General features: G+C 34.1%; 7 protein-coding genes, 1 long non-coding RNA gene and 3 pseudogenes across 8 annotated transcripts; 4 read left to right on the top strand and 7 right to left on the bottom strand.

Annotated features, from left to right (window-relative positions):
- Positions 1–23,923: 23,923 nt before the first annotated feature.
- On the bottom strand, positions 23,924–25,950 carry LOC145627849 (uncharacterized). Its single transcript, XM_081680195.1, has 2 exons — positions 24,648–25,950; positions 23,924–24,540 (listed from the first exon to the last, which is right to left on the bottom strand). The coding sequence occupies exons 1-2, from the start codon at positions 25,948–25,950 to the stop codon at positions 23,924–23,926; spliced, it is 1,920 nt and encodes a 639-aa protein (XP_081536321.1).
- Positions 25,951–26,046: 96 nt separating this feature from the next.
- Positions 26,047–27,224, bottom strand: LOC145627844 (uncharacterized). Its single transcript, XM_081680188.1, has 2 exons — positions 27,159–27,224; positions 26,047–26,628 (listed from the first exon to the last, which is right to left on the bottom strand). The coding sequence occupies exons 1-2, from the start codon at positions 27,222–27,224 to the stop codon at positions 26,047–26,049; spliced, it is 648 nt and encodes a 215-aa protein (XP_081536314.1).
- A 22,400-nt stretch (positions 27,225–49,624) lies between these two features.
- Positions 49,625–51,340, top strand: LOC145557582 (RING-H2 finger protein ATL46-like). Its single transcript, XM_081618775.1, has one exon. It carries the CDS (start codon positions 50,045–50,047, stop codon positions 51,161–51,163), a length of 1,119 nt encoding a protein of 372 aa, XP_081474901.1. The 5' UTR covers positions 49,625–50,044; the 3' UTR covers positions 51,164–51,340.
- Positions 51,341–55,415: 4,075 nt separating this feature from the next.
- Positions 55,416–57,416, bottom strand: LOC145627835 (aspartic proteinase CDR1 pseudogene; annotated as a pseudogene).
- Positions 57,417–58,321: 905 nt separating this feature from the next.
- Positions 58,322–59,497, bottom strand: LOC145627827 (putative aspartic protease At2g35615). The gene has a single exon (XM_081680175.1). The coding sequence runs from the start codon at positions 59,495–59,497 to the stop codon at positions 58,322–58,324; it is 1,176 nt and encodes a 391-aa protein (XP_081536301.1).
- A 1,181-nt stretch (positions 59,498–60,678) lies between these two features.
- On the bottom strand, positions 60,679–62,214 carry LOC145557524 (aspartic proteinase CDR1 pseudogene; annotated as a pseudogene).
- A 13,928-nt stretch (positions 62,215–76,142) lies between these two features.
- Positions 76,143–79,832, top strand: LOC145627820 (uncharacterized). The gene is made up of 3 exons (XM_081680169.1): positions 76,143–76,282; positions 76,839–76,958; positions 78,818–79,832. Exons 1-3 carry the CDS (start codon positions 76,143–76,145, stop codon positions 79,830–79,832), a joined length of 1,275 nt encoding a protein of 424 aa, XP_081536295.1.
- Positions 79,833–80,382: 550 nt separating this feature from the next.
- Positions 80,383–80,982, top strand: LOC145627816 (uncharacterized). The gene has a single exon (XM_081680162.1). The coding sequence runs from the start codon at positions 80,383–80,385 to the stop codon at positions 80,980–80,982; it is 600 nt and encodes a 199-aa protein (XP_081536288.1).
- An 8,082-nt stretch (positions 80,983–89,064) lies between these two features.
- LOC145641850 (very-long-chain aldehyde decarbonylase CER1-like) lies at positions 89,065–108,767 on the top strand. Its single transcript, XM_081692846.1, has 11 exons — positions 89,065–89,124; positions 101,620–101,840; positions 102,309–102,541; positions 103,313–103,532; positions 104,127–104,502; positions 104,595–104,702; positions 104,789–104,989; positions 105,095–105,196; positions 105,516–105,604; positions 108,388–108,472; positions 108,597–108,767. The coding sequence occupies exons 1-11, from the start codon at positions 89,065–89,067 to the stop codon at positions 108,759–108,761; spliced, it is 1,860 nt and encodes a 619-aa protein (XP_081548972.1). The 3' UTR covers positions 108,762–108,767.
- On the bottom strand, positions 106,140–108,275 carry LOC145641858 (uncharacterized). Its single transcript, XR_014115568.1, has 6 exons — positions 107,944–108,275; positions 107,700–107,786; positions 107,137–107,620; positions 106,884–106,979; positions 106,490–106,558; positions 106,140–106,373 (listed from the first exon to the last, which is right to left on the bottom strand). It is a non-coding gene; the product is annotated as an uncharacterized LOC145641858 (long non-coding RNA).
- A 564-nt stretch (positions 108,768–109,331) lies between the features above and the next one.
- On the bottom strand, positions 109,332–120,874 carry LOC145557461 (aspartic proteinase CDR1-like; annotated as a pseudogene).
- Positions 120,875–144,179: the final 23,305 nt, after the last annotated feature.

The raw sequence follows: 144,179 nt of genomic DNA, 5'->3' as shown, positions 1-144,179 counted from the left end.
AGAGGAGGGCTTAAGGGTGTAGGTGGTGGTTTTGGGGGAGAGCTTGGGGAGCAAGTTTGGTCCCCCCTCTCCAAATGGTCTTCACCTAACCTCTCATGTGAGCTTGACACTTGTTGATTTATTAGTAGCTTGATTATTTATTTTATTTTAGATATAAAATAAATTGGAAAAATCAAAATCTCCCACATGGAAAGATGATGAGATTTTTGTGAGCCTTTGCTTATAAATACCAACCTAGGGAGTTGGGAATTCTTCACCTGAGTAACACTAGTAGAAAATATTAAAAAGGCACCCCTAATTGCCACCGGTTCAGTCCAAACCGGTTGCAAAAATGGGCTACAAAATTGGAGGGAAGCTGAAGTAGAATAAAAGGCACTGGTTCACTTCAAATCAGTGGCAAAAACATAAAGGCCACCGGTTTGAATCGGTGCCCTTATGAACCGGCCCTTATAATTTAAAAAAAAAAAAGCAGCCCTCTTTCTCCCTATTTCTTCTCAGCCCCAATCCTAATTCATTCTAGCTCCTCCTCGCCGTTTCTATCTCCTCTCCTCCTCTTTCTCTATCCTCTCCTCCTTCTTCCTTTTCCTGCTCCCCGATCTCCTCCTTCTCTTTCTCTATCTTTCTCTTTCTCGATCTCCTTCTCCCTCACCTCCTTCTCCACCACGAAGACCAACACTTTCACCACCACGAAGTCCTCCTTCTTTCTTTGATTCGAAGACCAACACTTTCACCACCACGAAGTCCATTTTAATCGAAGACCACCACATGCAACACCATTTTAATCTAAGACCACCACCAATTCGAGGTTTAATCGATTTTATTCGGTTTTCTTTTTTATTTTTTCTGGGTTTTTGTTTTAATCAATTTTTTTTTAATATTAATCCATTTTAATTTGTTTTTTTTTATTTTCTGGTTTTTTTTTTTAGTTTAATCGATATTTTTTTTTATGTTAATCGATTTTATTTTGTTTTTGTTTTTTATTTTCTGGGTTTTTGTCTTAATCGATTTTTTAATCAATTTTTTTTATTTTAAGTGATTTTAATTCTTTTTTTATATATTTTCTGGGGTTTTTTTTTATTTTAATCGATTTTTTTTAATTTAATCGATTTTATTTCGTTTTTGTTTTTTATTTTCTGGCTTTTTGTTTTTAACGATTTTTTAATCGATTTTTGTTTTATTTTAATCGATTTTTATTTTTTATTTTCTAGGTTTTTTCTTTATTTTACACGATTTCTTTATTTTCTGGGTTTTTGTTCTTGTTTTTCTTTTTTTTTTTTTTTTTGGAGGGAAAACGCTCAAAGAGCGTTAATTTTCATTCATAGGGAGGTCAAGCTCCATAGAACGAACAATCTTTTTTCTTTTTTTAATCGATTTTTATTTTTATTTTCTAGGTGATTAACTTTTTTTTTATTATTATTTTCTGGGTGTTTCGATTAATTCTTCTAATCGAGTTTTTTTTTGTTGTTGTAATTGGTGCAGGTATATTGATTCAAGAATCAAGATGCAAGTATATATTGATTTAGATGTTGTATTGGGTTATTTTTTATTGTGATGTTGTAAATTTGATTGTGATGTTGTAAATATTCAAGAAATCCCAATTACTTGTGCCTTATTGCTTTCTCGAACCGATTGAAAAACAAATCCGAGTTAGTAATCTACTATTCATCGTTGAAACTTGGTTGGCCTATCATGTTAGTTGAGTTTAGTTTAGGAATGCCTAGTGTTGTGGCTTCAAAAGAAGACAATGTTGAGTTCCCTTTCTATCATCTAATTTATATTCATGTTTGCCTATTGTTTTGATCTATTGGTTTGGTTGTTGTTAATTCCCATTTTCCCCTAGTGTTTGTTTTCATACTAGTTAATTGATCAAACCTCAATCTTGTGACCAAACTAGATTTAAACCGTTTTGTATTCTAGGTATACTCATACTCATTCCCTGTGGATACAATCTTTTATTTAACCTAGACTTGTGTTAGGTTGGTTTAGGTAGAAAAATTGTTTTCCCTCTACCAGTTTTAGGCCGAGTTTAGTGTTTTGCTTACATCTTTTTTGTTTTAAATCGGAATTTTGCATATGATATAGCATTGGAAAACTTATTTCAAGGGATATTCAACAAAAATAAAATTTGAATCAAATTTAATGGGGTCAAAAAATCAATTAAGCTCGAATTTGGACTACGGTCACTAAAAGAGAAATTTGGCAATGGTGTGTGGATTTAGGCTAGGAAAACGGTTTAAATGGACGTTTGTGTTAAGAACGGATTGGATTATATGGATTGAAATAAAAATGGGCTAGCACTTCAAGCAATTCTTATTTTTGATGCTCAACATGATCATCAATTGGCAATAAAAGGTCATTCATCACCAATTTGGGTTTGAAAGACACAATTGGGTGTCTACAAGACTACAACCACATAATGTTCTTGGTTTTGAAATGCTAAAAACTAGAAAAATAAGGGCTTGTTCGTTATTTTTTTTTTAAATTTTAGCTTTTTTCTTTAAACCAAAAAGGCGAATTGTAGAAAAAGTAATCTTCACTATTCTATCGTCAAATATCCTCCTAACCATGATTTTAATAAATCAGACTAATTTTAAAAATTTTCGAACTTTTGTCAACAACTACCAATTAAAGCATGTGTTTTGAAAACAACTACTTATTAATTTTTTTTAAAAATAACTACCACAAATTTGTAAACACTACCACAAAATAGGGAATAGAGAGCGCCTAAAACAACTAATATAGATCGCCTGTAGGGCACTCCTCTGAGGGGGTGCCCTATAAAGTCTATAGAACGCCTCTTTGAGGCGATCTATATCTAACACAATACAGAGCGCCTATCTAAGATAGGCGCTTCATATTTTATATAAAAAGTTAATAAAAAACTAGGAAAATAGAGCGCTCATCTTCGCATAGGCGCTATCTAGCTACATAAAAACAGAACGCCTATCATAGATAGGCGCTCTCTATTCCTCACTTTTTTTAATAAAAAAAAATATTATTATTACTATTATTATTATTATTACTATTATTTTAATAATAATAATAATAATAATAATAATAATAATAATAATAATAATAATAATAATAATAATAATAATAATAATAATAAATCGTACTGTACATAATAAAATAAACTCCGAAAAAATTAAAATATAAATACTCCGTATTTCAATTACAATAACAAAATTCCTTAAAAAAATTTACAATTACAAGTTGTGTATGTAATACCCCCGATTAAATTCCTTGAAATAAAAAAAAATAAAAAAAATAAAAAAATAAAAAAAAAAACCACTGATTAACTAACACTTTAGAAGTGCACCGACCAGAAACTCAAGGACAACTCTTCCACCAGCAACGTCTCCACCAACCTCACCACCGTAGCAAGAATAGCACACAAAAATAGAGAAGATGACCAAACACCCACAAATTTTAAGATAAAAATTAGAAATTAATCCAAATTATAACATAAAAATCAATTGATGAAAGATGAAAACCAAAATCATAATATGACAATCAATTAATAAAAGATGAAAATCAAAACTAGAACATGCAAATAAATTGATAAATCATGAAAATCTGATATTATAACATAAAAATCAATTGATAAAAGATAAAATCAGAAATTATACCAAGAAAACTAAACACCCACAGATCTAATAATTGAGAAGTATAAATCAAGAACTGATCAAAAAGAAAAGCCAAAAAATTCATACAAACTTATAAAAAACCAAAAAACGAATATATTTACAATATTGAAATTCGAACACAAACGAGATTAATCTTCTTATACCTTTATGAATCTTAAGACTTCACATCTTCACAATCTGTTTTATAGCAGCAACACCTAATTTCAACGCATTAAGATCAAACGACGGCTATCTCTCTGGCTCCGCGCGGCTTCTCTAGCACGATCCTCGATGGCGTTGCAGCGGAGCATCATCAATTAAAACTGATTCAACTATAGAGAAAGATGGAGAAGAGAAAAAGGGTAGTACAAAAGTATTCATGATTTCATTTAGATTAAACCGCAATCAAATTTAATTTTTGATAAATTTGAGGGAAATAATTCAAATGATATGCATTTGTTTTGATTTTGAAACTGGAAAAAAAAAACAAAATTTCTGGCCTTGAGGAGAGGAGAGGTGAGGAGAGAGAAAGAGGAGATGAGAGTAGAAGAGAGGAGAGGGCGGCTGGTTGAGGAAAGGCATCATAGGGTTATTATTTTATCTTTATTGTTTAAAATTATGCTAAAATCATATAGGTCGCCTAACTAAGAAAGGCGATGTATATCTAAAGTCACATGTTTTATATAAATATAAAAAAATCAAATAGAACGGTTAACTAATGTAGGCGCTCTATAGCTTTTAACATACAAAGCGCACATCTTACATAGGCGTTCTATAGAATTCTAGAGATCGCCTAACTAACTTGACCGCTCTCTATTGTGCGTTATGTATTCCCTATTTTGTGGTAGTGAAAAAGTTTAGGAAAATTTGCAAATTGCAGCCATTTAAAGTTCGTATTTTGCAAATTGCAGCTATTTAAATTTTTTTTTGCAAATTGCAGCCCAAAAGTTCGTATAAATTGTAAATGGCAGCCCGATTCAACTTTTACATGTCGAGAAAATCTTCGGTTAAGGTTTTAGGGGTCATTTTAGCTCTTAAGGATCCGAATTGAGCTCGAAATTAGCAAAAAAAATAACGTAAGTGTCTCATTTTGCGTAACAAAAATATATTGATTTGTGGGAAACTGTAAAAATGAGACACTTACGTTAATTTTTTGCTAATTCCGAGCTCAATTCGGTTTCTAAAGGGCTAAAATGGTCCCTAAAACCTTAAACAATGATTTTTCAACATGTAAATCGATAAAAAAAGTTGAATTGGGCTGCAATTTACAATTTATACGAACCTTTGGGCTGCAATTTGCAAAAAAAAAAAATTAAATGGTTGCAATTTGCAAAATATGAACTTTAAATGGCTGCAATTTGCAAATTTTCCAAAAGTTTAAGTAGCACTACCACTCTAACAATTTTGGCTAAAATTTTTAGCATTTGGGTTTCACTTTTTACCTTTATGAAGGGTAATTTAGTCAATTTAGATGATGATTTTATGAGGTAAAGGTAAAAAGTGGAACCTACATGTCGAATATTCTAGATGGAATTATTAGAGTGGTAGTGCTACTTAAACTTTTTACAATTTTGTTACAATTCTTTTAAAAGAAATTTTTAATAGGTAGTTGTTTTCAAAACACGCATTTTAATTGGTAGTTCTTGACAAAATTTCCTAAATTTTTATATGACATATATATCATAAGAATTTCAATTATAAAAAAATAAAAATAAAATAAAATAAAACTACAGTATTATTGAACAGGTCTTATATATATATGGATCCAACATTTAATTAATTAAATAGTTATTGACACATTTTAATACATACCAAACTAAAATTATTATTCAACCTTTTAAAGTAAGCTTAAAGCTGAGGTACAACCTAAAAATAAAACTTGAGACTTAAAATGACTAAAACAAATCTTTGAAAATAAAATAAACATAAGGAAGAGTAATAATGATGATCAACATACACCTTGAAATTCCATTACTCTTGAAATAATTAAGGGAATTGTATAAGATTCTCTGAGTAATTCCCATTGAACAAAACCAAACTCTCTATATAAGCATCAATAAATAGTGGAGAAATCTTGTAACCCTTCGAAAATACTTTGGTTTCTTGGCTCTTAATATTGTAAGAATTCACCCCTTCTTCTTCCCAAAACAACAACTCATTGTCACTCTTAAAATATATGCACTTATTAAATAATTCTAAGTTAATATTAAACAACTTATCCCATAATTGTATTGTGCCTTCTACCTCTTTCTTCATCCAAATTTGACTATGATTTTTAAATATTTCCATGAGAGCAATCGATCGATTAAAAATAATAGGATACCTTTCATAATCATCCAACTCATTCACGAGGTCGTCACACTTAGGTAAATTAATGTATGTAAATTCCTCAGTATGCACATTAAATGACACAAAATGAGAAAAAACACCTTTCTTGGTAGCATTAATATTTTGCTTCCCTAACCAATATACGATCCCATCATAATAAACCTTTGGACTATCTTTAATCCAATAACACGGTCCACTAGTATCAATAATCTTCCAAGAAAAATTATTAAGGGTGAAAATCTCAACAAATTTGGAAAAGTGAGAGTCATTTCTATATAAACTCCCTACTACCTTATAATCATTCTTAATATCATCAAATCCAAATGCATAATCAATAACAAATCCTCGACGCATACCTATTCTTGGCAAAATTTGAGGAGAAGGGATCTCCAAAGCTTTCCTAATTGAAGGGTTCCACAAGATTAATGTGTGAACTCGATTTTCCGGTACAAAATTTTTCATGCAAAGCAACCCATTGATATAACCAACAGCGTGAAAACGCTTAAAAATTGGGTCGTTTATTTCAAGACTAGACATAATTCTAAAATTGTTTGCACTAAGAATTGTGCAAAATTGTTTAGTAACACATATACGGGGTGGTTCAAGAAATAGTATGTGGGGTTGTTTTAGATTATTTCTATATTTTTTCAAATGGATTGAATGAAATTTTGGGTCATCTATGATAGAGCACCAAAACTTGGAAACACAACGATACCTTAGAAAACACAACGATACCTTAGAAGAAATTTTGTAGGTAATCTTGCGAGTATTTCGATGAATAACTCTAGAAGTAATGTGGTTAATGGACTTTTCAATTTCCTCCTTTTTGCCATTTCTACTTGTTTTTGAGATACAAGGCAATAAAAATGAGGAAGAAATTAAAGGATATAGAGGTGAAGGTATAGAATGTGACCAATATATGTTACAATTTATAAGATAACTGGAATTCAAGATCGTGTTTCTTGTGACCATATAAATGAAAATAAACCATATTAATGTGAAAATGGTACAAAATCTCTAATTGAAACAACATAATCACATGATAAGTGAACTCACCATTGCATGTCATCTAATTGGTGAACAGATAGTTGTTTATAGGTATATAATATATATATTTTTTTATAGAATGTTTTTATGGGAAAAACGAATAATTTGGAAAGGTGGGGATGGAAGGGTGAGAATTGAATATACTCGTGGAAGTAATTAAGTCGGGGAATGAGGAAAATGAAACAAACAACATTACCTTTCAAAAAGGAAAAAAAAAAATTATACAACTAAACAACATTAATAAATGAATTGAATTAAGGCTATATTTTTTTTATTAAAAAAAGGAAATTAATCACAATAGATTAAAAGAGGTGGCATGTAGCATGAGATGTTTGTGTTTTTATAAACTAGATAAGTCTCGTGCGATGCACGACGTAAAAAAATTTATTGAAATAAATATATATATTATATATGTCTCTCATATGAAATAAATTATAAAAACATAATTATTAATTTCCATTTGTAATGATATTTAGATCTTATTAATTTTGAAGAACAGTAAAAACTTAAGCAAATTATGTATTATGTGTACTATTTAACCGAGAGTAATTATATTTTGAAGTCAGATAATAATAATAATAATAATAATAATAATAATAATAATAATAATAATAATAATAATAATAATAATAATAATAATTGTCTTCACAAAAAATATTGTAATAATTTAAGGTTAAAAAAATATGATGTCAGCAATTGATTTAGGCGGGGAAAATTTTAACAACAGCTTGACATGTGTATAATTTTAATAAGTGATGATGTCAGCGGTTGTTATTTTAGTATATTTATAGATAAGTGTAATACGTAAATTAGTGTAATACTCCATTCATTTAGATCTATGTGACCTAATTTTAAAATTGAAATTAAAGTATGAGTTGAGCATTAAAGTTTATAATTTATTAGAAAGATTTAAAAAAAAATATTGATGTCATTTTTTCATTGAGGTGGTGAGTGATCTAATAAATTCTTTGTAAACTTTAGGTCATGTGTGGGTAATAGTAATATTAGTTCAATGAATATATCAATAATGAAATAGTATTAGTTGATTCACAATTTTTAAAAGGATCTTGCCAATGAGCGTGTTAGTTGAGACGAACACTATAAGAGGGGGGTGAATTGTAGTGAGTTCCTAATGCCTACTTTTTGCAGAATATAAAACTGAAATGTAAAAGGAACTTGCACGGCACACAATATTTAACGAGGAAACCTCTTAGGGCCCAACTAGAAGTAAAACCTCGACCCTTTTGAGGGATTTCAAACACCAAAACACTTCATTATAATAGTGCAAACTCTCATGTTACAACCTATAATAATCAGACCTAAACTCACAAGTTCCAGAATGAACTTGCCACAAAGTAGAACCCTATTCTACCCAACCTAAGTTTCTGACTTAGATTCTCTACGTACTCCCTGAGTACTTGCTCACTCAGCTTCACTATAGAAGCCTACAATAATGTTTGCAATAAACAGTTCGCTCACCCAAACCAAAACTATACAAACTCTTGACTTCTAATATGTGATAGGAAAGCTACATATGGAATCCGAAACTAATATGACAAAGTTAAACTTGGCAAACTTACACAACCGAGCTCTCTTCAAATTATTCACGCATAAATTCACAAGTGTGTTAATTATGAATTCTACCTTATATACAAGATGAACTTGTATAACAAGTAGGGTTTTCAAAAGATAGAACTTATCAAAACTGACGATTTCATAAAACACGTTTTTATGTAAATCTTTTGTAAAGAAAATCTTTTTGAAAAACTTATCAAAGATAGATTTATGAAAAGAATAATATCTTTTAAAAACCTGGTAATTTTCTGCCTCGATGAATATCTTCATCCTGTTCTTCTAGTAGGTGTAAAACTTGCCTTAGCTTTAAACATAGGTGAACATTGGGTAGAGTACCCTTCTTCAAGCTTTTCTCTGTAGTTCATCTCTCCGCAGGAACTTACTCAACAACGTTATTTGCTTACAGGTGAGAACCTTGCTCTAATACCAATTGTTAGTCGAGACAAATACTACAAGAGGGGGGTAAATTGTAGTGAGTTCCTAATGCCTACTTTTTGCGGAATATAAAACTGAAATGTAAAAGGAACTTGCACATCACATAATATTTTACGAGGAAACCTTCCCGGGCCCAGCTAGAAGTAAAACCTCGACCCTTCTGAGGGATTTTAAACACCAAAACACTTCACTATAATTGGACAAACTCTCCTGTTACAGCCTATTATAATCAGACCTAAACTCACAAGTTCCAGAATGAACTTGCTACAAAGTAGAACCCTATTATACCAAACCTAAGCCCCTGACTTAAATTCTCTATGTATTCCATAGTACTTGCTCACTCAGCTTTACTATAGAAGCCTACAATACCGTATGTAATAAACAGTTCACTCACATGAACCAAAACAATACAAACTCTTGATTTCTAATATGTGATAGCTAGGAAAGCTACACATGGAATCCGAGACTAATATGACAAAGTTAAACTTGGCAAACTTACACAATTAAGCTCTCTTCATATTCTTCACGCATAAACTCACAAGTGTGTTAATTATGAATTCTACCTTATATACAAGATGAACTCGTATAAGAAGTAGGGTTTTCAAAAGATAGAACTTATCAAAACTTCCGATTTCATAAAACACGTTTTTCTGTAAATCTTTAGTAAAGAAAATCTTTTTGGAAAACTTATCAAAGATAGATTTATGAAAAGAATAATATCTTTTCAAAATCGGATTTCATAAAATAAAATCTTTAGAAAATATTTTCATAACTTGAAACTTTATCTTTTATAAACTTTCCTTTTATAAGCTTGCTAAGCTTTGCCACGCTTCTAATAAATTTCATGCATAAACTAACCTAACATATTTACAACAATCCTTAAAAAATATAACTTAAGATAACTTAGATTATTTCGTCAAAAGTTGTAGGTTAGGATACTTGGGCTTCACACAGTCCGTGATTAAGTTCCTGATGTCTTCACTTCTCCAGTGCCATATTGAAATTTTGCACGCCAAGTTCTTGTAGAACTTGATGTTTTCAACGCATACAGGCCAAGTTATTATTCTCAACTTGCTGTCTTCATGTTGCTGTAAGGGAACTCAATTAGTTTGACTTAAGAACTCCTCTTCTATTTCTCTAACTTTCTTTGAAGTCTTCTTGAGTGTTCATAGCAGGTTACTCTTCCACTTCCAAAGTCTACTTAACCTGTTCTATTTACAACACTTAGAGAAATCTTATTAGTTGAAGTTTTCTCTTTGTTTTCATCATCATTAAAATTTTAAGCTTCAACAGAGCACTCTGGGGCATTAGATAAGGAATAATTATATCGATTGAAATATTATTAAGTTAGGAATGTATGACAAAATCACGCGTCGTTCGGCGTAATTTATGTTAGTTTTACTTTAATATTTTAACTTTTAATTCTCTTATCTAACGCCCCGAGGACACTCATAAGGTTTTGCCTTTTTAAAAGATATTACTTAGTTTCCTCCATTTCTTTTAAGATGCTTCTTTCTAAATAAGAAAGTTTCAAGTTAGATGCATGACTTTTCTATTTAGTTAATAAATTCTCTTTATCTCTCTTGTATCTCGAGGATTGTTCTATTATTTTTCTCTCTCATCTTCAAAAACTATCTAGAAGTATTTTTACAAATGATGTGCCTAAACAAACTAGAGAAAGTAATTGACGTATGTGTAAATTGACATGACGTCATATCATCTATCCAATGTTGATGGTCTATCCTTTGCTTAATATGTTTGTATTGTCAAGTCACATGTACTGCATTTGTGATCACATCCATTAGGATTCTAACAAATATATCATGTATTAATAGTATTAATTACTATAGAAACTCTATTTGCTTCAACATATTTCATCAATGTTGAATTAACCCAAAAATGTACTTCATCTGTTCTTATTAGATGCATCACTTTCTATATATGAAAGTTTCGTTTAGATGCATTTTTAGTTCTATTAGTCAATATATTCTCTCTCACATCACATATGAGCTCCATTTATTTTTCTCTTTATCTCTTTCTACCCTAAATATTGCGTGGAACAAGGAATTTCAAAAGTATTGCATCTAATAAAAAATGGTGGAAGTATTAAATTACTAATGAATGAAATATCCTTAGCTTCAAGGGATTTCATCAATGTTGAATTAATCTAAATCAAAAATGCTTTAAGAAAGTATCAATATACCACAAGCCAAAAATTAAAGTAACATGTATTACTTCCTTCATTTCTTTTTAGTTGACACATTTCTTTAGTCATGTGTGTCAATAGTGCTAAAATTCAACCATTAATATCTTTAATTACTGATAATTAAAAATTATGAAAAGTTGATATTTAATTAGTATATTTATATCGTGATGAATCTAACAAGATCACACATGTCTATATTTTTTTTACATAACAAAACACAGCCGAAGGGGAGTGTGTGAATAGTGCTCAAGTCAAAACGTGTCAACTAAAAGAAAAAAACAGAGGTAGTATATATATACTTCGTATATATTAGTATTTCAATGAAATTTCAAAATCTAATCTACTAATTTTTGAAGAAAATTTGCTGATGGAGTAAAATAAAACGCCCCTTTTATCTTTTTCTCTCTTCTCTCTCCTCTTTCTTCTAGGTCGGGTTTTAGTTTTCTTGGTCGTTTAGGCCGGAAATAGTCTAATTTCTTCAAAAATTAGACTATTTCTAACCTTTTTTCTTTAATTCAATTTAGTTTTTTGTTTTGATTTACGTTTTGTTTTGTTTTGTTCTCTCCATCTGTGAGAATCTGTCCCAATTTTTTGGGTTTTCCCAATTTTCTGGGTTTTTGATTCTTATATATGGATGGGAATTTTATTTTTAGGGTTCATATAATAATTGAGAAGGTGATTTGGATTCCTATGGGTATGGGATTTGTCATCAACTGGTCGATCATCAGCGCAGATTGCGGAGTTCTCAACTTGGAAAGATGCAAAGACATCAAAAATCATTGCTCGCGTCAAGTTTGAAGCGGTGGAGTATGAGCTATATCAAATATGCAAATTAGTTATGATTTTGATTGTAAAAGTTATGATATTTTCTCTATATCTGTGATTTACAAATTTTTATTATTGTAGCCGTATGGCTATTATTTAATGATATTATTACTTCCCGTTCAAAAAAAAAAAAAAATAGAAAATTTGCTCGATCCAATTTAATTTTGAAAACAATGTGATCTGAATAAGTATCTTGGAAAATAGTGGACACTCCTGGCCCTGATATTATATTACTACGTACGCTACGAAATGGTTGAACAAAAGAGTAAATTTGAAGATTGTCCTTGCTAGCTAATTTAATCCAAAAAAAAGTCCCATCTGCCCATGACCACAACTTGGATGGCCTCACATGGGACAAACACCCTCTCTTCTAAGGGCATTTATAAACCTCACTACCCCCCTTCTTTTTCTCTACACAAAACAAACTAACTTCACTTTGCTAGCTATTAGCCAGCGATACAACAAGCCAAGCTTAGCTAGCTTATACCACCCTTAGCTTTTCTCTTCATCTCTCCCTCCCTCCCCATCAAACAACCACGACGATGCGTTTAATGAGGAAAGGTGTTAGTACACCAGCAATGTCACGTGTCATGACGAGGAGGTGGCGATGTAAGAAAGGGCAGCCACGACGATCCCGTGAAGCGGTTTTGAGGAAGGTTAGGAAGTTGCAAAGAGTTATACCCGGTGGCCAAAGGGTGCAGCAGATAGACCACCTTTTTCTTCGAACAGCTGACTACATTTTGCACTTAAGGTTGCAAATTAACCTCTTACAAACTCTTTTTAAACTCTACTCATCCTATATTTAATTTAATTTACTGAATTATTGTACCATATATACATATTATTATATCATACGAAGTATGATATTAGCATTTTAGCAATAATTTATTACTCTTTTCAACTCAAAAAAATGAAGGGAAAAAAAATAGATCAAGCTTTTTTAGGGTGAATAAATTTAATTTTTTTGTAGCTTATGGAATGCATTACATTGAAGTTGTAATATCGTTGTTATTATATTATAGCTTCAATGTATTAGATTTCATAATATAGTGTCATTAATAATTAATTAGTTTATTGTTTATATAGTTATTAGCTTGGTATATGTAATAATGAAGTCATCTACTAGTATTCATTTGATTTTTTCATTAATGGCTGAAAGTTTCTTGCTACTTTTCTTTTAGCATAATATATTATGTGTCTGAAATTTCATGTTTCTTCTATTCTGATTAGGAAATTAATAAAATTAAATTAAGGTGAGGAATTTGAAACTTCTTATTCTTATACGACGTATATGTAGATCTTGTCTTATTATCATTGGCATTATCTCATGCCAAGCAATATATTTATATGTGGATTGATTTGATGATTTCTATCTGTCCATATTTAATTTTTTGAGTGTTGTATTAGTGTAGCCCAAATTTTATAAGCCCAATTAATTAGGTAGAAAACTGTACTATATTGAGAAACTGATGAAGAATTGTGGACGAATCTAGAATTGGTGAATAATCATGAAAATTCTATATTTATGTGGCAATTTAAAGAGCATGTGTGTAGAATTTTCCACACACTTCTTCCACCTCCATACATCGCCTATAAATATAAGGTGTTGGGCATCATTTGGAAGTATGTATCCACCAACATCATGCTCCAACTCAGATCCCTCATACAATCTATGAGTGTCCTTCCATACATATCACAATCGGAGTTTCTACATACAATATCCCACGTTAAATATTGTGTGCCCAATTCTGTACTCTTATCTTATCCCTATTTATCTCCTAATTATTTTATCAATTTCTACGTATTTAATTTGCACTCTTTAAATTTCATGACCTCTTTTTGGTGTCATCCCAAATTACTTGACAAATTTGTTCCCTTCATTTTGTTTTCAAAAAATTATAATTGAAAAAAAAATGTTTCCTATTCTAGCCAGACAAAATTTTAAAAATCTAATAATTTTTTTACGGCAATTTTTTTTTTTCTATTTGTTTTTACAACAAAAAAAAAATCAACAAAAAAATTCTAATCTTACTTTTATGGTTAATTGATAGAAGTAATATTTTTAGTTATGAAAAATTAATCTTTCATCGGTTTATTTTCAAAAAGCAATCATATAACAACTTTAGCTTGAAAATGTAATGTTGGGCAAGACGAATTCATATTCTCATGTAGCTTTTTTTTAACAATAGAATCAAATAAAAAATTATTTCATCAGAGCTACATACTATCGTTGACGCAAATCATACATTCTTCATACCCTCTTTTATATTGCTGTGATTTACAGCTTTTTTCTACGAGGGGTCTATCGATCTATTGAAGCCAGGAAGGAAATTTTCGTCAAATTGATCTAGTTGTAATTGAAGGGTTAATCTCTTTTTTGATTCCGCACAAATCTATATCCATGAAACAACTTGTGTCATAATAAACTCAAAAAACAAAAACAAAACTTAAAAACAAAGTCCACCATAAGGATACTTAGTGTCTGTTCACATTTATTGAACTAAGCTGAACTGAACTGATTGGAGCTGAGTTGAACTGAACTGAACTGATTGAAGCTGAATTGAATTGAACTGAACTGAATTGAGCTGAAATGAATATTTTATGAGAGAGGGAAATTAAGAGCTGAAATGAACTGATTGGAGCTGAACTGAACTAAACTAAACTGAAATTAAGTAAATGTGAAGAGGCCCTTACTACACTCAAACCCACTATAGGGGTTACTTATAGTATAGTTTTATTAAATTCAATAACAAAAGCATCAAGAAACTAAAAGAAAATGGTCAAATTTGCTTTCTTTTTTTTTCCTATAAAACACTCCTTTATTTTTTATTTTTTATTTTTTTTTGAAGAACTTGAAATACTCCATTTATTTTTTACATAAGCGTCAGTGTTAAAATACTCAAATTAACTTGAAATGATTTTTAAATTGAAATTGAATAGATTGAAAAACCACCGTACAAATTATAAATTTAATTATGCATGGTGCATGTTATTTGAGAAATGAAATTTTATCTGGAAAAAATTTCAAATCCTAAAGAGTTTAGCTTGATAGAATGATCAATTGATCAACATGGAAATCAATGTTATTACCTATTTTTTTTGCCGAGACGTTACTTTGACTATTAATATCTTTAATTGTACATTAGTAAAAATTGTAACAAAATTATATTATGAAACTAGACATTATGGCAAATATAATGATATATTATATAATAACATTTATTTATTTTTTTAGAGGCGAAAAAATTAAGTCAACCATGGTATGTGAATAGTGCAATTGTCAAAGTAATGCATACAAAAAAAACGGAGGGAGTACTACAAATGCCTATAATATAATAATTTATTATTGCTTGGATATATAAGCATAAATAAAAATACTAATAAATCATATATAAACAAATAATGAGAGTTTGACAAAGTTTCATATACGGCTGACCGTACGGTGCGGCCGGCCATATTTTTTTTTTAATTTTTCTTCTCTCTCCTCTTTCTCTCTCCTCTTTTCTTCTTCCATCTTCTACAACATTTTTCTTTTTCCCCCAATTTCATTTCTCTCTCCTCTGTTCTTCTTCCATCTTCTACAACATTTTTCTTTTTCCCGCAATTTTATTTCTCACTCCTTTTTTTCTTTAAATTTCATTAATGGTGTCATCTTCTTAGCCCAAATTTCTTCAAACTTCATTAATGGTTTACTTTTGGAAATTTATATTCTACGACTTTTATGTTAAATTCAAGCTTATTTGCTGCAGATTTTGATTATATAACTTGTAAGTTGTTAAATTTTATTACTTAATTTTTTGTTTAATTGAAGAACGAAAAACAAATTGTTTTCGTGTATAGTGGTGGTTTCGTGGGTGGATAGTGGTTGTTTCGTGGATGGGTGGTGGTGGTTTCGTGGTTTCGGGTTCTAGATCTGGTTTCGTTGGTGGTTTAGGTTGGTAGTGGTTCGTTGGTGGTGGTTGTTGGTGGTAGTTTTTTGTTGGTGGTGGGTAAGGATTTACTAGATCCAGTCAGGGGTTACTAGGTCAGTTAAGGGTTACTAGGGGTTACTAGGTCGGGGGTTACTTGGGGTTACTAGGTCAATTAGGGGTTACTAGGTCAGGGGTTACTAGGTTGGTCAGGGGTTACTTGGTCAAGGGTCACTAAATCAGTCAGGGGTTACTTTTGTCTTGGGGTTACTTTATCTGGGGGTTACTTTGTCATTTGCTGATTTGGTACCGGCCACACCAGAAACGCACTGTGAGAGTTTTGGTCTCTTGACAAATTTATTATTTTGTCTTCCTTGAAGAAAGAAAGACATGTTAGACTAAGTAATTTTTATGGTAATTTCAATTTCTTTGCTAGACTATACTCTCGTTTGTGGGCACCATTAATACGTTCCTTTGTTCTTGAAAAAACTTGTAGAGAAAGACGTATGGTGGTCCATTACAAAATTAAATTTATGGTATGTGGTATGTTTATAATTTTTTTTTTTTTTTTTTTTTTTTTTTTGAAATAATGGTATGTTTATAAATTATAAGCCGTATTTAATTTGTCATGTACTAATCACACATCTGTAATTAGTGGATATGTTGAGTCATATAATATTATTATTACCAATTGGATGTTGGTGTAGTGGTGATTGGGACTACACTTGGTAGAGAGGACCCGTGTTCGATCCCCCGCAACAACAATTGGGAGGGGACTGGAACCTAACCACCCAGAACTGATCCCCGAATCCGGATTAGCCCAAAGGGTGAACCGGATTGAACACCCAAAAAAAAATATAATATTATTATTTATTGCAAAAATTTAAGGACCAATAAGACAATTACACCTTATCTATTACGTGTATACAAATTTTAGAGTACCTCGCTCAATGATTTTATTAGCTAGAAATCTGATTAATTTGAATTCAAAATGGGAATTATAATGTAGGAAAGCTATCACAACAAATTTTGCTTTGTTCCCATAGCTTTGGTTAATCTCCAAAATTAAAACGATTTATTTTTGTATTATTTTTATTAACAATATTTTAAACTTTAAAAACCAATCATCTATAAAATTGCAAAATGTACCATAATTAGCATATATATATTCCTACTCTTTTTTTGGTTGGACTCTCATAGACTCATAGTATCATATCATTCCATAATTTTCACTGGACAATATAAAGAAGGAAAATTTATTATTATTAATCCCAACTTTGGGTCATTTACTTTCATTAATCCCAACTTTTTCATTATTATTGAATAATCCCAACTTTGGGGGACATTTACTTCTATCAGGTTATGACCGGTCAATAAAAGTCAATGACCCATTGTTTAAGGTAACTTGACACGTGTCAAGCCTTGATTGGTCCAAAAAATAAAAATAAAAAATTACAAAAATTGAAAAAATTATAAAAATTATAAAAAAAAAAAAACAAAACAAAACAAAACAAAAACTTCATCCTCTCCTCTCCGTTCACCAGGCCACCCTAACCCACCACCATCACTGCCCAGTCTCATCCGCTCCCTTGTTGGCCCACTGTACCACCCCCGCCTCTAGCGTCGCCCCTCCACCCAGCCCTAGTAGCCAATCCTTACGTCGCAAAAAACCACCCCGGCTCCTCTCCCACTCACGAAAACCACCAAACTCCCCTTCCCCACCATGTCGTTAGCATTTCTGATGGTTTTCGTGAGTGGGAGAGGGAGATTGGTGGTTTTGGTTAGTGGGGGAGGGAGATCGGTGTTTTCGTGAGTATGGAAAGGGAAATGGAGTTGCGGTGCTTGGGGGTCGTTTTCGGCGACGAGGGGTGAAAATGGTGGCCTGGCTGCTAGTGGTTTTGGGGGAAGGGAGTGAGGTTGCGGTAGTTTTTAGTGGGGTTGGGGAGAGAGATGGTGGTTTCCGGTGGTGCTAGGGAAGGAGATGGTGGGGTTGTGGTGGGATGAAGGTGGATGGGTTTGGTTTTTTAATTTTTGTTTTGGATTTTTTTTTAAAAAAAAAATAACTAATGGAGGAATTGCGACATATGGCATGTAAGAAAAAAAAATAAAAAAAAAAGTTACCTTTTAAACAGGTCACTGGTCATTTGACCTGATAAAAGAAAATACCCCCTAAAGATGGGATTATTAAAAAATAATCGATAGTTGGGATTAATGAAAGTAAATGGCCCAAAGTTGGAATTAATAATAACAAATCATATAACTAAATAACTAATATATAAAGCTAAACTTTTAGCCTTGCCACGAGACAGCGACACTTGGCGTTCCAACTTTTCGCCAAGTGTCGCGCCACGTTGGCAATAAAGATAATTTTGACACATATATGATTTATTTGTTTAATAAAAAAATTAAATAGATTTGGATTGACTTTGTAGGATAAAAAAAATTAGTTTGGATAGAATTTTAGGATAAAATTGTTAGTTTAGTGTTTTGTTTTCAATAAAATATCAATATATGTTCAAATCATATAACTAATATATAAAGCTAAACTTTTAGCCAAGTCAAAATATTTCACAAGTACAAAATAAATTATAAGATTAGTCAGATCACAAGACATTAACATTTGTTATTTTAACTTTTCACCAAATATGCGCCACGTAAACCGCAATTAAATAATTTATCATATAAATTTATTTTTATATGATAATTTTTTTTTTATTGAAGGAAATATATAGTTCAGAACGTACAACATTCATTTATAATATTCTAATAAAAAAAAAAGTTGGTCTTAAAATTCAATAAACAACCCGGGCATCGCACGGGGCACCAAACTAGTTTTCCTAAGAAGTCATTTTTGGGGGAAAATGGAAAATATACATATATATATACATATATATATATATATATTAGTGTTTAGATAGCCACAAGGGCGAGTGATGAGAATCAATTCCAGTATCTCCTGGAATCAGGAGGGGAGCTCTAACCACTTGAGTTATCCCCTCACTCTCAAGTTGTCAATAATCTCTATACTTTATATATTAAAAAGTGTTTCTAAAATCGTTTATGTGTCACATCATTCCCCTCTCATAGCATTGTGCCACATCTTCACTTAATGACACGTCATTACCAATTAACAAATCATTCCAACTATTATTAAAATGTTTTTGATGGGTTTCGAACACTATACCTCAAGGAAACAATAACCTACTTCCTTACCATCTTAGCCAATAACAATTGTAAGTCATCTATACATATAAATATAACTATAAATCGCATGCATCAATTAAAAAAAAAAAAAAGAATAAAATCAACATTTCACAAACAATAGAGTGTCAAAAATTATCTCTCTATACTATTTATCAATTAGTACCATTAGTTTTAACATTTATGCATAACATACATAATCAATGATAATATATTTCATTTTTGTAAAAAAAAAAAATGATAATATATTTCATAAAAAAAAACAATTTAATTAAAGTGGTAACCCGGTGCAACACCCGAGTCGCACACTAGTTTGTAGTATAATTCGTATACATAATTAATTCATTATAGCACGCTTATGGATTTGTTTAGCAATAACTTAATTAAAAGCTTTATAAGTGCATTAGAAAAGTTGTTAAATGTAGCAAGTAGGGCGAGGTAGATTAAGAAGTAAAAAAGTTTTGGGGGGTTAAATACCGCCATCCAAAATGATCAAAACCGCCCTCATTTAAAGCAAAATGTCGTTATTACCCTTATTAAACCCTAATTATTTTTTTAGTTTATTTTTTACCCTTTTATTTTTTACTGCCCCATCAAACACCACACCCACCACTTTCTTTCTAAACAACCACCACAATCACACACTTAGTGACCACAATCAGCGGAAGGCGGCTGTAGGCGGCGGTGGTGTGGTGTTTTCATGGCCGGGAATTCGAAAAAAGAGGTTAGTTTATTTTTTTCTGTTTTTTTTTAAATTTGTTCGCCGGCAACCGGCGTGTAAAACCGATTGGCCAACTGCGGTTACCGGCGATCGAAACCGGTTAATGGCAGCGGCAAACCGGTTGACCACGCCGGTTGGGTACTAGCTACCACCGTGTTGGTTGTTTTTATTTTTGTTTTTTTTTTTTTAAATTCGAATTATTGTTACCGGTGATTGTGACCGTCGCCGTTAACCGGCGTGGAAAACCGGTTGACTGTCACTGGCAAACGGCTACCATAACCGGTCAACGGCGGTGGTCACAGGTTCATAGGTCACCGGTAACAATGGCCAACCACCATTTATTTTCTTAATTTCGAGCTTTATTTAGATTGAATTTTTTTTTTTTGAAGAGGAAAGGAGAATTAGATTGCTAGATTAAAGATTACATCATCTTGTTCACTGCACTCAGGCAGTACCAAAGTTGCATTGTGAGAAGCACTTAAAGGTTCCACAGTACCAAAAGATGCAAAGTCACTGCCTAAATCATTAATACAAACAAGTTTCCCTTGCCAAAAGAAGCCATTCACAACCTATTTAGATTGAATTGATCTAGGATAATTACATAGGAAAGATACTGTTTTGGTTGTGAAACATACATTAAGTTACATTGCTAGTACATGGAGCTAGCTAGACATATAGATAGTTGTACTTCCTAGCTTCATTGCTGTGGATTTTCTTTATAGCTAGACATATACATTCAAGTTACATTGCTAGTACACCGCATTTCTTTCTGAACAAGATCGAATCCTTCTCCCACTCTTGGACCCACCCCCTCTAATGTCAAGGCAAGCAAGAAAATAAGAACAAAGGCTGCAATTGGCTTCATTCCTTGAAAACTTAGCTTTCCAACTCTAGCAAAAGAGGGTTTAATTTGATTAGGAAAAATAACTTAAGAGTATTAATTTGGTTAATTATGCTTATTATTATGTATTTAATTCTAATATTGTTATAACAATGGGCAGCCACCATTTTTTTTAAAAAAATTATTATTATTTTTTGACACGAGTTAAAATTATGATTATTATATTACATGTATATAGATGTAATTTTGTTGTAACTTTTGGTGATATATACTACATATCATAGTGGATTGTCATGAGAGCTTTGTTTTTTAGGGATAGGTTGAGTAAGTAATTTCTTACACCAAGTGCGGTTGTATGATCAGGCTTTTCACCTTGGCTTGAAACAAGTTTCCCTTGCCAAAAGAAGCCATTCACAACCTATTGCAAGCCAAAACCCCTAAATAATGTTAGCAATGCAGTAGTACTAACTTATAATACTTGTATAGTTGTATTAAAGAAGATAGTAGTGACATCAAAACTCTGAAGAAAGAACTAATACTTGTATATACTACACTGAATTTCAGGAATCTTATTATAGTTATTTTACAAAATAATAATTTAAATTTAATATTATGATTGTTATTGTTTTTTTTCACAGTTATGATTATTATAGTTATTTTATTAACATTATTATTATTATTATTGATTGTAAATATTTCGTTCATTTGGTTATGACGACAGTTGGGTAGGCTTAAAATGACGTTTGATCGTATTGATGGCTCGGGTGAGAGACATACTAGGACTCGTGCAGTGACTGCTTCGACTAGGAGACTGAGGTCATCAGCTCCTATAGCTGATGGAGCATGTGTTGATGATGAGGTTCAGGGACGTGAGGGTGAGGACAAGGAGGAGGAGGAGGAAGAGGAAGAGTGGGACGAGGATCAAATTAATGATTTGATTTACGATGATGAGAGTTTGAGATCGGTTCGACGTCGGGGAGGCAGGGAAGAGCAAGACGTTGTCTGGAGTCACTTTGAAGAGAGGTGCTGATGGTAGATTTCAGAGTACTGGAGCTGGTACTTCCCGAACTCGTAAAATTCGTGTTATCCTAGCGTCAAATGATACTTCATGGCTTGTTCAAGCTCAAATGCCGGGTGGTCCCAAGGATGGTAGTCTCATCCCCAGTTACGCAGGTCACATCGCCACGCAAATTTGGATGGGGCCGCAAAAAGATCGTGACGTGTTAAAGTGTCAAGCTAGGACGCAATGGTGCTCAAATTTACATGAGATGCGCAGTGCTATGGCCGATGATGTGCGTAGACGAGTTAATAGTACTGGTTTGAGTGGGCTAGTTAACATCATGCATCATCACATTGACTAGGCCCTGATTTCAGCGTTTGTAGAGCGCTCGCAGCCAGACACAAACACTTTTCACTTCCCGTTCGGCGAGATGACTATTATGCTCCATGATGTACAGTACATACTTGGGTTACCTGTGGAGGGTGATGTTGTTGTAGAGCAAAGCGGTGTTGCGTCTTTGAAGGCTGACTTTCAGAATTTTTTAGGGATAGGAGCAGACAAACTTGTTGCCAAGCTAGCAGCCATTTGGAATAACAGGGGGGTGTCAAGTCAGGCCATATATGAGAGATGCCTAGCAGAGAGAGGTGATGCTGATATCCAGGTGCAGGGTTTCTTATTGTTAGTTCTAGGAAGCACTATTTTTGTCGATAAGAGTGGTAGTCGTATTCCTCCTTCTTGCATCTTAGAGGTGAAGAAGAAGGATGTTCAGCTTTGTCATTATTCATGGGGTTCAGCTACCCTTGCTTATTTGTATCGGCAGTTAGGCGTTGCCTCACGGATAGGTTGCAAACAGATTGCTGGGTGTTTGACGTTGTTACAGTCTTGGATTTACGAGTATTTTCCTGCATTTCGACCTGTTCAAGGTTGTTTAGCCATAACATCGACTGATGCTCGAGCCGCCAGGTGGGACACACAGATTCAGGAAAGGGACTACCATCGTGTAGTTTCTTTTCGTAGACGCCTTGAGCAGATGACCGATCGAGAGGTATATTTTTTGGCTAAATATTTATTATAAATTTTATTTTTTGGATTTACAAGTTAATAATAAAAATTTGTTTTTTTTATCTTTAATTGCTTGTAGGTTATTTGGAGGCCTTATAGTTTGAGTCCAGCTCATTCGGTCCTGAGAACTACTTATTTGGGTTGGATACAGTATCGAGACATTGTTGAGCCATACCACCCTGACAGAGTTGTACGACAGCTTGGGTTCGTTCAGGGGATCCTTCCTCCCTGTTTTACACCAGATTATGCGAGCCGACCGGCATATGGCGGTTAGCTCTGCAAGTACACCACAGTTTTGGGGCAGATTTAATGTCGGGACTTACTGTATACCCCTCTCAGACTATTTGCCATTGTTGGACGAGGAGCCTACTTGTTCTGATGATTACGAGGGTTGGTTCTACACGTACTCACATCCACTTCTTATGAGTCCTGATGCAGTGCTTGTCCCACCACCTCGACCTGACAGGACAAACGTAGATTTTGTAAGTTTATTTCACTATTTAATTTCTTATATTTAAGTTGATTTAATTAATTTTTTTTAATTTAATTTCATTACCTTTATTCATTTAATAATGTTATTTAATTTGTCTTACACGATTTAATTTCATTTGTGTAGTGGGTGCAATTACAATTATTCATGTCTCCATTACGCAAGTTCATAGCTGAGCAAGGAGGCAACATCACCCCCACAGTGATCGAGGCGCAGGAAGCAATCAAGTTGTGGAATGACATGTTAGAAGCTTGATATATTTTTTTTTAATTATTAGATTTGGTTATTAATTTGGATTTTTTTTTTTAAATTATTAGATTTGGAGTTAATAATTATTGGGACATCATTAGATTTGGACCTTTTTTTTGGTTTATAGATTTAGGAGTTAATAATTATTAGGAGATAATTAGATTTGGACCTTTTTTTAGCTTGATATATAGATTTGGATTTAATAATTGTTGGGACATAATTATTTTTGGATTTTTTTTAATTTATTATATTCAGGAGTTCATAATTACTGGGACATCATTAGATTTGCCCCTTTTTTTAAATTATTAGATTAGGTTGATAAATGAAAAAAATAATTCGATAGTGTCTTTTAAATTATTAAATTAAGAGTTCAATATTAACAATGCAATAAAATCTCCTATCAATCACATCATTGACTATTAACTAGAGCGTTCCAAGTAGCGCGCCTATATTGATATCGATCCTCCCAACTTGTAACGGTATCGTCACGTATATCAAACCAAGTAGTAGCAATAGGAGGAACTGGAAAATTATCTTCAAACTCCAATCGCACAAAATGCCACCCTAAAGACAGTATGCAAAACTCCCTATACGGACCATTTGTTGTTGACGGAGCAGTCCAAGGTAGCACAGTGATGCATGGGAACACACCACGACCATCTATACCAACACCAAAACACATGACAGTGGCATTATAAAAGTTAGCAATCGGAAACAAGTCATCAAAAGCAACCATCCAATGATCTGTGCCGCATCTCCCTCCAGTCCATGTGATACGGTTGATTGCAACATCTAACTGTTCAACTCTATACACTCGAGAATAAATGTCTCGATGATGACCAACCTCATTTGCAATCGATCGTCGAGCTAATATCCATTCATGCTGGTCACCTATGAAGAAATCTGCAACACATCGAAATCCACAGTTACCATCACCAAGTGGATCACTCCACCCTCGTAGAAATGGAAGCATGAAGGCTGGAACTTTATCCAAATATGCGAATTCCTCCAAGTTCAAATCATTCCCTACAAGTTTGCACAAATTAGCCATAAATAATAATAATAATAATAATAATAATAATAATAATAATAATAATAATAATAATAATAATAATAATAATAATAATAATAACCTGAAGCTGTATAAATCGGTGCCGTACGACCACCCCGACGACCACCCCTACGACCACCTCGACGGCCACGAGAACCCAAAATATGCTCAAATCTGCTGCGATTACGCCTAGTAGATGTAGACCATTGACCTGTCGGTGGTCGACCCCTTGTTGTCTCGTTGTCCTCTGGATCAGTAAAATCAGTCTGATCTCGGTGTAGCTCCTCAAATAGGACCCGGTTGATACCCCGCACAAAGCTTGGATCACGATCTAAGACCTCATCCACCAAAGACCTAAACAAGGCTGCATCCTGCTCCGACTCATCAGCAAAAACGGGAATGTCAACGCCCTCACCGATCACTAATGTCTTCCAAAATGGATGGACCTGATCCAAATACAACCTTGTCCCTGCAAGAATTGTTGTCCACATGGTGCATGCACATGGGAGACCGTGCGTCGTCAGCAACGCACACCCACACATATCCAACACATCATCAGATAACTCTCTCATCCTCTTCAACTCATCCTGTAAAATATCAAGACCTCGAAATGACATAAAGTCGTTAAGATGAAGCAAAGGCATGATGTTGTGTTGTGACCCCATTCGTCGTCTTGAGTCCTCTAAATGGTGACGAATCTCAATTAGCATACCCTCAATGTTGTTGTGCACACGACGGAAGATAGTGTCTAATGCTCCTGTAGAACTGTCGAACCATTGTTTAAGTACGGAATGTTGGCTCTCTACTCTACATGTGTTAACATTGCCGAAGTGCATCATCAAATTCGTCCAAACTCGTACAAATTTCTCCTTGTGGACCAACCATTGATCCTCGACGTATTTCACCGGTGGTGGGTTCGATGCTCCCCATGTCGCTTTCATAGTTTGCAACTCTAACTCATACTCGGCAATAGTGGTCGAACACATTACTCTTCTCCATCTACCATTTCGAAATCTCTCGGCCATCAACATATCCTTCCCACACAAAATGTGCGCCCTTCCCAATACATCCTTGTTAATGTGCCACCCGCATAATAAATGCGCACAATTTGGAAAGACCTCTTTCAAAGCCTTCATCAACCCCAACTCACAATCAGTAACAAAAACATTCGGAGCCACCTCAAATCCAATGTACAACTGCAATTTCTCCAAAACCCACTTGTAGCTTTCATAAGTTTCGCTCTTCAATATGGCATATCCGATCAAAAAGTTTTGATTTGTAGGCGTGACACCAACGAGCTCGAAGAATGGCATGTTATATCTGTTTGTCTTGTACGTAGAATCCATCCCAATGACATGTGGATACGTACGTAACATATTAGCCATCTCTGGGTGGGCCAAAAAAGCATGGGTGATGGCACGGGTATCTGGATCAACATTTATCCAAGTGACATACTTGTACTCATTTGCCAAGTGAACAAACTAGTGCGCAACATCTCGACCTTCACAAGCATCTAGACGAGCATGACTTCTCACATTGTAGATATGTCTCTTGTTAGGGCTCTCATTCGGAAACTTCTCTTTCACGGCTGCCATAATGTGACGCGGCTTGGCTGCAGCAGAACTCATGTCAATAACAAGCGTCTTTGCAGCTGGACTGAGACCACTAACCTGTCGGTGACCCTCTCGATATACCATGAGCGGATGGTTATGCATGCCTTTCAAGCCCTTTTTAGATTTAATTATCCATCCTTCCATGTCCCACAAACATCGAGTTGAGATTTGAAACGTACATTTACAACCCTTGCTCTTCGTGTTCTTCCGTGTGGCATTTTCACGGTCCCGATTTTCCCCTCTGTTTCTCTCCCCCCGATCACATTTCATGTAATTAATTGGAAGCCCATTTCTTTGTTTCTTATACAATGAATTTGTCAAAAAGAACCCTAATGGAGTGGCAATTTCTCTAGCCCAATCAACAGCTGCTTGATAGGTCGGGAAAACATCTCTAGTTTGAAAATGCGGGCTATAATCAACACCATCACCGCCGTAATCTGATAATGACGCCTGATACAAATAAATAATTCTTTTAATTAATAATAACGAACAATATAACATTAATAATTATAATTATAATAATAATCTTAAATAGAATAATATTTATTTATATTATTCATACTAGTATAAAAGTTAATACAATAATATTAAGTTTTTTTTTTTTTTAAAAAAAAAAAAAAAAAAAAAAAAAAAAGGCACCGTCACCACACTCAACCGGAGCTGCAAACCGGTTGACCAACATAGGTTACCGGATTTTACCACCGGTTGACCGTGACGGATAACCGGATTTCAGCACCGGTTGCCCACGGTAACCTGCGTGGAAAACCGGTGGACCAACACGGCCAACCGGTGTTCAAAATCGGTTAACAACTCCGGTCAACCGCCGCATAAAACCGATTCCCGGGGAGGTTGACCGGTTTCTAATCAAGTTTTCCGGCAACATATATGTATACAACTAGCTAATTTATAATTTATTCCAAATTCAGCATAATTTATAATCATATTAGTATACAACTAGCTAATTAAATAAATAACCGTACTTGTTCAAAAGCCGAGGGTTGAGATTGCGGTTGGTTTTCCGACGAATCATCGTGATTATCATCCATTTCCGATAACTTTTCCGTTCGTGGTGGTGGTCAATCTATTAGTGGTGGTGGTCCGATGTAGGTAGTGACGCGGTAATTGTAGTCAATAAATTAAAGTTAGAATTTTTTTTTAAAATAATTGGGTAAATATTTATTAAGGGCAAGAAAGTCCCTTTACTTAAAATGATGGCGGTTTGATAAAAAACGTTGGCGGTATTTAGCAATCCACAAAGTTTTTGAATAACTATTACTCCAACACGTATAGTATTTACTAATCCTACCACAAGTGAACATGAAAATGAAATTGGAACATTTTTAGTTTTACTAACACTAGTTTAATTTGAAACGATTTTGCTAGCTACAGTGTTTAGTAAGTTGACATTAATTAATTTATGTAGTGTGTTGTTTAAGCCTATGTCAAAATAAATAATATAAATAAATAAATAAATAAAATAAATAAATAAAAAACAAACAAACAAATCATAGGGTTTTTTTTTTTTGGTCTACAAAGTAAATTAATTTCAATTGTTTTCCTCATTTAAAAAGCAATCTTATTTGTGTATCAATATATAGTTAACAATCAATAACGCAGTTATGCCACCAATTGGTTGTTGATGTAGTGGTGATTGGGGCTACACTTAATTGGTATGGACTATGGAGGACTGTGTACGTCATCGATCCTCCGCAACGCAACACTGGAACCTAACCTTTCAGAATTGATACTCGAATCCAGATTAACCCAAAGGATGAACCGGGTAGAACACTATAAAAATAAAAAAAAATAAAAAATAAAAAAGGGAAATTCTCTCTGGTAATCACGAACTTTTATTTTTTTCTCAGTGGTAAAATCTGAAACTTTTGATTATCAATGATAATCATTTATTAATATTACTAAGTCAATGGTAACTTAAATTAAACAACATGTTAATTCTTAATCATGGTTTAACTGTTGGACTGTAAAAAGACACACTTACCCCCAACCAATTCTTTCTTCTTTCTTTCTCTTTCCCCCTCCATGTTTCTTTCTTCCTTTCTCTTTCCCCTCCCCACTGCACCTCCCTTTCCAGCCACTTGCACCGCTGCCAACTCCCATCCCTGCACCCCCGCTGCTACCCACCTCCCTTCCTTGCGCACCTCGCCGCTATCCACCTCACTTCCCCGCCCCTACCTCACCGTACCATTTTCCCCGTCAAAACCCAGAAAAAACCCACCACCTCCCTCAAAAACAACTGAAATCCATACCCCTCTCCCTTCGAAACGCAATGCAACCTCACCCACACTCAAATTCAAGGGTTGAAGAAGTTATTCTTATTAAATTGTTGTCGTCGGCCTGCTATTGTTGTTGTTGAATTGGTTTAATTAACCTCTAATTCACAAGCACAACACATAACATCCCCCTTAAAATTTATTTAAATAAAGCTCCAAATTAATTGTAAGTAAATTCAGAAATGGAGTAAGAATAACATAAAATAAAAATAAATAAATAAAAATAAAAATAAAAAATTGAAAAGGGGTATTGCAAGAATCGGTTTCGGTGTGTGATGAGAGGAGAGAGAGGGTGGGTTGGGAACAGGGGTTGGAAACACGGTTTCGGGTGGGATTGCAATATCGGTGGGGGTCTCCGGCAAGGGAGTGGTTTGAGACACCTCCACCCTGGCCGAGCGCGGTTGGCTGGGTGGCTGTGGTTTGGATTTTTTTTTGTGTTTTTTTTAAATCATTTGGAGGGTACTAATGTAAATTTAGTGTTACTTAACCAAGATTAACCCTAGTTAATCGTTTTATTATCATTAATGTTATCATTGGCTTTGTAACATTAATTTGTGATTACCATTGATAATAAAAAAATTCACAGTTTACCATTGAGAAATAATAAAAGTTCGTGATTACCAAAGAGAATTTCCCAAAAAAAAAAAAAACCCGCAAGTATGCCTTCCTTTGGTTGTAGTAGCTCCGTATTGCTGTCTAATTCTAATAAATCAATACATTCTTGCATTGCTTAATTACTTGCCAAAAAAATTAGAGGATTTCTATGGAATACCACAATTTTTAAAATAAAACAAAAAGATACCAAAACAAAAAGATACACGATTATAATGATCTCCCTATGTGTGTGAAGTATCACAATGCTAGCAATTCTAGTTACAAATGTGGTTATACTCATTGATAAAACGAAGTGAACATGCCAACATGGCAACAACAACAAGTGTTGTTCTGAATCGGTCGCATACACAGCTAATTAGCGTTATTGTTGGAAGAAATAGGCCGCTTGTAGGTCGCAAATATACGTGTTGCCATAAGCCTCAATTATATTAATTTTGAGCAACTTTTACTCATTCCCTTTGCATGTTTGCGTCATGTTATATGTTGGAAATGCGCATCAATTCATGGCCTACCAAATTTAGATATTGTATCTTGCAATAAAGATCATCTAAAATACTCTTTTTAGATTAGGTAAATTATGTGTAAATGTTATTTTATTAGCCTAAGAATTGATTGGAGCTGAACTGAACTGAGCTGAAATGAATATTTTATGAGAGAAGGAATTAGGAGCTGAACTAAAATGAACTGATTGGAGCTTAACTGAACTGATTGGAGCTAAACTGATATTAAGTAAATGTGAATAAGCCCTAAATTTATATCATTCTATTTGAACTTATTAATCTTTATCTTATATATTTGAACTTATCAATCTTTATCTTACATATTTGAACTTATCAAACTTTATTACTCTTAGATCTTATTGGAGTTTGTATAAGGGCGGTGTTATTAAAACTTATTAACTCTTTTCTTATTTTCAGCTTATCAATCCTTATTAATATTATTTGAACTTATCTAACTAATTCATATTTTTTTAGCACATACCACATTTAGTGACAATTCATTGCATGCCTCTTATAGAAATAATATGAAACAAGATAAAAGAGACATTTTTAAGAGACGAAGGAGTAGATCGACACGAGTGACACCCAAAATCTACACGAGTGACACCCAAAATCTGCTAAATCTGTTAACACAAGCATGTTAGAGACACATGGAAATGAGATAATAGAAGTATGTTTTTTTTTTTTTTTTTTTTTTTTTTTTTTTTTTTTTTGATAATCAAAATAGAAATATGTTAGTATGTATATATTATTATGATTGCACGTTGGACAGTTGATCATACGAAATCTAAATAAAAGACTTATTCCACTTTCACAAGAAGCTAAATGGAATTGAACCTTTTAGTGATGCACAAAAGAATGGACCATAGGACCAATAGATTTGGTTTTGATTTCCATTTCCATGTCATATTAATATATACTCACATGCAACTACTCAGGTTCCACCTATTCGACATTTAGTGTGTGTCCTTTGATATAGAATCATAATTTTTTTTTCAGAATTTTTGTTTTATCGCAACTGTTTAAATCTAGTAATTTCCTTGTGTATATACGGAGTAGTTTTGTTTATTAATAATGTTCTCCTTGGGCAAAGTTTCTAAACAAAATCGAATTGAATTTGATCAGCCCAGAATCCATATTGGTCTAGTTAGAAATGAATTATTTAATTTCAGATATTACAATTTACTACTCCCTCCATCCACAAAACTTCGACCCTTTTGGGTTGAATTTAAGGTTATTAAAAAGCTTAAATAAAAATATATTGGAAAGATAAATTTACATGGGGTTTGTAAAAAAAGTAGAGAGTTAGAGTATTAAAAATGCATGAAAAAACAAAATTTTATATAGGGAAGCTAGTTTTGCACAATTATTTTTGTAAATTGATGGGTTTTTTAATGCAAATAGATCGATCATTTTGGGACTAAAATTAGGCCAAAAGCGTCGAAGTTTTGAGGACAGAGGGAGTACTAGTATGAGATTAAATTAATGATACAACAGTTATCACTCCCCCAACTAATGAATTACCTCCGTTTATTATTATTATTATTATCATTATTATTATTAGTATTGAGTTTTGTATGTGGCGTGCCACATGGTATGATCACTTTTGTGTATAAGAAATGATCATTATTCGTTAATAATAATATTTAAATAATATATACTAGTTAAGTCAAACTATTATTCCGTATAATGTAAAGGTAAAAACACACACATAGCTATACAAGTTTAAATTTGATGGGAATTCACGTTGTGACTTTGAGGTCACAAGTTCGAGCCTCATCATCCACATTTACTTGGTATAGTAGGAGGGTTCTCTTATTACTACCCTCTACTCTCAAGTGTTGACCTGCAGAGGTGAATAAACCTAACCTGTTAGAGATGAGTGATAACCAGTTTAATAAGGTCCTTCATGTTTTATTACTATAAAAAATAATGATGCGGCTAAAAATTTTGGAAGGTTATACACTTATACTTATTAGGCTAGTATTTTTATGAATGAGTATGACAAGCTGTGAGTGGGGGCCGAAACGTTAAAGACTGAGGCCCAAGATTCAAACGCTGAGTGAAGGCCCAAACACTATATAGAAAGCAATGAGAGGGTAAGAAAATGCCCATTATGAACATGGACAAGCAAGAGGCCCATAATAATTATGTACAGAAGTAACAAAAAGATCCCAACAACGTAAGAAAGACGAATAGGATTTACTAGTGTATGTTTGAAGTTCTTGAGTTAAATACAAAGAAAGTTGAGAGGAAATAAAAGAGAGAGACCACTTTGATAATTTACTAAACCTTTATGTCGTTTATTCTTTGGATTAGTTTTGTACAATAAGTCTAAGGTGCACCCTTGTGCACCTTAGATAGGTGTAACAACGCAGCTCAAACACAACCCAATTAAAAAAGCCTTAAAATTAAAAAAACACGGAAACTAAAATACACCCACCCACACCCAATACACCCACCCACCCACACCCAATAAATGTAATGTCACCTCCAAACTCAAAACTCTTCTTTTATACATGATTTTCTCTCCCCTCTTTTTCACTTTCTCTCCTCTATTTCATTTTCTCTCACTAAAAAACTGCAAAAACATCAATGGACATTAGAGAAGAAATGCAAAATCAAAAGGATCCTCCCTAAAAAAAAGCAATTTTATGTAAATTTCACTTAATGTTGTTTGAATTTATATGATTATCACTAAATTTTGTTTGAATTTTGTTCGATACTCTATTGTTCGAAATTTTTATAGGAATTTTCAAAAAAAAAAAAATAGTGAAATCTAACGGATACCTTACGTTCACATTCCGAAATGAATATGTTCATATTTTGAATTCTTATGTTCATATTTTGAATCCTTTTGTAAACTTTCTGAAATGCTTATATTCACTTTCTAAATCCATGTGTTCATATTTTTTATGTATATGTTCACCTTCTGAAATGCTTAATTATGTTCATACGCATTAAAAAATGAACCAATGCATATGTTCATATTTTGAATGCTTATGTTCATATATTAATACTTATGATGCATATGTTTCATAATCATATTATTTTTTATTTCTTCAATTTTTTATGTTGATAATTAAATGCCTTATATTCATAATAATTTTTATATGCTCATAATGTAAATATTCATAGTAAATATTTGTTGTTCATAAATATTCTCTTTATGTCTGTAAACATATGTTCTCTTTCTTAAATGCATATGTTCACATTTTTTACGCATATGTTCACCTTTTTAATGGTTATATTCACTTTAAGGAAACCAATGCTTACGTTCATATTTTGAATTGTTATGTTTATTTTCTGAAATGCATATGTTCATATGTTTTATGCCTATGTTCACTTTCTAAAAAGCTAAGGTTCACATTTAAGGGAACCTATGCATATGTTCATATTTTGCATGATTATGTTCATTGATAAAAAAATGCAGAAATCAGATGAAATTGATCGAAGCTAAAAAAAATTCAATTCATATGAATTCAAAAAATCAGATAAACAACCTATTCCATACTGTAAGGAACAAATTCAATCGTTAAATCGAAAAAACGAGAAAAATAGAAAGAAAAAAAAAGGGAAAAAAGGAATTAAAGGAGGAAGGAGAAAAAACAGAGTATAATTTGTGAATTCAAAGATTCATATAAACCTTAATTAATCGAAATTAAAGCACAAAATCGAAATTCACACAAAAATTCATAGTTATAAACTACTTTCATGTTGTAAGAAACAAATTCAATCAAAAAAGTGTAGAAAAAGGGAAAAATTAAAAAAAGAAAGGAAAAAAAAAAAAAAAAACCAATAACAACAACAACAAAGGAGAGAGAAAATAAAAAAACGAAGGAGAAAAGTAGAGGAGAAGAAAGCTAATGTTCAGTTTCTGAAAAGCTAATATTCATATTGCACTGTTGTTACACCTATTTCTAGGTGCATGAGTGTGCACCTAAGAATATGCGAGTTTTGTACTACTTGTTTGAGAAGCGGTAAGTGGGTTATGGGCTATTGTTATTGAAGCATTGTATCTATTACAATATTCATGGTCTATTCGCTTGACTTAATTCGTTGAGAATGTCATTAATTCAGAAGTTACGCTCATCAATAGCCATTGACCCATTGTTATAATTAACCCCTTGGTTATCTTATTAAGAGGAAGTTACTCCTCTTAATTGTTGGTAGTTTTCCGGCCTTTTTATGTTGCTGCTATATTCTTTAATTTTTTGCTATACATATATATTTTTGCATTCCCAACTTGATATACAAAAAAAAAACAAAAATCAGAAATATATCTTCACTTCATAAAATACCCCTTCGGTTTTTGGGCAAGTATTCTGGGTTCCATTCGGGCTTTGTGAGTGCACGCAAATTCCGGCGCTGTGCTTATCCTGGAGGGCAACCGCTTGATGTCTACTGCACCGGAGTAGCACAAAATCGTCTTTTAGGTCAGCGGTTTTCCACGACGCGACAATTGTTAGTTAGGTCTACGCAACTTTGAGATAAGTATTTTTCGTTTAATTTGCTTATTTACTAACAGTGTACAGTAGACCTGGCAATCTTGACTCAACCCGAATGATCCAACTCGTGACCCGCATATTGTTGAAACCCTAACCAACCCGACATGACCCAATTTCCAAAGTGACCCCTAACCTGTTTTAACCCAAATTAACTAATACAAATATACCAAAATTTTGTTGGCCAACTTTCAAGTTTAGCGGTTTAAATCATACAAAAAGCGTTTGCAATATAAAAATGGTACGAGTATTGTGTAATTTTGCAATTTACAAAGAATCCCACTTGATTAGGAAACTGACCCAACCCAACCCGAACTGACTCAACCCAAATTGACCTGATAATAGGACTTGAAAATTAACCTGACTCAAACTGGGCCGATCCGAACATAACCCGACCAAACTCAACCCAAACTATTGACCCAAAACCCAAATCAACATGATTCGTACACGACCCGAATATTTATTGTCTTGAAATTGACCCGACTTGAATAACCTGTTTGCCAAGTCTAGGTTGTACATAAATTGTTAGATACAAAGATACAAAGAAATCAAGTTTCATTTGAATGTAATGGAAAATTTGTCAATTGCATCCATTTAAAGTATATATTTTACAAATTGCAGTCTTTTAAAAATTTGCAAATTACAGCCCAAAAGTACTAATAAATTGTAAATTGCAACCTTATTTGAAATTTTTATCGATTGGATTTGAAAAATGTTCTGATATGGTTTATGGGGCCATTTTAGGGTTTAAGGAACCAAATTGCGCTCAAAACTGGGAAAAGATTAAAGTAAAGTCCTCGTTTTCAAGGCAAAAAATAGTTGCATACAAATCGATGTGTTTTTTATACGCAAAATAAGGCACCTATATTAATTTGTTTGGCAATTTCAAGCTCAATTTGGTTTCTTAAGGACTAAAATGGCCCGTAAAACCTTATCGGGACATTTTTCGAAACCCAAATCAATGAAAATTTTAAAAGGGGTTTTGAATTTACAATTTATGAGTACTTTTGGCTGCAATTTGCAATTTTTTTAAAATAGCTGCAATTTGCAAAATATAATCTTTAAATGACTATAATTGAAAAATTTTCCGAATGTAATTTATAACATGTGAACCAAGTACAATTGAATTTTGCTAGGAATTTGTTATTTCGCACAGTATTGAGAATGATGGATATCCTACATGCTACAAGCTCACAAATTGTGACAACCGAGAAAGAAGGAAGCGGAGGAGCAAAGATAAAGAAAGGAGAACCAGAAGGGAAAAGAAAGACGAAGCAGAGGTGGGAGAAAGGTTAGGAAAACTTATAAGAGAAAAGTGTTAAAGTATAAACTTCTCTCTCTTTCTCTCTCTCTGATTGTAATTTGTGGTTGGTGCACCCGGGTGCACCATGCGCATGGTGCACCCAAAAGAACATTTAGTATATTTAAAAGAACATGGGTAAAAAATGAACATGTTTTTATTTTCTTGCAACTGCAAATCCATCACTCTCTTCTCCTGCAATTTCTCACTCTTTCCCTTCCTTTCTTGCTGCCAATTTTTACTCTCCTTTACACCATCGTTTTCATTTAAAAATTTCAATGAATTTGGGTAAAAATCATTTCCAAAGTACTCATTTTCTCTCCCCATAACTTTTCTCTCTATCTTTTTCTATTTTTCAAAAAAATTTCAAAATAGCAAAATTGTTCATCTTCAAAGTGAAACCCAAGAAAAAATTGAACTTATTTCAACAATTCAACCTTCAAACTTAAACAAATGGTGGATTCAAGTAAAATGTAAGTATAAATTTTGTACGTGCAAATTGTTTTTCTTCAATAATTTTAAAGTTAAAGTGTTTAATTTTGTGAATTTGGGGTTTTTTTTTTAAAAAAAAAAATAATTAAAGCTATAAAGTACAAGTTGTTCAAAAAAGAACAATTAGAGGTGAAAGAAGAATAGTAATGAATTGAAGCCAACTGGAAGATAACCAAGCAAGGTTAATTTTTCAAACACTAGCTTGTTCTTTTTCAAACACTAACATGTTCTTTTATTCCATGTTCTTTAAAATATGCCTAATGTTCTTTTCGGAGGTCATGTTCTTTGTCAAACACAAACATGTTCTTTTAATGAACACTATTATGCATGTTCTTTTTCAAATACTAGCATGTTCTTTTTCAAACACTGGCTTGTTCTTTTTCAAACACTAACATGTTCTTTTTATTCCATGTTCTTTAAAATATGCCTAATGTTCTTTTCGGAAGCCATGTTCTTTGTCAAACACAAACATGTTCTTGTGTTGAACAATATTATGCATGTTCTTTTTCAAATACTAGCATGTTCTTTTTCAAACACTCGTATGTTCTTTTTTTTTTTTTTTTTTTTTTTCTCATGTTCTTTAAAATAAGCCTAATGTTCTTTCCGGGTGCACCCGGGTGCACTATACTATTTTCACTCTGATTGGAACCTAAATGGATCAAGGATAGAAAATTTTGGTCAAACGGATAGAATCCGGCTAAGGCACATATTTCGGTCAAACGGCTAGAATCCGACTAAGGCACATATTTCTACAAAAAAAAAAAAAAAAAAAAAAAAAAAAGTACTCCGTATTGTACAATGTGGTTTATTACAAAGATTTTGCTAATGAGCGTTGTTTGGAGGCCACTAATTAATACTCCTTCCGTTTTTAAATACTTGCTCCATTTCTCCATGCGCGGAGTTTTAGGATAAATTGGAGAAAGTAATAAAATATGTAGGTAGTGGGGTTGGTGGAAGAATAAAAAATGGTAAAAAGCAAAATTAGTGGAGAAATTGGAGGGGAGAGAATATGAAATTAATAAAATATGATATTTGTTGGGTCCATTAGGTGAGAGAAATGAATTAAATATTGTATAAACTTTCCAAATAAAGAAATGGAGCAAGTATTTAAAAACGGCCGAAAAAGGAAAATGGAGCAAATATTTAAAAACGGAGGGAGTATAAGTGTTTTGTTATATGTATCCCTTAGTGCTACAAATACTCCCTCCATTTTTAAATACTTGCTCCATTTCTATTTTTTGCAACATTCATTTGTCTTACTTTGACTAATGTTTGTGATTTATACATAAGAAAAAATATAGTCTTGTGGGTACTTGTTGGAATCATTTCAATGAATAGATTATTGATTTTCAATTGTTAGAATTTATACTTATTGATAATTAAAGATATTAGTGATCAAAGTTTAGCATCGACATGCGTGTCCAAGAGAAATGGAGCAAGTATTTAAAAGTGGAGAGAGTAATAACTTAACATTTTCATTTTGGTATAAGTTTAGGAATGCATGACAAAATTACGCGCAAATCAGTATAATTAATCAATATATTTCTTGAATACTTTCATCTTTTAGCTTCTTATACACAATATTAAATTTTAAATGAATGTTTAAATCACGCATCGATCAGTGTAATTAATATGTATTTTACTTTAGCGCAACACTCCCATTTTTAGCTCTCTTATGAGTCTTATCTTACATAAGGGGCGCTCGTTAGCTTTTGTCTTTTATTACAAATAGAGATGGCAACGGGTCGGATCTAGATCGGATCCGACTGGATCCAGATCCAAATCCGTTTTTGTACCCTGGATCCAGATCCAACCCGAATCCGTCGGATATGAAATAGGGGGATCCATATCCATATCCGTTGGATCCTACGGATCCGGGTCCAAAACGGATCCTAAACAGATCTAGTACATTTCACCTATTTTAAATAACAAACTAAGTGTTTAAAAAAATAATAACAAACTAAGTTAATGTAGCAACAAACTGAAAGTTATACTAAATAATTACATTAAGAATAAGTCATTGAGTTAGATATTAAATGACCAAATAAAAATATATAAAAAAAAAACGAGAATAAAACAATATACGAAATTTTGCACTAAAGGAAATATTATGAACAGTATTGAAACTAAAGTCTCATTGTAACATATTGTGGACCGTTCTATAGTTTAAAATAAATAAATAAAAATAACACGGAAAAACGGATCTGGATACGGATATTTTAGTTAGACCCGTATCCAGATCTGTTTTATAGTATAGGATCCGGATCCGACCCGAATTCGTCGGGACCAAAATTTTAAGGATCGAACAGTATTGAAACTAAAGTCTCATTGTAACATATTGTGGACCGTTCTATAGTTTAAAATAAATAAATAAAAATAACACGGGTAAACGGATCTGGATACGGATATTTTAGTTAGACCCGTATCCAGATCCGTTTTATAGTATAGGATCCGGATCCGACCCGGATTTGTCGGGACCAAAATTTTAAGATCCATATCCGTAAAAATGAGTATGGATCCACGGATCTGGGTCGGATACGGATCCATTTCCATCCCTAATTACAAATACAAGGTATAGGGTAGTTTCTTTGTAAGGTCGTTTATTTAAGTAGTTATCAATGACAAGCTAGAAGTGAAGGCCCAAACTTCATATAAACAAGAGAATAAGCAAAGATCCATAATAAACTTGAACATAGAGCAAGAGGCCCATAATAATTATGTAATCAATGAAAAGAGCTAACCAATAACGGCGTATTTATGGGTTATTGGGTTTAATGAAAGGAATCCACTTTTGAGAAGTCCGAGGTAAATCAAATAAACATTAAGCTATTGTCCTTTTCGAGTTGTACATGCATGTCGATTTTAGGCCCATTTTACCGGCCACTGATCTTCCTATTTCATGAAGCCGTTGCACGCCATTCTTATACATTTGCTTTGTTTTTTTACAGTAGCTACATTAATACCTATTCTCATAATCCACCTTTTTTAAAAATAAATAAATCAATATTCCTTTATTAATTACTTCTCCCTTTTATTTTTTATTTTTTTATTTTTTTTCCATTTGACTTTTTATAGTGTCCAAGATGCGTCTTATAAACGCAAATAACATTATTTCTATATACGTAGTACATTAAAATTATAAAAACTTGATATAAAAACAATAAGACGAATCCAACAAGACCTTACATAATTATATTATAATTATATTATTTCTTATAAATTAATGAGAAGTTACGACAAAATATTTTAAAGTTTGACCTAATTATTTGAAATGGGGCAAAAAAAATAGAAGCGGGGGGGAGTATTAATTAAAGATGTACGGAGTAAATGGTAATGTACAAGTTTTTGCAATCAATTGACTGGATTTAGAGAGCTGATACACATACAATCATTGTATGTGGTCCTATATACAACACCATTAGAAATTTGACACATCACTAAAAAAAGGGAGAAAACTAGGAGTCAAATATAAATTGAATTCAAATGGAACTTGGACCCATAATTCTAGCCAATAAAAACATGACAAAATAAAATTGTATGTAGGGACCACATACAACGATTGTATGTGTAGCCTTTACCCTGGATTTAAGTATGAAGAGGTTCATTGATGTGTGAAATTAACTTAGGACTTGTAGAGTAATTAATTAGACAACAATCTATCTTACCTTGCTTTCCTATTTTTAGAAAGACAGGTGAAAAGAGCATTATATACTTATATTCATCTTTCCAGTGAAAAAAAAGGGGTTTTCTACGTAGTAATTCTATAGTATCGAGTTTTCTAAGCTGTGCCCACCCTTTTGAGAAGTTCCACAATGTAACCCTATGGTACAGTTAGTAACTCTACGGTAGCCTTGCTATTAGCTTATCATTAACGGAGTTATGTTTTTATGCTCTTCCAACATTTCACTTGGTTGCTAGTATTGGTAGGAATTTTCCTTCCCTCCTTCCTCCTATTTAAGTCCTACTTTCCCTTGATTTAATCCCCCTTCCTTTACTAATTTATTACAGTTCCATTATAGTGTTCTTTATTCACCAATATTATCATGTAAAGTTTTCGTTCTCCTCAAAAAATTCGACTTAGCTTGTGTGTTGGAATTTTTATGTCCACGATGCAATTCTCACCTTCCAAACTTGCGAAGCTTAAGATATCCAGGATTACAGAGTTACACCGTCGTCACCTTGCTCTCCTCTGACCTAATGCTAATGTCACCTTCAATAAACCTTAAAAATACGTTGTTTGAAGAATACGATTTCAAGGATTTAGGGTTTTGTGGGTGAGAGATTAGATTCAAGGTTTTTTTTTTTTTGTTTTTTTTTTATTTTTTTTTTATATCAAAATGAAAGAGAATGAAATAGAGAGTAGAGTTAGGGAGGGAATTTGTTGTTTAAATGAATACTACAAGAAGGGGGGTTGAATTGTAGTATGACATAATAGTCAAACTTTTTGCGGAATTAAAACTAAGTAAGCTAGAGGAACAGATGATAAGCTAAAGGAACATATGATAAGCTAAAGGAACTAAAAGTGCAAGAGATATTTTTACATGGAGAACTCCTTGGCCCTAACAAGGAGAAAAACCACGACCACTTGAGATTTTAGGAAAAGAATCTTCACTAGAATAGGGCAATGACCTTTTTTTTTTTTTTGGACAACAACAAAATTCTAACTATTACAAACTACCAATGATCAACAAAACACTTAAATGAGCTAAACTAGCTCTTAAAAACCAACATAAACAAAAGCAACTACTTAAAAACATCTTGTATGGAGGAACTCGGTTGCTTGAAACCATAACCAGGTTTCTTGGATCGTACTTCTTTATAGTCGCCACAAGAACTAGCACCAGAGTTGAGATAAAGACGGAGTAATTTTTGTTGTTGAAGAGCAAACCACTTATAGGGAAAAACTTGGTAAAAAGAGAGTGTCAAGGTCACACTGGGTGAGAATAGTCACAACTTGTGACTTAGTACCATAACCAGGTACTACTGTTTTTCCCTTCTCAAGAAGAGGGACAACAAATGACACGCTATGAACCCCCAAACTTTGTATCTGGGGAGCTGCCTTCAGGGCAATGATTGAAGAAACCATTGCAAATTTTAAATGAGAATTAGACAAAATCAATTCTCCAAATAACTTCCGACTAATGAAATCGGAAGGGAACACGAACCAAGACCACAAAAACCTCAACCAACTCTTTACCGAAACCTAGAACCAACAACCTAGAACCAAAAAAGGCATTAAAATACCTTATAATCCTTATGGTAGAGACTAACACAAACCATAGCTCCCACAACAACACTCCTTTATCCTTTAGAAAACCAACTGCCAAAAGAAACCTCCAAACAAGGTATGACCATTCCACCTTAAAGTGAGAAAAGCACCACATGTCTACTTCAACCAACCCATAAGACACCAAACATTCAAATAAAGTACTACTAACAAGGAAAAAACAACTAGCAAAGAAGAAGAACAAAACCAAGAAAGGAAACTTCCACATCACAAGAGGAGTAGATACAAAGCTTAAACCAAAGAGAAAGATAAGAAAAACATATAAGAGGAGCAGCCCAACGACCATCACCCAAAGCAAAGACCCCCAAAACCCTAACCCTAACTTCATTGATTCCGTCATAAAACACTGTTGACAGCGGCGTTAGGCCTAGCCATCCAACGCAAGGAACCCTAAACCCTAACCCTAAATTCACCGTTTCCGTCACGATCAAAACCACCAATGACCACTGACGGCGGCGTTAGGCTTAGCCCTTTGTCCTTGTTTCGCTGGCGGAAACCTTTCTTTGAATTTTTGAAACGAACTTGTGGATCAAGAGCATTCTCCCCTCGTCTTCTTAAACGGGATACAAAACCTACAAACACACCTAAAAGAAATCTAAGAAGAAATTAAACTCTTAGAAATGGAAGGCAAGGTGCCAAATTAAAGGTTTGTTTGTGAGAGAAGAAGCAAAACAAAGGAGAAAAACAGAAGAAAAATGAAAGAGGATACTCGCCGGAGTACGGCTGCGGCGCCGGAACTCCGGCGAGTTCCTAGGGTTACTGGTTGTTAAGGAAAGAGAGAGAAGAGAGAAAAGTTTTTTTTGTTTTGAGATTATACTTATGGACAAAATAGAATAGGGAAATGACCTATTACAAACTAAAGACTCTAATTTCAAGTTCCTCAATGAACTCAAAGCCCCAAGGAACAAGTCACCCAACTTGTTACTCTTCTCTTCTCTATCTCTCTTCTCTTTTTCTTCTCTTTCTCTTTTCTCTTTCTCACAAACAAAAGTTCACTCAAACCTCCCCATTCCCCAAAATACAACTCAAAAGAAATAACTCTAATATAAGAACATAAGAACACACTATTTCACTAATGTGGAATTGGACTCTTAACTCAAATAAAGAAAGCAAAAGCTAAAAACTTAATTGATCAAGGGTGAGTTTTTCCAACTAAAATAAAAAACCATTTATAGAGCAATAAACGAATTGGAAACATCTCTTTGTGCAGCAATTCCATTACGCCACTACTCCAACCCACTAAGAAGATCATGTCCCTAAATTCAAGGAAACACAAACTCCTCAATGTGCTTGACCATGACATGAAATAGATCATGGGAAGTAGGCCGCAAGCATTGTTATTAAAATCCCGATTTAAATCTTAAAATCTTACGATTTTACGATTCATGTATATCATACGATTCGATTTACGATTCTACTCGATTTTACTTATTTTTCTTAACTAGCGAAATCCTTACAAGTTACAAACATGTTTATATAGGTTTTCATAAATATATAATGTCAAGTATTGATTGCTTAATGGGTAAATAACTATTATCTATCAATAATTAGGTTTCAAACTCATAATTTCAATATATTTATTTAAATTTATATTTGACGTCTTAATTATGCATGTCGGTACGATTCTACGATTCGATTTTACGATTCGATTCTGATAGCCCCTTCCGATTCAAAGTAGAATCCCGATTTTAATAACTTTGGCCGCAAGTTTAGGAAGACATAAACTCAGATTATATTTTTGGAAAAGATGTTTTGAAAATCAGAATAAAAATAAAATCTTTTTAGTTAGAAAAAGATAAACGTTTAAATTCAACTACTTTCCTAAAAACATGCTTGCACTATTTTATCTTCTAAGACCAATTTCACATAGCTAATTCGAATGTAACTTAATTCTTATACTTACATAAATCCTAAAATATAAAAATATATTTAGTCTTCATGTTCTCTGATGAAGCTTCTACTCCGAGGCTTCTGTTCCTTAAGGGGAACTTCTCTTCTCAGGTGAAGCTTCTGCTCTCGAACTTCTGTTCCTTGAGGGGAACCTTCTCTTCTCAAGTCTCATTTCTGAAGCACCAGATCCTGCAGAGGAACACTTCTTTTTGAATAGCTTTAATTTGCTCCTGGCCTTCTTGTTCCTCATGGTATCTTCATAAATCATTTAGTTCTCCTGGTCTTTGCAACTGATCATTCACTTAAACAATCAAGCTCTTATTAGTTTGTAAGTAAGTGAGGTTGTGTCATCATCAAAATCATTAAGTCCAATAGAATTAATTTCAAGGAGAGAGAAAGGTACATTTAAAAGTGTAGATTAGTTGATTAGGTGACGAAGTACACGCTCTTCTAACGTCCGTCTTAAATGTTCGCTAACGTGGGTTACCGTAGAGTTACTAATTGTACCATGGGGTTACAGTGTGGAACTTCTCAAAAGGGTGGACACGCTTTAGAAAACCCGATACTATAGGGTTACTATGTAGAAAAACCCAAAAAAAAAAATACTCATGTGTGATCTAGACCTATTAAAATGGTTGGCCGGTTTTTAATTTGGATAAATTTTGGTTATGTGCTGAAATTTGTTGATCATGATCCAAAATGTTTAATTACGACTCGATTGATAAAGCCTGTTGCGGTAATGTACAAAGTGAAGGTGGAAGTGAGTGCAATTTAAAGGATACATTATTGACTTTGAAATGACACATCTTCTCGTTTCACTAGAGACCTAGAGTATAATTGGCATGGAGATGATGTTCGTCTCCCGATATGATAGTGCACAAAAAGCACAGCCCAGTGATAGGAATCATAGGATCATCAGATCATATACCCTATATCTTATGCTCTTCCCCTCATTGTAACACATATATTTTTAACTACTACCTTCCTTTTCAAACTTCCATGCTACCATTAACGATCATCGTTAGTGGGACCCACTTTGCGCTTTTAAATATTTTTTCAAGTGCTAAAAAATATCCCGTCAAAGGTTTTAGGGGTCATTTTGATCCTTAAGCCTTAAAGAGAACCAAATTGAGCTCGGATTGGACCAAAAAAAAAAAAAACCTTAAAAGACTCGTTTTGTAAATTCTAATTTTAACACCGGAAATCCGAATTCACAAAACGGGGGTTCTTCATTTTTTTTTTTGGCAAATTTGAGCTTAATTTGGATCCCTACAAGATAGATAAATTGACCCCTAACAACAGAACATTTTTTAACACGCAAATCAAGAAAAAGTTTAATAAGTGTAAAGTGGGCTCCACTAATGACAACATCTAACGAAAGGTTAACGCCAAGGTTACAATGTTTACTTAGGGCATGTTCACATGTACTGAACTAAGTGAACTGATTGGAGTTGAATTAAACTGAATTGAACTAAACTGAACTAATTGGAGCTGAAATGAGCTAAGCTGAGCTGAATATAGCTGAAATGAATATTTTATGAGAGAAGGAAACTAGGAGCTGAATTGAACTGAATTAAATTGAACTGATATTAAGCTGAAATGAACAGACCCTTAATATATTGTGAGGTTACAACATGGAAGTTTGAAATGGGGAGGATACAATTTGGAGAAGTGAATATCACAGGGTTACTATGTAGAAAAACCCTTTATTATTTGTTCCTTTTCTGCATAGGCGGAGTTTTAAGAGGAATAGTAAAATGTAATAATAAAGTACTCCCTCCGTCCCTTAATACAATGGTTATTTCTCTTTATTATGTGACGAATAAATGCTCAAAAGAAACATTGTATTAAGGGACGGAGGGAATATAAAATAAGTGAGGTTGGTAGGAAAATAAAGTATGATGATTGGGAAGAGAAAGGAGAGAGAATATAAAAATATTAAATTATGATAGTTGGGGTCTACTAGGAGAGCATAATTAGTATAGTAAAATATTGTGAAAGGTTTTCAAAAAAGAAAATGGAACAATTAATAAAATATGATTGTAAAAGAAAAGTAGAGCAAATAATAAAATACAAGAGAGTATTAACTATTAAAGGGCGTTTGGTTTGCAAAATAGTATGAGTTTGGAACAATAATGGAGTTAACGTGGTATCGAGTTGGAACTTGATACTTAAAACTATGTGCTTAGTTCAATTCTGGGATGGAATCTCTCACTATTCCCTCTTTTAATTTGATACATGAGGGAATGAAATGAGCCAAACCCACCCCCCCCCCCCCAAGATTTTTAAGCCCCATACTTCATGGATTTGAGGCATGGGTTTAAAATTCATACTTTTAACTAGGGATGTCATTGGGGCGGGGTGGGGCAGGACGGATGTTGGCTTTCCCATCCTCATCCCCGCCAAACATTTTCATCCCCGAGTCGGGTTCATAATTCATCCGTATTTTCGCCCCGGCGGGTACAATCCCAAAACCATCCCGCCCCACCCCTCCACGTATTTGAATATCCATCCCCACTTAATCCCCACCTAAGACCCGCCTAATCCCTACCTTCCAAATACAACTATACTACATAGTAATGATTAAAAAAATCAATGTGAAGTTATACATTTTTTTTGTTTATAATATAGGTCTATTACAAAATATTATACTTTTATCGTATTATTTTATTTAATTTTCACAAAAAATGTTATATAAGTATATATTTTTATGAATAATATATATGAATGTGGGTATGGGACGGGTACGAAGTGGGGATGGGACGGATACAACCTAAAATCCACCCTGCCCCATCACCCATGGCGAGTATGGTTTTTATTCTCATCCCCGCCCTACCACCCGCCAAATCGGGATCTATCCCCGCCTCACTGGAGCGAATCTCCTACTTGACTTGCTCCACTGACATCCCTACTTTTGACAACCAAACATATGATATGAATTTTAGTCATTCTAAACCCATACCTATATTCCGCGAACCAAACGCCCTCCTTAGTAATATCTTTAGTTACGTTATAGAAATTCATATATATATATACACACTAAAGGTATACAAAAGTATAATAAAATAAATCTATAAAAAGATATATTTTCAAAGCTAAAAATCACCAACTAAGGTCCTGTTTGATTCACCTGCCGAGCTGAAATTATTTTTACTAAACTGAAATTATTTTTACTGATTTTCTATTATAATTCTTTTTTAAGAAAACTGAATTTTACTGAACTGAACTTATTTTTACTGAATTGAAATTATTTTTACTGAACTGAAATTAATTTTACTGAACTGAACTTATTTTTACTGAACTGAAATTATTTTTACTTAATATTGTTTTTTTAAAGTGAAGAGAACAGGGCCTATATATGAGCACAAAAAAAAAAGTATTACTTTTATATCCTTATTAAGAACCTGTATTTCATTTTGGAGAATCAAAATTAAGATTCTATTTCTATTTATATATTATACTTTATAACAATATTATTCCTTTTTTTTTTTTTGATGATTTGTAATTTTTTTCCCCTTTTCTTTTTTGTATTTTTGATATAAATTCTTAACACTTTCTCTATCATTCTCATCAATAATATCTAACTACTTTTCTTTCTATTTATCTCTATAAACCCACATGCATATGTGTACTCCCAATCATTAGTTTTAAGAATCTACAAATATCTTATTTCTCGTAAAAAAAACCTAAATAAGCTCTTAATAAAAGAATGGAGGGAGTACTGCAGAAGGTGTTCATTATAAACAATAACTAAACTTGTGGTGAATTATGATATGTATCTAAACACAACTTATTTGTTCCTTGCTATCCAAACTCCCTATTTGACAAATTTTTTTTGACAAGAAGAAAAAGATTTCTTTAATGAAAGATAGCTTAACGACACTTACAAACAATTTCGAGTAAATCTAAAATTCCAACACAAATACAATTCACCTGAGAACTAGTTACATTGCATATTCGATCAACGTTCGCCTTTATAAAAATCTTCATCCGAAGCAATACAATATGTGAGTTAGCACTAATTCGACTCAAGATCCACGAATGAATAGTTGTTTGGGTGAAAAAACTCATATGGCCTTTTAGATACTTTGGAGATTGTGAAACCCTAATTCTTCAGCCTTTGACAAACGAACAAACAAATAAATTAAACCTAATAGAATAAACACCACCATACAGATGTGATCCTTTATTGAAAGCAATTAAAAAAAATAATTTGGGGCTTACCACCGGTGGAAGCCTCTAAAAAAATTTACAATTGAGACCAGAAGAAAAAAGATGGAAGAGAAACAGAGAGAACGAAGGAGAAGATTGAAGGAAAACCTTCAAAAAAGTAGAGAAAATCTAGCAATTGAGGCTGGAAAAACCCTCCCAAGGAAAAAAAACCCTAGAGGAAACCAAAAAAACCCTCCCAAAGAGAAAACCTAGAGGAAACTTAGGAAATCATCCATGTTTCCTTATTTGACAATTTTAAATTATGGATCATGGGAAATTCTATGACTAATCATTCTAATTATGAAAGAGCTAGATATACTAACCAAATTCATTTTTTAAAGAGAAATAAACTTTTAAAAAATAAGGGAAATTCTCAATGGTAGCCTCCAACTATTGCTTATTCTTAATGATAGCCAAAATTTTTTTAGATTCTCAATGGTAGCACCCTACTTTTTAAAAGTTGCAACCGTAACCTTTATTATGTATTGTTGATAAATTTCTGTTAAATCTAACCTTAATCTAAACCAAGGTTAGCTTTTTTAAAAATTAAAAAAAAAAAAAAAAAAAAAACCCTCCCCCTCCACTTCCCAGCCACCCTCCCACCTCCCTCTACTGTCGAGCCACCCTCCTCCCTCCCTCCATTGTCAAGCGACTGAAATTCAACCCCCTTACATGTACCAGAATTACCCCTTTCAATCTCATTCAAAACAGCAGACCGACAAATGAGGACAATTCTTATAAAACCTTAACTAAGTATCAATACAAGAAATTAAATATGAAAAGCATGACTATACTAACAATAAATAAGTATCAGCTTCACCAAACTAAGTCAAACAAACAGAACAAGATCGATATATCGCAACCATAAAAAAAAAAACCCATTCATTTTTTTTTTTTTTTTTTTTTTTTTTTGTATACTTGAAAGTAGTTATTGAAGCAATTACAGATTGTGGAAGCCCAATTGTAGCTATATGCCAAATTGGGTGGTTCACAGTTGACCCACCATCGTTCATCGTCGGAGCTTGACGGAGAAACTCCTTTTGTCCTGTCGGTAAAACAAACCCTTAAAATGATTGTACAAGTAGAAAGGAGATTCTGAGAATACAAATTGTAGATTATTATTGATAAAGAAAGGAGCTATATGACTTTTAGAGGACAACGGCAATGGCGGCGAAAGTAGCGGTGGAGGAAAAGGAAAAGGATCAAAATTCCCAAGAATGATGGGGTAGCAATTGGAATAAAAAGGTTTGGTGAGCTTTTCACAGTTTTGTAAGAAGCAAGAAACAACGCCAAATAAAATTGAGAGATTATGCCTTTGAAGGGAGCTTCAAAGAGATGAAAATGGCGGAATTATGTTATATTGTCGTTGTGGGCTGGTTTAATTGACTTGAAGGGGTGGCATTGCAGTGGACGGGGGGAGGGGGACGGAGAAGGGGTGGGTGTATCGTGGAGTGTGGAGGGTGTTGTGGTGGAGGGGTTGGAGGTGGAGGTGGCTGCCATGGAAGATTTATGAAGGGGAGGAGAGAGAAAATGGTTAACAGAAAGAAAATGATTGACTATAGTTAAAGTTAACAGATATTTAACGGTTTAGAGTTAATAAGGTTACGGTTGTAACTTTTAAAAAGTAGAGTGCTACCATTGAGAATCCAAAAAAAAAAAAAAATTGGCTACCATTGAGAATAAGCAATAGTTGGAGGCTACCATCGAGAATTTCCCAAAATATAATAATAAAGCTGTCGTATGGTTGATGAAAATAAAAAATTCCATTTTTTTTTGACATATTCATGAGAATTCACAAAATAGAAGAATTTGATTATTTAAAAACCTAGATAAATAGGAGTTTTCATGGGATTTTTCACTTTCTATAATTATCCAAATATTTATTAGAATTTCCAAGAAATTAAATTACATGATAATTAAATTTCCATGAAATTGCTCTTACCTTCAAGCTTCAACCAAACAAGTCCGAAGAGAATGACGAATGTCATAGTACTTTCACATCTAGTCTACACAAAGTGACATCCTTTGCTCTCTGAGATAAGGACTCGTAATTTCGTAAAGAAGCAAGAGAATCTAAGCAAGTGTAAATTGTACCCAAAAAAAAAACCTTACACTAAAATTACGAATATAGCCCCTTTATATTCTATGAAGCACAAAATTGGGCCTACCTCCACCTTTCTTATTGGCTCTCACCATTAACCTGCCTTTTTGGAACATCCCAAAAACTTCTTCACTCCTTTCTCTCTTTCTCCTCCAACACAAGTAAGTTGAACTTTTGATTTTCCTCCAACTTTTCTCCCCACTACAAAACCCAAAACCAAAAAAAAAAAAAAAAAAAAAAAAAACCATAAAAACGAAAGAAAGAATCTTGGAATTTCTAGGGTTTTCTCTCTCAATTTCAATTGAAGCCTCATTCAACACCAAGAAATTCAAGATTTTGTTCAACTTCGCTTGCAAAAATCTAAGAAGGTTACGTTTTTACCCTTTTACTCTGAAAAATTACCCCAAATTTTGAACTGGGTACTATTTTTTCTGTTAAAGAAGTGGTTTTTACTGTTTTTTTAAGTAAAGATTGTATCTTTCTCCTCATTTTCGCTGTTAATCTCACCTAAATTGCTTCCAATTTCCTAGTAAATAAGAAAAAAAATAAATAAATATGATTTGGGTTTTGTCAGAAATCAAGAATTTGAAAATGGGTTCTTGAGAAAAATTCAAAACCACCAAATCTAATGTAATTAAGGGGTATAATCTTGGGTAATGCCCAAATTTTCAAAATGTCATCTTTTTCAAGTAATCTTGACACACCACCGCAAACACCGCCGTCGCTACCACCGCCATCACCATCCTCCTCCGGTGGCGGCAAAATTAGCCCTGCAATATTGTTCATTATAATAATATTAGCTGTAATTTTCTTCATTTCTGGGTTGCTTCATTTATTAGTTAGATTTTTTGTAAGACAAAGATCTTCATCATCTTCCTCATATTCCCAATCAAATAGATACCCGGAAAATTTTTCGAGTTCTGATGCAGTTCAAAGGCAATTACAGCAGCTTTTCCAGCTTCATGATTCAGGGTTAGACCAAGCATTTATAGATGCACTGCCTGTGTTTCAGTACAAAGAAATTGTGGGTTTAAAAGAGCCATTTGATTGTGCAGTGTGTTTGTGTGAGTTTACTGAGCAGGACAAGTTAAGGTTATTACCATTGTGTAGTCATGCCTTTCATATTGATTGTATAGATACATGGTTGTTGTCGAATTCGACTTGTCCGCTTTGTAGGGGTGCTCTGTACACTCCTGGGGTGACTATTGAAAACCCGGTGTTTGATTTCGATGATTCGAGGGATGAGGAGAAGGGGGTTGAAATTGAGGTTTCTAGTGATAAGAGGAGGGTTTTTCCTGTTAGACTTGGCAAATTTAAGAGCACAAGTAATAATAATAACAATCATAGTTGCAACAATGAAGAGGTTGTAGAAGTGCAAGATCAACTACATGTACTTGAAAGAGGGAAAATTAATGATAGAAATTCGAATGTGGGTGAAACGAGCAGTAGTAATTTGGATGCAAGGAGGTGTTTTTCAATGGGTTCATATCAATATGTTGTTGCTGATTCAGTTTTTCAAGTTGCATTATGTCCAAAAAATCCATCAAATGAAGGTGCTGAATTGAAGATGATCAAGGGTAAAAATGGTAATTTGACTGCTGATCATAATATTGGGGATGCTGAAGCTAGAAAGATAAATATTGGCAGTAAAACTGAGAGTCTTTCAGTTTCAAAGATATGGTTATGGTCTAAAAAGGGTAAATTTACCAATTCTTCAAACACAGAATTTAGTGGTTTTTCTGTTGATAATAGTATGAATTTGCCTTGGACTCATAAAGGTCAAGCTACATGATAATTATGAAGGTATTCCTTACTTTATTTTTTTCTTATTATAAACTTTTTATCATTTTATTTTGACCCCACTTATATACTAAAGTTCTTAGATTAGGCTTTTGCTTTTTCTTTTGTTTTCCTGTGTATTTAATTAATTGTCTCTGGGTTTTGCTATCTGATGATGTGAATTATGTTCCTTTTAACTCCAACTTTTAGATTAATGGCAGTGTAACTTTATCTTTTGATGAAGCTGAATACAGAAGCTTTTTGGGAAGAAATTGTCATGTTGTCACAACCCCTTCATAATCGTTTGATAATATGATTCTCTCCGTCTTGGAATTATTTGTCACAATGTCTTAACTGTTTGTAATGGGATGATGACTAATTTTAATCTAGAAAACGTAATAATTTTTTGGAGACACCGTGAAGTAGGAGTTTACGTGACCATTAATTAATTTGAGATGTTATTTGTGGTATGATCTGAATTGTTCAACTTATGAAGTCCTTTTGATTGGAATTTTCTGGACTTTTGTGGTTGGAAATTTTATTATAACTGACCCAATGTTATATATAATATATATCAACCACTCGTGAGCTATATTTTCAACTAAAAAATGTGCTCACGATTAGTTGGCATACTTAAACTAAGCTTAATTACTCTGTTTTAAGCCGTTGGAATACTTGGAAGTACCAATTTTTTGTAAGATTCCAAGGATAAACAAGTACTTTGTAAAACTACTTGTTTTGTCTTAGGTGTTAGATGCAATGTTTATTGTCATTGGAGGAATGTTAGGTGATTGATTTGGTAATGTAAGATATAGTAGTAGATTATTAAGTTGTAGACAGAATACTTTTCATTTTAATTTTTGGGATATAGACATGGTTGGAAGACCTGCTCTCGTAATGTTGGGAAGATTACTAGGTAGCCTAGAATCGCTTCATCTGTGATCCTTCCTGATTAGTTGATTAATCACTTTGTTCGATAATAAGTTGCAACGTTGTGTACATTATATTAGGATGTTTGGAAAAAGTTGCCTGAAAATGCCTTTGCCTAGATAAAAATTGAAAAATCAGTCTAGGGTGAGAATGCTCCAGCTACTATAAAAGGATGATTTAGCCATAATAATCTCTTGGTAAGATTGCATCAAATCTTTGATTATGAATTGGGAAAGCGTCGTTTTTTTTATGTAGTATAGAATAACACGTCATGTTATTCCCTAGAGTTGATATTCCTGTGTGGTGGTTGAGATTGAGAATCACATTAATCTGAAATTTGCTTGTAAAGTTGTAGGTAGGATAAATGGTTAACTAATCCTTGTGAAAAAACCCTTAAATGCCTAAAAAGCCGTAGTGGTCGTTTGATTAGACATAGAAATTAAGACTTATTACTTCCCATAGAGATCCCACGAGAGTCGGCCTAATTAATTGTTTTCGATATCATTTACTTCCACCTTATGGTAGAAAATAGAACATTCGCATAACTTACATGAACTTCATAAGGTTTAGCGATATGATTAGGCTGAAATTTGTCAACTTTGGGACTTCTACATGCTTAAATCTTCGATGTTTTCTCGTTGTTTTGATCTGAACTAGTTACAAAAGTCCAGATGAAAAGGGCCTACTATCAGAAACTAGAAACAGTATATCCTCAACCAAAAGCAAATGTATGTCTATTTGGTGAATGAAACAAAAATGACTCCCTTCTATACAAGTTAGACAGAGTAGTGTGACAGTTGAAATGGGGTCTAGTGATTTGTTCTTATGTAACCATTGATTCAGTTGACCTGTGTTTTGACTGTTTTCCATGATTTGCCTCTCCACACTTATTTGAGACATATCTTATCAGTTGGCCTGCCAATTATTTTTTTTGTAATAATTTGATTTGGCTTTAGGATTTTCATGAACTGTTGAGTAATGACAAGTTTTTGTGTAATAATAAAGCTCATGTTATAGTTTTGGAGTGAATTCGATTACTAGTATATCTTATTTGGGTGATAGATATGAAGTATTATTAGTTATGATACTCGGACTCTCCATCTCCACCTCAAGTACCTATGTCGGATTACCAAAACTCTGATAAGGATATGGACACTTTGGGTTGAAATAGTAGAATATCTTCACGAAGTAGCTAAGGTAGAATTTTTGACATGTATCCGTGCATGAGTATCCGAGTCATTCAATATGGATTCGGATTAGGTCATGTAGTTTCATATTAACTCTAAAACAATGTCTAAGATGAGTATCTGAGTCATTCAATGTTATGAGTTAGTTTTGTGCTTTTGTCAATTCTAATGGATACTCTCGAAGAAGGGAAAAAAAAAAGTCGTTGAGTCTTCTACATTGAATATGAACACATCATAGAGCATTGGAGCCTAAAAAGGAAAAGCAACAAAGATAGATATCCTAGAAAAATCCAATTTAAGCTACACTAGTTAGGTCCTTTTCAAAGTGGTGTAAGGGAAAGGTAATTGACTAGTGTGCATATTGTGATCTTCAATATTTTTTTTTATTTTTAATTTTTTATAAATAAATAAACAAATGAATTATTTTTCTAAGTACCCAATAATCCAAAACATCGTTCGGAGTTAGAACTTATTAACATATTAATTCATTGAGTAAATCAAGGTTAATGGTTATTAAATAAAAAGATACACTTTCAAATTTCAAGATTGTTGAAACTTAATAACCATTTGTCCACGCAACAATTTAATTCTAACTACAAACTGTGCTCTTTAAGAAACAGGTGCCAGCTATTTAATTAGCTTAATTATCCGTGATTATTAAGTTACAAGTAACATGGATGTCATTTGATTACTCATCAATTAGCTAGGAGTGGTTGGACTGTATCCATATTCACAACATTTACGTATTGATATAAGATAGGGTCATAAAGATAATACTCCGTATTCTTGTTTTATATGGTTGTAATGTTTTTATTTTCACACTTGTTAATTCACACATTTTGACAAATGGTTAATGTAAGATACAGAATTGCAGAGCATGTGATTAGTAGTACAAGATAAGAAGGGTTTTATTAAATAAGTATAGGGAAGCTTTATTTATCACATTTTATTAAAGGAAAAGATAAATGCGGCTTTTAGGGTTGTATATAAGAAGTTAAAAATGGAAAGAATTGACAATAAATAAAATTTATTACATCGATTTACTAGTGAATTGTTGCTAAATTCCCAACCTAATACGAAAAAAGAAAGTATAAGGCTGCATATAGCATTACCCTTTAATAAATTATACTCCGTATACCAATGAATTTTAAACTTTTTCAAAAAAATAAGTTACATACCCCGTATTATATGATTTATATCTAAACTTGTCAGTTGTATTCTTAACTAAATTTTATTTCATGTGCTAAGCCGGTGCGCCTTCCCTGAGTTGCCTCATAGCATCGTTGGCTTTTTATGTTGCTTTCAAATGTACTTGTTTGAACATTAAGAAAATTCAAATGAACAAGAAAAATATAATAATAATCCTCATTTTTAAAGAATATATATTTTTTCCCCTCATATATATATACTCCCTCCGTTACATATTACTTGCAACAAAGGAATATTTTATGTCTCATAAAAAAAAAAAAAAAAAAAGGAAAATTGTAATTAATGTAATTATGGTGCGGAAGACTCTATTTTGCAAGTGAAAGGTTACCATGATTAAAGTGTGATATAATTGCAACTTTACAAGCGCACAAATAACAGTTGGTTGGTAGGACAAATATAACTAGGCAACAACTATGATCATAATTATGTGTACATTTTTAATGGAGGCAATCTTCTTACAACTTAACACCCCCTTTATTTCAAATTAATACTCTTATTTTTTTACCTGCCTCCAATTTAATTATTAGCAATTACTACTCTGAAATGATGTAATTATAAATCATAGTTTTGTGCAACTATATTGCCATCTAGTTTATAAGTCGAAGTCATTTCCTTTACTAGACCTACATAATTTTGGGCCCAGTAGATTGACAGGCCTGGGTAATGGGCCCAAAAATAGAGCAAGGTGACAAATTATGACAATAATGTTTATAATATATGAACATATATAGCTTAAAAATATATGAACATAATAATTAAATTCTTAATATTTGAACTATATCTTCACTCAAAATTATGATGTGCATCATAACAATTTGTATTAATATAACAAAAATACATGCATAATACAAGGTATTTGAAATTTCGCAATGAAGTTTTATTTCAAATTGTGATGTAAACCACATTATTTTTTTCACCATACACATTCATGTAAGAAAACTAAGCCAAACTAGCCCCATGGTTTTGGCTACAAATGGTGGGAGTAAATGAAACCGTCTTTCCTTTAAGATCAAACTCCACCTCAAAGTTAACTTGAGCTATATTCCCAAGAATCATAGGATCACCTTCTTCTTCCGAGGGCACGATTCCTAAGCAAACATATTTATCAAACTCTATCATGAAATTCGAGTCTACTAATATAACATCGCCTCCATTAAGCTTGAAATCCATCTTAAATGATATCTTAACCCCTTTCTTTTTCTCAAAGCAAATCTTGAATCCTTGAGGTGGATTGTCGATTGGCTCTTCTGGTATCGAGGCCCTCACTAATGCCTCAAGGCGTGTGTAATCACTCTTGTCTAGATATGTTAGTGTTGAACCACTATCTATGACTATGTCTTTGTTGATATCGACTTCATCTTGGCCTATACTTATGGCCTTGAGATTTATCGCGTAGTAAGTTGGATTGTCTTGGGTTACCAAAGGAATCACAACAGAGCCGGTTTTAGCGGGGCTGTTGCCTAATGTTAGCGTGCTTGTGCTGTTTGAGGTGATCGGGGTTAGGCAATATGAAAACTTATTCGCGATTGTTGGACCTAGTTGAGAGATCAATGAGAGAGGACCTCCACCGAGGCCAACTAACCCTCCTGCATTCCTGTCGAAACTACCATCCTGCACGATTCCACATCCGAACACACAATTTGTTTTACTCGTGTCTAAGGTGAGTAAGTCTGTCCCCATGATCCCCGCGCTTATGGTTGATCCACTCCCGTATGTATAGAAGTATTCGCATTCAGTGCCCGTGTCATCATCACATTGCATGCTAGGATCAGTGTCACAAATCGTCGAGTTACAAGGGAGTGTCTTGTAGGAGCTAGAACTTTGAGGGTCAAAATATGCTGCATTATTTTGGGCGTCGCAAATGTCACATGACTCGCATTGGACCCATATAAGGTCACTCCCGGTGTCTGCAATTGCATACATTTCCACCGGTGGGCTGCCTATCGCGATTTTTATGAGGTAGTCTCCGTCACCTGGGATTATGTTGGTATCAAGATAGTTAGCTACGAGGCTCTTTGTATGGCGGTGATACCTTGAAGCAGAGTGATGTACCAGCCTTTGGACGCGCTCTTCAGAAGTCATGGAAGAGTTGTAAAATGGAGAATTTGGAGAGTACCGGTGTATGAGGTCAATAGTGTAGCCATCATTTTGGGTGTTACCTTGATATAAGAACAGCAGTGTTAAGAAGAAATAGAATAGTAGGGTATGCATGTTGATAAACGGTAGTGTACTACAAAAATAAGTGAGTTTTACTTAAACTGGCATTTAGATTGCATTATTTATAGATGCTAAAAAAAAAAAAGAACTGAATTTAATTAGTTTTGTTAGTTAAGAAATAATATTTAAGGTTGGTGCAACTAATTATCATGAAATTGAATAATAGCATATATTTAGCTGGTAACTAGGAAATTCTTTTGACGTTCCCAAGTAGCTGCCTTTCTAAAGCACACACTCTTCCTGTGGAAAATGAATCAAGCTCAATTTTGGTCCATTTTTGGGGCATCATCCTTTTGCCTTTCTAATTTCTAACTTCTCAATTACACTTTCACAATTCTTTAATTTATGTTATGCCGATATGTATATCTCCGTACATAGGATAGTTACTATAATATACTCTCTCTGTCCGGAAATAGTTTGTTTTAATTTATATGTCAATGGCCAAACAACCACATCATAGACTAGGAAATCATCAGCTCAATTCCATGTTTGTGTTTTCATCAATTTGATCGAACAAATATTGATTTCACAACTTCAATTTTATGCTCCATCCTGTACTAGATATGTCTGAATTATATAAATGTTCATGCAATCATAGACGAGTATGAATTTTATTTCTCCAGTGTAAGGTGGAGGTGCTGTACCAAAGACATTTCCATGAGATATTTGAAATAACATGTAATATACTTATTTCCGTTATTGTGATTTATTACCATCTACCATACTGGTATAGGATTAGTTGTCCCATAAAGAAGAGCGGCCACTAAAAAAAAATGACTATTTTTATAGATGTACTTCCTCCGTTTCCTTTTGTTCTTTACGTTTTCATTTTAGGTGTTCTTTTTTAGTCTTTATATATCTTTCTTAATTAGACAAAATTACCCTTGCTTTACAATTTAAATACTCAAATATCCTCACTTTTTGATGGGCATTTGTACTCTTAGTTTTATATTAATGGTTTCTAATACTCATTATTACTTTCTCTCTCCTGTCTCTTCTTTTTCCTTCTTACTTTCTTCACCCCACATGTACAATATTCTTTTTTTAAAGTAAATTGTTCTTTCAATCATTGAATTATTCCAATATACCTCTACTTTACACAATTTCTTAATAACCGCGCATAATTCCAAACGTCAAAAACAAAAGGGAATGGAGGGAGTAGTAAACCGCACTTGCTTTCAGTTGTTTTAGGATGGTATTCCTTGCTTTTATATGTAATTGGTCTCTTATACTATGTAAATTTACATGTAATGAAACTGTGAGTACAGTTTAAACTTGACATGTAATACAAACTTCATTGCATGATACAGTATCTTACTCAAGTTAAAGAGGTCACACCAACTTCAGAGTCTTTTATTGACACTAACAAACTAGTAACTATGCAACTAACTAAGAAATTTTGGCACATAATATAGCAGAATTGATTTTATTAATAACTCGGCTTACAGGCAGTCGAGGCAGAGGTCGAACACAGCAAATTAAAGTATTACAATTAATGGTTTTCAACTTTTCATCTAAGCGTTACTTCATAACTCTAATCTAATTGTCTTAGAATAATTCTTCATGAAAAGCTATATAGAAGTGTGGTTTCATTTTTTATTATCTCCTGATAGGGCTTGTGCTTCGTGCTAGCTGCTCTCTTGAGAACAATATTTAGGAGTAAGCCTAACTGTCTTGCTTAGCAGATCGAACTCGATCTCAAGGTTGGTCTGAGCCATGTTGCCTAGCACCATAGGATCCCCATCTTTGGGCGACTTAGCAATGGACAAGCAAACATAATCGTCAAGTACAAAGAAGATATTGCTCGCCTTTAGTACTAAATCACCCCCGTCAAGTTGAAAGACTATGTCAGGGGGATTTAAAGCTGCATCATCTGGATCATAGCACAAAACAGGCTCCACCAAAGGATTGTTAGAAACCGGGGATGCCCCTATTGCATCGTTCACCATAGCTTCGAGGTTATAAAAGATGCTTGGATCTATGTAAGTAAGTGTGGTTCCGGTGTCTATGATGATCTCCTTGTCCATGTTCAAGTTCATTTGACCTACGCTTATTCCATTTAACACGAGGCTATAAGAGGATGAAGGATCATTGGTAACAAAAGGCGTTGTCAATGTCAAACCTCCAATTTCTGATGTATCTTCAAGCATACCTCCAAATCTCAACTTACTTGCACTATGTGAGGAAGGATAAGTTAAGCAGTAGGAGAATTTGTAAGAAATTGAGGGACCTAGTTGTGAAACAAGCGAAACAGGTCCATTTCCGAGTCCTACAACACCTGCAGAGTTGGAATCGAAAAGCCCTGCTTGCTGATACCCACATCCGAAAGTTATGGAGGGGAAGGCAGCCTGTTCTTCATCCCCATCAAAAGAAGTGAACGAGAACGTGTCCGTTCCCATGACTCCTCCGGTAATAGTTGTTGCATTGCCATAAGTATACCAATACCTACACAAATTTTCATTTTGGTCACAGTTTATGTGATCTGTATTAAGGCTAGTGCAATGTTCTGCATCACAAGGAAGGTTCTTGTATGTTCCGGAAGCTTGAGGATCGAAATTGGTGGTGTTGTGAGGGTAGCAAAGGACACAAGGTCTGCACTGAAACCATGTAAGGTCACTTGCTGTCACAGCAGCCGCGACTAGCTGTACTGGTGGAGTACCAACAGAGATTTGCATGAGGTAGTCTCCCTCATTAGGAATTAAATTAGTACTAACTTCTCCTATGTTACTCTGCTGCCATATGATTTGGCGGTGCCTTGAGTTCGAGGAAAGGACTAATCGTTGGAAGACTTCTTTAGGAGACATTGAGGAGTTGTAGAATGGAGATTTTGGAGAGTAGTAACGGTGGAATAAATCAATGGAAAAGCCGTCATTTGTTCGAGTTTTCGCTTCAATGAGCCATGGGTGTTGTATATATGTGTAGGAGAGTAGTATTGTAAGGAAGTAATAAAGCAGTAAGATAGACATTATGAGTAGATTAGTTCCCAAGGAATATAAACATATGCAACACATAAGTTAGGATATATAAGGCTATAATTTTAACCATATTTCTTAAATTCGGCTACAAACTTGGAAAACTCAGATTCCGTTGCTCCAAAGATGGCCGTTCTGTTTTTTTTTTTTTTTTGACCTTTCTTGAATGCATGCACTTAACATGAATAATGTTGTTTAGAGGATGACTACCAAATTATCAATGTTCCGAATTATTTTAACTACACTTTGATTATTTATTAGTTCTCCTATTCACTAATTGCTCGATTTTAGAGATATATATTATATACTTATTAAATGGAACATTTTCTTTTAATTTTTTTTTTTTGGTGTTCCACCCGGTTCACCCTTTAGGCTAATCCGGATTCGTGGATTTTTAATTTATTTATTTGGTTGCAAAGTTTAATATGTGAATGTCACATGGTAATTAAATATGTGAGACATGAATTCGTGCAATTTTTAAAATAAATATCAAAAGTTAAAACTAAAATTTTCTAAAACTCAAGCTAAACATATTGTGAGATGATCTTGCATTCTTGGAGAGCTTGTTATATACACCCGAATGTATCATACACCTATGAGTATTTTATTTTTATTTTAATGATTATTTTTTGTTTAAATCATCAAATAAACACTAACCTTACGATACACTCGGATGTATATAATAAATTCTAAATTCGTGCTCTCTAAACTTTATCTTAGGAATTCTTATACCCACAAATTAGTACTCATGCTGTAGTACAATGATGAGGTTGTAAGGTCAGTGAGCACGAGGCCCAGACCAGGTACTATTGGCCCCATTGGGCCACCTAGTGGATGGGTTGTCGGCCAACTGTCTAAGAACTGGGCCGATATATAGCTCAGCCTGCACATTTTATGTTGTATATAGTGTTGCACTGTTGCTCAGTATATTATTTTTTTGACCGGTATACTAATACTTTCTCTGTTTTATATTAATTGCAATATAGATTTGAATCAAATAATCAATTACTAAACAAAGTATTGATGCAACTAATACAAAGTTTACTCAAAAAGAAAAAAAAAAAGTATTACACTTCCAAAGAAGCATGTTATAAATTAAATGATTGCTGGTTAAATTGAAAATTTGATTCAAAGAAATCTAGTGCTTGGTACAATCAGTTGGATCAAAGGAAACCTTTTTAGAATGTAAATCAAAGCCAATCTCAAAGTTAACTTGCGCAATGTTCCCTAATATAGGAGTACCTTCTGTAGTAGACATTGCTAAACAAATCAAACCTTGATCTTCTAGCGTCCTAAAGGTGTTAATTCCCTTTAACACAACATCAGCCCCTTTGAAATGAAACACCACATCAGGAGGGTTAAGGCCTCCACTCGATCCTGATCTTCGTGCATCATAGCAAAGGTCGTAGAATTGTAATGGATCAGGCACCGGAGTAAGCTTGATCGCGGTGCTCAAAGCAGTCTCGATGTTGTCATAGATGGTTTGTGGCAAGTATGTCAGAGTGGTACCAGAGTCGATGATTATGTCTTGGTTTACAGGGACCGAGGCATTATTGCCAATGCTAATGTCATTGAGTGTAATATAGTAGAATGTTGATGGGAGTCCTGTTACTAAGGGTATTGTTAAGACTTTGGGGCTCGTTACATGAGCCCCAAAGGTTAGTTTGCTTGGCACCCCAGAAGATAGGGGTGCCAAGCAGTAGGAAAATTTGTAGTTTATGGATGAACCAAGTTGCGAGACTAGGGACAATGAGCCAGCCCCTAGTCCGACGATCCCTTCTCCTTGGACCCCAACTTGGCCTCGTTGGTCAAATCCACATCCAAACTTTATGGACGTGTGACTTGGTGAGGTAGCTTCGTTAGGCGAGGGTAAGCTAATGGTTTCGGTGGCTAGAATTCCGACACTTTGTGTGCCATCTCCATATAGGGCCTCATAGTAACACGGCGATGATGATGATGAGCTCTTGTTGGTGTAATTTGGAAGACAACCTTGAATAATATGTGGGTATTTGCAAGAAGGAGACGTACAAGAAATGGGATGATACGTCGAAGATTTCTTAGGTATGAAAGGTGGAGATTTTGAAGGGAGGCATTCGTCACATGGTGAACATTGGACCCATATAAGGTCGCTACCAGTATCTGCTATGGCTGTAATTTCGACTTTTGGTGTGCCAAGGGCGATTTTAATGAGGTAATCTCCACCATTAGGGATCAAATATGAGGATTGGTACCGGTGAATATTGTGACTGTGTGAGATTGAGCCTAAAGGCGCTCTTTGTAAGCGTTGTAGGGGTGTCATGGATGAGTTGTAGTAGGGAGAGTGTGGCGAATCGCGATGGATAAGATGTACCGTGAAGGTGCCATTGGAAGATTTTGGAGAATAATGTCTAGCTTCTACAAAGAGTGAACTAGGTAGTTTTGAGGATGAAGATAATGCTAGTAGAAGTATGAAAATATTGACCAACAAATAATGCATATTGGCTAATGCGAAGGATAGTTTTGAGTTTGAGGTGAATGAGTGGATAAGTAAATGCCCTTATGGAAAGGTAGTTTAGTGAGTTGTGCCATGTGTGGTGCAAGTGTGCAACCAATCTTAATGGATTTATGTATTGGCCAATATAGAATAGCAAACAATTTTTTTTTAATGTAATAATAATATCAACCGATACTATATAGTCATCAGAATAATCATATGAATAGAAATAGAAGTATCTACTAACTCACACTTTAGCATTAATAAAATTATGAAGGGTAAAAAATTTACGATAAAAGACTATAGTACTCTTTTAAATTAGGTGAAAATTACTGTGTATAACAATAAATTTTAAACTTCACAAACAATCAATCTCAGTATAAAAAAATATAAATTTTGGGTTTAATGAATTTCATTTTTTTTTCCCCGTAAATAATGTAGATGAGATATTATTATACAGTTAGAAACAATCGCTCTTTAATATAATACTCCTTCCGTTTCTATTTAGTTGATGCGTTTGATTTAGACACGCATATTAAGAAGAGGATAGAGAGTGAGAGAGAATGAAAAAGCAAGTGAGAGCTTGTAAATGTAAGGTAAAATATTTACCCTAAAATGAAAGTGTCAACTAAAAAAAACTTACTAAAAGAAAATTTGTGTCAACTATGAATCGCCACGTGAAATCACAAAAGCCGGCACTTTAACTCTTTAAGTTGAGCCACACTTCGGGTCCCATTATGTATCACGGACAAAATTGCAAACCGCATAAACCACCGCACAAGCAATAACCCCAAGACAGCACTCATTTCCACCAAGCAAGTACCACCGCCGCATCAACATTATCTTAATAAATAAGTTCCAAGTCAAATTAAGCCTTGTATAAATAACATTGGAAGTTAATTGGGCTGACCCAAATGAACAAACCATTTGGGCACCCGAATGGTAAGGAAGGATAATAATTTGAATGGATGTCTGATTATTAGATCCATGTTATATAATATTTCGTATATATATTGGTGGATACCCATTATATCCTTAGGGTTATTCAGGAATGTTCTAGATACTATTGTTCCCCAAGCAAACCCTAATTATATCACATGTATAAATATATGTATATTCCCACATATTATTGAATAAGAATACACAATTAATCTCTCCCAAATTCTCTCTATATTCCATTAATTTATAATACGTTATCAACACCAGAGCTCTAATTCTAAGGAAACCTATTGTCCGCTTTGGGTCAGATTAGTTGTACATCGATATGAAAAGTGTTAATCGTTTAAAATAATCAACCAAGCAAATTTATGCATCAATGGAAGGAAATCCAACTTTTATGGCCTAAATTGCTACGTTTGTGAATTGTGAGGTTGAATACTGTAAGTGACGTTTTCATGTGCTTTAGAATTAGTTAAGCTCTTCAAATTTTATTTTATTTTTGTGTATGTTTTTGCTTAATTGCTTTTGGCATATTGCTACCGTTTACTCATGTCATGATGAAGTGATGGGCCTGATTGTGTAAATATAATAGTGGGTGTCATTGTATACTAGTAGATTGAGTACTACTCTTTGACCTTTTGATTTGGTTTAATGAGTTCGGATCTAAGACTCTGATGTTGTCAACTTAAATCTTATGATGGTTTAATTGGAATTCCGTTGATGTTCTGTCTCCTACCCTCGTTTGATCATGACCTATTTTTCATCTTCTTTCGGATTGATTGGTATAATATCTATGAAAGTTATAATCATTTGGTTGATGATAATCAATTAGGACCTAGATTTATTTTTAAGTATGATTATCAATTTACTATATTAGATCAAGTAATAATTATAATTTTAGCTATAGTTTTGAATAAGTATTGCTGGTCTATCGGATGAGGGGTGTTTTAATCAATTTACTTTATCATGTATATCTCCATTATACTTCTACTGTTTTTTATGTTCAGTCGCAATTTGTAAAATTGATAATGCTCAAATCTTGTATTAGTTGTATTCATTAGGCAGCAAAGGCACTATACATATAATACAATCCCACGATGCCTAACTCTAGTCAAACAATATCTTATGTAAATTCTAGAGATTAGATTTCAGTGGGAAATCTACCAAAATATATCCTATTTTACATAATATATCTTAGCATATATATATTCCCATAAATATTATCTCGATATATCTCAATACAAATTGATGCATTCAACTATACTTAAATTAAATTATCAAATTTATCATGACTTTCTATGATCCTATACATGTGGGCTAATTATATATATGTTTAGTTTGTCTTTTATTGGTTCATTTTGTTTATATTGTTATATATCGTATTCGTACTTACGTTGCATTTTGACACTCAAGGCATAATCTTTATCTTGTTAATGTATCTTTATTCATTATCCATGAGAGTTAGTTAATGTTGATCTTGATGAAGTGTTATATAGTTGATCTTTCTTTCTAATCTACTAGTAAGCATGCAACGTACATATCAAGTGTTTTTGAAAGACATCTTATCGACACTAGTTCCGTCTTAGAAAATCATAATGTTTGATTATTAACTCTTACAGCTTGCATATTATTTGTTAATTTGAGCATCTTGACATTGTCAATATTAACCCTAAAATATTTCATACGGAGTATGAGATTACAGACATTACTATGATGAGTATATGTTTTACAGAAACTAAAGCTTGTGGACTAATCTTAAGAAGGTAAGGATGATTTAATTTGGTGAAATTCATCTAAATACAAAGGGCCTTTTTCTTTTGTTAAGTTTTGATAAGTTGACAAGGTGTTATATATGTATTCTGATCGTATTTTGAATTTAAATGTGTATATGAGGGCAATCTTTTATTTTATGTGAAAATAATTGATTTAGGGATTATGAGCAATAGTGGTAATAATGACAATGTTTACTATATGATATCATATTCCTTAATTAATGTAGATGGATGATTGATAGATATGTGATTTATTTCAATTGCATATGATAATATAGTCTCCATGCATGCGAATGTATTTTGAATGATTGATGTGTCATTTAAACATTAAATAATTATACCATATGGACTCAGAAAGCTCCAGGAATAATATGAAGACTCATAAATGACCTAGAAATTTCTAATAGTTTCTAATGTATGTTGCTTAGATAATCCACTGTTTACATAAATAATGTGTTCCTATATACACAATGTCATGTGAAAAATATAAAGAATTTGTATAGTTTATATATTATTATCTTTTATTTGGATATCCACGATACCAAACTCTAGCCGAATATTGATAAATAATTAGATATTGTCATTCCCAGAAGTGAATGAGAAATTGCATACTTAATAGAGATAAGCATGCTTGCATGATGTTCTTTTGATCATATATAATGTTGGATTAAAGAGAGAAAAACCACGCTTTTTGATTGTTGATCAGTTCACTCCACAAGGAGGTTGTGGCTTACAAAGTTTGCCCACAAGTGGGTTGTGGAGTAGGCTTTTTATGTCTTCTTTATAAGAATATCAGCCTACTCCACAAGCAGGTTGTGGCCAACAACGATTGACCACAAGTGGGTTGTGGAGTGGACTTTTTGATGTCTACATTCATTCATCTTTTGGCATTCTCCTTCATCTCTTGGATACTCTTGTAACCTCCCATTAAAGTGGTTGTTTATGGTGATTTAATCAACTTCTATTTGATTCAATCACCTCTTTGATGTCTAGATTCATCATCTTGAAACTTCATCCTTGGCTATAAAATTAGCTTGCTTATTCTTCATTGTTGATACACATCATACACAAAAAACTAGCTAAACACATTTGTTCTTTGGGCATAAGTTTATATGACTCCACCTCTCATCCAAAAGTGTCTTTGAGTGAGAGTGGTGTGTAACCTTAGGGAACGTACCGGCGATACAATGTGCACCCCGGTTGCGCCGGAATTCGTTTTCAAAGGCAGGGACGAAGTCACGCCACACCATCTTCCTTTTGATCAAACTATTGCATTATTCATTCTATTATTCGTAGCCTTTGAAACACATATTTTACAACAATTTTGAAAACGAATTATATATCTTTATTGGCTACTCAATGGGTGTTGATTGAATGATTGTACGGTGTGAAGAAAATAATTTTTGGGGAAAAGTTGATGCTCACGTTTTTCTGGGAGCAGTCTCGCAGATGACCCCCGATCAAAGGTCATTCGTGGTCGGTTTTGGCTGAAATTTTGGGAGCTTGTTCACGACATATCAGGCTTTATTTTCAACGGTTGGATCATTGATATCGAATTGAGTTTGGGAGTCATGGCTTCAAAGTTGAGCTGCACTTTTTGGAGAGGATATTTGGGCGTACTACGAAGAATGCTCATTTCAATACTTGAATTAATTCAAGGGAGGTCCTTTCTAAACTAATTTTGATTATGCTTAGCATGTGATTTTAATTCTAATAATCATCTTGACAAATATATATGAGTTGTGATTTTGGCATTATAAAATTAGATGATTATTTTGTCCATAATGTAGTATTTGTTACATGATTATTAGTTTATAGACTAAAGTATAATCCATGTTATATATGTGTATGATTATTTCTATGTCTTTGTTCTATGCTTGTGGTTTGAACTTAGCACTTAGAAATATGTTAATTGGTTTTATTTACCAATTTATTGATTTTTGAACATATATGTGTTGTTTTGTTCATTGAGAAAGTAAATTTTGGTTTATTGCTTTAGATTAATTTCTATTAGCAATGTGTTGTTGAGTTCCTAATATTTACATGCCTATGTTGATAGATTATTCATGGTTATTTAAGACTTGTTAAATTGTAGGTTTACAAGTTTTACCATGATTTTAATTACAATGAGTATGATGTGGAGTATGATGCAATGTCAAATTTTATTACTTTTGGTACATATGTATTGATATACATATAAATATTTGTCTTGCCTGTGAAGACTTTGCTCATGCTCATAATAATGCTCTATTTGCATAATTCTTCTCAATAACTTGTGTTGATTCATTCTATCATTTTTTAAAAATGAGAAGCTTTTGAATGAGAATTATGTGATTATCTTGTGAAGAGTCATGTGTGTATTTTTCTCCATGGAGAATGTTCTTAGTGGTTGTTGTTTTTGTGACTCTTAGTTGTGCCATAGTTTTTGCTGGGAATGCATGACTACTTTTATTAATTTTTAATACTCTTGAAAGTCTTTTGGTGGCTATTTTTTGATATTGTAGTGTGTTAACCTTGTGATCAATTTTTGGAAGTATGATAATGTTTGAATTATTATTTAATTCAATGGTTAGGTTATTTTACTTCTTTGTTTATCCACCTTAAGAGAGAGTTTTCAAGAGTTATTAGTTCTTATTGCATGTTTTTGTTCATTCTTGTTTTTACTTTGTTCGATTTGGTTTATTATTGACATTTGATTAAAGTATCATTATCGATCTCTTTATCTGTGTAATGTGATTCTTAAGAATTTTATTTCTTTTGATGCTATGCCTAGTAAATCTCCACATAATGTCAATATGTTTCAAGTAAAGAACATGAATTCAAATGTGCTTCAAGAAGCTCAAAATACTTAGTGGATTCCCAATCACTACAAGCGGTGGCCATTATTGGATTGTTCGTCATTGATCGCTAAGGTAAATTATTAGAAGCACTATGGAGGTAGGTTCACATATTCTTTTTCTCTATTATCAACTATGTTTTGATTTTAGACTTAACTTTGACATGTGGGGGTTATGATTCTATGAGTTTATAGAAATTTCTTTTAGGAATTTAGTTCTTATGAGCCCCATATGAAATGTGTAAGAGCTTTTCATGTCTAATTTCAATACTTAGCGAAAGATCTTTGTCGTCCAATGTGGGGGAAAGAGTAATATATATGATGAATTATTGTTGGACTCAAAGTCTTGGTTTGTGGAATATCTTAACTTGTTTCTGATGCTCCATGACTTTGTATGTGAATGTTGGTTTATCTCCATACACTGCACCACAATATTTGACAATCTCCATACATCACAATTGAATGATATCCTTTACTTTAATAATTTGTTTTTAGCAATTTTATGCATTATGTCATGTTTGAGTGATTGGCTATGCATATGAAATTCTCATGTCTCTTGATTGCTATATTCCCATATATGTATTTATTTTGTTTATTGAGTAAACAAGTTGACCATAAGAGGAATAAGAGGCATCTTTTTTAGTTTCTCTTCTATTTGATGCAAAGCGTGAAAGTGACTAGTTATGCTAAAGACTATTATTTATTTTTCTTGATTTGGTTTCTCTATGCAATGTGTGAAGAGTGTTTCTTTAACTTAATGAATCGATAACATGAGTGATTGTTTACCTTGGAAGAAACTATTGAGGATAATTTAGATAATTTCTAACTTGCCTAGAGTTCTCCTATCTTTTTATGGAGTGTATTTCCTAATATTTCTTCTAAAGTTTTTCAATATCAATTCATTAAGTGTTGTTGGGAATGATCAAGGCCAAATTTGTGAGTAAAGGTGACTTTGTCTTTCTTGTCTTAATGGAACGATGTAGGTCTTACTTAGATGATGACTTAATTATTTCGGATCTTTAGTCTTTGATGATAAGTTCCCCTCTAATGGTTGAAGTTTGCTTCTAAGTAATGATTTAAGTGGGTTGGTTGGTGAGTTCCATGTTGAAGATAAGAAATGTGAATTGGAAGTTCAAGTGTGAGTTATAAGTTCAAGTATGAGTTGACTTGAGATTATTACCTAGGGAGTGGTACAAGAGTGTGGTTAGTACCTTGTGAGAATCTAATACTTGTGATTAAGTTTGTTTCTCACTACTTGCTTCAAGGTAATATATATTTTTGTGCTATTTCTACAATGTGAGTAATGTGATGATCTTGAGAATCACATGCGTAGTTGTAGTAAATAACTTTCTTGAACTTCTTCTCTTTCCAATTTGTTGAGCAATTTTTCACGAATTTGAATATCACATGTGCTTCATTATATGGAGAATAATAATAATGGTTATTATGCTTTTGGTTCTTTCAAAGTGTCATACATGTTTCGTGATTGGAAAGTTTTTACGATGATATGTTATTTATTGTTCATTTCATCATTTGAGTAGAATATGTTTTGTATTAGCATGAATTATTACGTGTACTTTAAAGAGGTTTTAAAGTATGTTTTGAGTGGAGTATGCTAATACATATATTTAGCAATGTGATAGTGATATGCATTGCATTTATTTTAACATAGAATATATTTGTGAAATAGTTAAAGGGCAATATTTTACAAATTTAATAGTAAATGACTAACGTTGTTGTTTAAACTTGCTTCATCTTTTACTAAGTATCTTTTTAGGTATGAAGGCTGTGAAATACACTAGCCTTTGGGAAAAGTTGTTCAAAAACTTTTTGGAAGGTAAGTGTTGGTGATTGATGGTTGCTGAAGAAAGTTCACTTATGCGGCTATGTTATTTTCAAGGATTGGACTTCATTAAAGTTTTGAAATTTCAAGTCTTGGGTTCGTTGTCTTATTACTTATTCATCTAATGGTGAAAATTAAGTGATATATTTTTCTAACCATCTGTGCAAATTAAGTTGATGTTGAAAACATGCTAGTTTCCTAATTGGAAAAAATATTCTAGCAAAATAATTTTGCACTATGGTAAGGAAATTTGGGATATGTAACACAATCCTTGATAATTTGTGGAAATGTCGAGGGGGATAGGCTTTAAGCCCATGTGGAAAAGCATTACTTTCCTATCCCTATGGCATGTGTTATAATGCTTGTTTGAGGCTGGACTCTTTTGAGTTCTTAATGGATCAATAAACCATTTTTGGTTGGTGCTATTTGAGACGCACTTGATTGATCCACCGTTTGAGGTTGAGTCCTTTGACTCTTAATGAATCCAATTGTTTGAGTGGACGCACTAAAACTTTGGATCACCATTGTTTATGATCATTGTGAGGTTGAGCGTTAAGCTCTTAATGAATCCACGGTCTTGTGGGGGTTAATAGCTACAATGTAGCATTTGTTTATTTCTTATGAACATATCTTAACCCCATTGACTAAGTATTATTGAGCAGTGCTTGTGATTCACCTATGTGGTTGTGAAGACTAGCCATCTTCTATGGAAAACTTGGGCGGATTTCCTAAAGCCTCCACTAGACCTAAGGTGAATATGCTTGGCTATAAAAGAGCATATCTCTTCGCGGAGTTCATATAAATTTTGGAGTGATGTATGTGTTATGGGGGTCATGCTCTAAATCTTGGAGTTTCAAGGTTCGTCCACTCCATGATCAAGAGTCTTAAGGGTTTCAAGGTTTTTCCACCCTTAAACTTGTAGGTCATTGCTTCATACCACTAAGCACTAGATTTCAAATTACTTTTGTAATATATAGTGTTATGTACTACATCTCCTCTTATGCCCATATGTTGCTTCTTATTCTTTTGGCTTTGTTTTCCTCCCTTTAGTGGTGGATTGTTGGATTAAAGAGAGAAAAACCACGCTTTTTGATTGTTGATCAGTTCACTCCACAAGGAGGTTGTGGCTTACAACGTTTGCCCACAAGTGGGTTGTGGAGTAGGCTTTTTATGTCTTCTTTAATTTATTAGAATATCAACCTACTCCACAAGCAGGTTGTGGCCAACAACGATTGACCACAAGTGGGTTGTGGAGTGGACTTTTTGATGTCTACATTCATTCATCTTTTGGCATTCTCCTTCATCTCTTGGATACTCTTGTAACCTCCCATTAAAGTGGTTGTTTATGGTGATTTAATCAACTTCTATATGATTCAATCACCTCTTTGATGTCTAGATTCATCCTCTTGAAACTTCATCCTTGGCTATAAAATTAGCTTGGTTATTCTTCATTGTTGATACACATCATACACAAAAAACTAGCTAAACACATTTGTTCTTTGGGCATAAGTTTATATGACTCCACCTCTCATCCAAAAGTGTCTTTGAGTGAGAGTGGTGTGTAACCTAAGGGAACGTACCGGCGATACAATGTGCACCCCGGTTGCGCCGGAATTCGTTTTCAAAGGCAGGGACGAAGTCACGCCACACCATCTTCCTTTTGATCAAACTATTGCATTATTCATTCTATTATTCGTAGCCTTTGAAACACATATTTTACAACATATAATTCATGGAAAAGTTCATAAGATAGAATTGCAAACATGAGTACATATTATCTTTATGAGCAAGAGATTGAACATGCATGACATTGTGAGCAACTAACTTGATAAATATATTTATGCCCATACTTATGAGATATTCCAATTTAAAATGAATGCAAGAGGAACACTTGACTTGATACATGACATTGCCAAAATAATTTTTGTTTAAAAGACGCAATAGAATTAATTAAAGGTTGTTGGACGATTAATTTTATGCCCCCATATGCAAGGATTAGGGGGAGATATTATTCATTCCTTTAAATTATGTAATCCTTGCGCAAAAAACAATAAAATACTTTGATGGTCAGTTTGATAAATACATTAACTTAAATATCAACATTTATTTGATAGAGGTGGCCACGCGATAATTAATCTTTAGTATGATACCATCTCGGAGATAGATATGAACAATTGTACTATCATTGACTATATACTAGTTGTAAATGCTCCCATTAAAATTTATGTCCCAGAAGGACAATATCAGTTGTTAAACGACCAAGGAGACGCCTAAAGTGTGGTAGATTAATAGACACCTATAGATAATATGAATTTTTTTTAAAAAGAAAGGAGCAACTGTTGACAATGACAGATTTGATGAAGTGATAAACTTCATTAGATAACTAGAAGCATCATGTTTAGTAAAATTGAAATTTACCATATTTATATAAAGACTCCAGAAGAGTATGAAATGTCCAACAAGATTAGCATGTATCAAGATCATACTTTATACTCCAGCAGAGCGTAATTAAGTTATTATTATCGATCAAGTACTACTTGATTGTCTTTCCAAGTGAAGAAACATATGCATAATAGTGTTTTTATTTCACATTATATTCATGGTCATGCATAAAATATATCTGATAAGGTGATCACAGAATTGGAAAACTAATCATATATCACTACAAGAATCAGGTCAAATAACGACGGACCAGTTTCGACGGACCTGAAAATTCGTCGGAAAAATCGATATTTCCGACAGATTTAATTTCCGTCGGACAATTCCGACGAATTAAAAAAACCCGTCGGAAATCCGTCGGTAATTTCTGACGGAAAATAAATCTGTCGGAATAATTGGACATTCCGACGGAATATTCCATCGGAGAAGGTAATTTCCGACGGAACAATATTCCGTCACAAAAATCCGTTAGGAAAAAAAAATATTTTCGGAGTATTTAACCTCTAACCCTAATCCTTCTAGCCGCCCTTTTTTTTTCCCTCACTTCTCTTTCCTCTTCTTTCTCTCTCCTTAATCCTCCTCCTTTCCTTTCTTCTCTTTCTCTCTCCTCATCCCCTCCGTCCGCCCTTCTCTCGTCTTCTCTTTCCTCTCTTTCTCTCTTTCTCTCTCATCCCTCCTCCTTTCATCTCCTCTTTCACCTCCTACCACCACCAACAACAACAATACCATAAAGACCAAGCAACAACAACGAAGACGACTACAACAACACCGAAGACGACTACAACAACACCGGCGACCACAACAAGAACGACGACCAAAACAAGAACGGCGACCACGTACATGCGCATAGATCTAGTTAATTTTTTATGAAATTGTGATGTTAATTTATAAATTTTATTAGATGATTGTATAATTATATATATCCTTTAATTTTTGTGGTTTAATTAACGTTTTTTTAGTTTTCTTTATGAAATTCTTGCTAAATATGTAGACTATTGGTTTTGATTTATTTGTGTGGTGTTTTTCGATTTTTTTGTCTCAATTTTCATATTTTTGGGTTGATTTTCGATTATTGGGGTTATTTTCAGTTTTTTTTTGCTAAGTTTTGTGTTTTTTGGGGTTTATTTTTGGTGTGGTGGTGTTAAAAGGTGGGAAGGGGCTAGGGTGGGTGTCGGTGGCGGTGTTTGAAGGTGGATTAGTGGCTGCTGTGGGTGTTTTTTGTGTCGGTGGTGTCGATGGTGGTGTTTAATGGTGGGATAGGGGCTGCGGTAGGTGGTTTGCTTAGGTTGGGGGGTTTGGTTTGGGTGGGCTGTTGAAGTTCGGGTTTAGGGTTTGGGTGGGCTGTTGAAGTTTGGGTTGGGTGGTAGATCTGGTGGTTGTGGGTGGGGTGGTAAATTTGGGGTTTGTGGGTGGGGTGGTAGATCTGGTGGTTGTGGGTGGTGGGGTGGTTCCGGACTGCTGATACGAGTTAGGGGTTGGTGGTTGTGGCGGTGTCTGATGTTGGGTTTTTTGGTGGTAAGAGGTGGTGATACGCCGTGCCAGTGGTGGCGCGACGTATTTTTTATTTAAATTTCAGAAAAGCAATTTCCGACAGAAATTCCGTCGGAAATTTTCGACGGAATTGAATCCGTCGGAAAATTCCGGCGGATTGTTGCAGTACCTGAAAATATTTTTCCGGCGGGAAATTCCGTCGGAATAGTGTTTCCGACGGAATTTTCATCGGAAAAGTTCATTTTTCCTACAACTATTTTTCCGACAACCTCTTCCGACGGAAACCCTATTTCCGACGGATTTAAGGGTGTTTCCGACGGAATTTTTACGTCGGAATTTAGCCTATTTCTAGTAGTGTATATAGTTTAAATTCAAAAAGTGATTGAATATGAAAAAAAAATTAAATAGGCCATCCGGGTTTAATGAATACCCGTTATGAGAATCTGAAATTTCATTTGATACGAAAGAAATTATGTGCTGACGCTATCTCAATGATAGATATATGAAATGAATTGAATGACAAGACATAACATTGGGATTGAGATACATTTGAATTGTGATTTTAATAGTTTGTCTCGACGAAAAATCTCAAGAGACTATATATATATATATATATATATTAGTTTCTAACAACTTTGTATGGGCATATGTAATGGGTGGTCAGAAGTTCACCAGGATAGTTTATATTTTGTTCGGTTTTAGGTGAGCAGAAGCTCACTGTATTAGGTGACTGAAAGCTCACTAAGGCTACTTGTATGTTAAATTTTTGAGTAACTAATATCTCATTATTAAAGTCTGTTGATGATCCAGAAGATCACTGTCTAGTGAATTACATACAAGTGAATTATACTTATATAACAATCTCTTGATTATTGGGGCTATTATCAGTCAGCACAAGAATAAAGGTAAAAAATGATGAACAACTGCACAATATACTCTCCCCCCATGGATAATATTCTCCAGAAGAGATAAATTTTATTGAATATGATCTTCCTTGTGAAATGAATTATTTTGCAAATTTATATACTAAGTTGGTCAAGAATTTTTGATGCCCCTATATATGAGTTATTTTACCAACTTAGGGGGAGAAGAGTTAGCATAAGTTGGCAAAATCAAAAACTTGATGATCCCTATAATGTAAGTTTGAAAAGTTGTATGCCAACTATTGTCTACATATTATCAAGATATGTTGCACATTTATGATTTGATTTGTATTTAGTTATGACTCATGTTGCATAAAATTGAAGATACATTTTGGTCATATTAAATATATGCATGTATACACTGAGATAAAATCTTGTCAATTATACTTGAATCACTACACCTGAAGTGTAGGTTGTATGATCAGTTCCAAAATAAAGATATGTCTAATATATATGACATATGGCAAGATAGTGCAGTTAACACTAATAGTGTAATAGTATATAAATACCATAGTGTATGAAATACCCTAAAAGTGGTATAGATATCTGAATTATTACAATAGATGGCCTATGATGTAAGAAAGTTATGATGGTACCAATAAAAAAAATGTATTCAGATATCATTGTAAAATAGCATGCAAGTGACAATTAAATTTCAAAGTATATTAATGATACCGGTATACAATGGAACCAATAATATGCATATGCATAAAGAGTGGATTTGAAATTGTGGGATCTAAAATTATTGTCCACTCTGATGTCGACACATTGATAACAATCAAAACTTATCAAGGACTAGAAGTCCAACAAAATGTGAATAAGGATGATTATAACTTTGTCATGGATGGACCAAAAGTCTAGCAAAAATAAATGGATTTTAAAATCTACACTATATAGTGTTTTGCATTTTGAGTCTTAAATTTATGTGTATGTTTGAGTCATAGGTAAATTATCATTACTCATTGCATGTGGAGGAAGTCATTAGATGCCCGCACCATTCATTATGCATATTTTGTTCAATTGCATCATCCATATATGCCATGAATTATACATCTCATATTACATATTCTAGTTTTCATACAATAATCGTGGTATATGTGAATGGTTGTGTAAAATATGATATGACGAGTTTACAATTATGATGAAGGCTTACAAGGAGAAATTTGTACTCAGATGGGCTTATAGTTATGATGACGATTTAAAAACATGTTATGAATCATGCTTGAGAAGTTCGTTCTCGAAGATCTTATATACAATTTATTCAAATATTTAGCCCTTCAGTTTTTATATTTTGAATATCACAATGTTGAAGTTACTTTCAAACTCCCGAAGAATATTGATGACTAAATTATTAACTTCTTAACCTGAAGTTTGAGTATGTAAAAGTTAATTAGATTTTGTATTCATTGGATAACACAGTTACAAAATGTCTTAAAACAAAAAATAACAATGAGATATTTTATGTTACAATCTTATAGTGAGAATAAACTTCTTATAATCCAGAAGAATCATGAGCAAGTTATATGATTACTTACAATACATTGTATTACTAATAATCCATAAGATTGTACAATGATGTTGATGATATTATGAGTTGCCATAGATTATGATCAATATTTGATTATCAATATATATAGCTACTCTATATGACCTCCAGAAGAAGACATAAGTTAATGGTTATGGCTACTTGAAACACAAATATCAAATATATAATTCGGTAAATGGAGCACATGTTTTTTTGTGTTATTTTCACAAGTATGAATGAATGAAGATGTCTCTCACATTGAAGATTTGAAGATTCAAGTTCAGCTAGGATCAGCTATTAAGAATCGGAATGTTATCCTACCACAAGTGCATTGCGCAAGTTACCCGAAGGCATCAGATGACTTGGAAGAGTTCAAGTTATGCATTCATCAGGGGGGAGAAAATACGCGTTGCACTTTTTTTCCCTTAACCATGGTTTTTCCCCATGTTGGGTTTTCCTGGTAAGGTTTTTAATGAGGCAACATCAAAAGGCGTATCACGAAAGTGTTGTACTCTTTTTCCTTCACTAGGTTTTTATCCCAAAGGGTTTTTCCTAGTAAGGTTTTAACGAGGCACACTATTTGACAATGGTCATCCAAGGGGGAGTGTTATATAATACTTCGTATATATATTGGTGGATGCCCATTATATCCTTAGGGTTATTCAGGAATGTTCTAGATACTATTGTTCCCCAAGCAAGCCCTAATTATATCACATGTATAAATATATGTATACTCCCACATATTATTGAATAAGAATACACAATTAATCTCTCCCAAATTCTCTCTATATTCCATTAATTTATAACAATCCACTTTTTTTTTTTTTTTTTTTTTTTTTTTTTTTTTTTTTTTTTTTTTTTTTTTGAGGAAATAGAACCACTCAATTTAAATTTGATTTAATTCATTATGTTGTTTTTTCTCATATTTTTAGAGAAGCTAATTGTGCTGCTCATACTACGGCTCACTTTGCCCTTCTTGAGTACTCTGCTAAAGTGTGGGTTGGGAGTAGGGGTGTCAATTCGAATGATCAGATCGGGCCTGATATGGTCAGGTTGGGTCAGGTCAATTTTTAAAGTTAAGTCATACTCACGCGAGCCTAAATCTGAATCGGATATTTTTCGAATCGGTTTCAGATTGGGTCAGATCGGGTGTGCTTTTGACACCTCTAGTTGGGAGTTGTCCAAGTGTGGTAGAAGATGTAGTTGCTTTGATTTTTGCTTGAGTATTAATAATAACTAGCCTTCTGGCCCGTGCAATGCACGGATTGTTTATAGGTATATAATATAATTTTTAATTTTATAATATGTTTTTTATTGGAAAATGAATAGTTTATAAAGGAGAAAAGGAGGTGAAAATTGAATGTAATTGTAGAAGATATTAAGTTGAGGGAAAGTGAACCAAACATTCATTCATGTATTGAATTAAAGCTAGTGTATTGTTTTTAATATGAGAAAGGTTAAAAGAGATGACATGTGGCATTGATGAAAAATATAATTTACATGTGGCATTATGAGAATAATGGTTTGTGTTTTTAAATACTAAAGTATATATTAGTTATTTGGTCGGCTTTCCTCAAATAAAAAAAAAATATTGAGTGATGGTTGAATTTAGGTGACGTTCCTCTCATTCCATTACCTGTCTATCCATTTTTTTTTTCTTGTTGAGTTCAAAATACAGGTTTGCCCAATGCCAAGTGGATGAAGGTGCACCCACAAACTCAGGTATATCACTTGGCAAAAACTTATTCTGATCATTGTCCGATTTTAATTGATACTGGCTGTCGTATTCGTAATTTAAATTATCCTTTTAGATGCAAAGAGGCATGGTTGGAAAACCCTAATTTTGATGATTTTTTTTTACCAATTCTTGGAGAAAAGGGGATAATTTTTATGACTCCAAAAATTGCTTCACCACGGATGTTAAAATTTGGAATAAATTGGTCTTTAATAAAACCATTCAATCGAAAAATAGGCTTATTGCTCGAATTCATGGGATTCAAAAAATTTTATGTACAAGGCATTCTTCCTTCCTAATTAATCTCGAAAAATCTCTTTTAAAGGAATTAAATGATGTCCTAAAAATTGAAAGAATTTCTTGGGCACAAAAGGCGTGAGTTGATTGGAGAAAGTTTGGGGATTGGAACACTAAATATTTTCATATTTTAGTTAAGATCAAAAACTGTAGAAGCAAGATTTTATGTCTTAAGGATGATAATGGGGCTTGGATTCATGATCAAAATAAACTCAAAGCTATGTGTGTCAATTACTTTAGGGATATTTTTGAATCATCAAAGCAAAACAGCCAGCCTAAGAATATTAATTTTGTGCCGAATGCTATTGTTAATGAAGCGGATTTAATGTATCTTGCTAGTGAAGTAACTAGCAAGGAAATTAAAAATGCTTTAGATATGATGGCTCATATGAAAAGTCCGGGCCCGGATGGTATTCAACTTAAATTCTTCCAAAAATATTGGGATGTGATGGGTAGTTCTATTGTTAATCTTGTGCTTAACTGCTTTAGGGAAGGAAATATTCCTACTTATATTAATGAGTCGTATATTTGTCTTATCCCTAAAGTAGAGCAACCGGAAAAAATGAATGATTTTAGACTGAAAGGCTTATGCAATTCCATTAATAAACTTATCACTAAAGTCATTGCTAATAGGATTAAACCTTTGTTAGGAGATTTAATTAATCCGGTGCAATAAAGCTTCATAGAGGGTAGAAGTATCGATGAGAATGTGATGGTCATTAAAGAAATTGCTCATTTTTTTAAAAAAGCAAGCAAGAAATATCTTATGGCCTTCAAAATCGATATTTCTAAAGCTTATGATAGCTTGGAATGGGGGTTTATTAGAGAAACTTTATTAGGCCTTAATTTTCCCATTGACCTTGTTAATTTAATTCTTAGTTGTATTACTACACCTTTGATTTCTATTTTATGGAATGGTGAGGTGACTAATAGTTTTACTCCTTCTAGAGGAATTAGACAAGGTGACCTTCTCTCTTCTTATATTTTTGTTCTTTTCCTTGAGAGATTATCTCTAATGATTGAACAAGAAGTAAGGGAAGGTAATTGGATTCCGATTAAAATTGATAGTGAGGTCAGTATTTCCCATCTTTTCTATGCTGATGATGTCTTTCTTTTCGGTAGGGCCTCGGTTAATAATGTGGAAGTAATTAAGAAGGTTCTTCTTAATTTTGGGTCCAAGTCGGGTCTATTCATTAGTCCTACTAAATCCAAAGTTATTTTCCCCCCTAAGATGTGTCTCTCTCTTAAGAGAGCAATCCTTGATTCTTCTGACATCAAGGGTGCTCCTTCGTTTGGGAAATATCTAGGGGTTAACATTAGCCCTAATAGACTTAGGAAGGCGGATTGTATGGATCCTCTCATTAAAACTAAAAATAGAATTAAAGGGTGGCAAGCTAATCTCCTTAATATGGCCGGTAGATGTACCTTAATTAAATTCGTTCTTAACTCTTATCCTTTATATGTGATGCAAACTACTTTGCTTCCTACTGCTATTTTAAATGACTTGGAAAAGAGTTGTAGACGCTTTTCATGGAACAAGGTAGATAAAACTCACTATCTCCCTAGGACTAGTTGGGAAAAGGTTTGCCTTCCTTCGGGATTGGGGGGATTAGGAATGCAAAACTTAAAAAATTGGAATCTTGCTTTTATGGCTAAACTTGGGTGGAGGATTATTCATGAACCGGATAAACTTTGGATTAAAATTCTTCGTGCTAGATATTTTAAGAGATCTTCTTTCCTTAATAGTATTCCTTCCACTAATGATTCTCCCCTTTGGAGAGATATTCTTAAAGGCAAGGAATTACTCATGAAGGGATCTCCTATAGAATTGGGAACGGGAAGGACATTTGTCTTTGGTATCACCATTGGGTGGGTGACAAACCTATCTATTTGACCTTGGACAACCCGATTCCTAATTTTATGGCCCATTGGAGTGTTGATTATATTATTGAAAATGGTAAATGGAACACTCGTAGGATTAAACACATTATTCCCGAACACCTTTGTCGCCTCATTGAAAGCATCCCTTTACCTAGTGTAGCTAGGGTAGAGGATACCCTTTGTTGGGGAATTGAGTCCAACGACAAATTTAACATTCATAGTGCGTATAAATTGGCCTCTAATTTTACTGCCCACCCATCGTTTCCCTCTATTAATTGGAAGAAAATTTGGAATATTCTTATTCCTTTTAAGTACAAAATGCTTTTTTGGAATGCTTGCCACCAAATCCTCCCTACGGCTACTACTCTTGCTATTAGGATTGCTGATTTCGATCCCATTTGTACTAGATGCAAGTTAGGGGAGGAAAGCCACCTACATTTGTTTCGTGATTGCATCAACTCCAGAACCTTGTGGTCTAGAATTTTCGATCTAAAAAAATGGATAAGGACTTCAATTTTCAAATTTTTTATAATGTTAATTGGGAAGGATGGATGAATTATAACATGAATATGAGTAATAGTTGGAAGGTGGTTTTTTCGGTTGCTCTTTGGCATCTTTGGAGAGCTAGGAATTACACGATTTTCCAACTTGCTATTGTTCACCCTCTAACTCTGTTTAACAGATATAAGCTAGATTTGGATGCTACTCTTAATGTTTTTCAGGGGAAAGGGAAAATTCCAGCCATTTTGATCCGTGAAACAAGGTGGCAAAGGCCTCAAGGAACCACCGTCAAAATTAATACTGATGGTGCTTGGGAATGGAGGAGGAAGGACAAATCTGGAGCTGCTGCTGTTGCTCGTACTGCTGATGGAGATTGGCTCTTTGGAAAAGCGTGGCAGACAAATGCTGGTAGTGCGACACAGGCAGAACTGATGGCTATATGTGGTGGAATGCAAATGGGAGTAGACGCAGGGTTAAAGGACGTCTTGATTGAAACATATGCCCTTTCTCTCAAATCTATCATTGAGGGTGTTGAGAAAAATGGAACACATGAATTCGTGGCTATTCTCAGAGATATGCAAAGTTTGCTTGCTAAGGGTTGCAAATTTTCTTTCAACTATGTTCCAAGAGAAGCCAACAGAGTGGCCTATTACCTTGCATAGATTGGAAAAGATTTGGAATCAGGAGCTAATTTTTATGATCAGCCTCCTGCTTGTGCGAAAGATGCGTATGAAGACGATCTCACAGGTAGCATTTAGCCATGATAAAAATGCTATTAGACGATGCTCACTGATGTGGTGCGATGGGAATTTGCAGAATAATATTTGTAATAGCGCTGTAGGAAACCTTTTGAGCTTTAGTTTCATCTCTTTGGTTTTGTCTAGAAGAAGTCTGATCCTTTGGATCGAAATGGATAAACTTAAAACTTGGTATTTTGGCTGTACTGTGATCTCATCTATTAATTAATTAAGTTACTTTGGTTTTTTTTTTTTTTTTTTTTTTTTTTTTTTTTTTTTTTTTAAAAAAAAAAAAAAAGCGGGTAATGATGGTCAAGTACGTGGAGTGGATGAAAGATGATGATAATTTGTACTAAAAATAAATTTTCCATAATAATTGGTTAACATATATCATAAACTAGTAAGTGGATTTTTATTTATTTTTTTTATTATTTTTTTTGTAAAAAATAATCATATCTAACAAATAAAAGTGATGCCTTAAAGTAATTTTTTAAATATCTGATCAATAATATGAATCGATTTTATTATTGAGTATTACTTTTTTTAGCCAAATCTTATATTACTCGGTTTATGATAATTTAAAAGGAGTTGGAATAATATTTAAGGTAAATGTCGTGTATGAAAGAATTATGAACACCAAATATTTTTTTTTTGTTATAAAGATAGTAATATACAAGATTTGGAATGATATTATGATAATTGTATCAAATATTCAAAAAATAAAAAAAAATTTGGTTAACAAGGGAAGAGGGGTTTTTGAGGGAAAAACAGTACCAAGATGTGGCACATGTCACTCCCGATGTCTGTTGTAGTATTAAGTTATTGATTATTGATTGATGGATCTTGTGTTAAAACATTTTAAAACGAATTTTATGATGCAAAAATTGCAATTTTTTAAAATATGTATTTCAATTATAATTTTTTTTTAGTATGTGAAAGATTAAAAATGTATCGAATAAAACTACAGAATCTTATATAATCCAAAAAAAAAATATCTAATCTGTCAAGTTTATAACCAATTGTCATGTATGTGGTGCGACATTTGGCGAGAAAGTTATATTTTTTTCCTTGAACGTACACTTGGCGAGAAGTGAAAAGCCAATATCACTGTCTTGTGACCTGATTGTGTTGACTTCGCTTAATTTATTACTCATAGTTGATTTATGGATTAGTGATATAATATGATATACGGAGTATCTAGATTTAATTTTTCTAATCAAGTCTGCTAAAGCATTAATTGATTTACAAGTTCAAAGTCTAAGCAAACAACCAAATTAAAAAATTTATCAAAATCACGAATTCTATTAACAAAAACAAAACAACAATTACAAGTCGCCGCTGTCTACATTGATGTATCGATTTAACATTTTAACATCGAATGCAACTTATACTAATCCATTGCCGCAAAATACAACGATCTCATGGACCCAACAATATATCCGGTGCACGCTGGCTAATCAAAGCCCATACAATTACATTATTAAAGGCAATAATCCATCCATCATTCCATCTTGTCAAAAATAATAGTCCTACGGATTAATGATTTTCTTTAAATATAGATCAAGAAACATAATCGAAGTTGAGCACTTGAATATTACATGGAAATAATCAAATTAACAAACTAATGTTCATGGGGTAGGTGGGTGGTAATGGATGTATTATTAACTGTTTGTGGGAGATAGAACCAATTAAGAATTTATACATGTGGGATTAGTGAAATATTAAATTAATAGTGCTCCACCAATCCCAATCTAGAATAGGAAGTGTATGTTGTACTTGTAATTAATAAGGGATGAAAGAGGCAAGTGTTGTAAGTATTTATAAACAAAGGACTAATATGAAGTATATACTATAGAGGTAATTATTGGGTGATTCGGGCCGGGCCTAAGCCTAAAAATCCAAACCATCAAATCGGGTCAGGCTAAGGTTCAAGTCGAATATGCTTGTCCAAATCCATAAATTTTGACCGGGCCTAAAATGCACGGTTTTTCGAGCCAGACCAAAATAAACCAAAAAAAAGTGTAGAATGCTTCGGGCTGAATTATTTTAAGTCCATGGCTCGCCAAATCGGGCAAGGCCGGTAGCCGAGCCCATGTTGAACAGGTTTAGTATAGAGTGATACTTTTACTTACTTACTCGGAATTTCGACATACACGATGTGGCTAGTAGCTTGGAAAGAGTTTTCATAATTGTCCTTAATATCCTATGCCTATTTGCATGGTATTTTATTACAATTATTTGAATATAGGCGATAAATATGTTTTTTTGTTGTATAATTTCATGCAATTTTTGAAACTTTTATAGAGTTAATTTACATTTATTGAGGAAGCAACAAATTAAAAAAAAGTTTTAAAAATATAATTGTTTGATATAGTTATAGAAGTTATTAGGAAGAATCAACTAAACGAGGCATTGCACAAAAATGGAGAGAGTAAATTAAAATAGATATGGAGTAGCTTTGAATATAATTGAAATGAACACAACTTTTTATTTAAGAATAATCACTCAAATTAGCCTTAATTGAGCCTTTAATTTTTTTTAAAAAACATAATAGGAAAACATGAAAGAGCTTCTCAAGCTTTTAAATGAGGGCAAATATGTAAAGAAATATTTTTAGGGGTACATATATCCGCACGCACGCTATTTATAAGAGTTCTCTCAATTTTTTTTTATTGATAGGGAAGTAATAGGAAAAAAAAAAGTAAAGAGCTTTTGGAATCATATAACTAATATATAAAACTAAACTTTTAGTCAGGCGACGAGACAACGACACTTGGTATTCTAACTTTTCGCCAAGTGTCGCGCCACGTAGGATAGAGTTATACAGAATTCAATTTGTAGGATAAAAAAGTTCGTTAAGAATTCTATTTTCAATCAAATTTGGATATAATTTTAGGATAAAATTGTTAATTTAGAGTTTTATTTTCGATAAAGTATCAATATGTACAAATTAAATTATAATTTTATTCAAAAAATAATTACATTATAACTCTCATAAATTATCATATAATTTTATTTTTTGTATCATAATATTTTTTTTGAAGCAAAGGAATTAGTTCAAAATGTACCACATCTATTATTTATAATATATACTAATCAATTAAAATAACAATACTTCAAAATCTAATATAATTTTATTAATGTGTGAAAACCTACCTATCAATCGGCTCGGATCACGAGTCATTTCGAACAGGGTCATTATTTCAAGTTACGGGTCAAGAAATATTTTCACCAATATTATTATTATTAATAGTCATTACATGCCTACTATATAGTTTAAATTGTCACAAAATTAAAACACATAATTTCCTAACTAATTTGTATCAATGATATGTTTTAAAATTTGACATATAAATTAAAAATTAATTTTAAAATTCAATAAACAACCCGGGCATCGCACGGGCACAAAACTAGTTTTTATATGAAGACAAATATGTAAACAAATACTAGGGACGATTGCACGGCTTGTTTGAATTTTTTAAAATATATATTTTTTTAATTTATTGGCTAAAAAATTGGTTATATATTTAGATAAAATTCTTAGTATCAAAAGATAATATTTTATATTTAATTATTTAAATTTAAAATTTCATTTGGAAATTTTACTTACGTGACAATTGAATCTATATCTATATACTATACTAAAACAGGGTATACTAGCTCCATGGCTGACACGTGTCCTTGTTTTAGTTTAATTAGTTTATTTTTGGTTAAAAGTTATTACGTATATATTTGTCAAAATCCTATTTTTATATATCATTGCATATTTTTTACATCTATATATTATACTAAAATAGGGTACACTACTAGGTCCAAAGCTAACACGTGATCCTTTTTTTTTTTTTTTTTTTTTTTTTTTTTTTTTTTTTAAATTGAGTTGTCTATTTTTAGAATGTACATCATTATCAAGATTCTATTGATTGCATATTATAAAATAAATGCAGGATAAATTAATATTTATGAAAAATTATATTTGCAATCTTACCCTTTCTTAAAAATAACCTCTTTTTAGACTCTAAAGTCCAACAGTTCCAACCCAGAAATTATATACTTCGTATATGTTAGGCCCTGTTCTCTTTACCTTATATAAATAATATTAAGTAAAAATAATTCCAATTCAGTAAAAATAAGTTCAGTAAAATTAATTTCAATTTAGTAAAAATAATTTCAGTTTAGTAAAAATAAGTTCACTTTAGTAAAATTCAGTTTTCTTAAAGAAGAATTATAATAGAAAATCAGTAAAAATAATTTCAGTTCAGTAAAAATAATTTAAATTCAGTAAAAATAATTTCAGCTCAGTAAAATTAAGTTCAGTTCCGTAAAAATAAGTTCAGTTCAGTAAAAATAATTTTAGCTCAGCAAAATTAAGGAGAATCAAACAGCGCCTTAGTACACAAATTTCAACTTCTTTAACCTTTTGATTTTTTTTTCCATTCACTTTCATCATACGAAGTACATAATATTTGTAAGATTGATGGAAAAGTTTCTCTAAAAAATTTCCAAGACCAACATTTAGCAATTGGTTGTAATGTTCGGGCTTTAAAACCAACTACCCGATAATGTTTCCGAGGCTGAAAGCTATATACCGGATGCTATTTCTGGGGCTCTGAACCACCTACCGGATGATGTTTTCGGGCGTCAAGACAAATACCCTAATCAAAATACAGTGAATTATAAATTATAAGGCAATTTTTTTTCACAAACTAGACATATATATGGAAAGTAAACTACCTAATTATGAAATATGACAACAATTTATGAAGTCAACCGTCAAATAAGCAACCAAAAAAAATGTTTAAGAGATGTATTTAATGTAGAATTGGCTTGAAAGATTACAGTAGACATTAACAGAAGGGGGGAAGGAGTGAAGAATCTACTGTATTAAGGAAAACGATAGTATTGATTTAAAAGAGGTTGTTTTTGTCTTGTTTTTAATTTACATATTATTAATTTTTTTTGCATTTAGGAAATTTTGTACTGCATTTAGTACTTAGCTTATGTATATAGAATATGATATATTTCACACATGAATGTTTGAATATTTTAGTTAAGTTTCTATTATAGTTTAGTAAAGATATGGTTTCAAAAAAAAAAAAAAAAATAGTTTAGTAAAGATATAATTGACTATATATTAAAGTTAGATTATCACTCAAATACACTATGTAATATACTGCCTCCACATTAACCTTAAAATATATCAACTTTAACCTCCACATTAACCTTAAAATATATCAACTTTAACCTTCACTTTAACCTTAAAATATACTATATAATATACTACCTCCATTTTAACCTTAGGAATTGTAAATGGATATAACTCGGGATAGTAAGGATAGTATTAAGTATCAAATTAATTTTATAAAAGATCGATGTTGAATAATTTTTTAATACTTTAACTATAATAAATAAATTTTTATCCTACATACATAATCCAAAAAAATAAATTTTTTGTTTTTATTCTTGAATGGAACACAGTATAATGTATACGTATTGAATATATAGATTATCACTCATCTATCACTCAAGTATATTATTCCTATATACTACCTCTAGATCATGTTATATACAACTTTGAAATTTTTTATATCTCACAAATAATACCCCAAAGTTGCATATAATACAATCAAGAGGTAGTATTTTTTAATATTTTATCTTTTTCATAAAATATAATATATTATTAAGTAGAATATTATTAAAAGATATGGAGTGATACATATAATTTATAGAAAATATATATTTATCCTATATTTTACCATTCTATATATAAAATCTATTTATTAAAATTCTCTTATATTTTGATTTTGATTGATTAAAAAATGTTTAATAGTAGTCTTTTGCTAAATTATGTGTATTTCAAATACGTAAATTGTGAGCCAATTATGTTTATATAATACTAATTTTCTACTGTATGATGTTAGGTATATCATATATATTTTATAAAAAAAATTTACATATGGTATATAATTTAAATTCACAAACTTTTATATGTGGCCGACCACACCACTTAGATAGCCACATATTTTTATTTATTTTTCTGAAAGAATGGTCGGGGTAATTACTTTGTCAAGGGTTACTCGGTCAATAAGGGTTTGTCAGAGGTTATTCAGTCAAGGACTTAGGGGTTACTTGGTCATAGGTTACTTGATCTAAGGTTACTCGGTTGCTCAGAGGTTACCTGGTCACGTCCAGGGTTACTCATGTCATGTGTAACTCGCCACAGTGTGACATCTTAATATTATAGTAATAGGATTTTAAATTTACGCTACACTTATAATCAAACCATTTATTTGACAACTAATATTACCGGACACTCATGCATAATATCTACCATCTACATATTTAAGATGTGGGGATTGTTAGTAAGGCGTACAGTTAGTTCATGGAATGAATATATATAGGGATAATATTATACTTGATACTATGTGTACGTATCTATTATGAGTACTGAGTGTACATAAGAATAATTTTATTTAACTATCGTATATAAATTTGCATAATAGACATAAAATAAATGCATATAATTAATATAATAATATGATACACGTAAGTGTACCACCCTATAAGATAAACTATAATTCTCATTTTTAATATAGATTTTGGTACTAATTTTATATGTGTGTAATCAATCATCATACAATTAGTGGTATAGGGGTTACCCATTTAGTGTTATAAATAGTTGTTGCTTTGTCAGTGTTGTACTTTGTTATTTTAGGGTTACTAAATAAGGGGTTACTAAATAAGGGGTTACTTGAGGGGTTCGGTTAGGGGTTACTTAAGGGGTTACTCAGTCATGAGTTACTCAGTCAAGGTTTATTTGAGGGGTTCGGTCAGGGGTTACTAGAGGGGTTCAATAAAGAATTAGTTACTCGGTCAATGATTACTTAAGGGGTTACCCAGTTACTCGAGTGATTACTCTGTTAGGGTTTACTTTAAGGGTTACTTGAGGGGTTCAGTCAGGGGTTACTCGATCATGGGTTATTTTAGGGGTTCGGTTAGGGGCCTAGGTTACTCGATCAGGGGTTACTCGAGTTACTCGGTCATGGGTTTAATTTACTTGAGAGGTTCGGTCAGGTGTTACGAGTTATTCGGTCAGGGGTTACTTGAGGGGTTACTTAACCCTTGACTAAGTAACTCGAGTTATCCCGGCCACAAACACAAAAGAAAAACCCATTTAAAAATAAGGTGGCCAATGGCTCAAGTAGAAATGAGAGGAAAAATATAACTTGATGTGGATATTGATTGTCACTTCATTGAGTTGAAATATTTTTAAAATTTTCCATACAATTTAAGATTTTTTTTTTAAAAGATTGTTTTCAAGTAATAATTCGTATATCATTATTTTGAGGGTTAAAAATATATGATTAAAACATTAAATTATTTTATTTTAAAATTTTGTGAAATAAATATAAGTATTAAGATTTGTAAGTCGTGCATCGCACGGGTGCTATACTAGTTATTTAATTATAAAAGATTTTAATAATCTCTTATTTAATTGGCTTCTACTAAAATTTACAATCCTACATGTCACACTAAAAAAATTAGATCTTACGTGGCTTTCTAAATCAAAACTCGGGAAAAAACTCCCCTTTATATATATAAAAATATAAATATAAATATTCCCACACTATTCATCAAAGCACTCTCAAACATTTCAAAAGGTAGTTATTCTTAAATAATAAATAAAGATCATACGACTAAACCCACAAACTAATTAATCCAAAATCTATACTTATAATTAAGAGAATTTGATCATTTGACCTTAAATAGACGAGGAGTATCCAACTGACAATATTAAGGATCATTTGACATCGGATACTAACCATGAAGAGCTTGATTGAATTGGCAAGTCTCTTTGAGGCCTCATTAACTAAAATTTAGTATTTGGTCCTCTCTATTCTTTACAATTAGCAATTTCGTCCCTGGCCTTTTCTCCCTATATATATAGGCTTTTGTTTCAAGTTAAGTTATAAGCAATAATTAAAAGATAGTCTTGTGAGAAAGAAAAATATGGCGTCTACTCCCGGTATCTTTTCTAACTGGCCATGGGAACCTCTTGGTAACTTCAAGGTATTCAACCTCTCTTACACCTTTGTCATTCACAATTTATTTGTTTCTCGATCTATACCTTTGTCAAATGCATAATCTATATTTCCTTCGTTTTTTTAATGCTTGCAACACTTCCATGGAAATGTCACAATGCTTGCAACACGATATAATTGTAAAGTTATTTTAGAAAAAAGTTATACTATTTCTATTTTAAAGCACATGACCCACTAAATTATACTTCTAACAACCCCTTTCCACATTTTAAAGAGTATAATCATGTGAACCCCACTTTTCTTATATACCGTGAAATAATGTGTGTTGTAAGGATTAAAGAATAAAAGAAATATTAATTATATATTGTGCAACTCTAGTACTTTATACTCCCTCCGTCCCCAAAACTTCGACCCTTTTGGCTTGATTTGCGGTTATTAAGAAACTTAAATAAAAAGAAATAAAAACATATTGAAAAGATAAATTTACATGGGGTTTGTAAAAAAGTTGAGTAATAAAATATTAAAAATACATGGAAAATTAAAATTTTATATGGTAAAGCTAATTTTACACAAATATTATTGTAAATTGGTGGGTATTTTAATGCGAATAGGTCGATCATTTTGGGACTAAAATTAAGGGTCAAAATTTTAGAGACGAAGGGAGTAGAATATTTTTTTGCATGAGCTTATGGACTCAAAAAACCAAATAATACTTGGTTAAATGGTAATGATTGTATCTCACATTCTTGAGATTGTGTAAAAATTAAAATGGAATACACACGAGGATAAGCAACACTTTTATTAGAAAATTATGAAAATTTATTGATTATAGAAATAAAAATATCGTTTGTAGATTTTTATGGAATATCTAAAGTTCTAAACTAAGTTAGTTTAAATTTTGTTGGGGATTACGTAGGGGCGGAATAAGGGGGGCTGGGGTAGGCCATGGCCCCCCTATGATTTAGATAAAAATTAATTATGCATGAATGTTTGATTTATATATTGTAGCTAAGTTGGTTTACCTTGAGCAAATCGAAGGGTGTTTCTTCCTGAGACCAGAGTTCGACACCTAGTATGTACCATTTTTTTAATTTTTTTTTTTATTATTTTTTTTTTTTACTTTATTAGGCTTTATATTCTAGTGGGCTTACTTCATATTTGGATCTCCATAGCATACATGTACTACAAAATTAGTATTTTTTTTTAAAATGTAGCTGTAAAATATTTTAGGATATTTTTCATAAGCTTAATTATAGTTTAGTACTCAAAATTTAATAAGTTGTGCAATGAGAAATTAAAAATTATTTCTAGATGAAAAAAATAAATGCTTTGTATATTTGATCTTGGCCCCCTTAATGTAAAATTTCTGGTTACGCCCCATTATGTAATGTGGCTATGTGGAATATAAAATTACGATGGTGCATGGCTATAGTCAGGAGAAAATTGCACTATTTTTTTTTTGCAAATAATGATGTTATGAAGTTTTCCTAAAAAAAAATGATGTTATGAAGTATTGTTTGTACTTGTTCTCTTTGTCTGAAATAAGATGTTTTGATCTGAATAGATTTGAATATTTCTTATATGATCTAAAATTTTCTAGCTAGTAGGACCAACTCAACCAAAAACGTTTAATATTCCACCTAGCAAAAGAAGGGCCGGGGTAGATGAGATTCAAATCAGTGACCTTTGTGTCATGCTGGTTCTTGATACCATGTCAAAGGACCAACTCAACCAAAACCTTAAGCTGATGGTTGAGATCCAGGAATATGTTTTACATACTCAATAACGCCCCTTCACATGAGAGCCAAGCTTTTGCTCCGAGTGATACTTTGAATAATTTCTTTTTTACTTGAGACACATTAAAAGACTAGTTAATTTATTTTATTGAGTACATTAGAATTCAATGACAACAATAACTTATTATTATTATTATTATTATTATTATTATTATTATTATTATTATTATTATTATTTTAAATTCTACATTCGAAGACTTGTATGTAGATATTTATACGTAGTACGAGTAAAAATCTACATGATTTATTTCTATCGAAGAGTCTAATACATGTGGTTTTCATTCAATAAGGTTTGATGTTTTAATCTCTTTTTATGCATATCTAGCTTATGATCTCATGAATAATAATGATGTGGCGTGATGCATGCTTAAGGTTGCGGAGTGATGATGTAACGTGATACCGTCAATGCATGCTTAAGGTTGTCGAGTACTGATGTAGCGTGATACTGTCAATACTGCTTAAGGTTGTTGTATGCATGTGACATAGACAATTTTAAGAAATTTTTTAATATATAATATAGACTATACTACCTCCGCTTCGGGTTACTCGCAACAAAGGACAACTTTGCGGAGGCCGAGGCAAAAGATCTTAAGTGTAGTTATTGAAAATAAGGGCATTCACTTAACTATTAATCCAACCCAAAAAAAAAAAAAAAACAAATTTAACTATAATTAAAATAATTAACCCACCACCACCAACAACTCTGCCACCACCCCCACCACCAGCAAGTCACCAACAGCACCGAAACCACTCACGACCACCACCACCACCGACACCACTAACACCACCACCACCAACCCAGCTAACCCACGACCACGACTACTACTACCGAAACCACTAACACCAGCCACCACCACCGAAACCACTAACACCGTACCACCACCACCAACCCAGCGAACCCACGAAAACCACAACCACGACCACCACCACCAATCCACGAAAACCACGACCACCAACATCACCACCAATCCCACGAAAACCCACAAATCTGGAAATTAAAACCCACAAATCACAAAAACCCTTGAACCCACCACCACCACCACCAACACCAACCCAGAGAAACCATTCACGACCACCACCAACCTACAAAACAACGAACCCTTGAACCCACAAAACCACGAACCCTTGAACCCACCAACCCATTGAAACCACTCACGACCACCACAAGCAGCCAACGAAACCACCGATCTCGCGAAAGCACTGATAAGTTGTCGTACACCTGTCAAAAATAAATTCCTAACAAAACCAACTAACAATGTAGTAGGGTCGAATCCACAGGGAGATGGTATTAATCTAACCTCTAAGAAATTGGAGAAACTAACCTATGTCACGAAATTCAGATAGAAAAGTAGTCTAAATTAAAAAAAAAAAGAAATAAAACAATTAATAAAAAGACCTAAGGTTATGGTTCACCATGTTTATAGTTCTAAATCTATCAAAAATCAATAACAATTCAATCAATCAATTGTCTAGAGCAATTGCTAAGCCTACGGTCGGGTCTTAACGCTCTCAATTCAACATATGTAGTTCGGTCGCTAACATAATCAGAATTGCTAATTGTAGGTAAGCCTCTAAAAGTAAGATCTTTCGATTCAAACTCTTATTAACATGAATTAATCATACAATTGATCAGGTTGCAAGATTAACAATAAAACACTATCAATTAGAGAAATCAATAATCAAAATATTAATAATATCAATCAAGATTCATTATATAAACATGGATTCCCAAACCCTAGAAATAAAACTACTCAAACATGAAAGAAATAATAAAAACTAGATCTAAGAAATAACACATAATTAAAAATAAGAGATATAAATAAAATACCTCAATGAATTAAAATAGTAAACCCAAGAATCATCCATGGAAGAATCCATGGAGATGCCATGAGAAACTAGGGTTCAAAAGAGAAAACTAAAAAGAACGTAAAAAAAAAAAATAAAAGATATAAAAGGCATAAAAAGGCATAAGGGAAAATAATTATCCCTTGAGTATTTATATTATCCTAAAACTAATCTAAAAATAATTAAAGAAAAGAAGTAAGAAAATATAAATTACATAAGTTGAATTATTAGTGGACGATAGAAGATGACGTGGCCCGAAGACTTGTGACGATGTGAATGAAAAAGCTACTCGAGGCTTCAAGGCTGCTCGACCAGACCTGCGGGCGCAGGCTGGTGGCCGCGGCCTGGCAGCAGCACCTGCTGGTGTCGAGTGGTCGCGGGACAGGGGCGCAGCAATTATCCTGCGGGTGGCTGACAGCATCACTTGGATTCAAACGCCTATAACTTCTGTTCTAGGAAGCTTCTTGGGGCGTGTGACCTATCATTGGAAAGCTCTTTAAGTCTAGTTTTCAACTCAATTCAAATCGCATCAATCCAATTTGTAGAACTCAAGTTATGATCAAAAGAGTGGACAAAGGTTAGTTTTGCCACTTTATAAAACATCGTTTAACTCCGTTTCTAACTCAAATTCATTTCCGAAAGATGCATAGCGACCCTTGTGAATGCTATATTCATTCCTCATGCATATAAATCTCAAAATCAACATCCACAAACATGTGATCTCTAATTAATAAACTCAATTCATCGGCTTCCATCCAAATATCATCCGAATCAACTCCAAACACTACGAAAGCGTCCAAATGTCTATCAAATCACCTGAAACATTAAGAAAAACACAAACGGAGCGTAATAGAGTACAAAACAAACAAATTATGTATTTACGACCTAAAAAGCGACTAAAAGACCTAAAAAGCAACTATAAACTTAGCATAAACGTGCCTATAAATCCTATATAAATATGACTTATCAAATTCCCCCAAGCTAAACCGTTGCTTGTCCCCAAGCAACACTAAACTCAAGACGGAGAAACAAGACAAATAGGACTTCCAGAGAACCAGAATAAGACCGACTCGACTCTCGAGCAAACAATCAAACCAAAGTTATTAAGACCAAAATTTAGCTCGGATACAAATAGAACCACTCAACATCACGATCCACAATTGAAACCAAACTTGGCCACAAACGATTTCCCAATCAAGCTAGTCTTCGCCGCACACCTTGTAGAATATAAATATTTGATGCAAAGGGTAACTTAATGATAGCAAGAGATAACGTTCACTCAATCACAAAACACACATGCCGGTCAAAAGGACTTTATAAGCTTGTAATGGGGCTAAGGTAAAGGGGTGGGATAATATTTATGAAAATGTGAGTAAAGAGCCAACTTGGGGAGAAAAAACATAAACGCGATCAAATAATGATCTAACTCCAATTGACATCACCAACTTTCTCCAAACATAATAAAAAACCAAGATTGAAATCAACTATACATCGTCATGAATAATTTTTTTCTTTCTTTTTCCTTTTCTCTTTGCCTTTATTTTTTTTCAATTCTTTGGCTTTTTCAATGAACTACATATAAAAAAGCTTTTTTTATTTTTTTATTTTTTTTTTTATTTTTATTTTTTAAATAACACTTCTCAACTATAGAAACAATTTTTTTTTTCCAATATATATTCCACCATATTTTGCATAAATTAAAGCTTGACACTCAAACAACAACACCACATCAATAAGCTCCCCAAGCTAGCTAGACTTGGGAATAGTAACCAATGGGGCTAAAGTGGCTTGTAATGTAGCTATATATCAATAAATGGACAATGCAACAACATGGGTGAGCAAAGGGAACAAATGTATCTAAATATCATTTGAAGGTTACCTAAAGAACATGACCTTTATCATGTGCGGCATGCGTGAATCATAATCAAATTACTAATAAATCTCAAGCCAAAGTCATTGAAATAACAAATTGTATCAATCACACAAACACAGAGTAAGGTGACCTAACAAGAGAATTGGCTAGCTATACTTGATATGGGACAACCAATCTTTCCACAAACCATTCAATTGATTCACCCAATGTCAAGTAGTTAGCAATGTATAGCACATACCGACTGAATTTTAGAATTATAACTAAGATCAAAAGAAGCTCAAGAGAGTCAAACCAAATCCGCACATGGTTCGAAGTCAAAAATATGAAAAATGGACACAAATATGCACTATTAAAACAACCTAAAAAAAAAACTAAGAAAGCAATACATTGTTTTTCGTTGTATGTAAACTCCCACTCCTAGTGAATGGTACAAACCATACAACACCTACAAAGCAATAAAAAAATAAACTAAACACAACTAACGTGCACAAAGTGATTATTATAATCATCCTCCCCCAAGCTAAACATCACATTGTCCTCAATGTGAACAAAGAGGAACTAAAGCATAAATAAGGGAGAGACACAACTCACAAAGGGGCGGGTAAGCGAAGGGAGCGTCAAAAGGTATAGACACCTCCACCACAATCGGTTGTTGAAATTCGGTAGCCGACATAGCCAAGGAACTTAGCTATGTTTGTACCTAGAAACAAAGTTCATCACTTGAACACACACATTAGCAATATTATTTAAATAACAAAAAAATGAAATAAAAAAGGAAGTAGAAAAAAAAAAACAAAAAGAAAATTGGGTTGCCTCCCAATTAGCGCTGGTTTTTAAGGTCCCGCACGACCCTACTCAATTCGTCAATCGGAAGAATCCAATGCCTTGAGTAACTTATCATATGCCCCTGCAAACATATCATTGAGCACCACATATGGCTTGAAAGCAAGCACACAAATCTTGAAATACAAGGGGTTAGAAAAAATAAGAGAAAAATAATCGAAAAAAGAAAAGTTAAAATAAAAAGAAAAAGAATGTATACACCTTACCCCTGCTTGCCCCTTAGGCAATGTAGACCTTTTTGAATAATCATCAAGGTCCACATGACCAAGTGTATCATGAAATGGAGAGATTTTGAGAAAGTATGGAGGATTTGACATAGTGAATGAAGGAACTAGATCAAGCCTATGGGAAAACGGGATATGAAGGGGAGATGGGTTAGGCTTAACATAAATAAATGTTTTTACCTTCAACTTCACCCTCATGAATAAGCTTGTCAACAAAATTTTCGACTACCAAAAGATCCAAAACCATTGGTTTCTCAACCAATGACTTCACGATAATTGGTTGTTCTTCCTTCTCCACTACCTCTTTATCATCATTCCAAAAACTTTCACCATCAGAATCATAAATACATGGGAAATTATTCTCCTCTATTATACTTTCATTTGACGAGGAGTAAATATCATGAGTCAAATTAGTGCTTTCCTTCACTGAAATACAATCCTCAAAACCAATATCATTATCATCATGTATCACCTGTTGGTTAGTATATTGTTGCACAACAAGTAATTCAATAGATTTTGAAATACGTTGACAATCATGCATCAATTCATTAAGTTCTTCATGCTGATTAACAATAAACTCATTCATCATATTGAAAAGTTCCCTACACTCCGATGAATTGGGTTGAGTATAATTATCCACTTGGGATTGGTAAGAGGAATTAAAATCATGCATATAAGACTCACTAGGGTAATAAGAATTTTCACAGGAATTCATGCATATATTTTGTGAATTTTGATAATCAAATGATGCATCAAACATAGAAACATTAGCATTATAATACCCAGAATTATAATCATATTGCCCTTGATAATTAAGATCATTCATCCCATACGAATTATAATCATACCACTCCATGAAAACACAATATGAGTAAAACAAAAAGTAAGTATATACACAATAAAAATAAGAAAAAAAAAATATATATATACAGATTAGTCTCACCAATATATATTCAAAATTTGATAAGTTGTCGTACACCTGTCAAAAATAAATTCCTAACAAAACCAACTAACAATGTAGTAGGGTAAGTAGGGTCGAATCCACAGGGAGATGGTATTAATCTAACCTCTAAGAAATTGGAGAAACTAACCTATGTCACGAAATTCAGATAGAAAAGTAGTCTAAATTAAAAAAAAAAAAGAAATAAAACAATTAATAAAAAGACCTAAGGTTATGGTTCACCATGTTTATAGTTCTAAATCTATCAAAAATCAATAACAATTCAATCAATCAATTGTCTAGAGCAATTGCTAAGCCTACGGTCGGGTCTTAACGCTCTCAATTCAACATATGTAGTTCGGTCGCTAACATAATCAGAATTGCTAATTGTAAGTAAGCCTCTAAAAGTAAGATCTTTCGATTCAAACTCTTATTAACATGAATTAATCATACAATTGATCAGGTTGCAAGATTAACAATAAAACACTATCAATTAGATAAATCAATAATCAAAATATTAATAATATCAATCAAGATTCATTATATAAACATGGATTCCCAAACCCTAGAAATAAAACTACTCAAACATGAAAGAAATAATAAAAACTAGATCTAAGAAATAACACATAATTAAAAATAAGAGATATAAATAAAATACCTCAATGAATTAAAATAGTAAACCCAAGAATCATCCATGGAAGAATCCATGGAGATGCCATGAGAAACTAGGGTTCAAAAGAGAAAACTAAAAGGAACGTAAAAAAAAAAAAAAAGATATAAAAGGCATAAAAAGGCATAAGGGAAAATAATTATCCCTTGAGTATTTATATTATCCTAAAACTAATCTAAAAATAATTAAAGAAAAGAAGTAAGAAAATATAAATTACATAAGTTGAATTATTAGTGGACGATAGAAGATGACGTGGCCTGAAGACTTGTGACGATGTGAATGAAAAAGCTACTCGAGGCTTCAAGGCTGCTCGACCAGACTTGCGGGCGCAGGCTGGTGGCCGCGGCCTGGCAGCAGCACCTGCTGGTGTCGAGTGGTCGCGGGACAGGGGCGCAGCAATTATCCCGCGGGTGGCTCACAGCATCACTTGGATTCAAACGCCTATAACTTCTGTTCTAGAAGGCTTCTTGGGGTGTGTGACCTATCATTGGAAAGCTCTTTAAGTCTAGTTTCCAACGCAATTCGAATCGCATCAATCCGATTTGTAGAACTCAAGTTATGATCAAAAGAGTGGACAAATGTTAGTTTTGCCACTTTATAAAACATCGTTTAACTTCGTTTCTAACTCAAATTCATTTCCGAAAGATGCATAGCGACCCTTGTGAATGCTACATTTATTCCTCATGCATATAAATCTCAAAATCAACATCCACAAACATGTGATCTCCAATTAATAAACTCAATTCATCGGCTTCCATCCAAATATCATCCGAATCAACTCCAAACACTACGAAAGCGTCCAAATGTCTATCAAATCACCTGAAACATTAAGAAAAACACAAACGGAGCGTAATAGAGTACAAAACAAACAACTTATGTATTTACGACCTAAAAAGTGACTAAAAGACCTAAAAAGCAACTATGAACTTAGCATAAACGTGCCTATAAATCCTATATAAATATGACTTATCAAGCACCAAGCCATCGCACCCACGCACTAACCCAACGAACCCACGAAACCCTCTAAAACCTTGAAAATTGAGTTGGAGGAGGAGAGAGAAAAATAATGGGAATGAGGAAGAAGATGAAGGAAGAGAGTGAAAAATAATGGGGATGAGGAAGAAGATGAAGGACGATGAAGGTGATTGAAGGAAGAAAGTGGCTGGGAATTGGGATGATAGATGAATTTAGATGGAAGAGGATTGATTTTAGTGGAAATAGTTAAGTTAATTAATGTTAGATTATAAGTTAATAAGATAAAATCAGTTTTTTTAATTAGGGTGTTTAAAACAAATGTAAGGGTAATTTTATAAAATTATACAAAAAATCTTATCAAAAAAGGAAAGAAAATAAGTTGTTGCGAGTAATGTGAAGCGGCCGTTTTAGGAAACTGTTGCGAGTAATCCGAAGCGGAGGTAGTATATTTATTAATTTTTTGATACGGAGTATATTATACTCTTCATTTACTACTAGTACTATTTCCTCCGTTCTTTTTTACTTGACCCGCTTTAACTTTTACACTATTCATTATCACTCCTTTGACCGTGTTTTGTGAATGATATATAAGGAAAAAATATATCCACGTGGTATCTTTTTGAATTTTTCTCAATAAGTATTATCATAATATACAACTTTTATAATTTTTACTTATGGAGAACTAAAGTTATTGATCGCTTAAGTTTTGCATTGACAAGCGTGATAAAAGAAACAGGTCAAGTAAAAAAGAACAGAGGAAGCATTATTTACGTAGTATTATTTTCATTATAATTATAGATTTATAGTTATAACTATAATTATAGTTTTATGAAATGTAGTATACGTGCCGGTATACATAATAATAATAGTTTTATGGAATGTAACATATGATTTGTTCTCATTTGATCTGAATAATTCTGATCTTGTCTGATCTGATTAGTTATATCTAATCTAAAAAATATGTAAAATAAGAATTCCCACTGTTTTTATTAAAGTGTCCCATTTTGACAGGATACATATGCCAATGTAGAAGCTAAGTGTAGAGCCATAACTCTATAAGCAATTATTTTTTTTGTTTTTTTTTTTTTTTTTGTTTTTTGAAAAAATAAGCAATTATATTTTTAATCATACCAATTAGTATAAATTATGGAAACTATAAATTTGAGTATAAATGGTTGATATTTGAAAATTATTTATTGAAACTTTTCCAACAAGTAGCCATATAACTTTATTTTTTCTAATGAATTAATTATTAACATTGGTTAAAGTGGATTATGAAATATTCCTTGTAATGGTTTTGAACAAACCTTTGTTGATGCTGTTTCCCAAGGCCTGATTGCCTTGGCGGAGATCGATTTTCCTATTTAATTCTAATTAGGCTCGTTGAGCCTTGCCTTTTCAAAAAAAAAAAGTGGATTATGAAATATAAATAGTGCAAAAAGTCAACATGTGTTACTTAAAAACAAGAGGAAATATCTGAAATAAGTTGAAGAGAACAAATACGCATCTTTTATTGCTATTATAATATCAATCAATGTGGTCATTTTCTAAAAATAAATTTTTTAATAAAAAAAAAATTTATTAGGAACAACCTTAAAAAACACATGTTTGTCATTAAAAACCACCACATATCTTTTTTAGTTAAGACCCACCGAAATTATTGGGTGTATGGTCATTGACCTACTATGCTGGAGTTGAACCGCCACCTCCATGAATTAGGTGTCATAACCAGGTAAATGTTATACATATAATTGTTGTATGTGGTCTCTATATACAACTCTAATTTATCACATTTATTTTCTCCCATTTTCTGTTGATGTGTCAAATTTCTAGTGGTGTTGTATGTAGAGACAACATACAATGGTTGTATGTGTATCAGCTCTCGCCATAACCACCCTCCATCCCAACTTGCCTAAGGGTGAGAAGGGTGGTTCGTTTTCAAGTGGTTATGGTGTTTTTGGCCGGTGAGGGGTGGTTTTGGTTTAGGCGAATGATTTTCAGGTGGTTACAAGTGGTGTTTTGAGCTGGTGATGGGTTGTTTCCGGATAACAAAAAAAAAAATTATAAGGAGGTTTCTGACAAAAAAACAAAAAAACCCCTGTTTTATAAGGTGGTTCTTAACAATTTTTCTTAATGAAAAAGATAAAATGAAAACTAATAAGATGTGTTTTTGGTGGAAAAATCTGCATGCACTAGGAATTGAAACATGTTACAATTGGCGGAATTATACATAGTGAATTATTATTAATGATATAATGCCTTCTCCTTGTATACCAGAAAAAGGGCGTATGAGAATTTTAGTGGAAATATGAATTTAAGTTTTGTGCTACTCTCTCCGTTTCAATATGATAGTCCCATATGGAATCAATCACATAAAATAAGAAAAGGATAATATTTGGAATCTAACATTAAATTAAAAAACAATTCATAAATAGTTTTATCTTATTTAATTTTTTTGATTTTTTTTAGGAAGTTTTAGTCATATTTGCATTAATCAAGGGAGTAATTTCTTTACTTAGAGTCATGTCATTAATTCACAATCAATTAATCTAACCAATCAGAATTTAATATGAATAAAATAGGAAATAAAAACTAAGTTAAAAGTGGAATACATTCAATATGGGTATATTTAATTGAAACGGCCAAAATAGTATATGGGACTAACAAATTGAAACAGAGGGAGTAATATTTTTTCATGTATATTGAATAATTGTAAAATAACCTCTATTGATGACTGGAGCCCTTTCCCTAAATAATGTTGGGAAATTATCTAATTCTCAAATTACAGATAATCTTTATTTAATTCCCATCGTACCGTCCACGTCACCGGTTCAGTGGGAATTTTTTTAAAATCGGGTTCATTAGAAAACCGCTACTTCAAGTAGCGGTGTGCTACTACAAACCACTACTTCAAATAGCGGTTTAGTTATTAGAAACCGCTACTTCAAGTAGCGGTTTGTATTTACTAAGATTTTTTTTTTTTTTTTACAAAATCACTTTCCCCTTTTCCCTTGTAAAATAATTCAACAAAATTATAACCGCTACTTCAAGTAGCGATGTTTCAAAAAAAAAAAAAAAGTAGCGATGTTTTGAGGAAAACCGCCACTTCAAGTAGCGGTGTATGAAATTAAAACCGCTACTTCAAGTAGCGGTTTATTCTCCTAGCACCGCTACTTGAAGTAGCGGTTTGTTGCTAGACCAAGAAATAAAAAACCGGTTTGTTTTCCTTAGCTGATGTGGACGGCACGGTAGAAATTAAAAAAAGATCGACTGTATGTTGGAAATTGCGTGTTTTTCCAACATTATTTAGGGAAAGGACTCTGATGACTGACTAGTTGAATTATTAAATTGTTGCAGTACGTTTTAGTGGCACCAGGGATAATTCACAGCATATACTTGTACTTAGTGAGATCAGAGGAGGGAAAACCGTTTTACCTCTTTGTGTTCTTTCTTATGCTATGGAGGATGCTTCACCAACAGCTTTGGATAAGTCTGTCTCGATATCGAACAGCAAAAGGCAACAACCTTATTGTCGATAGGAGTATCGACTTTGAGCAAGTTGACAGGGAAAGCAAATGGTTACATTTTTTTAATTTTTTTTTTCTCTGTACAAGTATTAATGCCTTTGGAAAATTTGCAAATTACAGCCATTTAAAGTTAGTATTTTGCAAATTGCAACCTAAAAGTTCTTATAAATTGTAAATTAGAGCCCGATTTAACTTTTTCATTGGTTTACGTGTCGAAAAATATCCGATTAAGATTTTAGGGGCCATTTGATCCAATTTTTTTTTGCTATTTCCGAGCTCAATTCGGATCTTTAAGCACTAAATTGGCCTCTAAAACTTTAACCGAATATTTTTCGGCACATAAACCGATGAAAAAATTGAAACAGGTTATAATTTACAATATATAAGAATTTTTGGGCTGCAATTTGCATTTTCTTTTCTAAATGGCTGCAATTGGTAAAATACTAACTTTAAATGACTTAAATTTGCTGATTTTCTAAAACCTCTATGTATGTGTTAAATAACTTATTATGTAATCAGGGATGACCAAATTCTGCTTAATGGTGTCGTATTCTACATTGCATATTGGGGGCTCGAGTCTGTAAAGAACATGCCTTTATGGAGAATGGATGGTCTTCTTCAAGTTTTCATACTCCACATTGGTCCTATTGAGTTCCTCTACTATTGGTTACATCGCGCTCTTCACCATCACTTCCTTTACTCTCGCTACCACTCTCATCACCATTCTTCAATTGTGTCTCAACCACATACTGGTAAGTCGTTACATAAATAAAAATAAAATGCTTGTATAAAGACTTGAACCCAAGACTTTTAATTCAAACTCAATGCAATACCATTACAGCAAAGCTAATTTGATGTTATTTATTGCATTAAAATTACATTTAACCTATAAATTTACATATTTTACTTAATAAAATTTAAAAAAATAAAATAATGGCGGGGCCGATGCCACCCAAGCCCCTTCACAGCTCCGCCACTGATCAAACATCTTGGAACATGTATGATAATGTATATGTAGTTCTTAAAATTGTCGTAATAAGTTGGAAATAGGTGGAGTAACAAACTAGATCTTATCGACCTCCATCTTTTATATTTAGGGCGTGTTCGGCGCAAGCTTTTGAGTAGCTTTTAGGTAACTTTTAGTGGGTTGACCAAGTCAAACCACTACTTAACAAAAAATGTGAATGTTTGGCAAAGTAGTAGTTAGGGTAGCTTTTAGTGGTGGAAGTAGCTTTTATGAAAAGTTAGATAAATTAACTTTAAAAATTAGAGGTAGCTTTTGAAGTAGCTGTTGAAAATTTAATCTATAGTTTTAAAAATAAAATATTGATTTTTATATGTAACAGCTAGTCAACCGCTACTTTACCGAATACTCATATCTAAATTATTTATCTTCACAACTAACAGCTTGTTGACAGCTAGTAGTTACCTACACAGCTAACAGTTACTTCCCCAGTTTCAGCTACCTTCACAGCTATATTTGGCCAAACACGCCCTTAATGTGGGACTATATGTTGTTGCAGCGGTGATTCATCCATTTGCTGAACTCGTAGCATATTATGTTATTTTTATATTACCATTGGTGGTAACCACATTCATGCGAACTATCTCTATAGCTACCGTGGCTTTGTATATCACTTACATCGACTTGATGAACAGCATGGGTCATTGCAACTTTGAAGTCATTCCGAAATGGGTGTTTGATATGATTCCTCCACTCAAATATCTCATGTACACTCCATCGTAAGTAACTTACATGAACAATACAATTCTCTATTTCAAAATGGACAAAAGTAGTAATAAGAGCATGTTTACATTTACCGAACTGAACTGAATTGAACTAATTGGAGCTAAACTGAACTAAACTGAATTGAACTGATTGGAGCTGAAGTGAACTGAACTGAATATTTTATGAGAGAGGGAAATTAGAAGTTGAACTGAACTGATTGGAGCTGAACTGAACTGAACTGAAATTAAGTAAATGTGAATCGGCTCTAAGACTCTATTTTGTTCAACTTATTTCAAACAAAATAAGTGCAAATCAAATAAGTTCAGGTAAATAAGTCAAATAGAACAAATCCTAGAGTAAAAGCATGTTATATATATAAATAATTTCTACTTTTAGGCCTTGTCATTTCACTTTATATTTGCTAAAGTGAAATTATTTTTACTATATTATATTTACTGAATTGAAATTATTTTTACTAAATTAATATTATTTTTATTGAACTGAAATTATTTTTATTGAATACTATTTTTGTAAGGTAAACGTAACAGGTCTTAGCAGTTTGTTATCCTGCTTACACACTTTATATTTTTTTTTTTCTGCTTTGACAGGTATCACTCTTTGCATCACACTCGTTTCAGGACAAATTATTCTCTTTTCATGCCATTTTATGATTATATCTATGGAACAATGGATGAATCAACAGATATAGTTTATGAAACTTCTCTGAAGAAGCCGGAAGATGTTCCGGATGTGGCTCACCTTACACATCTGACTACGCTACAGTCTGTCTATCATCTCCGGCTCGGGTTTGCTTCCCTTGCCTCGAAGCCCTTTAACTCCAAATGGTACATGTGGCTCATTTGGCCTCTCACTTGTTGGACCGCGCTCATAACTTGGGCATATGGTAGGACATTCATCGTCGAGAGAAACACATTTAAGAAGCTTAAGGCACAGTTATGGGTTGTACCACGCTTTAAGAATGAAGTGAGTAACTTAAATTTCACAAAGCCATTTTACATTTCTATATAAAAATGGAATACTTTATACTTACATATTTTTTGCAAACTTTGGTGTAGTATCTCTTACAAACGAAGCGAGAGGCTATAAACAAGTCGATTGAAGAAGCCATACTAGAGGCAGAGGAGAAAGGAATCAAAGTAGTGAGCTTAGGACTTTTAAATCAGGCAAGTTATGAGTCTTTTATCTTATGTTATGTTAAACAATGAAGATATAGCTTACTTTTATCTTCTTATCACTAAGTATTTTTCAGGGGGAAGATTTCAATAGAAACGGTGAAATGTACTTGGAAAGACACCCTAATCTCAAAGTGAAAGTGGTAGATGGTAGTAGCTTAGTAGTCGCGGTGGTGCTTAATAGCATTCCAGTGGGAACTTCCCAGGTTATGTTTAGGGGTAGGCCCTCGAAGGTTGCTTATTCAATTGTTTCGGCGCTATGTCACAAGGGCATCCAGGTAGTATCTTTGTGCCACTTATGGCCATGTAGTAGTATTGTGGTAAAACTCCAATAATATCCATCAATAATGAAATTAACCTATATGCTTTTGCATCTTATTTAGGTTACTACCATAAGAAAAGTTGAATATGAGAAGCTTAAAAAGTCTTTGACAACAGAAGATGGCTCCAATCTTGTTTTTATTAAAAATGGCTTTAACCAAAAGGTATGTATGCATGCATGCTTTAGCTCTCTTAATTTTCTAAGTTTAAAATCAGAAACTAAGGTAGCATATGAACAATGGCTGCATATGAACTTATAAACAATGGCTGCATATGAACTAATAGATATTCAATTCAGATTTTTTTTAGTTGCAACTTTGAAATATTTTATATCTCACAAATAATACCCTAAAGTTGCAACTAAAAAAAAATCAAAGGTAGTATAAAATGTACGGTACAGTGACTACTAAATTATTGTAACCATCATAACAATTATTGTATTCTAGTAGCCTCGGAGATGATTTTTTTTTCTCTTCGATGCAGGTATGGTTAGTCGGAGATGATTTTACTAAAGACGAGCAGTCAATGGCATCGAAGGGAACTCTATTTGTTCCTTTCTCTCAATTCCCTCCAAACACTACAAGAAATAAGATCAAAGAGGGCAACTTTAATCGCCCTCTTAGAGCCAAATTTCGCCTTCTTAGGCAAAGAGGGCGACTTTTAAATCGCCCTAAAGTTGCCCTCTTAGCATCGTTGTATTAGCTTCGGAGGACAATTTAGATGTTTCGCCCTCTTTGTATGAGATCAAAGAGGGCAAAAAATTTCGCCCTCTTTGAATGAGATCAGAGAGGGCGAAATTTTTTGCCCTCTTTGACTGATTCAAGCAGGGCAACTAGTTTTTTCGCCCTATGAAATCAACTCAAACAGGGCACCTTAGTCGTCCTCTTTGTCCATTATCAAGAAGGGCAAATCAAAAAATCGCCCTGTTTGTTGTTTTTTTTTTTAATTTTTTTTTAAAAAAAATTAGTTCTCTAATACAGGGCATATATAAAGTAATACAATAATTTATATAATTATGTAATCAACATTATTTATTAGCAAAAAGTATATTACAAGAGAATGTCTTTACAATAAAAAACAAAAACCAAAAAAAAAAAAAAAAAAAAAAAAAAAAAAAAACTATTTTCATAAACATGCTACTTGTACAACAAACATAATTAAGCTAACATAATGCACAACTGCAATATAATTTTCACTCCATTGCTAGTGAAGCTGAAATTTATGGTTCGAGTGTCCTTGGACTTGTCTTCACTTGTCTTCCACAATAGAGTTGCAATTAATCATCAGAATTCAGTTTTACTCTTCAATTCAATTATTCCTGTAATGTTGTTACTCCATTTTCTGAAGGAATCAAAGAATTGAAAGTTTAACAGAAGAGGGTAAATAGTGAGAGAAAAAAAAAAAAAGATGTTATAGGTTATTAATACATACAAAAGCATCAGAAATTCAGAACTGACCTTGCCCAACAAGTATTGCAGAATAGATGTCTACAAAGTTATCTATTCAAAGTTATCCCACAAAGTAATCTGTCCAACAAAACTCAAGCTCAGCTCATAGGAGGTTTTCAACAATGAAAAAATTATTGACTCCCGGAAAAGTGTGCAACACATAATCAAGCTTGCCAAGGAAAGATGTATTAGTATGATGATCAGATCATTCTATCAGGAACCTAATTAACCCTATTAAAGATATGAAATGTTTCTGCATTATAATCATTAATTTTAATGCTAATCTGTGGAATTATTCCTCAATCAGTAGTTACTTAGCTTGTTCACTGTGTAATCTTTGAAGCAAAACAAGTTGGAATAGATGAATAGAGGTGCATATTGGGACTTTTCACTGTGTAAGTACCTCTTGGAGTAGCTTTGGGGCATAGATTGCAGTTGATGGTATTTGTTCTGCACTCTTCAAAACAATTGTATACCTGCATGCTAAGGTAGTCGCAACCTTCCACACAAACATGAATATAGGGAAATTCAATGAGAAATTCCACACAAACTAAAGACACTTCATCTCATTAGATAGACACACATTGGAGAATTAGACATTCAGGAAAAGAAAAAAAAGAGGCAATGCTAACACCTTAGCCTGTTTCAATACTCACCTGCATAATATCTCATTAGACGAACACACATTGGTAATTCGGCTTTAGCAGCTTACTCATAAGGCTTGCCATTGTCCCAAGTCTCAAGGGCAGCTATCTCATCAGTATGCTACTAAATGACTCTAGAGCAGTTGAAGATATAACACTTTAGCCAGTTCAGAATTTGCAATTTATACACATCAATTTTCAAATCTCAAGACCAATATTAACAAGAAATATGCTGCTTAAAATTTGAATTGTTAAACTCAACCAAACTGATAGAAAATTGGTCATTCATAACCAATTTGTTGTATAAAAGCAGATCACAATTATAAAAAAAAAAATAAAAAATAATGCAGCTGAACAAATATCAGATAATAGACATGTATAATGAAAAAATTAAACAATTAATTAAAAAAAACAACAAATTATTCAAATAATATCAGAATTTAGTGACTTGACTAAGGAATTTGAGCAGCGAACCAAACTAATTGTGCTTCAAACCCTAAATTAAATATAATGAGACAATTAATTAGCAGTAATTCTAGATTGTGAAATTGCAATTTGATAATTTAACACATTACCTAAGAAGGTGCTTTAATAGAGGAAATTGCTTCAGCAGAGGAAAAAGCTCAGAGGCTGCTTCAATGGAGGAGAAAGCTCAGAACTCGCTGCAATAACGACAATCAGAAGCTTAACTCCATAAATTTCGCATGATCTGCAACAAATTTTGAATCCTAGCAACAATTTCTAAAAATTCGAACAAATTAACTAGTGTTAAACCCTAGATTTTGAAATTGATATTTTCGATAAATTAACAAATACTACCTGATAAATTGGTTTGATGGAGGAGCTATTTCAATTGGAGGAGAAAGCTCAGAAGCTGCTTCAATGGTGAAGAAAGCTCGAAAATCGCTTCAATGGAGAAGAAAGCTCAAAATCCGCTTAAATGGAGAATACGAAGTATGAATGCTCATATTGTGAGGAGAGAGAAAGATTTTACAATTTTATATTTCTGGGTTTGCCTTACTCCACAGTGTTTTACTAAGTACTCCGTACTCGTCTTTGTTATTTGTGCGAGAAAGGAGCCAAAGAAGACAAATGTTTACAATCCGTCCTCTTTGTTTATCAAGGATGGCGATTTTTAAGGTCGCCCTATTTAAAAAAGGGCGAGTTACGTATGCCCTGCTTGATGCTTTATAAGAAGGCAAACTTCAAATTGCCCTCTTTGCCAAAATAAAATCGCCCTCCTTGAACTGTTTTCTTGTAGTGAAAGAAAACAAGAGATGACTGCTTCTATCTCAATACACCATCATTGGTGGCTCCTAAATCTTTTGGAAACTTGCATTCTTGTGAGGTTTGTTATTCGAATTGTTTTCCCACTTCTTAAATACATTATTTCATAATCATCCTAATCAAGTATTATTTTCTCAATCGAAGCTCTGAACTACTTGTTTTCGGGTGTATGTGTACATAAGCAGAATTGGCTGCCAAGAAGGGTGGTTAGTGCTTGGCGTGTGGCGGGAATTGTACATGCTTTAGAAGGATGGAATGTGAATGAATGTGGTGATGAGCTTTTCGACATTGACAAGATATGGGAAGCTTCCCTTCAACATGGATTTCTTCCATCTAAGACATTTGCTTAGCCATATTGGCTACAACATTTAAAAAAAAATCTATATCAGTATTACTTGAATAAAATAAGAAAGCTCAAGAGTTTAATGTATTGATGCATGTTGTGACTTATTAGTCCATGTTGTAAAAGGATTAAGGGAGTTGTAATGTTACTCATGATATTAAAAATATAGTAACATATATATTGTCGTAGCTATATTAAGAGCACTTCTCTAGTTAAGATTATTGGGGAAAATAAAAATTCTTGTAGGACAATCTTTCAAAAAAAAAAAAAAAAAAAAAAAGACTTGTAAGACAAAATATATATTGAGTGAAAAAACTTATTACTTAAAAAATAACAATACTTGAGTATCATAGAGTTTGCATTTAAGAGTTAAAACTTTTAAGAGGGGTACAATTTTATTGAGCAGAGCTTCTAGATACAGGTTCTAGTATACAATTTTCAAGTATACAATTAATTGACTTCTACCCTTATTACAAATAAAGCTAAATTTTATTTGGTGCAAAATTAAGAATAAAAATCATGATCAAGCTAATTATAAAAACATGTATACTCATTTAAAATAAATGATGAAATATATTTAGTACTTAGTACAGGCTGTTGGAGCAAAAGAAACTTGCTTAGCTTTTAGATCATACCCAATTTCGAAATTAACTTGAGCAATGTTCCCAAATATTGGAGTACTATCCGTAGCCATCATTGCCAAGCAATTCACATCATCCTCAATTTCGCGAAAAGTATTGATTGCCTTTAACACAACATCTGCCCCTTGAAATTGAAATATTACGTCTGGAGGGCTAAACTCTTGCCCTGATGATGAGCTTGTATTATAACAGAGGTCATAATGTTCCAATGGGCTCGGTATCGTGTTGAGTCCGATGGCACTCTTCAAAGAATACTTTAAACTGATGTAGGTATTAGTTGGAAGCATTGTAAGAGTGGTACCAGAGTCGATGATTATGTCCAACCCCGAGTTGAGTTGGACCGAGTTATTTTTATCCCCAACACTAATGCCATTGAGAGTGAGGTTGTAATATGTAGGTTCTGTTCCAGTGAACCCTACTTGGAAGGGAGTAGACACTACTTGAGGGCCGGTTATATCGGCTCCAAAGGTAAGCTTGCTTGAGACCCCGGAAGTCAAGGGAGCCAAGCAGTAAGAGAACTTGTAGTTGATTTTTGGGCCGAGTTGAGAAACCAAGGAAGACGGGCCTGCCCCCAGACCAGCGAACCCCTCTTCCCGGAGGTGAAATGGGCCTTGTTGGTTTGTCCCACAGCCGAAAATGCCGGAAGAAAGACTAATAGAAGTAGTATCAGGGGATGGTAAGCTGATGGTTTCCGTGGATAGGATGCCACTACTTTGTCTTGTATCAGTGTAAAGAGACTGATAAAAACACAGTGTTGATGACTTGTTGTTGTTATTGTTATTATTAGTAGTATTAAACGGAATACAACTAGTAGTAAGATCTGGAGGTGTGCAATTCGGAGAAGTGCAAGGGATTGTATGATAGGTCGAAGATTTGGTTGGGTCGAAGAGTGGAGATTGTTGTGGAAAGCAGGTTTTGGTCGTGTTACAAGGTTGACATTGGACCCAAATAAGGTCGCTTCCTGTGTCTGCTGCAACTACAAATTTGACTTTTGGGGTACCAAGGCAATTTTAATAAGGTATTCTCCACCATTAGCATATAAGATATTATGAATGAGTGGAAAGCTTTGATAATTTACATTGAGATATGGAGAGCCTTTAAATAGGCTTACAGTTGGTTACAAAAGCTAAGGCCTAGAGTATTAACAGGATAAAGGATATACACTAACTATGCTTAGGATAGACTTAAACGACTAACCAACTATTTACAAAAGATAGAAACAATATATTAATACTAATCTATGTTGAATTAGTCAAGTTAGTTATAGAGGATCTTTATCTTCGATACACCCCCGCAAGATGGACGGTCTTTGAGCAAGGCCAATCTTGGAGAACAACTCATGAAAACGTGTCCTGGCTAGTGGCTTCGTTAGAGCATCCGCAAGTTGGTCACGACCAGAAATATGTTGAACTCGCAATGTGCCGCGTTGAACTTGTTCACGAACAAAGTGAAACGCTACAGCAAGATGTTTCATTCGGGAATGAAACACTGGATTAGCTGAGTAATTGGTAGCTCCTAGGTTGTCACAATAGATACTCGGAGCAAGGGGAATGTGTACATTAAGTTCCTGTAGTAAGGATTGAAGCCACAAAACCTCCGCAGTTGCAGAAGCTACTGCTCGAAATTCAACATCGGTCGAGGATGTAGCTAAGCTCTTTTGCTTCTTTGAACTCCAGGACAAGGGATTTCGACCCAAATGAACAATGTAGCCTGCTGTAGATATGTAATTGTCCCTATCTCCTGCCCAATCAGCATCACAAAATGCATGAAGTTGTGTAGGAGAGTTACGGTGCAAGATGAGCCCATGATGAGAAGTACCGTTTAGATATCGAAGTAACCTTTTGAGTGCAGCCCAATGAACATCCGGGGGCTTGTACAGATACTGAGAAAGTCGATTGATAGCAAAGGAGACATCCGGTCTAGTAAGGGAAAGGTATTGTAGGCTGCCCACAAGTGCTCTATATTCGGTTGGGTTTGGAAGAGGTGTACCATCAGTTATACTAAGAGGGGGATGAGTGATCATAGGAGTCAGAACCGATTTAGCATCTGTCATTTTAGCTTTGTCCAGAATATCATTTATGTATTTCTTTTGACTTAAAAATAAGCCATGTGAATGAGGGAGAATGATATGGATTTTGATGGATATAACCTTCAATCGCAGTTGAAAGGTTTGGAATCTTGAGTCTCGGTCAAGAAACGCTAAGCAACACGAGCTTAAAACCTAAACTAGGCCAAGAATACACAAGCACAAGCTTACGTAAACCTTTATAAATTTCAATTTGACAAAAACTTATTTTTATTAAGAGCCTAAATGCCATTATATAGGCTACAAATAAGTACTAAGATTTCTAATTACATTAGAAGTCCTAGATAAAATCAACTAGTCAAATTTCTAAACACACTTCTAATAAAGATAGAACTATTTAAAAGATAAAATTTCCTAAACTTAATCTTAAACTTAAAAACTAATCAAAATAAAAGATTAAAATAAGGAAATAAATCCTAACCGCTTAAAACAAGAAAAACCCTTTCAAGTGAAAGGTAAAAACTTGTAAGCAAAATCTAAAATAACAATTAAGCTACTAAATTTCGAAGGTTCCAAGAGAGGTAGGATTTTTTCACTATTATTTCATATCAGAGAACTTCAACACCAAGAAAGTAGGATAAATTACCTAAGTCCTTCAAAGAGTAGCGAGTGGCGAGGCTGGTGATGAAGGTTTGGAGTGCGGAAGTAGATGGACCCATGACAATGTTGTCATCAACATATACTAGAAGATAGAAGATGACATTATTTTGAGCATAAGTGAAGAGTGAAGAATCTGCTATTGAGTTGCGAAATCCATAGGACAGTAAAAAATTGCGAAGCTCCTGGTACCATGCCCTTGGGGCTTGTTTTAGCCCATATATGGCCTTCTTTAGCTTACAAACACGAGAAGGGAAATCCTTGTCTATAAAGCCCGGAGGTTGAGACATAAACACATTTTCAGAGAGATGACCTTGAAGGAATGCATTGTTAATGTCAAGTTGGCGGATCGACCACCCATTTGTGATGGCTAAAGAGAGCACAAGACGAACTGTGGTAGGCTTAATCATTGGACTAAAAGTTTCAGAGTAGTCAATCCCCGGCCTTTGATGAAATCCCTTGGCTACAAGCCATACCGTTCAATAGCACCATTTGCTTTATACTTGATCCGATAAACCCACTTACACCCAACAATATTTTGAGAGGGATGAGATGGTACTAATTCCCACGTAGCATTGCGAGTAAGGGCAGCATGCTCATCACTCATAGCATTGCGCCACTGGGGATCTTTGAGTGCTTGAGTGATGTAACGAGGCTCACATGGTTGGGTTTGAGTGGTGATCACATGGGCAAATTTGGGATTTGGTTTGACTATGTTGTTTTAAAGCCTAGTAGTCATTGTTCGGGTTGGAGGAGGAGGAGGAGGAGGAGGAGGAGGAGGAGGAGGAGGAGTTAGAGAGGATCGAAGCAGGGGCTGACTTAACACAGGGAGAGAGACAGTGCACCATTCTTCTACTGTTGAATGAGAAGGAGTATTGTATGGAGGGGAAAGTTCCGAGTACGGAAAAGCATTGTCGATAAATTTCACATGTCTAGAAGTGTATAGTTTCATAGATGAGAGATGTAGACAGTAGTATGCACTTTGGAAAGAGGAGTAACCCACAAAAATGCACAGAAGTGAGCGATTATCGAGTTTGTGGGCAGCATAGGGCCGAAGCCAGGGGTAGCATAAGCACCCAAAATTTTGTAACTTATTGTAATTTGGTGGTGTGCCAAATAATTTGAGAAATGTAGAGGCATTGTCAAGAGTGGGGGTTGGCAATCGGTTAATGAGGTATGTTGCTGTAGAAAAGGCATGAGGCCAAAAAGTAAGGGGGATGTTGGCATGAGTAAGGAGAGACAATCCAGTTTCAACAATATGTTTGTGCCGGCGTTCGGCATAACCATTATGTTCTGGGGTATGTTGTAACACCCCGTCCTTTTGGAACTGGAAGCGTTAGCGGAATTATGCTTGAACGGGAGGCTACTTAACTTCGATTAGAAAAGTCAAGCTTAACCTAGGTCTAAAAGTCAAATTTAACTTATTCACACATCCAAATTAAGTTGTTTAAGCTAAGCGCAAACTATGTGAACAAAAGAAATTAGCAAACAAACTTTAACATGGACAAATCAATTACATTCAAAAGCCAAGGGCAGAACAACCCTTATCGGCCAAACTAGACTAAATTCAAAGTAATTAAACAGTAAACTAACAACAAAGGCATACAAGCCTAAAAGTTAGGTTCTAAACTCTCAATCCCCAACCCATCGTCACAGATATCAAATAAACAAATGAAACCTGCAAATTATAACAACGTTCCACAATCAGTGGGGAGCAACTAGCAGTTCTCCCTCAAATCAGAAATAGAAGATCTTAGACTTAAATTAACAGAAAGAAACCACAACCACAATCAACTTGAAAATTCAAATGAAATCACTTAAAACCATCAAACCATACAAACAATGAAATATTTCAAAATAAACTTAAAACAAAAATATCACTATTAAATCACTCAATTTCAATCATAATAATATATAGACTTCAAATAAGTAATAATTTATTAGTTTAAACATTTCAAAACCAAAACCTTCAAAACAGTAGAACTGGCATGGAGGGAACGCTAGTGGCCTCGCAATCCACTTCCTAAGGTTTGTCAGGACGAACCCCCGGTCATCTCGCAGAGACCGTGTCTAAGATTGGCCAACTCCCGGTTATGGATAGATGCCTATAAGGTCTTACACACCCCCAGACGACAACAATTAACCCAGGTTGAGCTACCTAAGACTCGCAATCCAGGTAGTTAGCATGTTCATTAACCATCGTGAAGCAACTCGGCGTCACACCCGACTATGGCTCCACACACAATTCAAAAATCACTTAAAATAGATAATACAATATATTTCACTTAGAAATCCGCAGAGAAGCCAAAAATGGTCTTACACTCAATTCAAACTGCATAAGAAAATCATATTTCTTAAATTCAATTGAAACTCCCTTTCAAAACACACTTCAACTTAATAAAACACAAAAGGTATCGTCTGAGTTCGGGAATATAATTAATTATCGAAATTCAATAATTAAGTGCATTCACAACTCTTGGCGAAGTGATGCTAAAGACAGTGTTATACTTCTCTAAAGCATTACGACGTCGACAATACAATTACAACCCACACATATTCAAACACACATAGAAATATTTCACTTTAGGGGTTTATAATACCCAAAAATTCACATATCACTTATTAACATATAAATTCAACTAACATATAATAGTTATAATAAAAATCCCATAAATTCATTTTATTAAACAACAAATCCAAACTAGAATTTCATAAAACAACCAAAACAGGACAGCAACAAGTAACTCCGAAAAATCATCATAAAAACCCAACCACACATGCTTAAAACGCAAAATAAAAATTAAGGCATATACATACACTCATTAGGCATCATATAAAACCATTCTGGACTTAAAATTCAAAATAGAACATGCCAAATTAAAGTCATATTTACAGCAGCCCCTACACTAATGTACAGCAGTTCCAATTATACCAAATCACCCAAAAACCCACCTTAAACATGAAACTAAGCTTAGCCCATTTTAGTACACACTCTAAAAACACAATAGGCCATATTAAACATGCATTTGCGCTTAGAAATCAAGGAATACACAATTGAAAATCACCATCCTTCACACGCCTAGCAGATTAGGGGCAGCAGCTATGTTGCACTAATTTAGGCACTTTAAACTATCTTAAATTATATAAAATCATGATATATCAATTTAGGGAATATCCTAACATGATGCTAATTCAAATTAGGAAATAAAATCAATCAAGATAATTAATTTAAGACCTAAGAAGATATACTAAACATGCTGTCAGCAATCCAAGAGTTTAGAATATACATGCTCATAAAAAGATAGAATTTTGCACATAAACATGGAATTTCGCTATGGTATAAACTTATAATAATCCTAACAAGATAATCTAGAATATATATATTCAATTAACCTCAATAGCAAGAGTTTATCATGCCCTAAAATACTGCTACTCACACGTCCAAACACAGCACTGGCAGCACTGCATTGGCTCACAATTTCAGTTGTTTGGTGGCCTTAAACACCTCCAAATTTTACCCATAATATATCAAATCAATCTTAAAACAATCCTCTACAATAATAAGAAATAAAATCATTGAATTCATGACTCATTCATGACCAATAACCACCACATACACTGCAGACTTATATGCACATAATCAGATTACATAATCAGTTTTAAGTACCCCAAAAATCATCACAAACATAATATAATCATAACAAAATATCATACACATATTAAGGATTGATTGTAATATAATTCAAGCATAAAAAATATGATTCAAACACCCAAAATCACCTTAATTGTACACGAAATTCTGACATACATATCAAGAACGAAAATCAACAAATCAATCTAACCCTAACATGATTTCTACCTATCAATTCAACCCTAAAACCTAGCATTTCTAACCTAAGGGAAGAAAGGCTAGTTACCTTGATGTATAAGCCACCAAAACAAGAAGAAAAGGACAGCACTACCAAGCACAAACAGCAGTAACCAATACGAAAAACACCCTCCCTTGTAGCCTTGTGCCTTGCTTCGTTTCCGTGTTGTTTTTATAGGGGAAATGGAGCACGACTTTTGCAGAGTTTATGGCAGTATGTTAGTCTTTGATTTCCCCTTGATTCCCACCTTGAATCCCACGAAAAATATGGGGAGAAGAGGAGTGATTTGCTGCATCTTTTGGGTGGAGAAAAAACTGATGAAAGTTAGCCTTGTTTTGTACGTTATAAGAGAAGGAGAAGGATAAGGAGAGGAGTTGGGCAGCCATAATTAGGTGTTATTAACATTGATTAGAGTAGGTTACTTAGGGTAAAATGATCAGCCAAATATCCCTCAAAGCTGCTATGTACATCAGCGTAAAATGGGCTCAAAAGAAGCGCACCAACAAGCCCCATAATAACTAGGTTCAAGGCTTTTCGTTGGGCTTGATTAAATGATTACTTTAGCTTAAGAATGGGTTTAAGGAAGCTAATAAACAAGTCTATCTTAATCTATATAGTCATGAAAGCTTTGAGGAAAAACTCAACCAATATATAAATGCTAGTTGACCCGAAACTAAACTAGGAAAGGAAAGTAATGGAAGACATTTTTAAAACGCGTTAAAAACAACAATGTAGATTATATTATTGATATCTCAATAATAATAATGAAAATAACAATTTAAATCACAATACAAAAAATATTTGGGAAATTCTCTTTGGTAATCACGAACTTTTATTATTTCTTAATGGTAAACTGTGAATTTTTTTATTATCAAATGGTAATCACAAATTAATATTACAAAGCCAATGATAACATTAATAATAATAAAATGACTAACTAGGGTTAATCTTGGTTAAGTAACACTAAATTTACATTAGTACCCTCTAAATGATTTAAAAAAAAACACAAAAAAATCCAAACCCCGGCCACCCAGCCAACCAGCCCCCTCCCATTGTCGGCGCTCAACTCGGCTAGGGTGGAGGTGTCTCAAACCACTCCCTCGCCGGAGACCCCCACCGATACTGCAATCCCACCCGAAACCGTGTTTCCAACCCCTGTTCCCAACCCACCCTCTCTCTCCTCTCATCACACACCGAAACCGATTCTCGCATTACCCCTTTTCAATTTTTTTTCCCTGTTATTCTTACTCCATTTCTGAATTTACTTACAATTAATTTAGATCTTTATTTAAATAAATTTTATGGGGGATGTTATGTTTTGTGTTTGTGAATTAGAGGTTAATTAAACCAATTCAACAACAACAACAACAACAGCAGGTCAACGGCAGCAATTTAGTATGAATAACTTCTTCAACCCTTGAATTTGAGTGTGGGTGAGGTTGCATTGCGTTTCGAAGGGAGAGGGGTATGGATTTCAGTTGTTTTCGAGGGAGGTGGTGGGTTTTTTTCTGGGTTTTGATGGGGAAAATGGTACGGTGAGGTAGGGGCGGGGAAGTGAGGTGGATAGCGGCGAGGTGCAAGGAAGGGAGGTGGGAGCGGCGGGGGTGCATGGATGAGAGTTGGCAGCCGTGCAAGTGGCTGGAAAGGGAGGTGCAGTGGGGAGGGGAAAGAGAAAGGAAGAAAGAACCATGTAGGGGAAAGAGAAAGAAAGAAGAAAGAATTGGTTGGGGGTAAGTGTGTCTTTTTATAGTCCAACTGTTAAACCATGATTAAGAATTAACATGTTGTTTAATTTAAGTTACCATTGACTTAGTAATATTAATTCATGATTACCATTGATAATCAAAAGTTTTAGATTTTACCACTGAGAAAAAATAAAAGTTCGTGATTACTAGAGAGAATTTCCCAAAATATTTATATATAGGTCATATATACCAAAGAGCGACATAAAAGACGAAATGCGAAATCAATAATATTATTCATTTATAACAACCTAAATAATTAAAGGACATTGTAATTATAAATATAAAATAAAGAATCGTTTATAAACAATATCAATTCGATAAACGAGTTGACGGAATCACCCAATACCACTTTACTTATCGATATTGATACAATTGAACGTAAAACGTCTTAAAAACCCTAAAATCATTTTATACATATAGAATTGACACTTTAGTCAAGGAATCACCCATGATGACCTGTATCAATTTTAATAGGTTAAATATCTAAATTGACACTTAAACCTAAGGAATCACCCTTTAAAGCTAATATCAATTCAGATAAGTCAAATACAGTTTGAAATGATTAAAACTCAAATATAGAACCCTTTTAAATAATAACTTACAAACGTTTTGTCAAAATATTATAATTAGGGTTTCAAAAGCTTGGGATTACCCTTATATTAAAATAAAAAAATCAACATTTCAATTTAGAAATTGATATTTAAATTAGAAATTAGGTTTACTAGGTTTAAATGCACATAAAATAATGGTTCAAAAATACGGGGTATTACATATGTGGTGGAGTGGTGAGATGAGAGATACCATTGGAGGTTAGAGTGGGATGTAATTTTAAATATTCTCCACCATTATCAGAGAATACTTAGATGATGGGCCTATTAAAAAAGTTTTCAACTAATGCTCGAAATCGAACAAAAACATCATGAGTATCTGACTTTTTCTTGAGGGGATATAACCATGTGTATTTTGTGAAGTGGTCAACAAATATCACATAATACTTATAATTATCATAAGATAGTACGGGAGAGGTCCATACATCACTAAAAATTAAATCAAGAGGGGCATTAGACATAAGAGTAGAATTGGAAAATGGCAATTTGTGACTTTTGTTCATATTGCAAGCATGACAATCTGAAATTGAAAAATTTGAAATAGGAAGTGAAAATTCTGATTTTAAAGTCCTAAGAACATTAATGGAAGGATGCCCAAGCCGATGATGCCAATCGTGAATGGGCTTTGTGAAACTTGTGAAGACTCGAGGAGGACCAGGGTTCCACTCATACACTCCGGCTTTAGTTGGACCCTGTAGGAGGGTGGTTCCCTTCGAAAGCTCCTTAACACGAAAAAGAAAGGGTAAGAACTCAATACTCGTATTATTTTCTTGACAAAATTTAGAGATAGATAAAATATTACGAGATATATTGGGAACATGCAAGACATTTGAGAAGGAAATTTTTTTTGTGGGAGTAGAGAGAGAGAAAGAACTAGAGTGTGATATGGGAAGAGATGACCCGTCACCAATGATTAGTTCTTCGGTACCATCATAAGGGGCATGAAGGAATAAGTTGTTGAGATCATTTGTCACATGATGGGAGGCGCCGCTGTCAAGAAGCCAATCATTTGATGGAGTAGTAGTCACCATGTGTGCTTGTGGTGTCGTAGGAGTTAGATTCCCAACCTGAATAGCCCGAGCTTGTGTAGGTGTAGGAACTTGAATTGAAGGGAATTGTTCCTTGAACATTGGGCATTGGTTAAGAGCATGACCAGAGGTTCGACACCCCTGACATTTGCCAAGAAAGGGTCGTTGTGGACGAGTTTCTTGTGATTGATGCATGGTAGAAGGCATAGGTTTTGGTAATAAGCCCGGGGTAGGATTCCATTTCTGCTTGCCCTTGTATTGTGGACGAGATTGAGCAGCTAAGATAGTCGCAGGGTAGGAGGTTGAAGGTACATTTGATGCATTCTTGGCAGAAAGCTCACGAGTGATTAATTTCTCATGAAGCTCTTCAAAAGAAATAGTAGTGTCTCGTGCATTCACAGCATCAATGATAGGCTTGTAAGTCTCATAATCAAGACCCTGCAAAATTTTGTCAATAATATCCTCTTGGTCCATAGGTTTACCCATGGTAGCTAAACGGTCAGTACATTGTTTAATAGCTTGCATGTAATTGGTAATTGAAAGAGTACCCTTAGTAATATGAGCAAGGTGATCCTAGATTTGCTTCAAGTGTCCACGAGACGGGTTTGCATAGGTTGAAGCTAGGATTTCCCATGCATCTTGAGAAGATGTTGACTGAGACACCAGTGGAACAAGATCATGAGATAAAGAACCCACAAGAGCACCAAAGACAAGGCGATCTTGACGGAACCATGGAAGTGCCTTGGGGTTAGGGACAGACACACCATCTTTGGTGATGGAAGCAGGAGGAGAAGGATAAGTTCCATCAACAAACTTAAAGAGATCATAGCCTAGAAGGTGCGCTTGCATTTGTGTCTTCCAGGCTATATAATTGGTACCAGTGAGTTTGATAATGTTTTGTAATTGAAGAATAGTGAAAGGATTAGTGGGGTCATCATTATTAGGGATAAGCGAATTATGCATGATGAGAAGAGAAAGTGAATAGCAGGTGGAAAAAAAAATTAGAGGATCAAAGGCTCGATACCATATAAGATATTATGAATGAGTGGAAAGCTTTGATAATTTACATTGAGATATGGAGAGCCTTTAAATAGGCTTACAGTTGGTTACAAAAGCTAAGGCCTAGAGTATTAACAAGATAAAGGATATACACTAACTATGCTTAGGATAGACTTAAACGACTAACCAGCTATTTACAAAAGATAGAAACAATAGATTAATACTAATCTATGTTGAATTAGTCAAGTTAGTTATAGAGGATCTTTATCTTAGATATAGCATACAATTTTGCATCATTTTTGTTGTGTGTATTGTGGCCATGAGATACATAGCCTCGGGGTGCTCTCTTTAGGCGCTCTTTTGATGTCATGGAAGAGTTGTAGTAAGGTGAAAGTGGTGAATCACGATGGATGAGTTCGAGCTTGAAAACACCATTAGAAGTAGCTAATTTTCGAGCCTCAACTGAGATCAAATGAGGGGTTTCTAATAAAGAGAACGATGCTAGCAAAAGAGCTAGGATGATATTTGGAAAAGTAAAAGCATGCATGTTGTTTGCTAACAAAAATTATATTTGTGCCAATGGCTAATAAGAGATAGTCGTATATGTTATGGTTAAGTGTGACCTATACGGTTAACAATGTGGGTTTATATAATCAATTTCTAATGATATGTCCTTGTCAAAGTCAAATAAAAGTCTACAATGAACTATTCAAGTTTGTCGAAGGCAAATGAAAGTATACAATGACCTATTCAAGTTTGTCGGGGCAAATAAAAGTACACATAAGAATACATAGAGCTATACAAGTTTGGCAAGGTAAATCAAAGTATACACGCACAACTATACATCGAGCTATACATGTTTGACAAAACAAACAATTGACTAGCTGTAGACACCCATTTGTGTCTCCCCAAAACCAAACCCAGTGATGAGTGCCTTTCACGTCGAATCATAATCGAATGAAACGAAAGTGTGGAAAGGTCTTGTGTTGCGGAAAGTTTTATTTCTTTTCTTTTCTCTTCTCTCTGTTTTTGAAAACTTTATTTTAAGAAAACAACCAATCCAGTTTGGTTGGTCCATGATATGGGTCCAATAGTGGTGTAGTTGGATGGGGCTTGAAAAGACCTTTCCAACGATATATTATAAGCCCAATTCCGATGAATATTGAGGAATTTATGGCCAATTTACTAAACTGGGCCCGGTTTGAGTTTTAGGTGCGGCCCAATGATCTAGAGGAGAGCCTATTATTAATTATCATTCCTAAAGCTATTAGGATTGATTATAGTCTTTTAGAATACTCTAGAAGGTTCTTTTAAATCCTAATGGAGTTAGGATTGATAATTATGTTTTAAAGAGTTTGAAATTGAATAAAACTACTCCTTTTAAGAATCTTTGTTTTGTACGAAGTGGAATATATTCAGATTTTATTTTTGTATCTCATAATATTTATCCAAATTTTATATGGTTGGATAGATCTTTAAATTATCTTTCCAATGATATATTATAATATTAAATCCGATTTATAACGAAAAAGATATGAATGAGACATGAAACTTTATCTAAAACTGACACCCTTCCACTATTTTAGCTATATCTTTTTATCTACAAAATATTTTAATCTGATTCTAATTGGGTTGGAAAGTATACTTTAAGATATTTCCAACAACATATTATATGCCTTATTTGGACTTCCGGATCAAAAGATATGATAAAAACAAAAACGCGTTAAAAACAAGCTTGGCGCTTGACTCTAGGCATTGGCGCCTGGAATCAGGCCTGGCGCTTGGCGCCAGCCATTGGCGCCTGGCGCCAATGGCCAATGACTGGCGCCAACCTCGTTTTGTGTGCGCCAGACTCTGTTTTGTTAATTTTATCTTTTTGGCTGATTTTCACTATAAATAACGTATTAAAACTCCGTTTTCGATAACCAGATTTCGTCAGTTCTTATTTTAATTCACCAACTCTCATCAAGATTTTCTTGATTATTCTCTCTCTCTCTCTCTTTTTCTAAACTAGCCTTTTCTCAAATACAAAATTCCGCATTCAAGATCTAGAAACACCTAGCCATATTCGAAGTTGCCTTCGCCCTAGACGTGAAAGGTTTTAATTTCTGAGGGTTTGGTCCCAAATCTCTCTTTCAATTATTTAATTTAATTGCTTTGTTTATTATTTTCCTTGAAGTTACTAACGTGTGTATTTTGTTATTAGAAAGAGGTACGAGGCATCCAAGTAAGTACTTTATTGATTTATTGATTTTATGATGTAAAAATCATGCTTAGATTGTTATTATGATATTCCTAGTATCATGTCTAGGGTATTTTTAATATTAAATATGATTGCTATGATGCCTTTTTATTCTTTTCCTAATATTTATAATTGTTAGTATCATGTTAGGATTAAAGATTTGATTTTTATTGCTTAGTGACATGCTAGGGTTTGTTATTAATCTTGTTAGTATCATGCGTAGGATCTTGCTATGTTTATTATGCCTTAATATTAACATGAACATGATAATTATTATAATTGTTATAATTTATGATGATTATTATTTATTATTATTTTGATTATGATTATTTTATTATGATTATTATAATTATTATTCATGATATTGATTATTTATTTATGTTGCTTGATATGTATTGTATTTTTTATTTTATTGCTTGATCACCTTTATTGCATGTTTAAAGGGAATTGGTACTTGCAATCACGCTTAATAAGATAATTAATAATCTTGTTAGGTTAATTGTGATTATAAATTCAAGTGATCGCCAATAATAGTTTATTTGTGCATTAATGTTCAACCAACATAGATTAAACAGGTTTAGGGTTAATCCTATTGATTGTATGTTAGTCAGAAAGCGCACATGAATACGAGCTGAATAAAGTAGAGGCCTATTATTTGGGTAGGTTCAATCTCTTTTAGGTTGGATTTGTACCATCATCCCCGAACCCTTATTTGGTTATTGACCTTATGGAGTTGACGATCTCTTGGATCGTTAAGGGGTGTAACCTTCACCTCGTGATGGTTTACAAGTTCCTTAAAAACTTGTTGGCGACTCTTTTGCTCTATCTTCTTCCCTTTTGGACGCCACCGTACTTTAGTGTATGATCACAGTGGGGTTCAAGCTAGTGGGATTTTAAAGGCTTGAAACTATTCCCTACAGTTTTTGGCGACTCCACTGGGGAGGATTTCTGTTTTAATTCCTGAATTTGTTTCAGCAATGATTTAGAATGACTGGATGAGACTCGAAAAGTTCTAAGTATTTCATGTGCGTAATTTTGATTAACATTGTGTCATATGCATAAAAAGGTTCTCATTGGAAAGACCATCCGTAATGAGTAAAAAACATAAAGATTTTACACGTAGGAAATTTGAGAAATGTCTTTCACAACTAGGACTGAAATAACACCGCGCAAAACTGGATGATTTTATTGAGCACAGAAAGCTGCTGAGGCATGTGGGAAGTAGCGTCAGGGGCCAGAGCTTGGCGCCATACTTTTAGCCGTAGCGCTAGACGCCAGTATTGGCTCCAGGCGCTACAGTTAAAAGTTGGCGCCAGTCTCTGTTTGTTGGCGCCAATTTCCCCCAATACCGAGCCAGAAATATGCGTTCTAATTTCGACCGGATTTTCGCGTTGTTTACTCGATTCTGCTTCCTGATTGAATTTTTTTTCTCACTTTTCTGAAACCCATATGTGTTCTACATATGGACATAACCCTCTGGGAATTCATGCTCTGTCTACCCAATTGAACGCTCCTGGCAACAAAGGGTACATCTGAGATGTTGAATTCACCAAACCATGGAAGCGAGTTTTTTTTACAAAAAAACTCGCGGTGTTCTATCCACACGCGTTAACCCTTCACGGTTAGGCTTCTACGCGGTGCATCTGAACAATTAACCATGGACCCTTTTTGACTAAACCATATCCCAAACTTTAGAGAACTAGCGCCATGGTTAGGTTGCGAACTCATTGCATTATATTGTGTCTACTTGACTAATTGTGCATTATTTGTTGTGCATATATATTCTATGCTCCTCTTAACCGTTTGTTGATTTGTGTTGAGATTAAAATTAATGATTTAAAGAACTTTGCCTAATTAATTAATTAATTAATTAATTAATTCGAGTTAATAAAGTCCCTTTTTCTTCTTTTAATCGGAATTGACCTAGTACGACTTTAGGCATACCCCAGTTGACTAATAATATCGAAAACAGTCCCAGACCGAGGCTCCAATATTGATGCCAAAATCTGAGCTGTAGCGCCACTGTATGGTGCGTAGCGCCAGACATTTACTAAAAAGTCTGGCGCCAAGCACCATGTTGTGACGCCAGTTCTGTCGCTTGGCCGACAGTTCGAATTATTTGTCGAGTCATCACCTAGGGTCTAATTAACCAGTTTGCTAATTAACTCGGTTAATTTTCACCTCGTCAAGTCATTAATCGAGTCTTGGTCACATAGTCTAGCTACATGGTCATGACACGAGTCTTAACATGTCACCTACACTCACTAGTCTTAGCACACACTTTGAGTACACATCACCATGGTCATGTCTTAGGTTCATGCATGAGTCAGTCTTTTCCGTCATTTGAGTTAGGGGGTACATTTTATTCCTAGTTCTTTATATCCCTCCACCTCCATCTTTCTTCTTCTTATTCTATTCCAATTTTTCTTCATTTCCTCCATCCATTGCATGTCGATTAGAATTTGAGTCAAATAATTAACAATAAGTATCCCCAAATTCCTTTCCCACAGTACTTGGTCGAGGAGAGAAGGGCGATTAATCAAGGACAACCTCTTTATTCAAGTCTCGCTTTTTGATAAACCGATTCGTCAAAAGAGGAAGGTTAAGAAGATAATGGCAACTCAAGAAGAAGTCAATGAGCTTAGGAACCAATTGGCTACCATGACTGAAACACTGAAGTTACTCACACTCAAGATCGATGATCTTGTGAAGCAACAACGGATGGACTTCATGCAAGAAAGCTTGAGCAAGCTATCTAGTGACTACAAATTTCAGGGCATGAGTTCGCAAGGGGTCTCGCTGGAGAAGGAACTTCTTCCGCATAAGTTCAACGCCACCGACATCCCTAAATTCAAGGCAACAGATAACCCTTACTTCCATCTAAGAGCTTTTGGAACTATAATGAGCATTAAGGGTATCGATAAGAAGGTTTTCCCCTCTCTGTTCCCACTATCTCTTGAAACCGTTTGCCAACAATGGTTCTTCTCCCTTGACAAGGAGAAAACCTCTACCTGGGAATCGATAGAAAACGCTTTCGTTGATAGGTACAAGTGCAATATTCAAGTTGAAACCGATCATAGACAACTTGAGATGCTAAGACAAAAAGAGAATGAAGGCTTTACTTCTTTCTTTAATAAATGGAGAGAAACTTCCGCCAAGATGATTGAGGTCCCCACCGAAAAAGAATCTGTGAGGATGTTTATCAAGAATCTCCAAGAAAAGTATTCAAAGCACTTAAAATATCAACACAACTTGAATACTTTCAAGGCCGTCTATGACATAGGTATCGAGATCGAAGATGACCTCGCAAAGCAAAAAGCTACTAACAATAGCAACCACGGTGGCTGGAAAGGAAAGAAGAGCGACAATCCTTCTTCTTCCGAAAGCGCCCACTCTAGTAATAATGTTAGTACCTTTGACTATAATGATGTCTTAGCCATGGACAATCAAGGATCTAAAAGGAAACCCAGGCGAGAGTTCACATCCATTGGAATGACCTACGATGCTGCTTTCGATCGTCTCTATGATGGAGGATTAATCAAACCTATTGGCCCTACCGAGGATCCAACACCAGAAAATCGATCTTCGAGATGGAATCCAAATTCCAATTGCAAGTACCATCGAGGAAACAGTCATACCACCGATGAATGCTACAAGTTTCAAAATCTCATTCAAGATCTCATAGAAGCAAATAAGATCCCATTGCCTCTAGCTAGCGAGAAGACTGGATGATGTCGGAGCAAACAACGCAAGACAAGAGGCGAGCTTCAATGACAAGATTTCATGACCTCTTTTTCTTTCTCATTTTTTTTCCTTTCCCCAATAAGTCTAGCATAGGCACCTTTTCTTTTCCTTTAGATTAATTTTGTAGTCTTTTTTTTCCTTTTCTTTTAATAAAAATGAGCATTTATTTCCTTACATATGATCATTTCATTGCATTGCAAAAAAAAAAAAAAAATAAATAAAAAAAAAAATAAAAAAAAAAATCCATGTCGAATTAAGCACAAGGTATACCAATGATTTGAGGCACCCCTTGTAGCCACATCATATCTCATTTCACCCTTCAATTATACATCCTTTCTTCATAAACCACTTTGAGCCTCGTCTAACGATAGACCTTTCTTTTTTTTTTCAACCCACATCTATCTAACCTTGGGATGGGATGGTTTGCAACTTTTGCAATTCTAAAGAAAGCTTGAGCAAATTCAAAGATTAAAATAGCAAAACGAAGCAAAAAAGTAAATAAAAGTGTACAAAAGGGTAAGTGTTCCAATGTCTTTGATATGAAAATATCTTCGATAAGAACACGTCTCAGATTGCTTCTCTTATCGAGTGCTCGGTACCGTGCCTGAGAAACATGAATGTCAAGTGAGTGATAGACCGCATGATCGGGATTGCCCACACTTGCAAAAGTAAAATAAATGCTAAAGCAAAAAGAGCTAAAAAAGAATAGAAATTCAAGCATGAAAATACAAAGATTCAAAAGCGAGGTTGCACACCTTGGGGGCTTATCTAGGGTCTTGAGCCTTTATCCCCTTCTTCTTCAAACCTTTAGCCTAACCACGTTACAACCCTTGAAAAGACCTCTTTGAGGTATACACACTTGTGCGAGGTTTGGCTAGAGCTACTTTCGGCCTGATTCCTAACGGATACGTAGGCAACCTCACATCGAGGTGCGGCCGTAATAAACATGCATTCATATTCACATTCACACACTTGCACCATGATCATATCAAGGAATCTCCAATGCTCATCCCTTCTCATTTAGAGCTAGACTTGGGGGCTTGATCCCTACATCATTAGCTTACCTAGCTTAAGAGTCACCACCATTTGACTCTTTTCAATAATATATTTTTCCACACACTTAGCTTTTGCAGCCTAGCCTTAGTGTCACTATCACACACTGCACAGATACATGACCAAATATATTTCCCTTAGGAACCCTTTGTCATGAAATCTTAACACAACGCTGAAGCATGCTTCATCAAAATCACTCATAATTGTCATTGCATCACGAAGTATGAAGTGCTTAGCCTCCGTGCCTAAGTTACCCAAATACTTTCATCATGGAGTCAACAGTTGAGATAGCCTAGGATGAATTAATCCTTGAACCTTGAGAGATAGTATCAAACAACATTTGACTAAGCTCATTCAACATGCATCTTCAAACTTTTGATTTTTTTTCGCGTCTTTCTTTTTCGGGAGAAAGTCGGTACCCTCCACAAAATTGACGGAAACTTTTTGTTTTTTTGCATTTTTCGAGTCGCACAATCACATTACAATGCACACACGAGTCATGTACACATTGAGTCATGTCGTGCCATATCAATTTGATTTGAGTCTAACACATGTGTCATTACACTTCGAGTCGAGTCAACCTCGAGTCAGTCAATCAGCGAGTCAAGTTTATACCTTGAGTCGTGTCAAGTTGATGAGTCAAGCAACATTAAGCCTTAGGTCAACCCTAAGATAATTAAAGAGATTGGCAAAGTTCTATAGTCAAAATAAGTACAGGTGCAGCAGAACAGGGAAGACCCTACTCCAGCGCCTGGCGCTAAATCTTTTCAGCAACGACAGAGCTCGAAGCCTCCCAGAAAGGTGATTTCGACCTCATGCAACAATTTTGGGTTCCTTGGTACGCCAGTTAGCCCCTATAAGCAATTTGACATGATTAGTAGTCGGCTCGATTACAATCGTAGTAAGTGATCGACCTGACGAAAGATCGTCTCACTTAGCTTAAGCGCCTAAAACACTGGCTCATTACAATCGATTCAAAAGCAAGCACTTCAACGACAAAATTTCCAAATATGGATTGTCGCGCATTCTTATTAAACGACAAAGTTTTCCAAAAATTGGATTGTCATCCCCAACTGACAATATTTCCAAAAATGGATTGTCGTGCATCTTCTTCACAATTTTTCCAAGATTGGATTGTCATCTCTGGCAAAGTTTCCAAGCGTGGATTGTCGTGCTCCTTCTTTGTTTGGCAAGTTTTTCCAAGTTCGGTTTGTCATACATTCATCGGCTCGTTGGCAAGTTTTCCGAGATTGGATTGTCATGCACCCAGTTCCCTATGGCAAAATTTCCCAAAGGATTGTCGTAGGTCTCTACTCATCATAAATTTCGGCAAAAGTTCCTCAATGTGGATTGTCATTCATTTCAGCAAGTGGCAAATTTTCCCAAAGTGGATTGTCGGTCGACTCTTTTTTGCAAATGTTCCAAGACGCGGATTGTCAATAGTGGCAATATTTTCCCAAAAGGATTGTCGCATAGCGTTGGCAAATTTCCAAGATCGATTGCTTTCAAGAGTTATATTCTAAGATGTGGATTGTCGATCGTAGCAAAGTTCTTATGAAATATTGTTACGAAGCATTGGCAACTTTTCCAAAGATTGGATTTTGACAAATTTTCCGAAGTACGGATTGTCGCTTCATCGTGGCAACATTTCCAAGGATGGATTGTTACGTAGCATTGACAACTTTCCCTAAATCGGATTGTCATACATCATACAAGAGTTGTGTTGGCAACTATTCCCAAAGAAAAGAAGATTGTCATCATAGCAAAAGCACCGACATACTAGTTCACAAGCAGCAAAGCGCCGACGTACTGGCATAGCAAATACTAAAAAGCAGTGATCTTTTCGAAGACTATCACGGCGGGAAAAAGAAGCTCTTTGTTCAGTATGTCAAAGCAGCAAGGTGGCATTCCCTAGCTTGCGGAAAGTTGTCACAAACAACTGGAGGTAATTTCAGAGCGAAATTATCTTTGATCATAGTTCCAGAGGCATGGAAGATGATCATAATGCATATGAGAATTATTTCAAGAGAAATAATTTTCGATGATATTCCCTTGGACGTGGAATATTATCACAGCGGGGAGGATAGTTTCAGGCGAAGCAATCTTCTAATTTGGAAGCAGTTACGGGCGTAGCGGTTTTCAAGCGGGATGGCATTCTCTAGCTTGCAGGAGGTCGTCAAAACGGCAACAACAACAGCAGCAATCGGTTACTTTCAGAGACGTGTGCTCGACGGTGCAAGATACGTGTTTCTTAACTCTTTTATCTGTTTAACTAACGCTAGTTTTGCAAGTATCGGCGTTACAAGATTGGTTTAGGATCGCAGAACGTTCTGAATCATTCTCCGTCCCTATCGATACTTTGACTTTTGTTTTCGAAACTTGCGTTTCTCCAAACTCAGTCAAAGTGGGGGCTTCTGTAGACACCCATTTGTGTCTCCCCAAAACCAAACCCAGTGATGAGTGCCTTTCACGTCGAATCATAATCGAATGAAACGAAAGTGTGGAAAGGTCTAGTGTTGCGGAAAGTTTTATTTCTTTTCTTTTCTCTTCTCTCTGTTTTTGAAGACTTTATTTTAAGAAAACAGCCAATCCAGTTTGGTTGGTCCATGATATGGGTCCAATAGTGGTGTAGTTGGATGGGGCTTGCAAAGACCTTTCCAACGATATATTATAAGCCCAATTCCGATGAATATTGAGGAATTTATGGCCAATTTACTAAACTGGGCCCGGTTTGAGTTTTAGGTGCGGCCCAATGATCTAGAGGAGATCCTATTATTAATTATCATTCCTAAAGCTATTAGGATTGATTATAGTCTTTTAGAATACTCTAGAAGGTTCTTTTAAATCCTAATGGAGTTAGGATTGATAATTATGTTTTAAAGAGTTTGAAATTGAATAAAACTACTCCTTTTAAGAATCTTTGTTTTGTACGAAGTGGAATATATTCAGATTTTATTTTAGTACCTCATAATATTTATCCAAATTTTATATGGTTGGATAGATCTTTAAATTATCTTTCCAATGATATATTATAATATTAAATCCGATTTATAACGAAAAAGATATGAATGAGACATGAAACTTTATCCAAAACTGACACCCTTCCACTATTTTGGCCATATCTTTTTATCTACAAAATATTTTAATCTGATTCTAATTGGGTTGGAAATTAGACTTTAAGGGCTTTCCAACGACATATTATATGTCTTATTTGGACTTCTGGATCAAAAGATATGATAAAAACAAAAACGCGTTAAAAACAGCCTTGGCGCTTGACTCCAGGCATTGGCGCCTGGAATCAGGCCTGGCGCTTGGCGCCTGGCGCCAATGGCCAATGACTGGCGCCAACCTCGTTTTGCGTGCGCCAGACTCTGTTTTGTTAATTTTATCTTTTTGGCTGATTTTCTCTATAAATAACGTATTAAAACTCCGTTTTCGATAACCAGATTTCGTCAGTTCTTATTTTAATTCACCAACTCTTATCAAGATTTTCTTGATTATTCTCTCTCTCTCTCTCGTTTTCTAAACTAGCCTTTTCTCAAATACAAAATTCCACATTCAAGATCTAGAAACACCTAGCCATATTCGAAGTTGCCTTCGCCCTAGACGTGAAAGGTTTTAATTTCTGAGGGTTTGGTCCCAAATCTCTCTTTCAATTATTTAATTTAATTGCTTTGTTCATTATTTTCCTTGAAGTTACTAACGTGTGTATTTTGTTATTAGAAAGAGGTACGAGGCATCCAAGTAAGTACTTTATTGATTTATTGATTTTATGATGTAGAAATCATGCTTAGATTGTTATTATGATATTCCTAGTATCATGTCTAGGGTATTTTTAATATTAAATATGATTGCTATGATGCCTTTTTATTCTTTTCCTAATATTTATAATTGTTACTATCATGTTAGGATTAAAGATTTGATTTTTATTGCTTAGTGACATGCTAGGGTTTGTTATTAATCTTGTTAGTATCATGCCTAGGATCTTGCTATGTTTATTATGCCTTAGTATTAACATGAACATGATAATTATTATAATTGTTATAATTTATGATGATTATTATTTATTATTATTTTGATTATGATTATTTTATTATGATTATTATAATTATTATTCATGATATTGATTATTTATTTATGTTGCTTGATATGTATTGTATTTTTTATTTTATTGCTTGATCACCTTTATTGCATGTTTAAAGGGAATTGGTACTTGCAATCACGCTTAATAAGATAATTAATAATCTTGTTAGGTTAATTATGATTATAAATTTAAGTGATCGCCAATAATAGTTTATTTGTGCATTAATGTTCAACCAACATAGATTAAACAGGTTTAGGGTTAATCCTATTGATTGTATGTTAGTCAGAAAGCGCACATGAATACGAGCTGAATAAAGTAGAGGCCTATTATTAGGGTAGGTTCAATCTCTTTTAGGTTGGATTTGTACCATCATCCCCGAACCCTTATTTGGTTCATGACCTTATGGAGTTGACGATCTCTTGGATCGTTAAGGGGTGTAACCTTCACCTCGTGATGGTTTACAAGTTCTTTAAAAACTTGTTGGCGACTCTTTTGCTCTATCTTCTTCCCTTTTGGACGCCACCGTACTTTAGTGTATGATCACAGTGGGGTTCAAGCTAGTGGGATTTTAAAGGCTTGAAACTATTCCCTACACTAGCATAATGTTAAGTTCATATTTCAGAAAAACTAGTCATTATGCTAGTTATATTTCAAACCGTTGTTATTTCAAACTAGTCATAGCAATGTTTGCTAACAAACCGTTGTTGTTAGTCATACAAAATTAAATTCATAATAATGTTGTTTAGAATATTACATTATATAGTTAATAATTGACATCATCATATATTTAAACTACCGTTGTGAAAATATCCGTACTTTTGCAATGAAAATCCTACTTACAAACGTAAAATTTTCATTTTTTTAAAATTTGTAATAAATGTTCAAATGATGAGTTAATGCAGATAAAGTGCGTAATAATGAGATTTAGGCACATATGATTTAGGACTATCTATCCCATGGAGAATAATTAGCATATAAAACTGGTTGAATCCTATTTCTATTGGAATTAGACTCACTAACAAAGATCCCTAAACCCATAAAAGTACCAAGTTTATTTTTTATACCCTCCTTATGAATAGTGTGCGGTCCAATTTGCCCTTATATTTGAACTTGAATTCCTTATGAATAGTGTGCTTCCCGATTTACCCTCAAAAATATGTCATGTGCTGCTACAGTTCACTGCCCAAATTGCCCCTGATTTTGTATCAAACTTTTCTTTTATCAATAGTGTGATTCCTGAAATTCCCTTAAACATTTGTGCATGTGAGGTCTTATGTGGGCCCTCAGACTCAGAATATGCCATGTTTAAATTTTTTTCCCAGGCACGTGTGAAGTCAGCTTTCTTCTTCTTGAGCTTGACAATGGAGCTCAATTAGACTTGAATGCTGCTTTTTTGGGCCGTAATTGCTGAGATGAGTTGGTGGTTAATCTTCATTCTGGGCGCAACTGCGAATTGATGCATGCTGACAAATTGGTGAAGTGATTTGGAGCTTATTCCTGGATTAATTTGGAGTCGTATTTGCTGAATACAATTGTGATCTTATTGTGAGTGCTATTCTAGGACTTGTAGATCTATGGAGTCCATGTTCATGCTGCTTATTGGTACTTGCGCAGCTTCTTGGTCATTCATTTTGAATTTCATTTACTGTTAAGTTTGTTCAGGTTCCTTATTAGCTGTTGCTTGTGAATTTAATTAGCAGTTAATTAGCAAAGCATATGTGCATGTGTTTTATTAGTACCTAGATCAGCGAAGCATATGTGCATATGCGAATTAATAAAGAACCAGCTGATTATATGGTTTAAAATTGTTTAGCAATGCTATCTATTAGTTTTAAAAGGGGTGATCTTGTTAAGTTTTGCCTTTTTTTAGTAAGAATACGGTGATGTGGCTATTCAATTAATTATTTTAAGTTGATGTGGCTATTCAAGTATTACTTTGTATAAGTGGTTTTGAAACTTTTATTTATTGGGTTATTTAACAGAATGTTCTTTGGACCGATGGATTTTGGATGGACAGTTTGCTTGGGTTTTGATGTTGAAACACTGCATTACACACTGGTCTATCTTAGTTTATAATGGGTAAGAGCAGTACTCTTATTAAGAAAAGTGTCTGCGTTTTGGGAAGTGGGTCTGGCTGCTTGTTTAATGATAATGATGTTTGTAAGGATGTCATTAGATGTGGCGCATGCTTACTTTATTTTAGCATTTAGTTGGTGTACTCAATTGCCTGCTGTGTTTTACTTTAGCTTTGTTTTACTTGTTTTGTCTTCTACTACTTTGTAGCCTAATAAATAGAGGGGGTTTTATTTGGGTTTGCATATGCAACATATACAAACCAAAGTCCATGGAGATTACATTAGAGGTAATGCAAAATGTAGATATAGGTTTTTCTGGTATTAGTCAAGAACATCACAGCATACAAATTCTTACTATGAAAACAGAACATTTAGTAACTTGCTTTGGAACACTGATCTTAAATTATGTACACTGAAGAATAGTTACTTTGACTTTGTATGGTATTCTACCTTTGTGATTCACTGATCATTAACTATTTACAAAAAAAAAAAAAAAAAAAATTACTGGACTTGCAGATACTGACTTATAGATCTATTTTTTCTCTAATGATCATATTGAGATACTGATTGCTTTGTTTGAGTTCGTATGCTATCCTAGCTTTGTGATTTACTGATTATGAACTATGTACAAAAAAATGAACTACTTGACTTGCAGATGCTGACTCACATATCTATTTCTTCTCTAACGATCATTTTGGAATATTTATTGGCTAATTAACTTTGTTGTTCTTTACTAATAATGAGTCTGTGGCCTCCAAATTTGCTACCATAGGTTTATTTAAGGCATTTTTGTGTTGCTGGTAGTGTTTGTGTTTTGATGGCTTAACATGGATTCACTAAGCAACACTGAAAATTTCAGATTTGGGTACATTGTTTGTGTTTAGGTTTAAGTACCGTGTTGTGGGTTCTTACAGCATAGCATTGTCAAAGTAATGGAGTATTTGCTTGTTGGGTAAAGTGCTGATTTAGTTTTTCTGTTGGGTTTTGGCCTTCTCTTGTGCAGAGTTATGAGCTTGCAATGGCTGCAGATGAAGTTCCTGATGTAAGTGTTTCTGAAACATGGTTATGGTTTTTTGGTTAGGCTCATGTGTTAGTTTAGTTGTTTTTAATACTATGCCTGAATTTTCCATGTTCATTGCACTGTGTTTGCCTTGGTTAATTATGCTAGCTAAATATCTTGTATGGAATTTGTTTTTGCAATAGTTGGTTGCTATATTTGTCATATTTAATTAAAAAGTTTTGTAGATTCACTATATGTTAGTTATGCCAGTATTATTTGCTGTTCTTTTTTGCTGGACTATGTTGCATGTTTTAAGTTGCTTGTAAGGTTAATATATATAAGATAGCTGGCTTGGTTATAAAACTAAGATACCTCGGCAGGTGCGTGGCTGGCCCGTGACCCCTTCGGCCTCACTCTCTTTTCACCTCTCATCTCAATAGAGCTTGAATAATATGTCCACGCGTCTCTGAACAATGGAGCTTAAATAATATTTCCACGCGTCTTTGAACAAAGAGCTTTGATACTTGAACGTTTGTTGCGATAATATTCTGAAGAAAAATTTCCGAAGACCAACGCTTGTCGATCTCTAAAGCCCGCTTGAACTTTGCTTCCGCTATGCCAATACGTCGGCGGTTTGCTGCTTGTGAACCATTATGTTTGTGATAAGTCAACGCTTAGACGCTTCAAGCTAATCGAGACGATCTTTCATCAGGTCGATCACTTATTGTGACTGTAATCAAACCGACTACTTAATCATGTCAAATTGCTTATAGGGGCTAACTGGCGTACCAAGGAACCCAAAATTGCTGTATGAGGTCGAAATCACCTTTCTGAGAGGCTTCGAGCTCTGTCGCTGCTGAAATATCTCTGGCGCCAAGAATTGACTCTATCACCAGACTCTAGGATCTAGCACCAGGCGCTAAAAGCTATTGCCAGACGCTAGATGCCTTTGTCTGGCGTCGGGGTAGGGTCTTCCCTATTCTGCTGCACCTGTATTTATTTTTTACTATAGAACTTTGCTAATCTCTTTAATCATCTTAGGGTTGACCTAAGGTTTAGCATTGCTTGACTCATTGACTTGACACAACTCAAGGCATAAACTTGACTCACCGTGATTGACTCGAGGTTGACTCTACTCAAAGTGTTTTTGACACATGTGTTAGACTCAAATCAAAGTGATATGACACGACATGACTCGTGACTCGTGTGTGCATTGTAATGTGATCGTGCGATGCAAAAAAAGCAAAAAATTTCCGTCATTTTGGTGGAGGGTACCGACTTTCTCCCGAAAAAGAAAGACGCGAAAAAGAAAGAAGCGAAGTTTTTGAAGGTGCATGTTGAATGAGCTTAGTCAAATGTTGTTTGATACTATCTCTCAAGGTGCAAGGATTAACCCATCCTAGGCTATCTCAATTGTTGACTCAAAGATGAAAGCATTTGGGTAACTTAGGCACGAAGGCTAAGCACTTCATACTTTGTCATGCAATGATGGTTGATTGATTAGTGATGTTTATATGACAAGGCATGCTTCAACGTTGTGTTAAGATTTTATGACAAAGGGTTCCTAAAGGAAGTAATTTTGGTCATGTATCTGTGATGTGTGTGATAGTGACACTAAAGTTAGGCCGCAAGGGCTAAGTGTGTGGAAAGATATTATTTCAAGAATAGTCAAATGATGGTGACTCTTAGGCTAGGTAAGCTAATGATGTAGGGATCAAGCCCCCAAGTCTAGCTCTACATGAATAGGGATGAGCATTGGAGATCCTTTGATATGATCATGGTGTAAGTGTGTGAATTTGAATATGAATGCTTTTTTATTACGGCCGCACCTCGATGTGAGGTTGCCTACGTATCTGTTAAGAATCAGGCCGAACGTAGCTCTAGCCGAACCTCGCACAAGTGTGTGTATACCTCTAAAAGGTCTTTTTAAGGGTTGTAACGTGGATAGGCTAAAGGTTGAAGAAGAAGGGGATAAAAAGGCTCAAGACCCTAGATAAGCCCCCAAGGTGTGCAACCTTGCTTTTGAGTCTTTATATTTTTATGCTTGAGGCTTGCTTCTCTTTTTTAGCTCTCTTCTTTTTTTTTGCTTTAGCATTTATTTTTATTTTTATGAGTGTAGGCAATCCTGATCATGCGGTCTATCACTCACTTGGCATTCATGTTTCTCAGGCACGGTACCGAGCACTCGATAAGAGACGCAATCCGAGACGTGTTCTTATCAAAGACATTTTCATATCAAAGACATTGGAACACTTACCCTTTTGTACACTTTTGTTGTTTTTTTTATTGCTTTTTTTTACTATTTTTTTATTTTTTGAAATCACTTAAGCTTTTAAAATTGCATAAGTTGCACACTATCCCATCCCAAGGTTAGGTAGATAAGGGTTGAAAAAAATGAAGGGTCTATCGTTAGACGAGGCTCCAAGTGGTTTATGAAGAAAGGATTGTATATTTTAAAGGTGAAAGGAGATATGATATGGCTACAAGGGGTGCCTCAAATCATTGGTATACCTTGTATTTAGTTCGACATGGATTTTTTTTTTTTTTTTTTTAGTGCAATATAATGAAATGATCATATGTAAGAGAATAAATGCTCATTTTATTAAAAAGGGAAAAAGAAAGAATCTACAAAATTAATCTAAGAGAAAAGAAAGGTGCCTATGCTAGACTTATTAGGGAAAGGATAAATAAAGAAAAAAGAAAAAAGATGTCATGAAATCTCGTCGTTTGAAGCTCGCCTTATGTCTTGTATTGTTTGCTTTATCATCACTCGCTCTTCTTGTTAACTGGAGGTATGGGAAGCTTGTTATTACCAATCAAATGTTGGATAGCCTCCTTTAGCTTCCAACAACTCTCAGTAGCATGACCCCTATCTTGATGGTACTTGCAACGCACATTTGGATTCCAACTAAGCACTCTCTTCTCAAGTGGGGGATCTTGAAGAGGTCTAATAGGAGTAATGATTCCCTTGGCATGGAGTCGATCGAAAGCATCATCGTAGCTAATTCTAATAGGGGTAAAATCCCTTTTTTGTTGCTTTCTAAATCCTCGATTATCCATGGCTAAGATCTCATTAAGGTCGAAAGTATCACTACTGTTACTAGAGTAGGTGTTTTTGGAAGAAGAAGGATAGTCGTTCTTCTTCCCTTTACAACCACTATTACTATCGTTACTAATCTTGGCCTTCTTGTTGCGCGGAGGAACATGAAGGAGATTTAAATCGATGAAGTCTTGAACACGATCCTTGAGGGCGAGACACTTTTCGGTAGTGTGACCGCAACTGCTATGGTATCGATAATAGTAATTTGGATCCCAATTGAGAAAACGTTTTTCAGATGGAGGGTCTTGACTGGGACTAATGGAGTGAATATAACCTTGATCGTGAAGACAGTCAAAAGCTTCATTGTAAGTCATTCCTATTGGTGTGTACTCTTCAATGGTCCGTTTTGCCCGTGGCTTAGGAGCATCGAGTTCTTCATTAAACCCTTGGCGAGAATTTTGTTCGATGACCATCACCCGATTTGCTAGTCCTTCTACCACATTCAAGAGCATGGCAATGACATCTTGCAGTTTTCGAACGTCCTCTTTCAGATTTGACGAGTCTTCCTTGGTATTATCTAAGAAAAGACTTTCATCCTTCTCAATCATGGCCACTTCATCGAGAGAGGTTATATAAGCTGTCTCGATCATGGGTTCTCCTACAGGTGTGATAAGAAGTGATGGATCGAAGGATGTTTGATTTTCTTCGATGGCTAGAATCTCATAAGTTTCATTGTTATCGATCAGATCTTGAATAGCTTCTTTGAGTTTCCAACACTCCTCGGTGTCGTGACCCTTTCCTTGGTGATATTTTCAGTGCTTATTAGGATCCCACTTGGGTGGCCTGGCTTCTGGAACTGGATATTTGATGGGCCCTATGGGCATGACTAGTCCTTTGTGGTGTAGCTTCTCAAAAGCTGTTTCATAGCTCATACCAAGTGGAGTGAACACTCTTTTTGACCTTTGGATTCGTGATTTAGAGGCGTTCGTGGAATGTACCTCATTAATGGGAGAGGAAGAAGAAGGATGGTCGTTCTTCTTTCCTCTCGCATTATTATCTTTCAGAAGGTCATCTTCAATGTCAATGCCTATATTATAGACAACCTTGAAAGTACTCAAGTTGTGTTGGTACTTTAAGTTCTTTGAATACTTCCCTTGGAGATTCTTGATAAACATCCTCACAGATTCTTTTTCAATAGGAGCCTTGACCATATTAGCGGAAGTTTCCTTCCATTTGTTGAAAAAAGAAGTGAACCCTTCGTTTTCTTTTTATTTTAACATCTCAAGTTGTCTGTGGTCTGTTTCGTCTTGGATGTTGCACTTATATCTATCTGTGAAAGCGTTTGTTATCGACTCCTAAGAAGAGGTTTTCTCTTTCTCGAGAGAAAAGAACCATTGCTGGCAAACGGTCTTAAGAGATAGTGAGAATAGAGAGGGGAAAACCTTCTTATCGATACCCTTAATGTTCATCATAGTTTCGAAAGCTCTTAGATGGAAGTAAGGGTTATCTGTTGCCTTGAATTTAGGGATGTCAATGGCGTTGAACTTATGCGGAAGAAGTTCCTTGTCCAGCGAGACCCCTTGTGAACTAATGCCCTGAAATTTATAGTCACTAGATAGCTTGCTCAAACTTTCTTGCATAAGGCTCATTTGTTGTTGCTTCACAGGGTCATCAATTTTGAGGGTTAAAGCCTTTAACACCTCATTCACGTCATTCAATTGATTCCTAAGTTCATTGACCTCTTCTTGACTTGCCATTATCTTTTTAGCCTTCCTCTTTTGACGAATTGGTTTATCAAAAAGTGAAACTTGAATAAAGAGGTTGTCCTTGATTAATCGCCCTTCTCTCCTCGACCAAGTACTGTGGAAAAGGAATTTTGGGATATTCATTATTAATTATTTGACTCAAACTTTATTCAACATGAAATGGATGGGGGAAGTGAAGAAAGATTGGAATAGAATGTGAAGAAAAATGATGTAGATGGAGGGATATGAAGAATTAGGAATAGAATGTACCCCCAACTCAAATGACGGAAAAGACCGACTCATGCATGAACCTAAGACATGGTCATGGTGACATATACTCAAAGTGTCTGCTAAGACTAGTGAGTGTAGATGGTACTTTAAGACTCGTGTCATGACCATGTGGCTAAACTACATGACTTAGTGTCTAGACTCAATTAATGACTTAACAAGGTATGATTGGCAGTAAAAATTAACCGAATTATTTAGCAAAATGGTTAATTAGACACTAGGTGATGACTCAATCAATAATCCGAACTGTCGTCACACTGTGTAGTGTATCGCCAGACGACAGAGCTGTCACCAGGCGCCACACTCCAAAGAGTGGCGCTACAACTCATATTTTGGCGCCAATTCTGGAACTTTAATTTGAGAATGTTTTTGGTGTTATTAATCAACAGGGGCATGTCTAAAGTCGTACTAGGTCAATTCTGATTAAAATATTAGACTTTATTTACTCAAATTAATTAATCAATTAGTTAATTAGGCAAAGTTCTTCAATTCATTAATTTATTAAATTTTGACACAAGTCAAACAAACGGTTAAGAAAACATAGTATATGCATAACAAATTATGCACAATTAGTCAAGTAGGCACAATATGATGCAATGAGTTTGCAACCTAACCATGGCTCTAGTTCTCTAAAGTTCGGGATATGGTTTAGTCAATAGAGGGTCCATGGTTAATTGTCCGGATGCACCGCGCGGAAGCCTAACCGTGAAGGGTTGGCGCGAGTGGATGAGACACCGTGAATTTAGAAAAACTCGCTTCCATGGTTTGATGAATTCAACATTCTCGAATGTACCCTTTGTTGCTCAGAGCGTTCATTCAGGTAGATGGAGCATGAATTCCCAGAGGGTTATGTCCATATGTAGAACACATATGGGTTTCAAAAAAGTGAGAAAAACTCAATCAGGAAGTAGGATCGAGCAAACAATGCAAAAAACTGGTCGAAATTAGAACGCATATTTCTGGCTCGGTATTGGAAGAATTTGGCGCCAACAAACAGAGGTTGGCGCCAGGATTTAGCTGTAGCGCCTGGCGACATGGCTGTCGTCTGGCGTTATGGTTAAATGTCTGGCGCCAGCTTCTGTTCGCTGATGCTAATTCCTACATGCCTCAGCAGCTTTCTGTGCTCGATAAAATTTTCCAATTTCGCGCAGTGTTATTTCGGTCCTAGTTGTAAAAGATATTCCTCAAATTTCCTACGTGTAAAAATCCTATGTTTTAACTCATTACGGATGGTCTTTCCAATGAGATCTTTTTTATGCATATGAAAATAATGTTAATCAAAACTACGCACATGAAATACTTAGAACGTTTCGAGTCTCATCCACTAATTCTAAATCATTGCCGAAACAAATTCAGGAATTAAAATAGAAATCCTCCCCAGTGGAGTCGCCAAAAAACTGTAGGGAATATTTCAAGCGTTAATCCCCTAGCTTGAACCCCACTGTGATCATATACTAAAGTATGGTGGCGTCCAAAGGGAAAGAAGATAGAGCAAAAGAGTCGCCAACAAGTTTTTTTAGGAACTTGTAAACCGTTCACGAGGTGAAGGTTACACCCCTTAACGATCCAAGAGATCTTCAACTCCATAAGGTCTTGAACCAAATAGGGTTTGGGGATGAAGGTATAAATCCAACCTAAAAGAAATTGAACCTGCCCTAATAATAGGCCTCTACTTTATTCTGATCGTATTCATGTGCGCTTTCTGACTAACATACAAACAATAGGTTTACCCTAAACCTGTTTATCTATGTTGGTTGAATATTAATGCACAAATAAATCTATTATTGAAGATCACGTGAATTATAATCAAATTAACCCTGAACAAGATTATTAATTATCTTATTAAGCCTGATTACAAGTACAAATTCCCTTTAAACATGCATAAAAGGTGTGATCAAGCAATAACAATAAATATTATCAAGCAACATAATATATAATCATCATAATAATTATAACAACCATAAAATTATAATTAAAACAATTATAAAAATATTCATGAATCATGTTAAAACATAATAATAGCAAGATCCTAGGCATAATACTAACAAGATTAATAACAAACCCTAGCATGTCACTAAGCAATAAAAATCAAAACTATAGCCCTAACATGATTAATAACAAACCCTATCATGTCACTAAGCATCGCAGGAATCACAATAAGCATATTTGATATTATAACCTTTTCCCTAAACATAATACTAGGAATCATTGTTGTCATTCAAAACATCAAGCATCCTAACATGATACTAGGAATCATAATAACAACCTAGACAGGATTTGTATATCATAATATCAATGCAAACAATTAAAGCACTTGGATGCCTCGTACCTCTTTCTAATAACAAAATACACACGTTAGTAACTTCAAGGAAAATAATAAATAAAACAATTAAATTAAAAGATTGAAAGAAAGATTTGGAACCAAACCCTCAGAAATTAAACCTTTTACGTCTAGGGCGAAGGCAACCTCGAATATGGCTAGGTGTGTCTAGATCTAATGAATGCGGAATTTTGTATTCAAGAGAAGCTAGTTTAGAAAAAAAAGAGAGAGAAAGTAATAATCTAGAGAAACTTGAGAGAATTGGTGAGAATAAGAATTGATGATTCAAAACGGATTTTTTACGACGTTATTTATAAAGAAAATCATCCAAAAGATAAAATATCAAAACAGAGTTCTAGCGCATATAAGAATTAATTAGCGTCAACGCTGGATATTGGCGCCAGACGCCAACATTAGCGACATGCGCCAAGCGTAGCGCCAGGCGCTACAGCTGGCGTTTGGCGCTGATTCAGAAATTTACGCGTTTTCTTAAAATCAGATAAAAATTGCCGTATAGGAGGATAAAATCGTATTTCCCTCAAAAAATGTTCTTTGATTTTAAATAAAACTCTGAAAAGTCAACAAAAGTCAATTTATCAATGCTAATTGAATTAGGAATGAAAAGAACCTTGTAGAAGAATAAAGAAGACTAAAACCATTCCTAATTTCATTAGGAATGATAAATCTATATTAGGCCCTCCCCTAGATCATTGGGCCGCATATAAGGCTCAAACTGGGTCCAGTTCAGTAAATTGGCCATAACTTCCTCAATATTCATTGGAATTGGGCTTATAATATATCGTTGGAAAGCTCTTGTCAAGCCCCATCCAACTGCACTACTATTGGACCCATATCATGGACCAACCAAACTAGATTGGCTGTTCTCTTAAAATATGTTTTAAAAAACAAAGAGAAGAGAAAAGAAATTAAAACTATCCGCAACACTAAACTTTCCACACTTTCACTTCATTCGATTATGATTCGACGCGAAAGGTACTCATCACCGGGTTTGGTTTTTGGGGAGACACAAATGGGTGTCTACACATGGGCTACCAATGAATTAGAGAACACAAAGACATGGGATACAACACAGGTATACATTCAGTTTAAATTGGCTATATGTTTAATCACTGTGATTGTCACAGACTGTGACTGCTTGTGACTGAATCTGACTGTATGTGACTGTGAGTGAATCTCTGTGACTGTGACTGAATCTCTATGAGTTTTTGTGATTGTTTATGCGTGTATGTGACTGTTAGTGAATCTCTGTGACTGTTTGTGAGTGTTTGTGACTATTTGTGTGTGTATGTGACTGTGAGTGAATCTCTATGAGTGTGAGTGAATCTCTGTGACTATGTGTGACTGTTTGTGTTGTTGAATCAGTCTATGTAGGTCTGTGTGTGTAAGTGTGGTTGTAAATGTGTTGCTGAATTTGTCTATGTATGTGTTCTTGTCCTTTTTGTAGTTTGATTTTGAAGTGGAAATGGAGTCAATAAGGTTCTTGTCTGAGGATGCATTTGAATACCTAGCTGACATCCCAGCTGAGCATTGTTCTAGGCATGCTTTTAGTTCATTCCCAAAGTCAAACATGTTAACATGTTGCTTAACAATGTTTGTGAGACTTTTAATACTGTGATCAAAGAAGCTACGGATAAGCCCATATTGACTCAGATGGAGTGGCTTAGGAGGTATATGATGAAAAGAAACAATGATAAATGGGAAAGTTATCAAAAATTGGAGGGAAAAGTAGTTCCATATGTAAGAAAAGAATTCCAAAGGATGGAACCAGCAGCTAGGCAATGGATTGTCCAAGTTTCTAGAGGTGACACTTATGAAGTAGAGCTTAATTCTGACATAGTCAAAGTGGACCTAAGCAAAGGTACATGCACTTGCTACCATTGGGAGCTAACTGGTATCCCTTGTGTCCATGCATATGCATGCATCATGGACAAAAGGACAGACCCTGAAGAGTATGTGGACAGTGCTTACTTTGTGTCCACATACATGTTAGCATACAGGTATGAGGTAGCACCTATGCCTGGTCCAAACCATTGGGAGAAGGTGAAGCTAAGGGAGACACTACCACCAGCCATCAAAGTACAACCTGAAAGGCCTAAGAGTAAGAAAAGGAAGCTAGATTAGGGAGAAATTGTGGGGTACAGCTAGCAAGAAGAGAAACCAGTCAAGAGAAGGGCAACATGTAAGAATTGAGGCCAGCTTGGACACTATGCTAAGACCTGCAAAAACCCATCTGTATCATC

The sequence above is a fragment of the Chenopodium album genome, chromosome 1 (assembly GCF_948465745.1).
Source record: "Chenopodium album chromosome 1, dcCheAlbu1.1, whole genome shotgun sequence".
NCBI classification, from domain to species: Eukaryota; Viridiplantae; Streptophyta; class Magnoliopsida; order Caryophyllales; family Amaranthaceae; genus Chenopodium; species Chenopodium album.
This window is presented reverse-complemented; position numbering and strand designations above follow the sequence as displayed.

Excerpts from the sequence above, each read along its gene's own strand:
- LOC145627849 (XM_081680195.1), bottom strand. The coding sequence starts at position 25,950 with ATGGCTAATATGTTACGTACGTATCCACATGTCATTGGGATGGATTCT. Across the intron at positions 24,541-24,647 it reads ACCGATTTATACAGCTTCAG|GGAATGATTTGAACTTGGAG; the intron begins GTTATTATTATT and ends GCAAACTTGTAG.
- LOC145627844 (XM_081680188.1), bottom strand. The coding sequence starts at position 27,224 with ATGGATGATAATCACGATGATTCGTCGGAAAACCAACCGCAATCTCAA. Across the intron at positions 26,629-27,158 it reads AACCCTCGGCTTTTGAACAA|GCGTCATTATCAGATTACGG; the intron begins GTACGGTTATTT and ends TATTTGTATCAG.
- LOC145557582 (XM_081618775.1), top strand. The coding sequence starts at position 50,045 with ATGTCATCTTTTTCAAGTAATCTTGACACACCACCGCAAACACCGCCG.
- LOC145627827 (XM_081680175.1), bottom strand. The coding sequence starts at position 59,497 with ATGTCTCCTAAAGAAGTCTTCCAACGATTAGTCCTTTCCTCGAACTCA.
- LOC145627820 (XM_081680169.1), top strand. The coding sequence starts at position 76,143 with ATGAATGAAGATGTCTCTCACATTGAAGATTTGAAGATTCAAGTTCAG. Across the intron at positions 76,283-76,838 it reads GATGACTTGGAAGAGTTCAA|AGAAGCTAATTGTGCTGCTC; the intron begins GTTATGCATTCA and ends TCATATTTTTAG. Across the intron at positions 76,959-78,817 it reads ATCGGGCCTGATATGGTCAG|TTGTATTACTACACCTTTGA; the intron begins GTTGGGTCAGGT and ends TTTAATTCTTAG.
- LOC145627816 (XM_081680162.1), top strand. The coding sequence starts at position 80,383 with ATGAATATGAGTAATAGTTGGAAGGTGGTTTTTTCGGTTGCTCTTTGG.
- LOC145641850 (XM_081692846.1), top strand. The coding sequence starts at position 89,065 with ATGGCGTCTACTCCCGGTATCTTTTCTAACTGGCCATGGGAACCTCTT. Across the intron at positions 101,841-102,308 it reads GTTGACAGGGAAAGCAAATG|GGATGACCAAATTCTGCTTA; the intron begins GTTACATTTTTT and ends TTATGTAATCAG. Across the intron at positions 108,473-108,596 it reads GAAACTTGCATTCTTGTGAG|AATTGGCTGCCAAGAAGGGT; the intron begins GTTTGTTATTCG and ends GTACATAAGCAG.